General features: G+C 37.2%; 3 protein-coding genes and 5 non-coding genes across 8 annotated transcripts; 1 reads left to right on the top strand and 7 right to left on the bottom strand.

The window, feature by feature from the left end:
• The first annotated feature begins 12,829 nt into the window (after positions 1-12,829).
• Positions 12,830-90,225, top strand: pdlim4 (PDZ and LIM domain 4). Its single transcript, XM_073824260.1, has 7 exons — positions 12,830-12,973; positions 23,838-23,989; positions 57,319-57,400; positions 75,980-76,179; positions 77,443-77,606; positions 83,459-83,612; positions 88,601-90,225. The coding sequence occupies exons 1-7, from the start codon at positions 12,881-12,883 to the stop codon at positions 88,803-88,805; spliced, it is 1,050 nt and encodes a 349-aa protein (XP_073680361.1). The 5' UTR covers positions 12,830-12,880; the 3' UTR covers positions 88,806-90,225.
• Positions 90,226-103,464: 13,239 nt separating this feature from the next.
• dkc1 (dyskeratosis congenita 1, dyskerin) lies at positions 103,465-114,658 on the bottom strand. The gene is made up of 15 exons (XM_073824726.1): positions 114,616-114,658; positions 113,776-113,837; positions 111,160-111,246; positions 110,739-110,830; positions 110,362-110,546; positions 110,200-110,264; positions 108,150-108,276; positions 106,771-106,901; positions 106,348-106,491; positions 106,144-106,264; positions 105,831-105,949; positions 105,639-105,742; positions 104,200-104,248; positions 103,955-104,116; positions 103,465-103,835 (listed from the first exon to the last, which is right to left on the bottom strand). Exons 1-15 carry the CDS (start codon positions 114,629-114,631, stop codon positions 103,767-103,769), a joined length of 1,533 nt encoding a protein of 510 aa, XP_073680827.1. The 5' UTR covers positions 114,632-114,658; the 3' UTR covers positions 103,465-103,766.
• Positions 106,024-106,099, bottom strand: LOC141293194 (small nucleolar RNA SNORD83). The gene has a single exon (XR_012340666.1). It is a non-coding gene; the product is annotated as a small nucleolar RNA SNORD83 (small nucleolar RNA).
• LOC141293200 (small nucleolar RNA SNORA36 family) lies at positions 106,608-106,745 on the bottom strand. The gene has a single exon (XR_012340671.1). It is a non-coding gene; the product is annotated as a small nucleolar RNA SNORA36 family (small nucleolar RNA).
• On the bottom strand, positions 106,975-107,054 carry LOC141293193 (small nucleolar RNA SNORD83). The gene has a single exon (XR_012340665.1). It is a non-coding gene; the product is annotated as a small nucleolar RNA SNORD83 (small nucleolar RNA).
• LOC141293192 (small nucleolar RNA SNORD83) lies at positions 110,621-110,699 on the bottom strand. Its single transcript, XR_012340663.1, has one exon. It is a non-coding gene; the product is annotated as a small nucleolar RNA SNORD83 (small nucleolar RNA).
• Positions 110,906-111,116, bottom strand: LOC141293203 (small nucleolar RNA SNORD17). Its single transcript, XR_012340674.1, has one exon. It is a non-coding gene; the product is annotated as a small nucleolar RNA SNORD17 (small nucleolar RNA).
• Positions 114,659-117,405: 2,747 nt separating the features above from the next.
• On the bottom strand, positions 117,406-142,426 carry tmlhe (trimethyllysine hydroxylase, epsilon). Its single transcript, XM_073824626.1, has 8 exons — positions 142,250-142,426; positions 141,957-142,107; positions 140,434-140,610; positions 137,489-137,768; positions 132,468-132,587; positions 129,100-129,336; positions 119,521-119,659; positions 117,406-118,872 (listed from the first exon to the last, which is right to left on the bottom strand). Exons 2-8 carry the CDS (start codon positions 142,099-142,101, stop codon positions 118,741-118,743), a joined length of 1,230 nt encoding a protein of 409 aa, XP_073680727.1. The 5' UTR covers positions 142,102-142,107; positions 142,250-142,426; the 3' UTR covers positions 117,406-118,740.
• Positions 142,427-144,179: the final 1,753 nt, after the last annotated feature.

Here is a 144,179-nt window from a genome sequence, read left to right on the forward strand (position 1 = left end):
ATAACTAGGAATAACTTTACTATATCTAAAAGATATATATTACACTAGAAGTTGCACAATCAATGTTGGCAGTCAGTTTTGAATGAAAAAAGAAAGAGTGAAACAATACATAAACATATAGTGATCAGGGGATATTCTGAGCAACACTTGCAATCTCTTAGGTATCAATCAAAAACCAAAATGTCCTGTGGATAGGAGAACTAATCTCATGCTGAGGACCTTGCGGATTTGAGCTCATCCCTTTGAGCTCATCATTGTTAAAATGAATAAGGCCTGGTTTATTTTTGTTTAGTTCACAAAACTAGATGTCCACTAGATGTCATGCTGTACTCAGAGTCCATCCACAAGTTCCAAAGTTAATTACTGATACTGATATGTGCTGATATCATAAAACGTATAAAACTTACATGTTTTTCAGTGTGAATTTCAAAAAATGATACACTTAAATAAATGTTTTAAAGCAAAAAATTTAAAGATAGGCCACTGGTTTATTAAGTGATTGCTGTTTTCTGACAAATGCAAGTTATTTATTTATTTTCATTTAGTACTGCCCCTCAGAAGATTAATTACTTCTTGAATGGTGTATCCTGTAATCTCTAGTGAAATACGTTTTTAAAAGTAATTTCCCCAACCCTGCTGTTTTATGGTTTCAATGTAATTCCAGACAAGTTTTAATGAAATTTTTTATTGGATTTTATTGGAGTTTTTGAACATTGAGAGATGACACTCTTTAGCATTACATTAAAATGAAATTTTAAAATATGAATTTTTAAATATTGGGACTGGGTATCATGGATTGGACATGAGTTTCTGTGAGAGCCATGCTGCTGTGAACTGCTGGACAATCACCATCTTGTCTGCGCATGCATTTGTCCAGAGTAAAGTTTTTCCAGATGTACAAATGCTTCCAGACGAATGCGATACTCTGGGGTTTATGGCTTGTTAGTCGTGCACAAGCGAGGGGCCGTAAGGTCACGGACTGTTGAACAGACAAAATGACTGATAAAGAACTCAGAGGTCTGTTTCTTTGTGCCCTTCAGTCAGCCAAACACAGAGATCTCAAAGTGCAAGATTTTGAGAGACATTCTAGATACATTATTTGGGTCCTAAATCACCTACGTATTACATAATAGAGTATCTTCACCTATTTTAATCAATTTCATTCTTCTAAAAATGTATAAACATACATCACAGGGGAATTCTGTAAGTGCTGTCATTATATTCCGAGTCTGCATTTCCAACATCTTAAAGAAACAGTTCACTCAAAAATGAAAATTATGTCATCATTTACTCACCCTGATGTTGTTTCAGCTTTGTATAAACTTCTTTCTTCTGTTGAATACAAAAGAAAATATTTTGAATAATGTTGGTAACCACTGAAAATAAAAACATACTATGGAAGTCAATGGTTACCGTCAATGGTTTTGTTACCAACATTTCAAACTATCGTCTTTTCTGTCGATGGTAGTCATTGACTTTCATGGGGAAAATACTATGTAAGTCAATGGCTACCGTAAACTTGTTTGGTTACCAACATTCTTCAAAATATCTTCTTTTCTGATAACGGTAGCTATTGACTTCCGTATGGAAAAAAAAAAATTCTATGGAAGTGAATGGCTACCATCATCTGTTTGGTTACCAACATTCTTCAAAACCTTTATTTTTTTCTGTTGGTGGTAGCCATTGACTTCCATAATATGGAGAAAAAAAATTCTTTTAAGGTCAGTAGCTACCGTCAACTCTTTCAAAATATTTAAAAATATCTTATTTTCTGTTGATGGTAGCAATTGACTTCCATAGTATGGAAAAATACTATGGAAGTCAATGGCTACTGTCAACTGTTTGGTTACCAACATTCTAAAAAATATCTCCTTTTTTTGACGGTAGCCATTGACTTTTATAATACAGAAAAAGTAATATGGAAGTCAATGGCTACCATCAACTGTTTGGTAACCAACATTCTTCAAAATATCTTTTTTTTCTGTTGATGGTAGCCATTGACTTACATAGTGTGGAAAAAAAATACTATGTAAGTTAATGGCTACTGTCAATGGTTTGGTTACCAACATTCTTCAAAATACATTCTTTTCTGTTGGCGGTAGCCATTGTCTTCTATAATAAGGGGGGGGGGGGGGGGGGGGACTATGAAGGCCAATGGCTATCGTCAACTCTTTGGTTTCCAACATTCTTCAAAATGTTTTCTTTTCTGTTGACGGTAGCCATTTACTTCCACAGTATGGAAAAAAATACTATGGAAGTGAATGGCTACCATCAACTGTTTGGTTACCAACGTTCTGCAAAATATCTGATTATCTGTTGACGGTAGCCACTGACTTACATAAAATGGAAGAAAAATACTATTGGAAGTCAATGGCTACAATCAACTGTTTGTTACCAACATTGTTTAAAATAATTTATTTTCTGTTGATGGTAGCCATTGACTTCCGTAGTGTTTTTTTATATTTTATATGTTTTTCAAATTACAGACCTTTATGTCACTAAGGCTAATTGCAGAACTATCAATGGATGCATTTTAAACACACTCAAATCATATTTTTATCATTTTTAAAAAAGGTGAATTCGCCAACTCAAGTAATGTCTGTTTACATCAAAATATTCAGTTTAATGCTATTGTTCATCACTATGTTTTGACACAATTATGCATTTTTTGAGCTGTCAACATAATATCGAGGTTCAGAGGGAAAGCCGAGTCATAACTCGTGACTCGTGCCCTGCACAATGTGAAAAAAGACTTCCTGCATGTGTTCAAGTCATCAGGAGTCAGTGTGCAGACGCTGAAGTTCTTCAAAGGCCAGCTAGAGTGAAACGAAGAGCCCTGATCCTCTGTGCATTTATTCTAATACAAAATTTATAATTTAAGCCCAAACTCCATGTGCTGTATACATCTGTACAGATCGATCCAGTCATATTACGCTATAAACAATAAATATTATTATTCCTGTCTGATGTAGAGCAGAACATCTAATCCTCTTTGCATGGAACAGCACAAACATTTATCTCATTTTTGGTAAGCAGTGAACTGACTGTGCCTGAGAAGTCCAAATTTAAAGTGTGAAAGTTCAGATGTAATAAGTACAAAGGCAACTCGAGTGATTATAATTAATTCTCAATGGCGTGTCTGAAATTACATAAAAGTTGAACTCAGGACATGTGAATGACTGAAGTGTAAGGAAAAAGTGACTGGAGATTTAGTTAATCATCTGGAAGACATTATAAAGGGTTTATGTTTTTTTTATTTAATTTTTATAATTGTACATTATTATATTCATGATTTGGAAACAATACCCAGAAGTAAAAACCTAAAAGCAAGAACTTGAAGCTGCTAAAAACATGTTTTGTTGGTTGAATGGTTACCAACATACTTAATACTTAATAATATCTTCCTTTTTGTTGACGGTAGCCATTGACTTTTGTAGTATGGAATAAAAAACTACTATAGAAGTGAACGGCTACCGTCACCTGTTTGGTTACGAATATTCTTCAAAATATCTTCTTTTCTGTTGACGGTAGCCATTGACTTCTATAGTGTGGAAAAAAATACTCTGAAAGTCAATAGCTACCGTCAATGGTTTGGTTACCAACATTCTTCAAAATATCTTCTTTTCTGTTGATAGTAGCAATTGACTTTTATATGACAGAAAAAAATACTATGGAAGTGCATGGCTACCATCATCTGTTTGATTAACAACATTCTTCAAAATATCTTCTTTTCTGTTGATGGTAATTGACTTTTATAGTACGGAAAAAATAATATGGAAGTAAATGGCTACCATCATCTGTTTGATTACCAACATTCTTCAAAATATCTTCTTTTCTGTTGATGGTAGCAACTGACTTTATAGTACGGACAAAATACTATGAAGGTCAATGGCTACCGTCAACTCTTTGGTTACCAACATTCTTCAAAATATCTTCTTTTCTGTTAATGGTAGCCATTGACTTCCATAGTATCGGAAAAAAATAGTATGAAGGTCAATGGCTACCGTCAACTCTTTGGTTACCAACATTCTTCAAAATATCTTCTTTTCTGTTAATGGTAGCCATTGACTTCCATAGTATCGGAAAAAAATAGTATGAAGGTCAATGGCTACCGTCAACTCTTTGGTTACCAACATTCTTCAAAATATCTTCTTTTCTGTTGATGGTAGCCATTGACTTCTATGGGGAAAAAAATACTATAAAAGTCTATGGCTACCATCACCTCACCTGTTTAGTTACCAACATGGTCACCTTCTTTTCTGTTGATTGTAGCTATTGACTTCCATAGTATGGGGAAAAAAATACTATAAGGTTCAATGGCTACCATCGACTCTTTGGTTACCAATATTCTTCAAAATATCTTTTTATCTGTTAGCGGTAGCCATTGACTTCCATAGTATGGGGGAAAAAAATACTATAAAGATCAATGGCTACCGTCAACTCTTTGTTTACCAACATTCTTCAAAATATCTTCTTTTCTGTTGATGGTAGCCATTGACTTTTATAGCACGAAAAAAAATACTATGGAAGTCAATGGCTACTATCATAATTACAAAACAAAATGTTTTGTATTTATGTGTATGTATATTTTCATATAGATATACTGCTGACATGTTTGGCTATATGTGCTCTTTTGTTTCATTCCCAATAATAAAAATAATAATACTAATAAACTTCTTAAGGTTCAACAGCACCCTTATATCCTGGGGATTTCAAAAGTATTCAACAAAAGAACATTTAATACGAAGAAACCTTTTCAATTTTGAGTTTAGTATTAGTTTCACATTGCCAGGCTTTAGCATTAAGTCAGGTCTGGTGTGCAACTTACCTTGGCCAAAAAAATAAATAAAACACCCACTTGGCCAGGAAAAATCTCTGCAACCCAACCAATGACAATTTGTTTAGGTGTGGGTTTAGTTTAGACTTCCCTGTGCTTTGTATGCAGGACTGAGGGCATTCATGTGGTACTATGTTAGTAAAACCTTATCTTAAAATGAGACGTGATGTTTGCATTTCACTTAACTCCTAAAGTTGCACTGGATATTGCTCAAGATGCCTCAAGCTTATCCTGGCCAAACAAACCAAAGAATAGGCCAAAGAACACAACATCAATGCCAGAAAACAAACAAAACCCCTGACTTGGCCCACACAATGGCCTTAGTAAGGAAGATGGATCACTTTATAGTCTGCGTACAGCAGTATACAACTCTGAGTGTTCTTTTCTTGTACATTTTATGACTTTCATCTGTTGACTTATTGAGATGTTGCAATAGCACTACAAAACAAAACTCAAGAGGGTGATTGGGATGGAGTTTATGTCTCCTGCTTATTATATGGCTACTTAGGAAATGAGTAAACATTAAACAGATATGAAATTTTCATTTTAAATTACTATTATTAGTGTGATATTGTATAATTATATATTAGTTATACAGCTTAGTCATCGTAGGGCCCTGTGATTCACTCTATTTTAGCTTCAGCCTTTTGGCTTTCAACAATTATGTAATTAAGATTATTTGCTGAATTAATTTGAATTAAGAGTCTTAAAGTGACAGCAGCCTAATATACTTGTTGCAAAAGAAAAAGGAAAAAAATCCTGCTTTTGACTGAATAACTTTAGTGGCTTTAATAAGCCACACAATTTTCTTTTTTTTTTTTTTTTTCATTTATTTGATCAAAAATACAGAAAAAAATATAATGAAATATTATTGCAATTCAAATTAACAGTTTTTTATTTTAATATACTTTAAAATATAATTTATTTCTGTGATGTAAAGCTGAATTTTCATCAGCCATTACTCCAGTCTTCAGCATCACACGGTCCTTTGGAAATCATTCTAATATACTAATTTATTACTTTTATTATCAATGTTGGAAACAGTTGTGCTGCTTAATATTTATTGGATCCTGTGATACTTTTTTCAGCATTCTTTGATGCATAAAAGTTAAAAAGAACAACATTTATTCAAAATATAAATATTTTCTATTAATATAAGTCTTTGTTATCAATTTAACACGTCCTTGCAGAATAAAAGTATTAATTTCCTTCAAAGAAAGAAAGAAAAAAATACTGACCCCAGACTTTAAAAAGGTATATTGTATATTATATATTTGTATATTGTTAGAAAAGATTTCTATTTTAAACAAATGCTGTTCCGTTTAACGTTTTATTCATTGAAGAATCCTGAAAAAAGTATCACAGGTTCCAAAACAAAAATTAAGCAGCACAACCTCCAACATTGATAACAAATCAGCATAATAAAATAATTTCGGAAGGATCATGTGACATTGAGGACTGGAGTAATGATGCTGAAAAATCAGCTTTGCATCATGGGAATAAATTCTATTTTAAAGTATAATGAAATAGAAAACCACTATTTTAAAATGCAATAATATTTCACAATATTACAGTTTTCTCTGTATTTTTAATCAAATAAATGCAGCCTTGATGAGCAGAAAAGTCTTATTTAAAAACGTTAAAAATTTTACTGATCCTAAAATTTTGAGCAGCAGTATATATTTAATTCATACAGTGTAAACCATGCAGTTTTTCTTTTGTTAAATATAACTATAAAAATAAGATAATTATAATATTGAAAATAGTATTATTGCGATTTATTATTTTGTATGTTTAAATAAAATAATAAATAAAGTGTAATAATACTGTTATATTTTGAAATATGTAATATTAAATAAAATAATATTAAATGAAAATACAATTACTTTATAGTTGTAACAAAGGGAGACTGAAGTGTGGATCCATTTTTTTTTTTTTTTTTTTTTTTTTACCTAAAATCATGTTAAGATGTTAAGGTGTCCACATCAAAAGTAATTTGACTTTACAAAAGTGATTGTATGTCCATAGAAAGCACATTAAATGTAGGTAAGTGTCTACTTTTAAGATTTTCGCAGAATATAATGTCAAAATTTGGTTGATATAATGTTATATTGTCATATAGTATAACACAATATTTATGTAAAAATTCAAACAACATGCTTATTCTGACTTGTACATATTAAAATATACAAAAGAATAAGGTAGCATATTTATTTTTTATTGTGTTTTAAATTAGTACAAAAATCTTACGAACAAATTAGCAAAACCTAGGATAGTGGCAAATTTAAAAAATGTAGAATTACAACTAATTAGTATTTGGGGTGAAAGTAATTCGCCTTTTAATATGTCATAAATTGATTTTTGGTGTAAATATGCCTGACAAGATTGTTACACTGAATGTCATTTTAGTGGGTGTCTTCTATAAATTAGGGAAAATGTATATTGTATGTATAATGTAATTAGGGGATAAAACAACATTAATTTAAAGCAGTATTGCACTTTAATTTGCAGCACAGTATATTCCCTTTCCGGCAACCTGCCAAAATATGTTTTGTATAACTGCAACAGTTTTTTTTTAAATTATTATTTATTTGGTTGTGTGTGTGGGAAAAAAAATTTTGTTGCAACACAGAGAATCAAAACATGATGTAGAAATTCACTGAATGTATTAACAAGCTTGGCCTTGTGTTGACTCGACTTTGCCCTCGGCTAAAACACTTATAAGCTCTCTATTGTGAAGTTGAATGTCTGCGTAAAGTGACATGTATTTAACAAGTTAGGGAGTGGAATAATAATAGGCATGACATCATTTTCGTGGTAATGATTAATCCTGTGTTTTTAATGCATATGATTTCAAGCAAAAAGCTACCAAAATTTCTTTGTATGTTGATGTTCTGAAGTGTATCTAATGTTGATCTGTTGATGCACAGTCATAAATGGGTGATAACAGATACTGTTATCTCAAAGGTGAAGGTGCAGAATTATACTCTTACTGGTAGCCGAAAACAAAATCAAACTGGTCAAAACATGAATTCTGCAGAAATCTGCAGAGGCTTCTTAAGCACCCCAAGCAGATTCAGACCTTGTTCTGTCAGGTGACCTGACAAAGGAGCCATGGTTTGTAAGCATTTATGACTGTTCTGGTTAATCTTAAACCTTTGATCCAATAGCCTCTGTTCCCATGCCAGGATCTTCTCTTTTCCATATGTTTTGTATGCATTGACTATGATTCATGGGAACTTTACATCTCATCATCTTGCAGACCATGAGCTCCCATGTGTGAACCCTACTTGGATGTCAAACCATGTAAACCATGCTGGCGCTATAGGAGCCTAAGAACCCTAGAACCATAATTTTTTTTTTCCATAAGCTAATGAAATAAAATAAAGCTGCAGTGGGTGGTTCTAGTGTTCAGTTCAGTCTATTTCAAAGATTATTAGATTTAAGTTATTATATTTTAATGTACTAAATTGCAACTTCATCATCATTACAAATCATTATAATTATATTGATAAAACTACATTAAAGTGTATTTGTCAGTGCATTTTGGCATTACACAGAGGTAATTATGAAGTATATTATGAAATAATTATGAATGTAATTCAAGTTCTGCCTACACTCTTAAAAATAAAGGTGCTTCACGATGCCATAGAAGAACCTTTTTTGTTTAGATGGTTCCATGAAGAACCTTTAACATCTGGAGAACCTTTCTGTTTCACAAAAGGTTCTTTGTTGAAAAAAGAAGGTTCCTCAGATTATGTTATTTAAAGAACCTTTGACTGAATGGTTGTTTGTGGAACCAAAAATGGTTCTTCTGTGGAACTGCTCTGAAGAACCTTTTAAAGCACCTTTAATTTTAAGAGTGTACATTCTTAGAAATAAAGGTTCTTTAAGGGCATCTATGGTTTCATAAAAAACCTTTAACATAAATGGAATCTTTCTGTTCTACAAAAACTCTGTAATGGAAAAATGCTCTGAGGTTTAACTAATTGCATTTAGTATAAATGTAAACTATAATACATTTTCATTTAATTGTAAAAAACATGAAGTTAAGTGTCTGTTCACACCCAAGTATGATCACACTTTAGTTTCACTATTAACTATGACTTTTACCTTAATAAACTCCTAATTTGCTGCTTATTATTAATAATAAAGTAGTTGTTATTTTAGGTATGGGGTAGGATTAAGAGATCTAAAATATGACCATGTAGAATAAGGCATTAATAAACAGCCAATACACTAAATTAAGCAACTATTTCGTAGTAAGAATTGATTCCTTAAGTAAAGTCTTATCATATTTTTTAAGTTTATTAAGTATTTATTTTAATGGTATACTAAAAAGCAATTCTGTTTCACAGGGGTTCCAATGCCAGAATGCACTTTCTTCCATTCTGAAGTCAAGGGAAGTTTCACATACGGCGAGCATGAGGTAGGAAGCATAGAAGCAACCAATGAAATGCCCAAGGCTGTTTGTCGGAGAGTATTATTCACTTGCGCTGCATATGTGACTCACATCAACTCCTCTATTAAGTATTAAACAGGACCATCTGTCAAACACGAGTTTATGCTATCCAAGAAAAAGTCTTTTTCTTGTATGCAAAGCCTTTGGATAGCCCCTATGCATTTGATCTTCTCTTTACGTGTTATAAAGCACATATAGGCCTACTGTGCTCAGAAGTTGGAAAGGATTGTACATTGCATCATCAGAAAATACATCTGCTACTAATATTCCATATAGCATTATGCTAAACAGTCAAATTTTCTCCAATATGTTCAGGAATTGGTTAGGAAATCTATTTTACCATTACAAATCTCTCATACTTTAAAGCAAATTATTAATTTTGACTTTCTGCCAGTTGGATAGTTGTTTGGAAAAACAATGTGCTGAAGAGCTGAGTTCAAGGAAAATGGATACGAACAGCGTCAGCTTCATGTTTTGACTGATGTTTGCGATGTTGAATCTATTGAAAGAAGGTGAGGATTATGCATTTAGAGTCTGGCTGCTTTATTGCAGCATGACCAAACTAATATGTGACCCTGGACCACAAAACCAGTCTTAAGTAGCACGGGAATATTTGTAGCAATAGCCAACAATACATTGCATGGGTCAAAATTACTGATTTTTTTATGCCAATAATCATTAGGATATTAAGTAAAGATCATGTTCCGTTAAGATATTTTGTAAATTTCCTACCATAAATATCAAAACTTAATATATCAGAACTTTAATATGCATTGCTAAGAACTTCATTTGGACAACTTTATTGGCGATTTGCTCAATATTTAGATTTTTTTGCACCCTCAGATTTTTAAACAGTTGTATCTGTCAAAATATTGTCCTATCCTAACAAACCAATGTCAAAAAATTGACCCTTATGACTAGTTTTGTAGTCCAGGGACACATATAGGGCCTATACATTTTTTTCTGTCAAGTCCCTCATTGACACATTTTTTTCTCCTATAGACCTTATGCATCAGAGAAACAATGCAAAGCCATTTTAAACATTTTTTTTTTAACTTCAGTTTTTTTTGCGGTAGCTCTAGAGTCACTGTTGTAGCCTAATTAGCTGGTTAAGTGGATTTACTTATTATAGAGTACGAAAGTTAAAATAAGCTCCAATGGGAGATATTTCGTTTTTAAAAAATCCCTTTTCAAGAACTACAACGAACGGCTCATTTGGACTACAGCGTTTGTTTGTTCATTCATGCAAATAATTAAATATATTAGCAAAATAATGATAATATCATGTATCGCGATCTCACAGGCTGACGATAGGACCAACACTATTGTAGCGTATTATTTACTCACCCTCTATGCATCCTAGGTGTATATGAAATGCCGTCTAAGCTGTTCGCCTATTGCAACGCAGAACGACTGCTAACCAATCACAACACATTTTATTTTTCAGAAGGCGGACCTTCATCAAACCTGGAACTAATCGAGCCATTTGTGCCAGCCTGGGGAGAAAGCTATTGTAACAATGTAAATTATGTGAAAAAAAAATGCATTTTTCAAACCACCAAGCATGAGAGCGCCCCCAAAACAAAAAAAGAGCATAATAGGATCCCTTTAATGTGCATAAGACCAAATAAAATTATTCAGAAATGTAATCAAGTAAAAGTATGAGTAGTCAGTTCAAACTGTACTTGAATAAAGTACAAATCCCCCATAATAATACTTAAGTAGAGTAATAGAGTAAAATTACTCAAGTATTTTACACCTCTGCCCTAGTACAACCTTACCTTCATGCTGTGGAAATTCAAACGAAGACAGAAGAGGGGCAGACATTAGACCTATACACTTCTGAAAACAAAAGGAGTGTCTATTTACATTACCTCCACCCACCAACGTGTGATTTGAATAGTCAACACTACAAAAGATGACTATTAATTGTCAGCTCCAGTGGTGCAAAGGATAATTCCTGTCTTTTACTCTTTTCGACAAGACCAATCCGAACTTTTTTTCTGCCTTTTCAAATCTCATATCATATCGGAAAGGCATTTATTTTCAATAAAAATGAAGGACATAATTGAAAAGTTGAAAATAAAGTATCGGTTAGAGTTAGGGTAGGGGAAGGGAGGGCTTATTGTCCGAATAAGGCAGTATCATTTGATAAATTGAATTAAAATGATAATTTACACTCAGTACGTAATTACTGCATACTGTTTTAATGTACTACAATACTGAGGTGCAGATAATTGCGTCTATTTGCAATAAGTATTATAAATATCAGAAAATCCTGCTATTTCAACATAGTGTAAATATAATCTATAGATATTTGCACTTAGTGTAAATAGAACCCATTGTTATTGCACTTACAGTTTTTCTTGATTGCTTTGACCTGGTTAAAGAAACTAGGATCCACTCAGTTTTCATCATCACTACCTCAGAAGAGCAGAAGACATGTCTTGCAAATGTGTTAACCCTTTCTCATTGGATTGACACATTTTCCCCACCCTTTTGCAAAACAGTTAACACGGAAGTCATTCAGGCAGTCCAAACTCCATTGTTTTAGCAATGGTAACCAAACAGAAACCATCTATTCCTAACTATTAGAAACTACCTAGATCAGTATGAAATCACTGAAGCACCTGTTTGACACTCCTTCACACAAATATTCAATTAGCAATCAGTCTGCAGGCCTTATTAAAAAAATGACAAGTCTGTGTTGTTTTTTTGCCAGCATGGATGGAGGAGGTCTAAGGCAGACGAGAGTGAGAGTAAGAGGTAGAGGGGTCCGAGGAAGAGGATATTTACAGTATTTCAGTTTTCAGACACGGTTTGAAAAAATTAATGTCTTGGAATCAAGAAAAATGCATCAAAGCATTTCTTATTCTGGGTCCAATTCTTTGCAAAAAAACAAAGGCAATTTTGACAGCCTATTTAGAAATACAACAAATGGCACTGGCAATAGGCTACAATGACAAGCAATGGTGCACTAATTCTATATTTTGTTGTCCATTCTGTAATGATTGACTGAAAGAGCTCATATACTTGTTTGCAAGTTGTGAGGGTAAAATTAGCTTTTGTTGCATATTTTAAATGTTTTGGCGCGGTTAGAGCCTTTTGCAAACAAAATTTGTCATTTTCACTTAGTTTAAATAGCCTCTATCGCTATTTACACTTAGTGCAAATAGCCGCTGCCAATAAAGAATCCAATTTTTTATATTACGATCATTTTAAATAAACGATTTTTTTTTTCACTATAAAGAACCTTTTGTGCAATGGAAATGTTCTTAATGGAACCAGATTTCAAAAAGAACCTTTAATAAGGCCATGTGGGTTTTAAATCTGTCTTTCTCGCTCTAAAAAATTGTCATTGTGTATGATGTTGCATATGATTAGGCTACTGAATGAGCTGTGTGTGTGTGTGTGCTGTTGTACTGGGTGGCTTGCAAAGTTGTGTATGGTTGTCATAGCGGCGCTGTTCCTCCCACTCAAGCTCTGAGAGTTGCTCCTCCTCGCTCGTCAGCACTAGTTTTATTTAAAGAGTGAATGAGGAGAGCGCAGTTTTTCTGCTGTGGATACTCTTTGAATCAAATATGTCTCACACTGTGACTCTCACCGGTCCCTCGCCGTGGGGTTTTCGTCTGGTGGGTGGACGGGACTTCAGCACGCCGCTCACCATTTCAAGAGTACGTCTTTTCTTATTCTTCTCTTTAGTGATGAACTCTTTCACAGTGCCGGGTTGACAATGAAACGGAGGCGAGGGCCTCTTTACAACCGGCGTGCTATTTCACTGTAACGATGTGGCATGAAATTGCGTGGTTTAAGTCTGTAGATGAACTACTTCACAACTCTTCTCTTTTGTTTTGCGCTGTTTTTCGTGTCGGATCGGTTACAGTTAGTATAGAAAGTGACCGTGTCTTTACTTCTCAGGCTAATGATGTCTTTCCATTTGAAACGAAAAAATGTAATTTCACTTTATTTTTAACGCCATTGTGTCAATCAATCATGCTTTACTCTTTAAAATAACGGTTCTTTATTGGTATTGATGGTTCCATGAAGAACTTCGAACATGATGGAACCTTTCAAATGTAGAAAAGGTTCTTTAGATTTTTAAAATGTTCTTCAAAATGGTTCTTTTAAGACTGAAAGGTTCTTTGGGAAACCAAAAATGGTTCTTCTATGGCATCACTGCAAAAACAGCCTTTGAACCTTTATTTTTATAAGTGTTATAGTTAGATTTGTTATTTTATGCTTATTAAACACAATGGAGTTCTTTGGTTCCATTGAAATGTCAACAACATCTCTTAGGAGAAATAACAGGAGAAACATGAGACAGTTGTTGACTTACAGTTTGAGCATATAGCTGTACAATTAATAACCCTGGTCTGATAATTTGGTGTTGGGAGAATCTAAAGAAGAGGTGTGTGAGACCTCTGGCAATTTGGGCTCGGTTGAGAGAATGAGGAGTTGAGAGATTGAAGAGAAAACTGTGAAAAGCAGAAGACTATAGGAGAGATGGTTCACCCAGAAATGAAAATGATGACAGCATCATTTCCTCACCCTGAAGCTGTTCCAAACCTGAGTTTCTTTCTTCTTCAAAATATCTTCTTTCATGTTCAACAGAAGAAAAATCCTATACAGGTTTAGAATTGCATGAGGGTGAGTAAATGATGACAGAATTATGATTACAAACTGCTTCAAGGAGAGGTCTATGAGAAGCATATTTCAGATATTTCAGAGATCTCCTTTGTGATTTTCAGATTTCTTTGGGCGCTGACTTCGATGCTTCTCAAATGAATGAAAAGCTGAATCATGCTCGACAAACCCTATCATTTACTGCACATTTGTGGTCAGTAAATGCCTATGCCAGAAGAAATCTTATTCAGCAGCCTTCCACTTACATTGCCTTAGAAAAGCGGCAGCTGGTTTTCAGCAATTAATATTTACAGCCAGCCAGGGCTATCTGTGGTTGTGGATGTTTAGTCTACTCCAACCATCCATCCACCCATCCAGAATGGATGGAGTGGATGCAGGTACAGTTTTCAAGCTGTTAAAATCCAGATCCAGATATAGCCAGAGTAAGAACCAGAGTGTGATGCTGTGCAGACTAAAGAAACATCTGCAACTTGTAAAGATAGCAGCTCGATCGTACTGAAAGCTGGTGAAAGGTTCATCAGCACCACAGACTTGAATATGAAACTGGTAAAGCGAAGGCTCGGATATTTTGCATTCACATCCTATGAAGGTTTCCATCTGGCACTGTGGATATATTTCCCAGTAAATGCTGAGATTAATAGGTCAGCCACAGGTTTTGTTAGGGAAAGTGTCAGTTTGGGTTGCAGATGTTAAGATGTGTGTTGGCAAAATAGCCATATCTCCAGAATCAGAACGGAAACCATCCAATTTGAAAAGCAGTTTAAACACAACAATAGTGGGCAATTATTGACTCACTATTGTTCTATTTAATACTGAAAAGGTGCTCAACCCATATTGTTTAAAAGCACTGTATGAATAAAGGTGACTTGACAACCCAATGTTGTTAAAGTGGCAAATGCGTTGGTAATATTGAAAGTTGAAATCTGCAGTTGCAATAGCCGTATAGGGTCTCCACAACCTTGAGCCGTCGGCTTGTTGTAAAATGCCTTTGCTTCTGAGCTAATGGGTTGAACATTTGGTGTTTTCCTGGTGAATGTGAGAGAGGTGAGGTAAAAGCTGACTGAATCACTGCCAAGTGCAATACATAACAAATTGTCAGCGCTTGTCCAGACTGACAAAAGTGGCCGTCCTTTCACAGGAATTCACAGCCCCGTGTGATACAGAAGGCAGAATGCAGCATTGCTTTCACTACTTATCACTAAGTGAAAAGATCTGAATCTCATTTTCATTCCTAGGATAAACTTTTTAAGTTGTTCGAACCGGTTAAGCACGCACCGTCTCATAAACATATTTACTCTGTTAATCTTCAATGTCTGGCTGGCTCCCTTAGGGATTTCACAAGGCTAATTTATTGCATCCAGGGCCTTCCTCTTGTTATTGCTCTGTAAGGGCATGCAGTAATGCTGGCACGCTGCATCTCATTGTCCACAGTCGTTCAGCTCTGCATTCGCAACGCAGCCACATTCCTGGAAGCCATGTGACATTATTCAAAATGAGATTAGGTAGCAAATAGGAGATTTTCGAGCACAGGGCTCATCAAAGTTCGCAATTGTTCGGCGTCTTGCCAAGCAGCACTGTTAACGTTGAGTGTCTTTTCAACTGGTCGGTTGCAACTGAATAAAACTGGGTCGCTGCTCTATTCTGATAGGGTCAAGGACGGTAGAGAAAAAACAATGCTAAAATGCCAAGGATTGCTTAATCTCAATGCCCAAAAATAACTATTTCAATGCAGATGGCTAGGTAGAAACTTGGCAGATGCCAGCGCTGACAGGTTGCGTGACGTGCCTTCATCCTTGAAAAAAACAATACAACATAACAAACATTCAACAAAATATGTTCTAGTTTACGGTAAACATGGGTTCAGTTGCAACGAAGATAAACATGGTTTGTGCTGACCACAATGAAAGCATGATTCACTGTTGCATCGTAAGCATATTCGGTAATTCGTCTGGATTTGAATGAGAAATCTGGATCCTCAAGATTAACTGGTTTAGAACAATTGCTTTGTGTCATAAGAATTTGAGAGTAATAATTGATTTTTCTCTGCCGTGTTTATCACAAATGTAAAGTGTTTGGTCTGGAAGGACAAAAAAAAGGAGTGAAGGCTTGTGAGACATTCAGGATAGGTTGATGTAAATTATGCTTTTGATATTGTGGTACATTGCAAGCAACATTTAGAAAGTTTGGGATCAGTAAGATTTTTAATGTTTTTATAGAAGACTTTTCTGCTCATCACGGCTGTGTTTATTCGATTAACCCTTGAAGTGCCACCCCACATTTTTTAAAATAGACGTTAAAGTGTACTTTCCAAACTTAAATTGTTATAATTCACGAATGATTTGGAATATAGACCTAGGGTTGTATTTTTTTTTTTTTAAAGAAGGCAATCTGCAGATTATTGCAGAAGTAGAATAATTTAAAATTGCATCAAAAAAGTTAAAGTGTACTGTAAAGAATATGCACTGTACCCCATACATTTTTTATATAAAGTAAATATTTTACAAAATATGTTTGAATCCAAAGTGCTATAAAATTAAATAATTAAATAAGTTATGTTCCAAATTTGAAGTTGATATTAAAAAATGAGGTTCCTGTGAGATTTTATTTACCACAAACAGCCACCGGGTGCCATCAAAACTCCACAGATTTTTTTTAATGCATTTTTTCTGTCCCAAATGTCTAAATATTTCTGTCAATATTACATCTATCACAAAATAACCACCAAATATGATACCTTGAAAATAGTTTTCACAGAATGACTTTTGAGGATTTAAGCTTTCAGATGATATATAATTAATGACGATTACCAAAAAAATATGTGATGGAGAAAAAAGACAATGAAAGAAAGCACGCCAACTGGCCCACTGCTGGTTTAACCTTAAGGGGTTAAAAATGCAGAAAAAATAGTAATATTGAGAAATATTATTGCAATTTAAAATTGTGGTTTTCTATTTTAATATACTTTAAAATAGAATTTATTCCTGTGATCCAAAGCTGAATTTTCAGCATTACTCCAGTCTTCAGTGTCACATGATTTGTCAGAAATCATTCTAATTTGCTCTTTTTTTTTTATCAATGTTGGAAATAGTTGTGCTGCTTAATATTTTTTTGGAGTCTGTGATAATGTTTCAGGATTCCTTGATGATAAAAATGTTAAAAAGAGCAGTATTTGTTTCAAAGAAAAATCGTTTGTAACAAAACCGTTTAAAGTTTGGGGTTGATACATTTCTTTCTTTCTTTCTTTCTTTGATAGAAATTAATACTTTTATTCAGCAAGGGTGTGTTAAATTCACAAAAAGGTGATAGTAAAGACTTATATTGTTAGAAAAGATTTCTATTAAAAATCTTGTTAGATCTTAAAACATCTCAAATATCTTTTGAATGGCAATGCATATTCAATGTTTTCCAGTGTTCAGTAAACCAAAAATACATTTTCGGCAACCTACAGTGTACATGGCTCTTCATGGTATTCCCATTATGATCATTAAACATTTTATTGGATGTAAGGCTCATATTTTTATTTAGACAAGTGAACCAATCCTTTCTCCTCATCATTCTCTACATTGCCAAGTTTTGATAATGTATGTCCAATGTTTTCTCTGTAAAGCTTTTTTGGCCAAAACAAACTTGATTTATTTTAGAACAATGTCAAAATGTGTGTTTTCAAACTCAAAGAAAAAAGGTAGAAAAGCTGTCACTGTGGCAGTACTTTTTAGGTCATGAAATACATATTTAAGTTATGTGACAGCTTTTGTAGCTTTTTTTTTCTGAGAGTGTGAGGTCACATCACATGGTTTGTCCTCTGTAGCTTGTAATTTTAGCAGGGTAAACCAAGATGTTTTTAAGATAAAACACTGTGTTAGTATGACTCAGGACAGTCACGCACATGGCAATGAAGCTTGTTAAGTTAGTTAAAATTAGCCTTATTAGTAGAGAGTCAGTAGCTTCTGTTTACTAAACATTTAGGGCTGTACATACAGTATGTGCTTGGCCTATTATAGGCTATTTGCTGATTTAGTTAAGTGATGTGTCATGTAGTTAATGAGCTTGAGGTAGGCTAAATCTCACGTTAATACGACAGCCCTCAAGTGTCCTGTACTTAGGAACAATTACAGGCAATTTCCCGGCTTAACCTCTAAACTGGTATTTTTTGTGACATTTAAAGGTCTCTGAATACTTTGAGTTTATTGTATCTACAGTGTGTAATTATAGTGGATCTTTAGCAATAATGACTGTATCTAAATATCAAAGACTTTTAGCTTGTTTTTAATTTTTCTTACTAGGCAGACGAAATGGCCCAAAATATTATCTCAATATGTTTTTAAATTTATCAAGATATTTATTTACTGTTAATGGGAAAGGAAATGCTTTCCACATGTTTGTTAGACCTTGAGAATGAATGGAAAGGATTCATTTATGTATTTAAACTTCACAGAGAATTCAATTTAGGGCGCCCTGAAATCTTTTATTTTCAGCTAAATTCATTTTTTTGTGATTCTGTGATTTTATGATTCAATACAATGTATCATAAAAAACAATGGTTTCTAATTAAACAAATTAATACAATTTTAACATTTTAATCAACCTTTTAAAATGTAATTAAATGAAAACATAATTTACAACAAAACACTGTTGTTGTGCAGCATATTATTTTTTTTAAAAGCAATGTATAACTGACTGTATAAATTAATTAAAACATACAATAGTGATATTCCTTGAAATTATTATTATTATTTATTACTTTTACTTGAGAATTACCTTTTAGTATACAATAGTAATATATTTCTGTATAATTTCTTTTTTGGCAGGTTGTCGTGAAGGTCTTTCAGTTTTACTTTCAGTTTCAGTGTATATTTAAAAGTAGTTTTTCTCAAATGAAATGCTGAAAAGCTGGTGAAGTTCATGTCTCATATATTGAGATGCAGACAATGAAATCACCGCAAATAGAGCTGCATGATTCTGAAAAATGGAGACCACGATTCTCCCACGATTCTGAACTAAACAAAATAACGTGTGGCAAAATATTAATTGCTGCAGTCTATTTAAAAGTGTTTAAATCATTTAAATGAATTATTAAACATTTTAAAATATGTAACCCTGGACCACAAAACCAGTCTTAAGTAGCACGGCTATATTTGTAGCAATAGCATGAAGATACTTTGTAAATTTCCTACCGTAAATATATTAAAAATTAATTTTTGATTAGTAATATGCATTGCTAAGAACTTAATTTGGACAACTTTTGATTTTTCTGCAGCCTCTGATTCCAGATTTTCAAATAGTTGTATCTCGGCCAAATATCCCATCCTAACAAACTATACATCAATGGAAAACATATTTATTCAGCTTTCATGTAATGTATAAATCTCAATTTCAAAATAATTGACCCTTATGACTGGTTTTGTGGTCCAGGGTCGTATATGATCAATTTAATAGGCTACACCAATTTTTTTGATTAAAATGATGAAAAAGTGGTTTGAATGAATGATTTAATGACTCACTCATAAATAGGGCTGCAACGATTCGTCGACGTTGTCGACAAAAATCGATAATAGAAATAGTCGACAATGAATTTCATTGTCGATGTTGTCGCCAGACAACCGAGTGAGGCATCTTTCTGCCGAGAGTCGCACATACGCAGCTTATATGATGAGCGATAACATACAGAAATGGCGGCGTCCAACGCAGCAGCTGCGCGTACCAAAACACGCCCGTTTCACACATACTGCGTCTGCAGTGCGTTTTTTTTTTTCCACACCCATGTTAACGGATTAGAACGTTCACAATGTACGGACTGCAAACGCGTTCTGTGTGAAAGCAAAACGAGTCTGTGCTTCTTCTGCACCGCATACGTAACGCACACGGACTGTAGACGCACTGCAGAGTATGTATGAAACAGGAGTAAAGTTTGGGAGCATTTTAGCCTGCTACGGCGAATTAAAATATTACCTGCATGGTTTGTAAAGCAGTCCTTGCGCATCACGGCAGCACCTCTGTGATGCACGAACATTTAAAGAGAAAGCACGTCGGACAGTTGAATGAAACGGAGTTTAGCTGGCCTCGGTAAGATTTAAATAACATGGAAGCCAATACGTTTTGTTTTGGATATACATTTTTGTTTACTGTTTTATTGCTGCTGATGGTTTACAGGAAGAAAATGTTTACTTGATTTTAATTTATTTTTTCTTATAAAACAAGTGCCTGTCCATTAAAAAAAATTATAGAGTTTCTTAAATTATGCATTTATGTCTGTACTGACCGAGCACTGTGCCTAATTGGTTTTAGACAGGGCATTTTTATTTACTTTTAGTATGAATTGGCCTATCAGCAGCAAAATATGCATCTTTTATTGAAGTACCCCCTTCTTTCTTGTGTTTACTATAATTTTCCACATAATTAAAGCAATCTCATGCTAAATTTGAGAAAAATTGAATAATTATCCGATTAGTCGACTAATCGTTTCAATAGTCGGTGACTAGTCGACTATTAAAATAGTCGTTAGTTGCAGCCCTACTCATAAATACTTTACTTGTTTTATTACTGGACAAATCAGCATTTTTTTGAACAAATATCTTGAATTAATGATTCAATGACTCGCTCATAAATGCTTTACTTGTTTCATCACTGGATGAACCAGCGTTTTTGAACAAATATCTTGAATTAATGATTCAATGACTCGCTCATAAATACTTCACTTATTTCATCACTGGATGAACCAGCGTTTTTGAATAAATCTCTTGAATGAATGATTCAATGACTCATAAATACTTCACTTATTTCATCACTGGATGAATCAGCGGTTTTGCACAAATCTCTTGAATGAATGATTCAATGACTCATAAATACTTCACTTGTTTCATTACTGGATGAATCAGCGGTTTTGCACAAATCTCTTGAATGAATGATTCAATGTCTCCCTCATAAATACTTCACTTGTTTCGTCACTGGACGAATCAAACCTTTTGCACAAATCTCTTGAATGAATGATTCAATGTCTCCCTCATAAATATTTCACTTGTTTCATTGCTGGATGAATCAGCGTTTTTGAACGAATCTCTTAATTCAATGACAAATACTTTTTTTTTTTTTTACCAATTACTCATTGCCACCTAGTGAAAAAACAATACAATCAACAGAAACATTATTTGAAACGCCTATAACATTCAAATATGACTTGAATATGACTATTTTGATCGCTACCATAGACATCAATGTTTATATCCGAACTATAACCTTTAATCCCAGTATTTCTGTGATAATATTAATGACAATAAGAAATAATACTGGGTAGTAAAAAAGACTGTTTGTGAAGCTGTTTCTTTCCTAAACATGGTAACAGTCTGTCTCTGTCATTGTCATTTAAGATCGTGTGAGCGTTTGAATGAAGATTGCGATCTCTTTTAACAATTAATCGTTTGTAAGCCAGACAAATGCACCATTCGTTCACACAGAGAACCAAAAGTGCAGAGTTAACCTATTAGAGACAAGCGCTGACTGGCTGTTGTCGCATTTATTTCTGCTCTAGATTAATCCATATAGAGTAAAAATGTTCAGAGCTTATCATTGTTCTGAACATAAATTTTATTGTGACTCAAGATGATATTGTTTTATTGCCCAGCTCGAACTGTGTCATGATACAGCAGCAATCAACCGTACAATAGAATGTATTCTGATACCTGGTTTCTACATCTATCCATTTTTCAAACCACTTGTTGCAGACTGTGATTTCTACATGTAGCCTAATGGTCTGTATATAAGTTTTATTGTGAAATGAAGAATATAGATTTATAATATCGAACCATATCTAATGGCTAAAATGGCTATGTGCAATTCATCACTAAAAGTATATTTAGATCCAGAGATTATAAAAAAAAATGTTGGCTGCTGTAAAAATCACAAGACCACTTTTATCCCCATTATGAGATCTCAAAGGATGTGTGATATAAGGGTGAGTTACACAATATAATTACTGAAAATTGTTGTCATGTGTAGAGAACATCAGCAGCTGAAGGCTAACACATAAATGCTTTTACTATAATTGTTTAAAGTACTTTTAAAAAATATTGTGGGTCTTGCTTCTCATGAAAACTGTTTGTCATTAAAAACATGTCTGCATGAGTACTTCTCCATGAAATCAAAAGAAAAAACAAACAATGGTTTACTTGGTTTCAATTAATATTTATTATTATTATTATATTTTTTGAATAATTATTACAAAGATCTTTCGAATTATGATGTTATGAATATTATTTCCTTCCGCATTGTCGGCAAAATAAAAAAAAATAAAAAAAATAATAATAAAAATAAATAATCCAACATTCATTGCCGTTTCCAGCTGAAATTGCCACTAGTGGAAGTAAATTCCTTTTAAAATAAGTAACTTTTAATTCTTTTCACACAAATTATTGTTGAAGGGGCAGATTATTGATTAATAAACCTTTTTTTTACATGGTTTTTCTGCTCTTATTACCTCAGAACACTTTTGTGTGCATTATAGTGCAGGGGTTCCCAAACATTTTTGTCAGCAGATCCATTATATCTAAATTATTAGATTAATATTTTAATAATGTAACACATTAAATACTTTCAAGACAGCTGATGGTCACAGGACAAGCCTGTATTTATTTGATCCAAAGTACAGGAAAAACAGTAAAAATGTTGAAATATTTTTACTGTTTAAAATAACAGTTTTCTATTTAAATATATTTTAAAATGTAATTTATTCCTGTGATCAAAGCTGAATTTTCAGCATCATTACTTCAGTCTTCAGTGTCACATGATCTTTCAGAAATCATTCTAATATGCTGATTTGCTGTTCAAGTAACATTTTTTATTTTAATAATTATCAGTAGAATTTTTCAGGATTCTTTGATTAATAGAAAGATCCAAAGATCAGCATTTATCTGAAATAAAAAGCTTTTGTTAACATTATACACTATACCTATCAAAAGCTTCAGTAGAATTTTGGGTGGAAAATTATAGACATTAATACTTTTATTTAGCAAGGATGCTTTAAATTGATCTAACATGATGATAAAAAAAAACTTTCATAATGTTACAAAAGATTTCTATTTTAGATAAAAGCTTTCTATTCAGCAAAGAAACCTGAAAAGTCTACTCCGCTGTTTTCAACATAATAATACTAATACCAATAATAATAATAATAAATGTTTTATTTTATAAAATATTTAAATGAAATTATGATTATTGGTAGTAGTAGTAGTAGTTTGCTTTAATACTAATTTTAAAAAAAATTAAGACCAAAATATGTCACTGTTGCAAATTACAATTGTACTGCAAAGTAAAATTAAGTATTTGATAATAATTATAACAATAATTGTATTTTACACAATACTAATGTTTATGTCTAAAGTTTAAAAGTCTTCACTTTTAAATGTTCAAACCCTCAGGCTTATAACATTTCAGATCCTTGAGATTTTATTTTGGCAGAATACTGGTGAACTTTTGTCCACAAAAATATTGAAAATTATGCATAAATCATGTAAATAAAGAGAACATGGTGCTTGCAACGCCAAGGTCATTGGTTTCACTCCCAGGTAATGCATAATTGCACAGTACTTACAATAAATGTATTGTTTGTTGTACTAAATGTTCGTTTTTGATGTTTTTAATTGCTGTATTAATTTATATGATAAAAATGTGATAAAAGTGAGTTTTCTTTTTGCATTGCAACAGTAATGTTGTGATTTATTGATTGATTGATTGACTGATTGATGTTAGTTTAGTAAGTTAATCCCGTCAATAAAGTTTGGCTTTATCTCACTGAAGGTTTCCAGTCAGTCAGTCAGTAATAGTACCTTTGACTGCAGGCTCTGCAGTGTTTGTCTTGGGTGTGGTGCTTCCGTAACCTTTCTTTTGTTTGTCTTTTGTTAGATAACACCTGCGAGTAAAGCAGCGCTGGGCGACTTGTCCCCTGGAGACACCATCCTAGCCATCAATGGAGAAAGCACAGAGACCATGACACACATGGAGGCTCAGAACCGCATTAAAGCCTGCACAGATCAGCTGGTGTTGGTCATCAGCAGGTATATGCACCTTACTGTCTATACACTCACATGGTGCTTGTTTTCACAAAGATATGAGGCGACATGCACCTCTGTTTCATTCTCTATCAGAAAAAAAAGGTACAAAAGCTGTCACTGGGGTGGTAAACATACACAAAATATTTTTATGCGGAAGCAGCATGTCATATTCTTTTAGGTTACACAGGGAAAATTATCTTTTATAAAAATATATAATTTCAGTGCAATCTTTAAAATTTAATATTCACGCCAAACCATATCGCATTCTCTGGCATTGTTAGAATTAATATATATATATATATTTTTTCGGAATATACTAGGGATGTTATCTGAGTCATTGAATATTGAGTATCTGCTGATACCGAATCCCAATCTGATTGTGAATTCAAGTACATTAAAGTTATAATTTGGTTTCTCGGGGACAGGTACTCAAATGTAAAAAAAATAAACGGTAAGATTTTTTTAAATGTTTTTTAAAGAAGTCTCTTCTGCTCACCAAGCCTGCATTTATTTGATCCGAAGTACAGCAAAAACAGTACAATTGTGAAATAATTGTACTATTTAAAATGTGATTTCAAAGCTGAATTTTTAACATCATTACTCCAGTCACATGATCCTTTAGAAATCATTCATATATTCTGATTTGCTTCTTTAAAAAAAACATGCAGTGTTTCCCCTAGGTTTCCAGTGTTGGGGGGGGGGGGGGGGGGGCTTAGGGGGTTGGGTGCCGGTAGCCAACGTTACTTTTTTTTCCCCGGTACTTTACCCTACTTTGTGAAATAACGAAAACATTATTATAGACTTATTCAGTGGAAAAATAAGTCCAAAACTCTCTATTTTAACATTTTGAACAATAGGGCTCTACCAACTTTTGCTTTTTTTTTTTTTTTTTAATTCTTGTGTGTATTATTTTTTCTCATAATCAAATTAAAAGTATAAACATTTATTTATTTTTAATCAAATGAAAAATAAACCCTTTGAATTTTTGGCAAACAAACAGAGGTTTACTGTTAAAATCAATAAATAATAATTTAACATTTAAATAATAATTGTAGTATTTTTTCTACAATTAAGTGGTTAATCTTGTTATATTTATTTTTATCATATATATTGTTTCATGTCAATTATTTAAATAGGAATATATAAACAACTACATTATACTGTACAAAAGTAATACAAGACTAATGTTCTGTTACATGTTACTTTTATTTTGACAGGTTGCCTTGAAGTTTCTGTGTGTGTACAGCATGTTATGATGCTAGTTTTCTCAAATGAAACGGTAAAAGTGACACTCACAGCAGCTTTGGATATTGAGTTTATCTGTTCATGCGAGATGCAAATGCCCAAAATTAGCGGGAGCGTCACGTGTGCTTCAGTATATGCGTGTAGTAAAAGCGCGTCTCCACCATTCATACATACAGAGGCAAACGGAGCATGCAGGATTCATATTGAAACAGTCTTTTTGCATTTCAGTTTTCACAGACACTAGTCCATATCGCGATTTGAATGAAGTAACAGACCAACTTTTGATTTATTAATCCAAAAATCGACGAATTTACGTGGCATTTCGCGCTATAGTAGATTCGGTTTTTATGAATGGAGTCCGCGATCCCGTCTGTGTTTTCGCAGATGAGACATTGTAAACACGCGATCATGTAAAGACAGAAATGACATGCCTTCGTGTAAATAAGATAAATAACACAAGGCAATTTAGTTTGTTTAATAAAAGAACAATGTATAGCCCTGTTCTATAGGAAAGATAACCTTAATGACTTCTATTGTGATCTGACTTGCGCCCCCCTAAGATAATGGTAGGGGAAACACTGACATGTATTATTTTTATGATGTTAAAGGGATAGTTCACCCAAAAATGAAAATGTGATGTTTATCTGCTTGCCCCCAGGGCATCCAAGATGTAGGTGACTTTGTTTCTTCAACAGAACACAAACAAAGATTTTTAACTCAAACCGTTGCAGTCTGTCATTCATATAATGGCAGTCAATGGTTACCAAATCTTTAAGAGTAAAAAAAAACATACACAGACAAAACCAAATGAAACCCTGCAGCTCGTGGCGATACATTGAGGTCCTAAGACACATAACGATCGGTCTGTGCAAGAAACTGAACAGTATTTATAGCATTATTTACCTTTTATTCACTGCAACGTTCAGCTGTATGAAGCACGTTCACAACATCCGGCGCGTGACGCGTCAACATGATCTGTCAATGTAGTCAGTAAAAAGTCAACACTCCCAGATGAGTTCGCACATGGAAATGTAATCTTTTAGTTTTTAATCGGTTGCCAGAATCAGGATAAGCACAAGTGGTTCAGAGTTAAATAATGATATAAATACTGTGCAGTTTTTTGCACAGACCGATCGTTTTGTGTCTTAAGACCTCAATGTATCGTCACGAGCCGCAGGGTTTAATTTGGTTTTGTCAGTGTATGTTATTTTGATTCTCAAAGCCGTGGTTCCCATTGACTGCCATTATATGACTGACAGACTGCAACGGTTTGAGTTCAAAATCTTTGTTTGTGTTCTACTGAAGAAACAAAGTCACCTACATCTTGGATGCCCCGGGGGTAAGCAGATAAACATCACATTTTCATTTTTGGGGGAACTATCCCTTTAAAAAACATCTGAGTAGAATTTTTTTTAGGTTTCTTTGATTAATAGAAAGTTCAGCAGAGCATTTATCTGAAATGGAAACCTTTTGTAACATTCTAAATGTCTTTAGCTTAACGTTTGATCAATTTAAAGTAGGGGTTTTCAAACCTGTCCGGGAGTCCCCTCTGTCCTGACATTTTGTATGTCTCACTTGTTAGACACACCCAAATCAGGTCTTGCAGTCTCTAATAATGAGCTGATAATTCGAATCAGGTGTGTTAAATGAGGAAGACATGCAAAATATGCAGGGCAGGGGGTCCATTAGAACCGGTTTGAAAAGCCCTGATTTAAAGCGTCCCTGCTAAATAAAAGTATTAATTTCTAGAATTTCTTTCACAAAAAAAAAAAAAAAATTCTACTGACTCCAAGCTTTTTAATGGTATAGTGTATAATGTTAAAAAAAAGCTTTTTATGTCAGATAAATGCTGATCTTTGGATTTTTCTATTTATCAAATAATCCTGAAAGAAAAAATGTACTCCACTAATTTTTGAGAATTATAATAATAAAAACGTTACTTGAACAGCAAATCGACATATGTGACCCTGGACCACAAAACCAGTCTTAAGTCGCTGGGGTATATTTGTAGCAATAGCCAAAAATACATAGTATGGGTCAAAATTATAGATTTTTCTTTTATGCCAAAAATCATTAGGAAATTAAGTAAAGATCATTTTCCATTAAGATTTTTTGTAAAATACCTACTATAAATATATCAAAATGTAATTTTTGATTAGTAATATGCATTGTTAAGAACTTAATTTGGAGAACTTTAAAGGTGATTTTCTCAGTATTTAGATTTTTTTGCACCCTCAGATTCCAGATTTTCAAATAGATGTATCTCGGCCAAATATTGTCCTATCCTAACAAACCATACATCAATAGAAAGCTTATTTATTGAGCTTTCATATGTTGTATACATCTCAGTTTTGTAAAATTTTACCTTATGACTGGTTTTGTGGTCCAGGGTCACATATTAGAATGATTTCTAAAGGATCATGTGACACTGAGGACTGGAGTAAAGATGCTGAAAATGTAGCTTTGATCACAGGAATAAATTACATTTTACAATATATTTAAATAGAAAGCAGTTATTTTAAAAAGTAAAAATATTCCAAAATTTTACTGTCTTTGCTGTACTTTGTGTCAAATAAATGCAGGCTTGGTGAGCAAAAGAGACTTCTTTAAAAAAACATAAAATCTTACTGTTCAAAAACTTTAACTGGTAGTCAGACTTGACTCGGAGTCCAGGTTAAAAACTTCACACTTGACTTCAAGACTTGTAAAGTAACGCATTACTTTTTAATTGACAAGAAAATATCTGAGTTACTTTTTCCCTCATTTATTAATTAAAAGCTCTCCTGTCCCCATGTTGAGAGAAATTGTGAGTAAGATGTTACTTTATTCCTAGAATAAATGTGAACATGCATTAATTCATCTCTCACACTAAAAAAACCAGATACAGTATTCCTCAAAATGAATAAAAACAGTGAAATTCAACGCAAACTTGCAATCATTAAATATGTTAAATAATACAAATATCCTTTATGTATTTAATCCCATTTTATTAACCAATGTCTTTGCTTCCAACCTTCGATGATCCAATTGATCCGTAGTAATAATCAAAAATGACTCAAGATAGTCTTGCATTTCTTTTCCTTTTTTTATTGCTGAAGAGTAGACATTTTTTCTTCTGTGGTCTACTGTACAGACGTGTCTCTAAGCCTGAGGCTTTTGGTGTAAAAATGCTTTTACATTAGCCAAAAATAGAACTTTTTGTATTAAAAACAAACAAGCAAGCCCTGCCCAGATTTAAAAAGTACGTAACTCATTACTTTTCATAAAAAGTAACTTAATTTGTTACTTTTTTTAGGGAGTAACTCAATATTGTAATGCATTACTTTTAAAGGTAACTTTCCCCAACACTGCTTGTGAACATCTCTGATATAGACGGATACAAAACCTAATGTATTGTATGTACAATAAGCTGAATAAGTGCAACGTAAAGTGGAGATAAGGGTAGAAAGCAAGTCCAAAACAAGATGCAACTCATAGCAATGTGCCATGACAACAGCAGATAAAAGTAAATGGTAAATAAATGACTTTTGAGTGATTTGCATCAAATGCACTATACACAGAAGCTCAGAAGCTGGAACAGACATCAATGGTTAACGATTAGTTTAAAAAAAAATGCTAAATCAGCCCAGATCCCGATCCTTGAGCCAATTCTGTGTTGACAGAACAGAAACAAGCTGTGTTAATAGTACCATTCCATTTTTACACAACCACAGGAAACTTTGCACGTCATTCTGCCCAAAAGTATAACTAGACACTATGCCTTCAAAATGACAATATGTGACCCTGGCCCACAAAACCAGTCTTAAGTCGCTGGGGTATATTTGTAGTAATAGCCAAAAATACATTGTATGGGTCAAAATTATAGATTTTTCTTTTATGCCAAATTTTTTTTTTGTAAAATTCCTTTTATAAATATATCAAAATGTAATTTTTGATTAGTAATATGCATTGCTAAGAACTTAATTTGGAGAACTTTAAAGGTGATTTTCTCAGTATTTTGATTTTTTTTTGCACCCTCAGATTTCAGATTTTCAAATAGATGTATCTCTACCAAATATTGTCCTATCCTAACAAACCATACATCAATAGAAAGCTTATTTATTGAACTTTCATATGACGTATATATCTCAGTTTTGTAAAATTTAACCTTATGACTGGTTTTGTGGTCCAGGGTCACATATGATAAATGAAAATCCTTTTCACACAAGCAAAATTTTAATGCGCGGGTGTGAGATTGACCCAGAGGCATCATATGCTACATCTCGCCATATTTGGTGTGTGTTCTCTGAGCGAGCTGCTCTTGTTATTTGGAAAAGCCCTGACCTCTTGGTAGACCTGCCCATAGATCATCTTTTGACATTAAGTGGTACATTCACATAGGAGTAGTAAATTTATTTAAGGATACTCTGGGTTGTTTATACTCAGCATTCGACTGGGAACTTTAGAGACTCCTTTAGTTTCCCTCCACAGCTGATCGCATTTCAAAACCGTCAGCCTAACTTTTTTTTTAACACCAGTAAATCTACATGACTGGAGTAACAACAGAATTCTACATTTTGGTCAACATCTGATCTCTGCTGTCTTCATAGGTGTTTTTTATGGCCTGCGTGGATGGCCCTGTGAAGGTCATGTGACAGCATTGTAAATGCAAAAACATGGCCCCCCGTATCTATTGGTATGTGACCTTTAGCATATGCCAATGAGTCATTTGTATTAGTCTGTGCTCTTGCACGAGTTGTGCACTGGCACGATAAGCACGGTTTCATTCCAGTGTGCATGGATGTACTGGAGCAGGGCGGGAAACTGATTACAGACGCGTTCTGTTTTCTGTTTGTGGATGAAAATGCTGTTACTCAGACCACACCATCCAGAATCAAATTTAATCATTTACTTCTTGAGACCTTGTTTTATATTAATACCAAAAACAATCAAGAGACATATTATGCAAATTTGTGGAAACCGTTTTTAAAACTACTATAGCGGTTTGTTCACACTATTACGTTTAGATGAAAAGAATAAAGCAAGTCATATGTTATTCGTTGCTGTTTCGGTTGAGATGCATTGTAATGAGTGACACATTATGAATAAGCCAGTTCAGGTACAGCCAAAGAATGTGCTGCCTCTTTGAAAAACAAAACTTTTATAACCCATGTAAAAAAAAAAAAAGCATGCTCTACCAGTTAAATCAAATGTGCATGTCAGTTTAGATTTAAGAACAAGATTTAAGATTCAAGAGAAAACATTACTCTATTATTCTTGGGAAACTCTGTCATTTGTGCCAAAAGGAAGTTTTTATATTTACTTTTAGGAAATAATATTTTCCCACCAGGGATACAACTGTAATATACCACCATATTTATGTGCCCCTATAACATTCAGATTATGAGTCAACAAATATGAGTTTTTCAGTGGTTACTAATGAGTTTCTTTTTCAAATTCAGTCACTTTTTTTATGCAACACTATAATGCGTTACTTTCCATAAAAAGTAACTGAGTTAGTTACTATTTGTGGAAAGTAACTCAATTAATTACTTTTTTATGCAATATTGTAATGCATTAGTTTCCATAAGTAGTAACTGAGTTAGGTGCTATTTGTGGAAAGTAACTCAATTAATTACTTTTTTATGCAATATTGTAATGCATTAGTTTCCATAAGTAGTAACTGAGTTAGGTGCTATTTGTGGAAAGTAACTCAATTAATTACTTTTTTATGCAATATTGTAATGCATTAGTTTCCATAAGTAGTAACTGAGTTAGGTGCTATTTGTGGAAAGTAACTCAATTAATTACTTTTTTATGCAATATTGTAATGCATTAGTTTCCATAAGTAGTAACTGAGTTAGGTGCTATTTGTGGAAAGTAACTCAATTAATTACTTTTTTATGCAATATTGTAATGCATTAGTTTCCATAAGTAGTAACTGAGTTAGGTGCTATTTGTGGAAAGTAACTCAATTAATTACTTTTTTATGCAATATTGTAATGCATTAGTTTCCATAAGTAGTAACTGAGTTAGGTGCTATTTGTGGAAAGTAACTCAATTAATTACTTCTTTATGCAATATTATAATGCATTAGTTTCCATAAGTAGTAACTGAGTTAGGTGCTATTTGTGGAAAGTAACTCAATTAATTACTTCTTTATGCAATATTGTAATCCATTAATTTCCATAAAAAGTAACTAAGTAACTCAAATAGTTACTTTTTGATGCAATATTGTAATGCATTACTTTCCATTAAAAAGTAACTAAGTAACTCAAATAGTTACTTTTTATGCAACACTAATAATAACTTAATAATAACTTAGTTACTTTTTTATGCAATAATGTAATGCATTACCTTCCATAAAAATTAACTAAGAAACTCAATTATTTTAATGCAATATTGTAATGCATTACTTTCCATGATAAGTAACTAAGTAACTCAATTAGTTACTTTTTTGTGCAATAATGTAATGCATTACCTTCCGTAAAAATTTAATAAAATCAATTAGTTATTTTTTTATGCAATGTTGTAATGCATTGCTTCCCATAAAAAAAATAACAGAAGTAACTAAATTACTTACTTTTTATGCAATAATATCATGCATTACTTTTAATGCATTGCAATATTAAGTTTTGGTGTGCCTTTCAATAAATGATAGAATATCATTTAAAATGTAAAAGTCAATTAAATGTTACTTTTTCAGAAAAAAACAATAAGTAATGCAAAAACAATGCAATGCATTACTTTCCATATAAAGTAACTAAAGTAACTCAATTAGTTACTTCTTTATGCAATATTGTAATGCATCACAGAATATCATTTAAAATGTAAACTTATTTACAGTTACTTTTTTAAATATTTAATAAAAAAGAAAAAAGCATTTAAAAAAGCCATCGCATTATCGTTATTGCAATATTGTAATGCATTACTTTCTATTAAAATGTAACTAAGAAACTCAATTAGTTACTTTTTTTGTGCAATGTTGTAATGCATTACTTTCCATAAAAAGTAACTAAGAAACTCAAGAAGTTACTTTTTAATGCAACATTGTAATGCATTACTTTTCCATAAGTAGTAACTGAGTTATTTATTATTTGTGGAAAGTAACTCAATTAGTTACTACTTTATGCAGTATTGTAATGCATTACTTTCCATAAAAAGTAACTAAGAAACTCAATTAGTTGTTTTAATGCAATGTTGTAATGCATTACTTTCCATAAAAACTAACTAATAACTTAATTTGTTACTTTTTATGCAATATTGTAATACATTACTTTCCATAAAAAGTAACAAAAGTAACTGAATTAGTTACTTTTTATACAATAATGTAATGCATTACTTTTAATGCATTAGAATATTACGTTTTGGTGTGCCTTTCAATAAATGACAGAATATCACTTAAAATGTAAAAGTTAATTACATTACTTTAAAAAATAAATAAATGAATAAATAAATAAAAAGCCTAGCCCAGGTGACAAAAAATAATGCAAAAACAATGTAATTGTGAGGAAGTCATGGCAGTATCCGGAGACGTTGGATCCATACGCAACAGTTTATTAATCAAACACAACGGTAACAGGCAGGGGTCAATAACAGCGGACTGGAACAACGTAGACAAACCGGGAGAGTTAGTAATAGTCCAGGCAGAAGGTCGGGGCTGGCGGCTGACAGAAAGAGTAGTCCGATTGGCAGGCGTGGGTCGATATAGGGCAGGCGGCAATCGTGCAAACAGCGGGTAAACAGTCCGGTTGGCAACAGGTAGACAGTCCGATATAAGAACGCTCAGGATTGCAAACATAACAACAAAACTTCGCGAAGACCGCTCCAGCGCGGTCTTCCTAAATGGCCGCCAAACGGGAAGTGACCCGAGAGACCCGGAACAGGAAGGGTGAGCGCCAGGTACGGGGAATGCTGGGAAAGGTAGTTCTAATACTCCGGTGAGAGTTCCCGCTGGCGGTGGTCGGAGGGAGCCACAGAGACCGCTTCTGTGACAGAGCCCCCCCCCTGCGAGCGACTCCTGGCGCGAGGAGGAACCCGACGCCGGGGTCTGCCCCGTCCACGGGGAGCTGGCCGATCTGGATGTGTGTTGTGGAATTCAGCAGTTAGGGAGGGGTCGAGGATGTTCTCAGCCGAGACCCAGGATCTCTCCTCGGGACCGAACCCCTCCCAATCGACCAGATATTGCAGACGACCGCTCCGGCGTCGGGAGTCCAAGAGGGAGTTAACCCGGTAAGCCTCCTCGCCGTCGATGATGAGGGGGGGAGGCCCCTGTGTCGCGGTCCCTTCTAGGTTCTCCGCTCCTCCCGGGTCGCCAGCAGGCTTAAACAGAGAGACATGGAACGTGGGTGAGATACGATAATTTGAGGGTAGCTCGAGTCGAAATGAAACAGGAGTAATTTGTTTGATTATCTTAAAGGGACCCACGTACCTGGGGCTCAGCTTTCTGCAGGGTAGACGTAGTCGGAGGTCCCGGGTCGAGAGCCAAACCCATTGTCCTGGCTGGTACGGAGGGTTGGGCCGGCGTCGGCGATTGGCCTGGGTTTCAGTCTGTCGGACCGCTCTTTGTAGGTGTACGTGAGCCCGGTTCCAGACCTCCTCGCTGCGTTGGAACCAGGAGTTGACCGCGGGTAGATCAGATGGCTCCCCTGACCAGGGGAATAGAGGGGGCTGGAAGCCTAGGGCACACTGGAAAGGGGTGAGATTGGTAGAAGCCTTACGTATGGAGTTCTGTGCGTATTCTGCCCAGAAGAGGAAGCGGCTCCAGTCCTCCTGGTGGTCCTGGCAGTAGGAGCGTAAAAAGCGGGTCAACTCCTGGTTCAGTCTCTCGGCCTGCCCGTTGGACTCCGGGTGGTAGCCTGAGGTGAGGCTGATATTGACTCCTAGGAGGCGGAAGAAGCTGGACCAGAGACGTGAGGTAAACTGAGGTCCGCGGTCTGATACAATGTCCTCCGGTAGTCCGTAGAACCGGAATACAGAGTTGCAGAGGACCTCGGCCGTCTCCATGGCCGTGGGCAGTTTCTGCAGCGGTACGAACCTGCAGCCCTTAGAGAAGCGATCCACGATAGAGAGGATGGTAGTATATCCGTTGGAGAGTGGCAAGTCGGTAATGAAATCGATGGCAATGTGGGACCAGGGTCTTTGAGGAATGGGTAGCGGTTGAAGCAGTCCAGCAGGCAACTGTCGAGGGACCTTGGAGGTGTTACATGCTCTACAGGCTCTAATATAAGCGATGGTGTCGGGGCGTAGTGTGGGCCACCAGAAGCGGTTGCGTAGTAGTTGGAGAGTAGTCGTGATACCTGGGTGGCCAGAACTGGGGAGTGAGTGTACCTCAGTCAGCACCCGTGTGCGAAGGGCCTCGGGAACATAAGTGAGAGTAGCCGGGCAGTTCTCTGGTGTGGGGTCGTTGGTTTGACCTTCAGCTATTTCAGTCATGATATCCCAGGAGACTGGGGCGACAATTAAAGATGCCGGTAATATGGACTCTGAGGCGGAGGTGAAGAGTTCCGGCTCATGGATGCGAGACAGGGCGTCCGCCTTGGTGTTCTGGGCTCCCGGTCTGTAGGTTACTTGGAACTGGAAACGAGTGAAGAAGAGAGCCCATCTAGCTTGGCGATGATTTAGAACCTTAGCCGAACGGAGGTACTCCAGGTTTTTATGGTCGGTAAGGACGGTAAAAGGTTCCTTAGCCCCTTCCAGCCAGTGTCTCCACTCCTCCAATGCCAGTTTGATAGCCAGCAGTTCACGATTGCCTACATCGTAGTTTCTCTCAGCGGACGTCAGCTTGTGTGAGAAATAGGCGCATGGGAAGGTCTTAGGAGGCTCCCCCTGCCTCTGAGAGAGTACGGCGCCCACGCCGGTGCTGGACGCATCAACTTCCAAGAGAAAGGGTCGGTTGGGGTCGGGGTGATGCAGAATGGGAGCCGTGGTGAACCTTTGACGGAGGTCATGAAAGGCCTGAATGGCATCGGGCGGCCAGGTGAGGTGGACGTTACCCTTCTTTACCATTGATGTCAAAGGGGCAGCCACGGAGCTGAAGTGACGGATGAAGCGGCGGTAGAAGTTGGCGAACCCGAGGAATCTTTGGAGCTCCTTTAGCGTCTTGGGTCTGGGCCAGTTACGAACAGCCTCTACCTTGTTCTCATCCATTGCCACTCCCTCACTGCTGATTACATAGCCAAGAAAGGTTATCTTCTCCTGGTGAAACTCACATTTCTCCTGTTTGGCATATAGCTGGTGTTGAATGAGGCGTTGGAGAACCTGCCTGACGTGTTGGATGTGTTCGGCATAATTGTTAGAATAAATCAGGATATCATCTATGTAGACTATCACCCATCGGTTGAGCATATCCCGGAACACATCGTTTATGAATGCCTGGAAGTACGATGGACTGTTGGCTAGGCCGAAGGGCATTACCCGGTACTCATAGTGGCCAGATGTGGTCGAGAAGGCCGTCTTCCACTCATCCCCCTGCCGGATGCGGACGAGATTGTAGGCGGAGCGCAAGTCCAGCTTTGTGAAGATCTTGGCAGTTCGTAGTTGCTCCAGAGCTGATGGGACGAGTGGGAGAGGATACCGGTATTTAACCGTGATGTCATTGAGGGAACGGTAGTCTATGCAAGGACGGAGGCCTCCGTCTTTCTTCTTCACGAAGAAGAATCCTGCCGAGGCGGGAGATGTAGATGGACGAATGAATCCCTTAGCCAGCTCCTCCTGGATGTAGTTACTCATGGCCTCCGACTCCGGCTGAGATAGAGGGAAGATCCGTCCTCTAGGTGGCGTGGAACCGGGAAGCAGGTCGATGGCACAGTCGCAGGCTCGATGGGGAGGTAGATGGGTGGCTTTAGTCCGACTGAAGGCCTCGAGTAAGTCCTGGTAGACGGTGGGTATGCTTTCCCTGGAGATGGGTTGTGCAGGAGGGTCTGAGGAGAGTGGAGTCCGCTTGCAACGTTCCCTGCAGTGAGATGACCAGTGCGTGATTGAGCCCTGAGTCCAAGAAATGACGGGTTCGTGTAGATTGAGCCAGGGGTAGCCGAGGATGATGGGTGTCTGGGGAGATGATATAATGAAAAACCGGATGGTTTCCTGATGGGATGGCTCGATGCACAGCGTGATGTCCTGGGTGGTGCTGTCTATGCGTCCGGAGCCTAATGGTCGCCCGTCGAGGGCTTCCACTGCCAAAGAGGGAACACAGGAGAGAGTGGGAAGACGATTACTGTTTACGAAGTCTGAGTCAATGAAGTTACCCGCGGCTCCAGAGTCAATCAGAGCCGTGGCGTTAACAACGGTATCATCATATAGTAATTTCACTGGAATTTCACATCGATTGAGGGGAGACGGGATCTTACTCACCGAGGTGGGTGGACGAGGTGGTCTAGTGGGACAGGTGGCCCGGATGTGTCCAGCCTGGCCGCAGTACAGACAGAGATTGTCCCTGAGGCGTCTCTCTCTTTCCTCAGGGGAAATCTTGGTCCTACCCAGTTGCATAGGTTCCGGCTGAGCCTCAGCGGAGAAAGAGGAAGGTAGAGGAGAGGTGAGCGGACGAGTGGGCTTGCGAGCTCTCATTATGTTGTCGACTCGGATAGACAGATCTATGTACTGTTCAAGGGAGAGCCCCTCGTCACGGCAAGCCAGCTCCATCTGTAGCTCCGAGTTGAGACCCCGGCGGTAATGCACTTTGAGCGGTTCGTCGTTCCATCCGCTCTGCGCTGCCAGAGTTCTGAAGGAAAGCGCATAGTCAGCGGCTGTGCGTTTACCTTGACGCAGCGTCACAATCTGCTCCCCTGACTCACTGTTTTCTGAGCTAGGTTGAAATACCTCTCTGAAGCGTTGGAGGAATGCAGTGAAGGAGGGGAACGTGGGCTGGTCAATTCTCCAGACCGCTGTAGCCCAATCCAGAGCTCTCCCCGAGAGAAGTGAACACACAAATGCGATTCTTCCATCATCAGTCGGATATAAGTGCGGTTGTTGATTTACAAAGAGTGAGCACTGTAGCAAGAAGCCTTTGCACTTACTTGGTGTTCCATCAAACTTCTCCGGAAAAGCTAATCGGGGACTGGCCGTCGGGGCTTGAACAATGGGTGCTGGCATTGGAGGAGGAGGAGGAGCGATGGGTTGAGCGACCGGAGCAGGCGGCATTTGAAACCCCTGTAACATCTGAGCCAGCTGCTCGGTTACCTTGGTGAGCTTCTCCAGCTGAGTCTGGTGCACGGATAGAATTGATGCTTGGGCAGATAGTTCCGAGGTGATCTGTTGAACTGTCGCTGGATCCGTTAGCGGCGAAGTTTTCTGTGAGGAAGTCATGGCAGTATCCGGAGACGTTGGATCCATACGCAACAGTTTATTAATCAAACACAACGGTAACAGGCAGGGGTCAATAACAGCGGACTGGAACAACGTAGACAAACCGGGAGAGTTAGTAATAGTCCAGGCAGAAGGTCGGGGCTGGCGGCTGACAGAAAGAGTAGTCCGATTGGCAGGCGTGGGTCGATATAGGGCAGGCGGCAATCGTGCAAACAGCGGGTAAACAGTCCGGTTGGCAACAGGTAGACAGTCCGATATAAGAACGCTCAGGATTGCAAACATAACAACAAAACTTCGCGAAGACCGCTCCAGCGCGGTCTTCCTAAATGGCCGCCAAACGGGAAGTGACCCGAGAGACCCGGAACAGGAAGGGTGAGCGCCAGGTACGGGGAATGCTGGGAAAGGTAGTTCTAATACTCCGGTGAGAGTTCCCGCTGGCGGTGGTCGGAGGGAGCCACAGAGACCGCTTCTGTGACAGTAATGCATTACTTTCCATATTAAGTAACTCGATTAGTTACTTTTTATGCAATAATGTAAAGCATTACTTTTTAAAGTTACTTTCCCCAACACTGATTACAATATTAAGTTTTGGTGTTCCTTAAATCACAAAACCGCTTTAAGCATTATGGGGATGAACGTCTGTGTAAATTAGCTGATAACATCCGTAACTAGCAAACATCTTTACTTCATCTTCACATTATCTACAGGCAGCCTTCTTGCTTTTTATTTACGCTGGTGGTGATGAATTGCAGACATGTAAATAATATTCTGATGGAAAAATAAATCTTTAAAAAAAGTTTAGCATTACTAGTCACATATTTGAAATAATGTGATTTAATTTAATCAGTGTGAATCAGTATGACATACACCAAACACACGGCTCTGTTTATAATAATTACTCCCATAATAAGTTCCATTTTTCAAGTAATTGATTTATGCCACATAATGTTTGCTGTAGCGTTTCTGTTCAGCCGTAAATTCTAAAACAGATGAATTTGTTGTCCAAACACATCAGGGTTTGAGGAATGAGGCTGGAAATAACACACATATGCTGACAGTGTAAAATAAGAGCCGTCACATTACAGCCAAAATGACCAAGAAAGCATGAGACTCTGAAGTAGAACAGCCACCAGGATTTACATCAACATATTTGGTCACTGACTGTGCATGTAAAGCAATTCCAGAAGTCTTTCTTGCTTAAGTACTAATTAGAAAGAGTTGAAAACGTGACTTTAGCAACACCTATAAAATACAGTTAGTCTGACTCTGAGTTAGTAATGGATGAGGTCATACTTTCAGCACTTTTGTTTTCAAGGGTCATAATATGACTGATCTCTCAGTGATGCAGTTAGTAAAGGTCATGACACACCAAGCGTCTGGGCCAAAAACTTGTGCCTGAACATGCTGCAAAGACTACACCTGACAGCCAGCTTATATGCGTTCTGCATCGGTTTGCAAGGACTGTGTGAGATACAGTGCCCTCCACAAATATTGGCACCCTTGGTAAATTTGAGCAAAGGCAGCTGTGAAAATAAATCTGCATCGTTTATCCTTTTGATCTTTCTTCCAAAAAATTCACAAAATTCAAACCTTTCATTGAAGTAAAACAATGAAAAGTGGGGAGGAAATCTCATTATAAAATAAATGTTTTTCTTTAGTTCACTTTGGCCACAATTATTGGCACACCCAGAAAATATCTCTGAAGTATATTTCCATTCATTTTTCCATTTTTTAGCACACCAAGGTGACTAGGAGCATGACATTTTCCGTCCATGATTTCCTGTCGCACAGGGTTATAAACGTGGAACACAAAGGCCAAATTCCCTTAATCATCCTTTACAAGGAGTAAAACTAAAAAATATAGTCTGATCTGCGGAACAAGATTGCTGAGCTTCACAAAATAGAAAGTGGCTGTAAGTAAAGAGCTAAAGCATTGGAAATCCCCTTTTTTTTTAATGTAATATTGTAATGCATTACTTTCCATATAAAGTAACAAAAATAACTATATTATTTACTTTTATGCAATAATATAATGTATTACTTTATTGTAATTCATTACAATATTAAGTTTTGGTGTACCTTTCAATAAATTACAGAATATCATTTAAAATGTAAAAGTTAATTACAAGTTACTTTATAAAATAAAAAAAGCCTGGCCCAGGTGACAAAAATAATGCAAAAACAATGTACTTTTTTGTGCAATGTTGTAATGCATTACTTTCCATTTAAAAAGTAGCAAAAGTGACTCAATTAGTTACTTTTTATGCAATTATATAATGCATTACTTTTAAATGTAAAAGTTAATTACAAGTTACTTTAAAAAAAAAAAGAAAAAAAAAAGCTTGGCCCAGGTAAAAAAATTTAATGCAAAAACAATATAATGCATTGCTTACATTAATTACGTCTAGGTTACGTAGGTAACCCTCGTTCCCTGAAGGAGGGAACGGAGACGTTACATGGGAATTCGCTTAGAATCCAATCATCTCTGAGCCTTATACAAAAGGCCAATGAAAATTGGCGAGTGGCATTTGCATGACGCGCCACGCCCCGTACATACGGGTATAAATAGCGACGTCATGCGCCAGTCAGACAGGTTCTTCGCTGAGGAGCCGGATTGAGCCGGCGTCAGCGCGACGACAGGGACGTGGCAGGGGATGTAACGTCTCCGTTCCCTCCTTCAGGGAACGAGGGTTACCTACGTAACCTAGACGTTCCCCTTCAGTCGAATCACTTCGACGTTACATGGGAACTGACCCTATGGAACAAGCCACGTCCCTGCGCCGCGTTACGCAACGACCACGTGCCGGCAGGCGGACGTGTCAACAGGCGGACGTTAACGTAACCTTCCCAACGCCCTGGGGCCCGAGAAGGGGGGCCCCAGGGATGCCAGAAACTGAAGCAGGGGTTGGGGGGGCGGAGACATGAATTCTGTCCATGTGAAAGTAAGAAATTCAATATATCCATAAGGGGGTTTTAGGGATATACGAGGGAAACAGAGGCCTTCTGGTTGACCCCTGGAAAAATATAGAGAAAAATAGCCACAACCTGCGGGGCGAAGGAGACCCGGCAGGAGCACAGTCAAGAGCTACTCCGCGTCTAGCCCGGACTGAGGGGCATGGAGGACCCAGGTTCGCCGGAGGGAACAAACTGGGAGATAGCGCACGGATCCACGTGGGAATGGCGCAGCAAGCCGACACTAGCCGTCCTCCCGGTCACCTGTCAGAACTCGGGAAGAGACGGCCTCTAAGCGAAGGTTGTAAAACCTGGCAAAGGTATTTGGTGTCGCCCAGCCGGCAGCTCTGCAGATGTCCGCTAATGAGGCGCCATGTGCCAACGCGTAGGAAGATGCAACACTCCGTGTGGAGTGGGCATGCAAGCCTAAGGGGCAAGGCTCTCCCTGATATAAGTAAGACAGGGAGATGGCTTCTACCACCCAATGCGCCAACCTCTGTTTGGAGACAGCATTCCCTTTCTGCTGACCTCCGAAGCAGACAAAGAGCTGCTCGGTGCGTCTGAAGTGCCGAGTGCGGTCTACGTAGGTGCGCAGAGCACGGACTGGACACAACGATGCTATAGCTGGGTCTGCCTCCTCCAAGGGCAGAGCTTGCAGGTTCACCACCTGATCGCGGAAAGGCGTGGTGGGAACCTTGGGCACATAGCCGGGCCGGGGTCTCAGGATGACGTGAGAATCGCCGGGCCCGAACTCCAGGCACGCTTCGTCGACAGAGAAAGCTTGCAGATCCCCCACCCTCTTGATGGAGGCCAACGCAGTCAGGAGCGCTGTCTTTAATGACAGAAACTTAAGCTCAACTGAGGCGAGGGGCTCGAAGGGAGGTCCCCGCAGGCCCTGGAGGGCGACGGAGAGGTCCCAAGAGGGTACGAGGCGCGGTCTGGGAGGATTGATCCTCCTAGCGCCTCTGAGGAATCTAACGACCAGAGGGTGCTTCCCTAGGGATGATCCATCCACTGCATCGTGATGTGCGGCAATAGCGGCAACATACACTTTGAGAGTCGAAGGGGACAGCCTGCGCTCCAACTTCTCTTGCAGGAAGGAAAGCACTACTGCAATCGTGCATCTCTGAGGGTCCTGTTCTCGTGAGGAACACCAGTCGACGAATAGACCCCACCTCAGTGCGTACGCCTGCCTTGTAGAGGGGGCTCGGGACTGAGTGATGGTTTCTACCACGGCCTGTGGAAGGCCGGCGAGGTCTGAAGCGTCCCGTCCAGGAGCCAGACGTGCAAGTTCCATAGATCGGGACGTGGGTGCCAGATAGTGCCCATCCCCTGAGAAAGAAGGTCCTTCCTCAAGGGGATTTTCCAGGGAGGGGCTGCCGCGAGGGAATTGAGTTCTGGGAACCAGGTCCTGGCAGGCCAGTATGGGGCGACCAGGAGAACCTGCTCCTCGTCCTCCCTGATCTTGCACAGGGTCTGTGCAAGGAGGCTCACTGGGGGAAAGGCGTACTTGGGCCCCGGAGGCCAGCTGTGGGCCAGAGCGTCCCTGCCGAGGGATACCTCGTTGAGGGAGAAGAACTGCTGGCAGTGGGAGGATTCGGGGGAGGCAAACAGATCTATCTGGGCCTCCCCGAAATGCCTCCAAATCAGCTGGACTGACTCGGGGTGGAGTCGCCATTCTCCAGGGAGGGTGGACTGCCGTGAGAGCTGATCGGCTGCACGGTTGAGTTCCCCCGGAATGTGAATGGCACGTAGCGATTTCAGCCACGTTTGACTCCAGAGGAGCAGACGGCGGGCGAGTTGTGACATGCGACGAGAGCGGAGGCCGCCCTGGCGGTTGATATAAGCCACAGTCGCAGTGCTGTCGGTACGCACAAGTACGTGCTTCTGACGCAACGTCGGTCGGAAGCGACGAAGGGCCAGAAGCACAGCCAGCAACTCGAGGCAATTGATGTGCCACTGCAGTCGAGGTCCTGTCCAGGAGCCCGAAGCTGCTTGCCCGTTGCACACAGCACCCCAACCCGTGGTGGAGGCATCCGTGTAAACCACGATGTGCCTGGACACCTGCCCCAGGGGTACTCCGGCCTGGAGAAAGGCAGGGTCTGACCACGGGCTGAACAGGCGGCGACACTGCGGGGAAACGCCAATCCGGAGTGTGCCACGGTGCCATGCCCGTCTCGGGACTCGGTCGTGTAGCCAGTGCTGAAGCGGTCTCATATGAAGCAACCCCAGCGGCGTTACCGCGGCCGCAGCTGCCATATGCCCCAGGAGCCTCTGAAAAGTTTTTAGAGGAACCGCTGTCTTGTGCCTGAATAAATCTAGACATCTCAGCACCGACTGAGCGCGCTCGTTGGTGAGACGGGCTGTCATGGAGACCGAGTCCAGCTCCACACCGAGAAAAGAGATCCTCTGCACTGGGGAGAGTTTGCTCTTTTCTCGGTTGACCTGAAGGCCCAGGCGGCTGAGGTGCTGAAGCACCAGGTCCCTCTGGTCGCATAGCACCTCTCGAGAGTGGGCTATCAGAAGCCAGTCGTCGAGATAGTTGAGGATGCGGAAACCTGACAGCCAAAGAGGGGCCAGGGCCGCTTCCGCAACCTTGGTGAAAACGCGAGGAGAGAGGGACAGGCCGAATGGGAGAACTTTGTACTGGTATGCTCGACCCTCGAACGCAAACCGAAGAAAGGGCCTGTGGCGAGGAAGAATCGAGACATGGAAGTACGCGTCCTTCAGGTCGATGGCTGCAAACCAATCCTGGGGACGAATGCATGTGAGCATGCGCTTCGTCGTGAGCATCTTGAACGGCAGCCTGAGAAGGGACCGATTCAGGACTCTGAGATCCAGGATGGGTCTTAACCCACCACTCTTTTTGGGCACGATGAAGTAGGGACTGTAAAACCCTGACCTCATCTCGGCTGGAGGGACAAGCTCGATCGCATCCTTCGCCAGTAGGACTGCGACCTCTGCACGCAGGACAGCGGCGTGGGTGTCTGAGTGGACACGAGTGTGAAGGACACCTCTGTACCTGGGCGGAGCTTTGGCGAACTGAATCGCATAGCCGAGACGTACCGTCCGTATCAACCACCGCGAGGGGCTGGGGAGCTGAAGCCAGGCCCCCAAGCGCCTCGACAGGGGTGTCAAGGGAACGTTGACCGACGTGACCGTGGTGGGGCAGCCTAGGGGGGGAACAGGAAGGGGAGACAAGCTGCTCTGAGCAGGGCCTACCTTCTTCCCAGGTTCCCGCGCTGGCGAAAGACAGCTCCGAGTCCGGCTCCGAGAGGGCATCCTGGTGCCGCCCGGAACGGGAACACGGGGCCGAGGCCCCGGAGGTGAAGGAAATTGCTCTTTTATTGAAGTTGTGGGTACCGCCGACCCGTGGGCCGGCGGCAGCGTTAAAGTGCACAACAACCCCCGGCCCTCCAGCGGGAGCGGGGACGTAGATGTTCTCGTCCCCTGAAGAACAAACTTCTCCACCTCCGGGTTGCCCGCGTCAGGGACGTTTCGCGGCTCTTTTGCGGGTGTTCTTTGCAGGTCCCTGAGAGGCGGGCGGCGCCGCACCCCCGCGGCCGGCTCGACGTCGGGCCGTCTCCTTCTTGGGTTCAGCAGGCGACGGAGCAGGTTTGGTGGGGGCCGCGGGGGGGCGCCCTCGGCGACGAGCGGGGGGAGGCTGAGCCACCGGCGGCGGGATGGGTCTAGACTCGCGGCGGGGCAAGATGTGTTGAATGGCCTCCCTCTGCTTCTGGACTGCCGAGAACTGCTGGGCAAAGTCCTCGACAGTGTCGCCGAATAGGCCACTCTGGGAGATAGGAGCGTCAAGAAAGCGAGCCTTGTCGACGTCTGCCATCTGGGCCAGAGTGAGCCATAGGTGTCGCTCCTGGACCACGGCTGTGGACATCACCTGACCAAGGGAACGCGCCGTGACCTTCGTCGCCCGTAGGGCGAAGTCGGTGGCGGCGCGGAGTTCTTCCATAACCCCCTGGTCGGGACCACCCTCGTGCAGCTGTTTCAGGGCCTGGGCCTGATACACTTGAAGGATCGCCATAGCATGCAGGGCGGTGGCGGCCTGTCCAGCGGCGTGGTAAACGCGGCCCGCAAGAGCGGACGAGCGCTCGCACGCCCTGGACGGGAGATGCGGACGATCCCTCCAGGTGGCGGCGCCGCGTGGGCACAAGTGCACCGCCACAGCGCGCTCGACCCGGGGAATCGCTGCATACCCCCTGGCCGCCCCGCCATCGAGGGTGGCGAGGGGAGAGGAGCTGGGGCGGGGCCGTGATGAGAAGGGGGCCCGCCAAGATCTGGTCAGCTCCTCGTGCAACTCCGGGAAGAATGGGACCGAGGGGGGGCGAGGTGGAGCCGCGGGGGCCCTCCCCAGGAACCAATCATCCAGCCTAGAAGGATCGGCCGGGGGCGCCTGGGGCACCTCCAAACCGATCCCCCTGGCGGCCCGGAGGAGCATAGCCGATAGCTCGACGTCCACCTCAGACGGAGCGGCCACCTCTGGAGGGGGCCGCGCCGCCGAAGCGTCCGCCTCGCCAACCGACTCTCCCTCTGATGCTGCGGTCGACATCTCATCCTCCGCAGGAGCACCGAAGGAGACGCTCAGCCCGCTGGGCGGGGAAGCGTACTGCTCCGGGAACTCGACGGGACCACGCTGTGTGACAGAAGACCGCAGGGCTTTCTGGGCCGGCGGTGCGTTCTGCACGGTGACAGTTAAGTCCCCCCCGCGTCTCGCCGCGGTGGCCGAAAAGCATTGACGGCTTAACGACAGACCGCGAGAGGAAGGCGGGGGGAGCCGCCTCGCGAACGAGCGGCGGGACTTCAGCGTGCTCATGGTCATGCATTCGCAATGAATGCATTCACCATCCATGAACGCTGCCTCAGCGTGCTCACTCCCCAAACACGTGAGGCAGTGATCATGTCCGTCCGCAGGAGGGAGGAAACTACCGCATCCTGAAGCGCACGGCCGAAAAGCCATTCTGAAAAGAACGTCTTGCGGCCGCGAGAAATTGCTCTTTTAGCTCCCGGTCTGCCCAGGGAAAAAGCCGCGGGGCGGCTGTGCACTCAACGGGACTTTCTCGCTGGAATGCAGTGCGGCTGTAATGGCCGTGAAAACGGCAGCCCGCAGGAGATCGCTGACGGCCGCCAAACAGAAAGCTCTTTTAGTCTTGGCAGCACGTCAGGAGAGAGAGCAGGAACTCTTTTGAAGAACTCTTTGTAGTAGAAGTCTCGTAGAGAGAGAAATAGCAGGCTCAACATCAGACGGATCTGAAGCGAAGAAGCTGTCTGACTGGCGCATGACGTCGCTATTTATACCCGTATGTACGGGGCGTGGCGCGTCATGCAAATGCCACTCGCCAATTTTCATTGGCCTTTTGTATAAGGCTCAGAGATGATTGGATTCTAAGCGAATTCCCATGTAACGTCGAAGTGATTCGACTGAAGGGGAACTATAATTTACTTTTTAATAAAATATTATAATGCATTACTTTTAATGCATTACAATATTAAGTTTCCGTGTGCCTTTCAATAAATGACAGAATATCATTTAAAATGTAAAAGTTAATTACAAGTTACTTTTTCAAAAAAAAAAAAAAAAAGCCTAGCCCAGGTGACAAAAAGTAATGCAAAAACAATGTAATGCATTACTTTACATATATAAAGTGACTCAATTAGTTACTTTTTATGCAATAATATAATGCATTACTTTTAATGCATTACAATATTAAGTTTAGTGTGCCTTCCAATAAATGACAGAATGTCATTTAAATTGTAAAACTTAATTAAAAGTTACTTTTTCCACAAAAAAAAAAAAAGCCCAGCCCAGGTGACAAAAAGTAATGCAAAAACAATGTAGTGCATTACTTTACATATAATTTACTTTTTAATGCAATACTATAATGCATTACTTTCCATAAAAAGTAACAAAAGTAACTCAATTAGTTACTTCTTTTACATTACATTATACATTACAATATCAAGTTTTGGTGCGCCTTTCAATAAATGACATGAAGTAAAAGTTAATTACAAGTAACAAAAGTAACTCAATTAGATACTTTTTTTTGTGCAATGTTGTAATACATTACTTTTAACGTAGTGCCTTATAATAAATGACAGAATGTCATTTAAATTGTAAAAGTTAATTACAAGTAACTTTAAAAAAAAAAAAAAAAAGCCTAGCCCAGGTGACAAAAAGTAATGCAAAAACAATGTAATGCATTACTTTCCATATAAAGTTACTAAAGTAACTCAATTAGTTACTTTTTAATACAATATTGTAAAGCATTACTTTCCATAAAAAGTGAGGAGAGTTTGAGTGGCCAAAGACTCTTCAAGGATCATTAGTTTTTAGATTCGTTGAGTCTTGAGACCAGAAAACCAAAAAATGTCAAATAGCCTCTACATCACTCTACATTAGGAGAGTTTTAAGAAAAATCCTGCTCGATCATCCAAAAACAAACTGCAGCATATTTCGTTGTCATATATGACTAAAACTTTGAACTGGACTGGCTACTATAGTCAGATGAAACTAATAAAACCGCTTTTGGAAGCAAATACTCAATATGGGTTTGGTGCAAACAGAGATAAAACATACCCTATGCCCACAATTAAATATACATCTGGATCTTTGTTGGTTGCGGATGAGATCCTGGACATCTTGTTTAGATAAATGGCTTTTCCAATCTCATCAGGCATTATAGGAGTGACTCAGAGCTGTTATCTTGGGGAAATGACTTTGCAATAATTGTGGCCAACGTGAACTAGAGAAAAACATTTATTTCATAATTAGATTTCCTCCAACTTTTTTGTTTTACTTCGATGAAAGGTTAGAATTTTAATTATTTTATTTATTTTTTTTTGAATGGAAGAGTAAAAGGATAAACAATGCAGATTTATTTCCACAGCTGCCTTTGCTCATATTTACCAAGGGTGCCAATATTTAGGGATGCCAAAGCTGAACAAAATTAAACACTGGGCCGAAGGCCGATTACCGAACACGTTTTTTCACAATTTAACTTTAAAAATTAATAACTTGGTTAAAATTAAAATTCTTTGGCCATTTTTAAGACCCCCTTCTCGAATTAGGCATGTGTTTTTAATGTACAAATAAATGCAGCCTTGCTGAGCAAAGGAGAATGTTATAATGCATGTTTGCTGCATTAGTGTGCGCCTCTATTTCATTGCTTTTTCGCTTTTTCGGCCGGACACCGAAAGAGCTCTTTTTGCTATTTTCAGCCAAATAATTTCGCTTGCCAAACATTCGGTGCATCCCTACCAATATTTGTGAAGGGCACTGTAACTCTCCATACCTGCAGATGGCAGTGGTCTGTCTGCTTTCAGCATTAAAAAGTGAAACTGAAGCTAGGACTACAGATATAACATTTTAAATATGAATCATGTCGATTAGTTGGTCTTCATTTTCTTCATTTTAGACAGTCACTTCGTTATGAAAAAAATTGTGAATTGTAAAACTCAGATTAGATGAAGATGTAAAAGCCTTGTGTGTATCTTCTTGACTTTGTTGTTGCTTTCATCACATTTTTCTAATTGTGTTAGTCAGTTTTTATGGAAAGTAATGTGTTTAGTTACTTTTTGTCACCTGAGCTGGGCTTGTTTATTTATTTTTAATAAAAACCCAAAGTTATATGTTGTAACGGTAAAGGCCCTTTCACACAAAAAGTGAAATTAATATGCCTCTGGCTGAAGGAAGTGTCTCTGCGCTTTGTCAACACAGGAACAGCGGAGGTTTCAGTGAATAAATAGGAAAACAAAGTGCGTTACTTATTTGAAATAGTAACCAGATATTTTCTTATATATTTAAAGGTTTTGTGTTACTTTACTAGTTACTTGAAAAAGTAGTCTGATTACTTGTAACATATCCCTCATATATAGGGCTTCTGAGAAAACTACAGATTATACTCATGCATTTTTGTCTGCTCATTCATCAACAGTTAGATTGAGCCTAGTGCATTATGGGTGTTGAAGTTCTCCTACCGTTTGTCATTTGCTTGCTTTCATCACCTTTTTCTTCTCATGCATTACAATGTTGCATTACTGCATAAAAAAGTTATGCGTTACTTAGTTACTTTTTATGAAAAGTAATGCATTTAGTTACTTTTTGTCACCTGAGCTGGGCTTGCTTATTTGTTTTTAATAACAAAATAACCCAAAGTTATGTTTGGAAACTGTAAAGGCCCTTTCACACAAAAAGTGAAATTATATGCCTCTGGCTGAAGGAAGTGTCTCTGCACTTTCTGTCAACACAGGAACAGAAGAGGTTTTAGTGAATAAATGGGGAAACAAAGTAATTTGTGTATTTTGATAGTTACTCAGATATTTTCTTATAATTTTTAAAGGTTTTTTTGTCACTTTACTAATTACTTGAAAAAGTAATCTGATTACTTGTAACAAATATCCCTCATCAAAAGGGCTTCTGTGAAAACTACAGATTGTACTCATGCATTTTTGTCTGCTCATTCATCAACAGTCAGATTGAGCCTAGTGCATTATGGGTGTTGAAGTTCTCCTACCTTTTGTCGCTTGCTTGCTTTCATCACCTTTTTCTTCTCATGCATTACAATGTTGTGTTACCGCATAAAAAGTGACTAATTGCGTTTGTTACTTTTTATGGAAAGTAATGCATTTATTTACTTTTTGTCACCTGAGCTGGGCTTGCTTATTTATTTTTAATAACAAAAAAACCCCAAAGTTATATGTTTGGCAACTGTAAAAGCCCTTTCACTTAAAAAGTGAAATTAATATGCCTCCGGCTGCAGGAAGTGTCTCAACACTTTTTGTCAACACAGGAACAGAAGAGGTTTCAGTGAATAAATGGTAAAACAAAGTAATTTGCATTACTTATTTGAAATGGTAACCAGTTAAAAAATGTAAAGGTTTTGCATTACTTTACTAGTTACTTGAAAAAGTAATCTGATTACTTGTAACAAATATCCCTCATCAAAAGTGCTTCTGTGAAAACTACAGATTGTGCATTTTTGTCTGCTTACCGTAAATCCTCTAATATTGGCCTGTATTCCATTAGCGGCCGGGTCTCCAACATTGGCCGGTCTCGCTGTCAGCTGAGGTAAATAATGGTCGGTTTCTAATAGCGGCCGGGGCTATTATTAGAAACAACGTTTGTCTGGGCAGCAGAGTATGTGAGCGGAGCGGAGCGGTGTAATTTTGAATGGAGGGAGGTGCGGATTTTTGAAAAGTCGGAGCGTCGTGGTTTTCACTCAAATCAGAAAGAATGTAAAGGCTATGTTAACGGCAATGGATGAGCGGTAAATTATAGTTCACAAGGAATTAGTTTATTCCTTACAGATACTGAATATTTTCAGGTGAAAGCATGATTTAAACGGGTACAACACTAATTCACACGCAATCGCTCTGTCAGTAATGCATTAAAACAAATGTAATGGTATCTGATTTCGAATAAACAGACATCTGTAAGAAATGCAGCAATCCATAGGTAAAATAACTGAGGAAAATGTATTTTTATTTTCATTACAAACTTTGCACGGCATGAAGCAGCAGCTTGGTATGTGGTAGGAAAAAAGTTTGCACACTAGTGTTCCAAACTCTCCTGTTATTTTATTTTAGTATTTTTTATTTTAATATGTGTTATATTTCAAACATTATTATTATTATTTTTTTTTTGACACGGAGCGAAGGCGGAGCGGTGTTTCTGATATCAGTGAGCGAGGAGTGGAGCGGGAGCGGGAAATTATGAACCCGGAGCGGAGCTGGAGTGGAGAGATTATTAAATGCACATAGTATTTTATAGGTTCAAATAGACACAAAATCTCGGGTTTTTTTATACTACTGGTAGTTCGTTTTGCTCAAATAGAAATTGAGGCCTGCCTCTAATTCTGGCCTCCTTCTAATAAAGGCCTGGACCGCGATGCGCTGGAGTAAAATAAAGGCCCGGGCCTGTATTAGGGGATTTACGGTATTCATGAACAGTTGGATTAAGCCCAGTGCATTATGGGTGTTGAAGTTCTCTTATCTTTTTTAATTGTTTAGACAGCCATGTTTACTTTAAAAGTCAGTGTTGCCAGTGGTGAATTACCACTTTACCGCCCTTGCATTTTTTTTAATGCCCAACATGTCTGGTTACTGGATGTGCCGGATGTGTTCGCGCTTGACCTCTGAGTCAGCGCTGGACAAAAAGGTCTGAGAGAACATGCCATAAAAATGCACCCTGGTGTATCCTTGAGCCACTGTGAAGGCAGAGAACAGCTGCTGGGAATCTCTCCGTATCTCTCTAGCCTCCTCCTTCCTCTTTAAAGAAAGTTGCAGTCTGCAAAAGGCAGAGAGAGTGCGGATGACAAAGATTTGTTTCCACAAGTCACGAAGCTGTCGGAAAGAGCCTGCTGGGCCAGCGACTTAAAGCTGAGTGAGTCATAAGACCTGGGTCATGAAAGTGCAGCGGAGCGGAGAAAATATAAAAAGAGGAATTAAGGCAAAGAGAACACAGGGCAGGACTTACTGCTTAGTGGACAATGACGCACGGATGAAGAATTGTGTGTGGATTTGAAAGCTTAGAGGGGGAAACAAAGAGTGGGAAGAGCTACGTTTACCATCTCTTGACAGTTGAAAAGGGAATTTCGGATGATGTCATCCAAGAGATGCACTCATCAAATACCTTTCGGTGTTAGAAATGAAAATATGGTTTAGAAATTTAGACGGGCTTCGCTGTTGGTTAAACAAACAGGACGTCCCGATCAAAGAGACTCTGTTGGTTGAGCCAAAAGTTGGCATGTTAGGACATCCTGTGTGGGGGTGGGGGCAGCTTTGTATTCTGATTTTATAATTTTTTTCACAAATATTTTATTAATGTGATAGTAGAGCAGGAATGGAAGCTGTCCTGCAGATTTGATCTACATCCCTAATTAAATGGGTGTCAGTCACATGAAGCTGGTTTAGCTAGGTAGGTTTTGGATTAGTTGGGTTTTAGGGTTTTTAGGTTTTTGCTTTTTTTTCTAGGATAGGTTATATTTTGGGTTAGAGATTAAAAACCGAAACTGTCAGCAAAGTGACACATCGCTGATGCAAAAATTCACACCCCGGTTTATAATAACAGAGTCTATTATACATGAGCAATTATAGTTAAAATTAGACATTTTGTTTAAAAGGGTCATCGGGTGCCACATGCACTTTTACAAGCTGTTTGAACTGAAATGTGCGTTGGGAGTGTGTGTACACAACCACCTTAGAACGACAAAGATCCACCCAGTATTTTTCTTTTAATTAAGTAAATTAAAAGAAATTTGTGGCGTAACACCGACAGAGGCCGCTCCTGCGATAGTTGATAGACAGTAGTGTTTTAGCATAGACCCGCCCCGAGTGAGAAGTAAACTGACAGCACTGAGGGAATGTGGCCGCCGATCTATCTAAATGGGTTCATGTTTCAGAATCATTTCTCACCATACTGCTTTAAAAACGAGGGTCAGTATAAAGCAGTTTTTGCAAAGCTGCTGCTGAAAAATGGGTCTGTAACTATTCATGTTCTTAATTCATCTCCACCAGAAGAAGTGAGTGTAATTTCTTTTTATATGAATCTTTGCTAATTGCCTTTTAAATAATGTGCTAAAGTTAGCGCGTTTCACAATGAATGCGGCTAAAGTGTAACTTACACGCTCGAACATGGTTATGTCGTCTTCTCTATGTACAGTCGTGGCCAAAAGTTTTGAGAATGACACAAATATTAGTTTTCACAAAGTTTGCTGCTCAACTGCTTTTAGATCTTTGTTTCATTTGTTTCTGTGATGTACTGAAATATAATCACAAGCACTTCATCCGTTTCAAAGGCTTTTATCGACAATTACATGACATTTATGCAAAGAGTCAGTATTTGCAGTGTTGGCCCTTCTTTTTCAGGACCTCTGCAATTCGACTGGGCATGCTCTCAATCAACTTCTGGGCCAAATCCTGACTGATAGCAACCCATTCTTTCATAATCACTTCTTGGAGTTTGTCAGAATTAGTGGGTTTTTGTTTGTCCACCCGCCTCTTGAGGATTGACCACAAGTTCTCAATGGGATTAAGATCTGGGGAGTTTCCAGGCCATGGACCCAAAATTTCAACGTTTCGGTCCCCGAGCCATGGAATTTATGGAATTCTCAAAACTTTTGGCCACGACTGTACATCCGTCTCAATATAATTTATAATCGCACATTTATAATGAACAATGCATTAAGGTGACTGTCTATCTATAGTAGTTTTAAAGTGGATCAAAACTTCAACTTTCATCAAAATGGTCCTAAAACCAAAACAGTACCCGTTTTCTTGTCTTAGGACAACTTTGATCAACTATATAATTATTATTATTATATATTATATATAATAAATGCATTTTCTGCTGAAGATTTAAAGATTGTTATGAAAAATATAAGGCAGGATAAAACATCATGGCCATGAAATTTGGAGAATATTCTATTATTATATGTACTGAGGTTAATCAATTAACAATTTCTATAGGTCCACAAAAGGCTTAAAGGTAAGACATTATCTTTAAAAATTACTCAAAGTTTGAGGAAAACATTTCAGGATTTCTCTCCATATAATGGACTTCTATGGTGCCCCCAAGTTTGGACTTCCAAAATCCAGTTTAAATGCAGTTTTAAGGGGCTCTAAACGATCCCAGCCGAGGAATAAGGGTCTTATTAAGCAAAACGATCTGTTATTTTCTAAAGAAATGGACAATTTATATACTATATGATTTTGAAGTTATAAAGGAGAAAATGAGATGGGAGTTTTTCGACATATCCTAACTGTATTGAACTGGAATACACAGAGTGCATGCAGAGCTAGACAAGACAAGCATTTGAGGTGAAAAAGTATATAAATTGTAATTTTTTTAGAAAATAACTGATTGTTTCACTAGATAAGACCATTCTTCCTCGGCTAAGATTGATTAGAGCCCTTTGAAGCTTCACTGAAACTGCATTTTGGAAGTTTAAACTCGGGGGCACCATAGAAGTCTACTATATGGAGAGAAATCCTGAAATGTTTTCCTCAAAAAAACATAATTTCATTATGACTGAAGAAAGAAAGACATGAATCTTGGATGACAAGGGAGTGAGTAAATGATCTGTAAATGTTTGTAATTGCTTGGGTAATGCATTAAAGATAGAAGTTATATAATATATTTTATCTAAAATAATAATTAGCTGCAAAAGGCAATTTCATCTTTAATATTTTTCACTGTGAAGTGCTTTCATTTGGAGCAAGACCTCTTAAAAGGATAAAATGGATTTATAGTATTGACTGTCTCCTGCTTTTGACATCATATTTCATCATAGTTACTAATAAAGAACAAATTGTCTCCAGTCTAAAGTGAAAATATGGGACTAATGAGAGCCTGGCATATACTTAGTTGACTGTGACACTTTTAAATGAGACAAGAGGAAACAATGTACCATTTAAAAAAAATAATTAATAAGCAAAAACCACATGCTTTGGGCCATAACGATTGTCTTTGTAGAACAGACTCCTAAAATGTAACTTTGCATTGCTTAATTCCATTCCAGTTTCAATGACTAAGGCCTAAACAACTTGAAATAAGTTAACAATGCTCAGATATAAATACATGCATAATACAAATGTAAATAAGTGTCTGTTTTGTATTACTGGGGCACAAATGCTCACTGATCATGCCGCGAGAGTCTTATGAAAAATGACATGACAAATTGGAAGCTCTATTTGAACAGTTCATCGCTGTGTTTTCTGGAAACATCTGCGCATTAGTCACCTTCCTGAAAATGGAAATGAAACAAAGCAGCAAAGCCAAAGCAAACCCTACTCTACTGCAACTCAGTTACTCATTCAAGGAATCCCAACCAGAGGGAAAAAATGATAGAGACAGGACCGTTTTATTTTAGCAACAGAGCTGAGACACCAATTTATAACATGAGCTAATGGGTTGACCTGATTTTTATTTATATTTTTTAACAGCTAATCTCACTCCTACTTCTAAACCGCACCCTAACACTATTTCATTCTGTTTTGCCTGCTTAAAAGATGAATTCACATATACATGTTTATGTTTATAAAGGTGTTTGTAAGTCAAAAACGTACATTTTAGATGCCGTTAAACATTGTTTAAGCAAACTTATGCAAATGTATGTGTGGTAGAACCACACTTCAAGTAAAGTACATACAAACACTTAAGAGATTACACTGAGAAAAATCCCATTTGTCCCCATGAGGAGGTCAGTCTCCATTTGCGTGTCTCATAGTTGCACTGATAGAAGACAGATTTCCCCTAATGCATAATTATGTGCCACATTCCGAATTCAAAATTGCTTGACAGATTATAATGGAGAAAGAGTGGAAACAAAACGGTACATTGTGTGCGTCATTTCTGCCCACTGCATCTGCCTCTCTCGTTTTCCTCTCATTCCCCAACACACAATACTTCATGTTGTTGATGTGCTAAGAGTATGACTGTTAATTTCCCATGTGTCCCGTGTGAATTTTGTAATGTTTCCAAATGTAGCAGGCCTTGTACCTACATTGAAGAAAAGGGTGAGGAAACAATTTTCACTCAGAAATTGCTAGTAAATCTCGCTAATAATTATGAAGAAATTACACTTTTCAAATACAGCTGCAAGCAGCGATTACCAGGGTTCAAACACTTTAATGCACATATGTAAACAGATATTCAGTATTATTTAGCAAGCCTCTAATCACCTAAATCAATCATTTTAAAAAGCATTTTTAGCAAGTACAAGTAATTTGCCATAGAATTATTACATTTTTAATGTTCATGGCTGTTTTAGCTCCAGCTGTGGTACGATCTCTTTAAAACTTTGCTTGCTTGTTTAGAATCACCTGTTGCATGTGCTCACCAGGCTTTGTGAAGTTTTGAGTTTTCGTTTAGGCTTTATAGGCTTTTGGGTATATTTGGAAAGGCCCCTTTTCTAAAGGACCCCGTTATAGCTTGCCAAAGATAGAATTTCAACTTTTTTTTTTTTTTTTTTTGCTAATTGACCTAGAGAGTCTAGAGCATTGCACTGCAGTGTTTTTCAAACCTAGGACTAGTTCGCAAAAGTAGTTTTTTTTTACATTTTCTCAATCATTTAACAAATGCTTTGATTAACAGCTGTGGTTCTAGAGGCAAAGTAGTTTGAAACGAGGAGGTCTGTTGTGTGATGCAATCATTTATGCCCATGAAAAATTTGATATTGCTCCCCAGTTGCTGATTTCTTTCAAATTTGTCACATATTTTTAGGGATGTAAGTCAAACAAGCCCACCAAGTTTTGTTTTGATTGAACGTTAAGTTTGTCTAAAAGGTGCTCAAATTTCATCGGCCTACGGCAGAGATGTTTTTTGAGATACACAAATGTTCTCATGGCCACATGTGGCACTTTGGACCAAGACCACACCTACCAATGTTCATGTCGATAGGTCAAACAGGTGCATAGTTATTGCCATTTTTCCCTCTTATAGCGCCACCAAGTGGCTAAGCTCCGCAATGTTTTTCACGTGACCTCAGATTCAGCTTTTACATAAGTGTAAGAGAGTTTGGCGAAGATGTCTCATTTCGTTCAAAAATTATAGCCATTTTAGTAAAAGCAGTTTGGTTCCGATCGGGTGAAAAACCAAAGATAGGTTTTACAAAAAATTCAAAATACCTGAAAATTTGTAGCGCCCCTATAAGGCCAATTAGAGCGAGCCTTGGTGACTTAATAGACGCTGTGAGTACTAACATCCCTCCAAGTTTCAAATCTCTACAACTTACAGTTTGGTCTACACGATCAGTTTTACGTGGAGATTGCTGATCCTTGGCCGTTCTAACAATTACAATAATTTCAACAAATCTGATAAGGAAGACATTAAATTACATGTGAAAATTCGATGTATAAAAACTGAAGTAACATTTTCTTGTAAAACGTACTCCAAAAACAATAACTCTTAATAACTGGGCTAATAAGCAAACTGTATCGACGCTGTTCCAGAAGCGCCACCTGCTGTCAGACAGTGAATTTGTGTTTTCATTCTGCTGTTTTTGTTTCATGCAGATATGTTTTATGTCACAGTTTCACAAAGCTAAAGTCAGACCATTTTGTTTTTGCTTCAGATTTTGAAATTATATAATATAATTTACATCAAAAACTGCTTGTGTTACATGAAGCGTGTTTGTTTGGATTGTGATTAAAATGCAGTGGTTCTGTAACTGTTTTATGCAATCTGATTCATATAAAGGCACAGTCAGGGAAAAAAAAACATGATGAACCGTGAAACCATCATAATTATAAAACAAACCATGATACAGATTTTCTGTCTAACCACCCAGCCTTAGTACACCGATATTCCTGCTGGTTGACACATTTCTGTTCTGTCTTACCACCCAGCCCTACATGAAACAATAAAATAAAAAAAAATGTTCTATGACTATTTAAAACCGTCTTTCATATGGAAAGCATGCTTTAATCAGTCACATCCAGATGACCCTAAGTCACTTTGACATTCATTTCTAAGTCATTGCCTCACCCTGCCACATTCAAGCCAACTCAGAAGGGGGTGCATTCATGCTCCAGTGATGAAGTTTCCATTATGGGAGGGAGGGACCACAGAGCTTTCTTTGTTGCTCAGATCTCCGTATGGCTGTGTGCATGTAGGTGTAAGTGGAGAGGGGGCAGAGGAAAACCACTGTCTTTGTTCTTCCATTTGGTCAAAATATGCTCAATATTTGTTTAGTTTCACCATTGATCATTATGCTGTTTGTTATTTTCATGACAAACAACCACACTGATTGCTGATTTCTGTCAGGCAGACTGTTTTTACTTATGCTTGCAGCTACTGTATATGGCTTCACTCACCTCAGTGCTTTAATGGTTTTGTTTTTTAGATCTGGAAAGGTTTGGACTCCAACTGGAATTGAAGAAAACAAGACAAGTCCATACACCAGCACACTGGAGTCTGAGTCAAAGGTATAAAGGCATAAATCTAATGTATAATAAGATGCTTTCAAACCATCCCAGCATAAATTACATTTTAATTCAAGACATTTAGCTGAGGCTGTTTAGCTTCACATGTGTGTGTTGTGATCAACAAATGAGTGTTTCTTTGATGACGAGTAGCTGTCTTGACAATTCATAGAAATATAAACAACTACACAATGCTGAATTGAGTCTTTAAATCTTTAAAAACACTACAAAAGCCGCCTTCAAAATTTGAGGATGAGTTGAAGTCAAATAGATTTATTTTTTGCCCTCTGATTTGCTTTGTATGAAAGCTTGTTTTTTCCTGCAGGATAAAAATAAAAAAATAAGGTACTTTTTCTTACAATTTTTTTTTTTTCACAATTTTGAATTTGTCACAATTCTGTCTCTTTTTTTTCAAAATAAACTCAGTTGTAAATTCGCAATTGATTTTCACATTGGTCTGAACAAAAATAGCAAACAAGCTTATTGAAAATGCAAATTCATTCTCTGCCAGCAGGTGGCGCTTTTGGAACAGCAGATATGTAGCGATTTCCTTGCTCATGTTTATTTAATGAAATGTTTAAGCTTGTATTTCATTATATTCTGTTTATTGTGAGATGTAGTAACTATAGCTGCCACGGCACCCATTGCCGTATGTTTTCAGAAACTACACTTGGGTATAAACACTTAGGTAAGGGTGACGGTTAAAATGTTTATTGCAGCACTCCAAAAGAAATCTGCTGACTCGGGGATACCCTTAAGAGAGCTTAAATTACATTTTAATTCAAGGCATTTAGCTGATGCTTCTCTGAAGCAGCAAAATTCATTTAGATTTACATGTGAGTATGTTGTGATCAACAGATAACTGTGTCTTTGAGTAGCTGTCTTGACCATTCATAGAAATATAAACAACTACACAATGCTGAATTGAGTCTTTAAATCTTTAAAACATTAGAAAAGCCACCTTCAAAATTTGAGGATGAGTTGAAGTCAAATAGATTTATTTTTTGCCCTCTGATTTGCTTTGTATGGAAGCTTGTTTTTGCCACAGGATAAAAATAAAAAAATAAGGTACTTTTCTTACAATTCAGATTTTTTTCACAATTTTGAATTTGTCACAATTTTTCTCTTTTCTTAAAATAAACTCAGTTATAAATTCGCAATAGATTTTCACATTGGTCTGAACAAAAATAGCCAGCAAGCTTATTGAAAATGCAGATTCATTCTCTGCCAGCAGGTGGCTCTTTTGGAACAGCAGACATACCCTTAAGACAGCTTAAATTACATTTTAATGCAAGGCATTTAGCTGATGCTTCTCCGAAACGGCAAAATTCATTCAGCTTCACATGTGAGCATGTTGTGATCAACAGATGACTGTCTTTAATGACCAGTAGCTGCCTTGACCATTCATAGAAATATAAACAACTACACAATGCTGAATTGAGTCTTTTAAATCTTTAAAACATTACAAAAGCCACCTTCAAAATTTGAGGATGAGTTGAAGTCAAATAGATTTATTTTTTGCGCTGTGATTTGTTTTGTATGGAAGCTTGTTTCTGCCACAAGATAATAATAAAAAAGGTACTTTTCCTTACAATTCAGACTTTTTTCTTCCAATTCTAAGTTTATATGTCACAATATGTTTTTTTCTAAAATAGACTCAGAATTGTTTTAAGCTCGCAATTGCAAGAAAAAACTCATAATTGTGAGATTAAAATGTTACAAATACCTTTTTCATTTTAAATTAGTAATGGACACAGAAAACAAAATTAGTTTATATCTCGCAATTCTGGGTTTATACTTACATTCATATTTGTTCCTCGAAAGTCTGAATTGTTAGATAAAAAGTCGCAATTAATTTTTCCTCTTTTTATGCCAGGATGGAAACTCTCTTTTATAGTATTGAAAAGGCAAGTAGCAACAATTTCTTATGGAAACTGACTAATAATGTGACACATGGTACTTTCGTGCATGAAGCTTAAGTCAGTGAAGTGAACACATTTTTTTAGTATGACAACTCAAATGTGAGTGATCCAAGTCAGATGCATTTACAAGGAAGGTGTATCCACTGAAATGAATGCATGTTTGTTTGGCTCCTTAGATATGGTCATTTGTAAATATATAAATATATGGTCAAGTATAGACATATATCACTGTGATCTGCTTTGAAACAAAATGTGTTGTGAAACATTCTAGTCAAATCTATATCTCTTTTTTCCTTTAACAGAGTCTAATATAAGTCTAAACGTAATGAAAACTAATGGAGGCTGACCTCTGCTGAACTATGTGGTCACAATGTTACAACGTCACTCCCTTAATAAAAATGATAACAGAAAGATCAGGGCCTGGTTTCATGAAAGCCCTTAAGCTAAGAAATCCCTTAGTTATAAGGTTAAGGATATCCTTAGCAAAACTTGGGTTGCAAGAAAAAAACCTAAGGATTAACTTAAAAACCTTAGGGCTGTCATTAAGTATTCCCCTTAATTATCTAAGTGTTCCCTTAAGCATTGCTACAAAGTCCTTAGTAACCATTTCATCTCAATAAATGTATGAGACCAAAACAGCTCCCTTAAGTCATCTTAAACAGGATTTTTAAGCTCAAGTGCAAGACTTTTTAAGACCTTTTTTTTAAGACCTGCACAAATAAAATTAGTACCATATGTGACCCTGGACCATAAAACCAGTCTTAAGTAGCAAAGGTATACTTGTAGCAATAGCCAAAAATCATAGTCAAAATTATAGATTTTTCTTTTAAGCCAAAAATCATTAGGGTATTAAGTAAATATTATGTTCAATGGAGATATTTTGTAAATTTCTTGTCGTAAATATATCAAGACTTAATTTTTGACTGTAATATGCATTGCTAAGAACTTCATTTAGACAACTTTAAAGGCAATTTCCTCAATATTTTGCTGTTTTTGCACCCTCAGATTCCAGATTTTTAAGTAGTTGTATCTCGACCATATATTGTCCTGTCCTAACAAACCATACAACAACGGAAAGTTTATTTATTCAGCTTTAATATTTTGTATAAATTTCAATTTAAAAAAATTGACACTTATAACTGTTTTGTGGTCGAGGGTCACATAAAATGACTTACAGGTCTTATATACATTTTTAAGAAAATGGACGAGTCACATTACTTGTTATATTAATTTAAACAATTATTATCAATTAATTGTTATATTAATTAAATAACAACATAAATTATACTATCTTAATTGTTTAGATTTTTATAATGCATTATCTTTTTGAAAATGCATTCAAATTCATTCTCTGCCAGCAGGTGGCGCTTTTGGAACAGCAGACATATAGTGATTTTCCCTGCTCATGTTTTTTTTAATGAAATGTTTAGGTTTTGTATTTCATTATGTTCTGTTTATTGTGAGATGTAGTAACTTTAGCAGCCGCGGCGCCCATTGCCACGGAACTATGTTTCCAGGAACTACACTGCAGAAAATGCTTCTCTTAGATTTTTTCTCTTATTTCCAGCAAGAATATCTGAAAAATTTTTAAACTGAGAAGGATTTGCTAGATGAGTAAAAATTAATGTCTTGTTTTCAGGAAAAAAAAAAAACAAGTCAAAGTGAGTCATTAAGTGAGTTTTTGCTTGTAACAAGCAAAATAATCTGCCAATGAGGTAAGAAAAATCTTACTTCAAACAGAAAACGATGTTATTTTTCTTACCCCATTGGCAGATTATTTTGCTTGTTTTAAGCAAAAACGCTCTTAATTTTGATTATTTTTTCTGAATACAAGACAATCATTTTTACTAGTCTAGAAAATCCTTCTTGATTTAAGAATTTTTAGATATTTTGACAAAAACATAGGTTGCTTTTTGCTGGAAGTTAAAGAGATAGTTGACCCAAAAATGAAAATTCTGTCATCTTGTATTTCATAGTATTTTCATAGATACTATAGTCCATACATATAGTACATAGTGTTTCTTTCTTATGGAAGTCAATGGCTACCAGCAGCTGTTTGTTAACAGCATTCTTCAAAATATCATCTTTTGTGTTCAACAGAAGAAAGAAACTCATACAGCTTTGGTTTCATTTTTGGGTCAGCTCTTCTACAATATTGCTTTTCAAATCATCCAACCTAAAATACATTTTCAACATGATGCTAAAGCTTTCTTTCTACTCAGTCATGTCATGACAAAATAGCATTTGTCAGATACTTTGTGGCAAATGAGACAGATGGTCTGAAATCGTTTTTGGCCTCGACGCTGGAATCGGTTGGGCATTGCCCAAATCTTCAGTAAAATCACATTCACATTTGGTGGCTGTATGTCATAACGTCTATAAAGTGTGTTTCAGTGATTTCCCAAGCAGATGTGTGCCTCATGCTGAGATGTAAGTCATTGTGGCTTTTGCCATGGCCACTGGAAAGTATGAATGTTGAAAGTCGGTAAGAATAGCGATAGAACAAGTCACGTCATTTCCAATGAAAGTCGACGCAGCCAAGCGTGTGGTAGAGCCAAAGAATTTTTCAGAGGCTGTATTTTAACCCAGACTGTGTAGGTCAGAGCATAACTGAGGTATTGTTTCACTGCTCGGAATTCTTGTTACCTCAGAGTTGTAATTTGAGACAGAATTTCTTTTATGAATGGAACAAAATTGCCCAATGCCCGTGATCCGCTGCGCTTTTAAGGCCCTCTTTTATAGCCCTAATTTTTTATTAAATGTTAATGTAATTATTATTTTGACTCAATGTGGTGTTTACCTTTTTTATTTATACTTCTCTAGTTACATGAGTAATCGTTATAAAAAACATTATTGATTACACTTAGAATCAGTTTGCAATAATGTAGATTTCATTATTGTTTAAATTTAAGTCTCTTCTGCTAACCAAGGATGCATTAATTTGATAAGTAAGATACTGTCAAATAATATTAGAGTTTGATCATTCTTATACTTAGTGTTCAATTATTATCAGTTATCATTGTTGCTCAGTTATTAATTATGGTTCTTACCATTATCAATGATGAAAACATTTTTATGAAAGCTGATACATTTTTAGGATTTTTCATGAATATGGGTCAAAGACAAAAAAGGGTTTAAGCGTAAAAACAATAAGTGTAATACTGCTTTAAAGTGTTGTTGTTTTTCAAAAAATACTAAGTTTTCTGTTTAATTTAATTGCATTTTTGTTTTTGTTTTTCTGGGCAAAAAATAAATATCATATTTACAACAAAAATCAATTTATGACATAATTAAAGACGGATTTCTTTCACCCCAAATTCTAATAAGTTTTTACATTTTGTCACTAGGTTTTGCCCATTTGCCATTTGTGTTTAATATTCTCCCTTATTCTTTTATATATTTTAATATGAACAAGTCATATGGACAAGTGAATAAGCATGTTATTTGAACTTTTACATAAATATTGTGTTACAATGTTGAATATTGAATGACAATGTAACATTATTTCAACCAAATTTTGAAATTTTATTCTCCAAAGACTTATTTGAAACCTTAAAAGTAGACACTTTACCTTCATTTAATATGCTTTCTATGGACATTAAATCACTTTTGTAAATTTCTTTTGACGTAGACATCTTAACATCTTTGACCCGTATACATTTCAAGTTAACAGCATTTATTTGAAACAGAAATCTTTTTGTGACATTAAAAATGTCTTTATTTTCACTTTTTATTAATTTCATGCATCTTTGTTGAATACAAGTACTAAATTTTTCTTCTTTTTTTTAAGGCAAGACACTGCAGGTGAATAGGGTAAAAAATAACTAAAAGTTATCACCTCACTTACCCAGTTGATTGATTACATTGGTAATTGCACACTTTTTGTATTACAAGTTTTCTAAAATGCTATTTTTAAATATGCAAATGAGGCATTATTTCATGAAATATGTGCTAATTTACATACATTTCTAGTACAAAAATCTAAACACTGAATGAAGTCAGTTTCAAAATTCTTAGAGTCAAAAGTTTTTACAGAGGGAATTTTGGGTTTCTCATTTTGTCACTCCATAATTCAGAAAAAAACTTAGAACAGACAGGAAACACAATATTTTTTACAATTTTTGGGGGGAATAAAATGTTGTATAAAATCAAGCAAATTATATATGAATAAATTCCTCTGTAAAAACCTTCAGGATATAGACAGGAATAAAAATGTAAAGTTTGGTGTGTGTAAGTGCTACTGAAGTGGAGATTTATGGCTCAGTGTAAAAGAAAAAACTCATTTTGAGGAAACGAAAAATATGCATTGTAACTGAAATTTTTTGAAATAAATAGATAAAGTGCTCTAAAAGAAACGCATTTAACAGTGTTTTTTTTTTACTGGATGTTTTCTTTCCACTAGTCTGAAAAAAACACAAAGCCCAAAATCTCAAACTTGATAACTGTGTTTTTGCCTGCAGTGTCTCCCCTTAAATCTTACTTACCTTAAACCTTTTAATTGTAATAATATATCGCGTTTTGCACAAAACTAAGCAGCAACAACTGTTTTCATCAGTGATTATAATCAGAAATGGTTCTTGAGCAGCAAACCAGCATATTGTAATGATTTCTGAAGGATCATGTGACACTGAAGATTAAAGAAATGCTGAAATGTTATGTATTTTATGTTACCAAATATCTCAGATATCTTGCATCGTTTGGTGCATTTTCCATACTGTAACCTATTTTGCTTATTAAAGGGATAGTTCACCCAAAAATGAAAATTCTGTCATTACTCACCCTCATGTGGTTGCAAAACTGTAAAACCTTCATCTTCAGAACACAAATAAGATATTTTTGATTAAATCTGACGTTTGTGTTTCAAAGATGAACAAAGGTCGTACGGTGTTGGAACAACATAAGAGTAAGTAATTAATGACAGAATTTTCATTTTCAAGTCTTAAATCACATAATTTTTGAATGCATGTTTCGTTGTTTGCTCTGTGTTTGGTGTTGGTGAGGTGGTGATGTTATAGGCCTGATGGAACAGTTTTTTTTTTAGTCTGTCAACAGCAGCCATATGGTTTCCATCAGGTCCTCCCTCCGACTTTTCTATCTCCCTTGCAGTGTTCAGGTCGATATCAACCTACATAAATCAGGGGTCATTTCCCCACAGCAAGCCTTAATTAATAAAGTAGGTTTGGGGTCGGTTTAGATTGATTCAGTTCATTGCTAGCAGGAGCTGCGTGCTTTGGATGGTTCAGAATGTTCTGGCTCACCCAGAACCAAAGGGCATGCTGGGATAGCATCGTAAAACAGGTCAGTGAAACCTGATGATGGTCAGGATTTATGAGCAGACACAAACACTCCTCATAAATATTTCCCAGCATTTCTGTGTTTCTGGTGAGCCTTCACTGACAATTACGAGGAAACTAGCTTTGCCCTGCAAAGTTTACTTTAGGAAAGTCAGAGCTGTCTGTTTGAATCTCACAAAAGCATATCCAGATTTTTGTTCAAAATGAAAAAAAGAAATTAGATTTAGCAATTTTTTTGCATTGTACCTCATCTTTTGAGTTTGTTATTCTCATTAGCAATTGCATTAAATAATGAATTAAATAAATAAATTCATATATATATATATGTATATGTTAATTTATATTTTGATTCAGATTATTATTTATGCATTTTATATTTTTATGTGCTTTCTATGGACATACAAACATGCATATAAAAATGTCTGTCTGTCTGTCTGTCTATATATATATATATATATATATATATATATATTTAGTAATTTAGTAATGTATATTATTTTACAAAAAAATATAAAAATATAGATATTAATAAATAAATAAAAATTAATAAAAAATCAATTAAAATAAATATATATTATTATTTTAATCTAAATTTTATATATATTACTTAAAATACATTACTAAAAATTAAAATCTGAATAAAAAATTATATACATTACTAAAAATTAATATATAGATTTTTATTCAGATTTGTATTTATAGTAATGTATTTTAAGTAATTTTTAGCAATTTAGTAATGTATATTATTTTACTTATAAAAATATATAGATATTAATAAATATTAAAATAAAATTAATATATATTATTTTTATCTAAATTGTGGGTATTATATATATATATATATATATATATATATTACTAAATTACTTAAAATACATTACTAAATATTGAAATCTGAATAAATAAATATATACATTACTAAATTACTAAAAATATTACTAATTACTATAATTACTAATATATATATATATATATATATATATATATATATATATATATATATAATTTATTTTTTTATTATTTTTATTTTATTTTTTTATCGGTCCATGGCACATTAAATGTAAGAAAAATGTCTACTTTTATAGTTTCAAATAAGTTTTTGGAGAATAAAATGTCAAAAATTGGTTGAAATAATGTTACATTGTCGTTCAGTGTAACATAATATTTAAGTTCAAACAACATGCTTATTGTGACTTGTACATATTAAAATATATAAAAGAATAAACAAGCATATAAACGTTTATTGTGTTTTAAATGGAAAAATATTCTTACTGACAAATGGGTAAAACCTAGAATGGTGGCAAATTTAAAAAACGTAGAATTACAACCTTTTTTTTAAACTAATTAGTATTTGGGGTGAAGGTAATCTTCTTTTAATGTCATAAATTGATTTTTGTTGTAAATATGCCTGACAATATTGTTACACTGAATGACATTTTAGTGGGTGTCTTTGGGAAATCAGGGAAAAATGCATGACATTTATTTTTTTGCTCAGAAAAACAAAAACAAAAATGCAATGAAATTAAACAGAAAACTTAAATATTTTTTGAAAAACAACAATTTAAAGCAGTATTACACTTGTTTTTTTTATGCTTAAACCCTTTTTCATTTCATGGACCGACAGCACAGGTGAGGTTGGTTAGATCTGAATAACCACGCTGTTTTTAAACTAGTTGTCTAAAAGGTTGTCATGTAATATTTCCTCTGAAGTCGTGATAAACGTGGCCTGAAAAAGACCAGCTTGTTTCGACGGCTGCTATTTCAGTGCTCCTCTATATTCGCTGTACTGTAACTGCAGAATAGCTTAAATAAATCAATTTAATGAGACAAAGACCTTATCCAGATTTATTAAATAACAAAAATGTAAGCTTATATAGTGAAAATTTACGATTAAAAAGGTACAGAGGTACAAATGAATGCTTTTCAATGTTAGACTACAAAACTGGCACTTTTATAAGCTACACACCAGATGTGTAGACCAGTAAATCTGCCGTTTTTATTGCAGTTACACCCTTTTGTGGCAGACATGTGAAGTTAAGGAGCATGCGTCGACACAGAGGTCCTCGACGGCTATGTTTTAGCAACAAGATGATTTCTGCCAAGGTTTTCTCTGTAGAAATGCCTCTAGATGCTGCGTCCTCAACAGGGCTGTAAACATTATCTACAGCAGGACTAGAAGTCGTTTTGTTGGTCTAGTTCAATTTATGTTCCTAGAGGTTTTCACTAAAAAAACAATCTGCATTGGCCTGCATTGTAATGGTTTTCAGATATTAATATTATTTTTATATGCTGTAGATAACCCTGATGTTTCCGTTCACCTCAGTGTTAGTCAGCTTGTGGTGAAATCATTCAGCAAATGCTGTAAAACAAACTGTAAGTATAAAATAACAAATGTTTATACGATGATAAATGATCTGCATATTCCGGTTATATTTCATTAGCTGTTTCTCCAGTCTTAGGCCTAAGCGTCACATGATTTTTCAGAAATCATTCTAACATGCTGATTTATTATTAGAAATATCAATGTTGGAAACAGTTGTGCTGCCAAATATTTTTTTGGAACGTGTGATTCTTTTTTTTCAGGATTCTTTGATGAATAACAAGTTAAAAAGAACAGCATTTATTGAAAATATAAATCTTTTTTAACAATTTAAATCTATGCTATCACTTTTTATTAATTTAACACATGCTTGGTAAATAAAAGTATTCATTTATTGCAAAAAAAAAGAAAGAATAAAATGTACTGACCCCAAACTTTTGAACAGTAGTGTATATTGTTAGAAAACTTTTCCATTTTAAATAAATGCTGTTCTTTTTACATTTTATTGATCAAAAATTCTGAAAAAGTATCACAGGTTTCAATAAAATAATAAGCTGCACAACTGTTTTCAACATTGATATTAAATCGGTATATTAGAATGATTTCTGAAGTTGTAATGATCAAATGATGCAAGAATTTAGCTTTGTATCACAGGAATAAATTGGATTTTAATATATATTTACATAGAAAACATTTATTTTAAATTGAAATAATATTTCACAATATTACAGTTTTTTTTTTCTGTATTTTTGATCAAATAAATGCAGTCTTGAAAATCTTACTGATCCCAAACTTTTGAGCGGCAGTGTATATGCTAAAATATCTTAAATATTTTTACAGATATAACTCGTTTTCAATTTTAAAAATAGAAATATATTTTTAATTTTTATATTATAAAAGCATTTAAAAATATATTCTGTCCTTTATATTTACTAAAATATCTTTTTGAAAGAAAAAACTATATATAAAATCTAAATATATATTTTTATGGTCATTTTTGGCCATTTTATTCTAAATATATAAATATATATATTTTTTTAGGGCTGTCAAAATTAACGCGTTAATAGCGCGTTAACGCAAATTCATTTTAACGACACTAATTTTATTAATGCGCGATTAACACAGCGCGCATTTTCTGTTTGACCCACTACCTAGCCCATAGTTAAAGAAATGGATGCACAGTGCTGCCAACCTAGCGAAAAGTGTCTAGCAACAATACATAAACACATAATTGGACAAACTTAAAATGGTTTCTGAGGCTCTTCGGTTTTGCCGAATGAGCGCGAGGTATCCCAATGCGCGCGCACCTCCCTCTCTTTATATCTGCGTCTGCTCTGTTCAGCGAGCGGCAGTGGAGCAGCGCTTTCAGTTAAACCAGATATTATGTTGCTTCCAGTGCTTGAAGTGGGCCGGTACGCAGGCACGACTGTATTTTATCCTTTTGCGTACTTGCACTTTTTCGTGCGTACCGGCACTTCTGGCATATTTAATGAATGCAAGCGGAGTCGGTCTTCGTTAGGATTGGTGCTGTGGGGTTGATGCGTAAAGCCACATACGAGTGTGCATGCGAAAACGGTGTATTATATGCACGCCAAAGTTAATTTCAGCTTATTAATAGCACGCCAAATAGAAACAGAAAGTCGTGCTAGTGCGCATTTTCATGAGACCAGGCTCTCCAATCAGTACATTATAACCAAAACAATACATTAAAAAATAAAAGAAGCAGGTTTTTGGAATCACATAACTTTAAATGGCTAAACTCCTAAAAAGTCAAAGGATCCTGAAGGCATTCAAACAGGAAGTTAAAAACAACGATAATAATGCAGGGAATAGTGACTTATGTCCAGATGCCGGTAAATGATTCTTTTCAGTGATTGAATCATGATCATAATTCAGGATTTTTTTCAGTTATTATTTCATATTACTTTGGTTGTCTGATAACAGAAATATTAAATCAAAACAATGGAAACAGTTTTGTTGAGAACTTGGCTGCATTAAATGACAGTATGTGGGCACCGAGAAGCAAACAAATGTAATAATAAATGTAGACTTTGCATGTTCAGAAGAAGTGAGCTGCTCTGTCCTGCAAATAATGTAAACAGGCTTGTGTAAGTAAATTGCTCAGTGCAAAGAAAGAGCAGTAATGGGAACCTGGTGTTTCTATGTTCTTTTTTCATGTGTCTAATAGACATGAACAAGTTATTTGAAAAACATCTATGACATTTGAAACAAGTTAGTCTTCATGCTCTATGTCAAGTATGGTTTCACTGATAATAAACACATATTTGCTTAAAGCATCCATATTTGTCCATGCCAATGTTGATTAGAGTATTAAAAACTTTAAAAAGTATTAATTTAAGGTACGTTTAGAACAGATAAAAATGTGCTATTAATCGCGAGTTAACTCATGACAACCATGCGATTAATCGTGATTAAAATTTTTAATCGATTGACAGCCCTAATTTTTTTACAAGCATTTGAAAATATGTATGTTTGCCTTCTATGTATTTATACCCAAGAAAATGCATTCGCTTATGCCACATTTGAAGCAAATCTTTACTTGTTGTCTGTAAGGTTTGAACATACAACACAATCTAGTAGGCCGTTTCACCATTGCACTTAGCCTAAATGTAGGCTATAGTAAGATTGAAAATGTATTTTCTTGCCCCTGAAATACATTTTAAAATATATTTTGGTATATGATGGCTGAAACTAAATATATTTTTTTTTTATTTCAAAAATATATTTAATTGAGATTTACTGTTTATAGCATACAATATATATTTAAATTGTAATTTGGGGGGTTATCATGAGTACCATGATAAAATGGGTTGTATGCAGCCTTATCATATTGCTAATGGAGCAGAATTTGATTTATGAATATCTGGCGTCCCACAAGTGTCAGGATCTTACCTCATCCCTCGTATTACTCATATCTCTATCCCAAATATGTTTCTGTATGCTCTGAATATTTATTTGAAGGTATAAAACTTAAGCAAAGATGAGAATTATCAAACACAAAAATAACTGTCATTCACTATCTATTGTAAACGTAACAGAAACTTTAAATGTTGCTGTTGTACACTGTGTTTCTCCTCTTGGAAGCAAGAAATTAAATTGTAATATTTTAATTTCAGCAGTTTGTCATAAACCATTTTTCATGCTCTTCTAAGATAAAAGCAATTGATGTCCCTAGTCAAAAATAAATATTCTAAAATGTGTTTAAAAATGTGCTACAAATACATTTTAGATATTATGTACTTAATAAAAACACTCTGCAATTGTACTTTTAGTATACTACACTTAATCCACTTTGATTGTACAAAAGTAGTGCTGAAGTCCAACTAAAGATATACTTATATACGTATATTTGATTGTGCTAAAATGGAAATATTGCAATACTTTAGGTACACTTTAAATATCTTGCATTTAGAGACCGATATTATTCAAAGATCATACAATCCTTATCAATAGTGACATTCAAACATATTTTAGGCTTAATATTAAGAAATGTGCATAATGGCTGGCAATTTTTGAAAAGTGTGATTTTTGCATTAAACATTCAAGCACACTAGTTTTAATTTTAATAATGTTTTATCTCATATAGTGAAAATTGTTCATAAAATATTTTTTTTCATCAGATGAATGAGGCTTACGATTAATCAGATGCAAATAGAAACACAAAACCAGTCCTAAATGAAAAAAAAAAAACAAGTTGGAAATAGAATCCAATATTTGGTGATAATATAGCATAATGAGAGATTTATAAGCAGTTGTTTGGAGTCCGGTCATATTTGACTTGGAACACCACAAGTGTAACTTTTTGCTATTTTGTATAAAATAAAAGCATTTAAAAGCAAATTTCCTGATTTAAACATCAAAGCACACTGGTGTGATAAACGGTGCAAATGTTTTGTTTAATATTGTGAAAATTATTAATAAAAAAAGTTTTTTCACTCAAAAAATGAGGTACCTACTCTCAAATAAATGAGTCCAGTCATTTTTGACCGGGAACAGCAAAGGTGTGACAGGAATCCGAACACAACCAGAGGATTAATTACTATTTTTTAATATCAGTAAGTCTTGAGTAATATGTCAGTGAATATGTTAATAGACATCTTTCTCAATACAAAAAAAAGAGCAAGACACATTTTTATTTTGTGGACATTAAACAAACTGCCCTGCAAGTTTTTTTTTTTATTTATTTATTTTTTATCCCTGATCATTTAAGTCTAATCTTTACGTTTGAGCATCATATTACCTGTTGGAAAAAAAAAAAAAACAGCACATGCTGGTTAGGTATGTTTTGAAGCATGGCAGCTGGTTTAAGCTGGTCCTGAGCTGGTTTAAAGGGCCAGTATTATAATCAGTTCAGGACCAGCTTAAACCAGATGCCATGCTTCAAAACATACCTAACCAGCATATGCTGTTTTTGTTTGTTTTTTTCAACAGGGTTACTGAGTGAATTGTTTTGTGAACCTGCCATGCATTTTTACATAGAAACTAGATGGGGAGGTTGGAACTAAAACTGCAATTCATGCACTCTATCGTATTTCATATTCAGTGAGGGTCTTTACAAAGATACAGTGGCAAAGAATTCGGTTTTTAACTTTATAAGTGGCCCTCTAGGGAACAAATAACATGATAAGATGCATATTAAATCATTCATATTACTGCATAGAAATAGTCTCACATTGTTGTAAGTGAGCGACTGAGAACAGCTGGCTTCTGTCCACTAAAAATGAGAAATGCAATCTTCATACTGACTTGTTGCCCTTGGAACATTTTGTACCGTAATACAGAGGGATGTGAGATCTTTTTCATTGTCAACAGAAAACAGAACCTCTTCCTAAAAGGGATGAAAATGTGGTTTACAGACTGATCTTTCTGCCCCCTGCTGTGGAGCTGAAATACAGAGCACTGCTTTGTTGTGCATGTTTATTCACACAAAAATGAGAATTCTGTCATTATTTATTCACCTTTGTTTCATTCCAAACTCGGATACTGTTATTTTTACTGGAATTGACTGAAAAGCAATGATTCAAGATTCATTTGTTTATTCATCTCTTGATTCCCAAAGCTTTAGAATCATGTCTTTTAATGGAAATTAGTTTTTGACATTTGAATGTGACATTTGATGTTTTTGACTGTTAATATTTATATTAGATTTAACGTTTTATTCACAAAAGAATCCTGAAAAAAGTATCACAGATTTAAAAAAATATATATAAAGCAGCACAACTGTTTCCAACATTCATAATAAATCAGCATATTAAAATGATTTCTGAAGGATCATGTGACACTGGAGACTGGAGTAATGATGCTGAAAATTCAGCTTTGCATCACAGATATACGTTATATTTGAAAGTTTATTAAAATAGAAAACCATCATTTTAAATTGTTATAATATTTCACAACATTACTTTTTTTGCAGCCTATATGAGCATAAGAGACTTTTAAAAAAAAAAAAACATTTAAAATCTTTAAAAAAATGATCCCAAAATTTAGAAAGGCAGTGTATATTTTATTTATTCATGCAGTTTTATTAAAACAATATTTATAAAAATGAATATGTTTATAATATGTCTTTGTAATGATATTTTAAATATATTTCTGTCTTTCTATCGATGTACGTCATGTGTATGTATACAATGTATTACTTTTATTGATTAATTTTCACTAGAATTTATTCATCCTTGTTTGCCAAGGCAGTCATTCATTCTGGATAAAGTTTCTTCTTTTCTCTTAAAGTCTTCAAATACACTACTTTAGACCAACTCTTTAACCAAAAAAGCTTCTCCACTCCGTCTGCGAAGGATAACACAAATACGTTTCCTTAAATGACTGCTGATGTCATAAAATAGCTGCTACAACTTGTACTCAAGCGCTGAGTTGACTAATGTGTATGATGAGAATTTGTGCAACCGTAAATATTTACATATTTGTAAGTAAGCTGTTTACTGGGTGCATGTCAGATCTGTAAACCTGTCAGAGGCTGTTTTACTGTTCAATCCAATCATGGATCATGCTAGACTTGTACAGTCATCACAAATCAGTAGGGATGTAATGATGCAGTACAATTCACAATACTGGTTTAACGATACGATTTTCCTACAGTTCTTTAAACAAGATTAAATTTAAAGTGATAGTCACCCAAAAATGAAATTTGATGTTTATCTGCTTACCCCCAGGGCATCCTAGATGTAGGTGACTTTGTTTCTTCAGTAGAACACAAACAAAGATTTTTAACTCAAACCGTTGCAGTTTGTGAGTCATAAAATGGCATTCAATGGGAGCCATGGCTTTGAGAGTCAAAAAAACAAACACAGACAAAACCAAATTAAACCCTGCGGCTCGTGACGATACACCGAGGTCCACCTCTGGTTACCTCTGGTCCACCGCAATGTCCAGCTGTCCTGAGCGCTTTCACAACAGCCGGTGTGTGACGAAGAGCAAGCAACCATAACTTCAGTCAATCAGGCTTAAAAGTTGTTGGGAGTCTGTGAAAAGTCAAAACTCCCGGGTGAGTTCACGCAAGCATATGTAATCTTTTCGTTTTTAATCGGTTGCAACAATCAGGATAAGCACAAGTAATTATGATGATCTATAAATAAAATGATATACTGTTCATTTTCTTGCACAGACCGATTGCTTTGTGTGTTAAGACCTCAATGTATCGTCACAAGCCGCAGGGTTTAATCTGGTTTCGTCTGTGTATGTTTCTCAAAGCCATGGGTCCCAATGACTGCCATTATATGACTGACAGACTGCAACGGTTTGAGTTAAAAATCTTTGTTTGTGTTCTGCTGAAGAAACAAAGTCACCTCTTGGATGCCCTGGGGGTAAGCAGATAAACATCAAATTTTCATTTTTGGGGGAACTATCCCTTTAAGACAAATTATAAATGAAAAAGTGGCAATGATTCCTCAGACAAAATGCTGCATGTTTCTTTGTGAAACTGGGCCCGGTTGCATAAAAGTCCTTAAGTAAATGGACTTAACAGTATCCCTGAGGGGGAAAAAATCCCTGAGGCAAGGGATTTCTTTAAGAGCTTTGCAACAAACATCTTAACTGTCACCCTTACCTTAGTGTTCATACTAAGCGTTCTGACAACATACGGCAATGGGCGCCAGGGTTGCTATAGTTACTACATTTCACAATAAACAGAACATAACGAAATAGAAATATAACCTAATAGAAACCTTTTAATAATTAAATATGAGCACTGCACGTTTCTGTGCTGCTTTGTGTACAGTCATTACCGGGAAAACCGCTATTTGTAGGTCTTTCTGAAACAGTTGTAAATTGGTGGATCGACAAGATAATGCATTATAATTTTCTAAACATTTAACACAGTAAAATATATTCACGTTGTTATTTAATTTATATAATTTATATAATGATTGATAAAAATTATTTTAATTGAAATAATAATTGATACGACTGATTTTCTTAATGTACATAAAAAAATTTATTTTAATTTTATTTTTGCAGATCTTTAAAAAATTCTTAAGTCTAATAGCTTATAAAATGTACATTTCATTTTAAAAATCCTGCAGATACTGAGTTTGAAATGATTTAAGGGAGCTGTTTTGGACAATTAGATAATTCAGGGAAATACTCAATGACAGCCTTAAAGTTCCTTAAAGGATAACTGTTGCCAAAATGCAACCTGGGCTGTTTTGTTTACTGTAAACGAGACAAACTTATATCTAAAAGCATAATTACGACAAACGAGACGTTTTTGAGATTGACCGTGATTTCGTTTTGTGGTCAATGGCCGGTGAATGGGAGTACTAGGGGCATACATTTGAGCACATCAAAATCGAAATCTAAGAAGGCTCGACACACCATGACACTTTGCTCGAAGTATCGCCTGGGTCTCTACACATGAACTCCAGCATTGAGAACATTGTTTGTGTACACAGAGTTTACTAAAAAGAAAGGTTTTGAACAACTCACTTTCACTGTTTGAGTTTCCGCTCGCGGCCGTCTTGCCAGTCAAGAAGTGTCGATCTCCGAATGCGAGGATGGATAGCTCCTAAAGCATATTTCCATATAAATGCACGGCTAATTCGTTGTTTTGTCGCAAGTGAAAAACAGTATTAAAATTCTAGTTGTTAAAAGAGCCTCATATAAGCCTAATATTTCGTCCTATGGAGTCCATTCATTCGCATTCTGAGATCGACACTTCTTGACTGGCAAGATGGCTGCGAGCGGAAACCCAAACAGTGAAAGTGAGTTGTTCAAAACCTTTCTTTTTAGTAAACTCTGTGTACACAAACAATGTTCTCAACGCTCGAGTTCATGTGTAGAGACCCAGGCGATACTTCGAGCAAAGTTTCATGGTGTGTCGAGCCTTCTTAGTGTTGGAAAAATATCGATTTTGATGCGCTCAAAGTTATGCCCCTAGTACTCCCATTTACCGGCCATTGACCACAAAACGAAATCACGGTCAATCTCAAAAACGGCTCGTTTGTCGTAATTATGCTTTTAGATATAAGTTTGTCTCGTTTACAGTAAAAAAAACAGCCCAGGTTGCATTTTGGCAACAGTTATCCTTTAAGTTGACCCTTAGGTTTTATCTTGCAACCCAAGTTTCACTAAGGGGACCCTTAACCTTATAACTAAGGGATTTCTTAGCTTAAGGGCTTTCATGCAACTGGGCCCTGGACCTTGTTAGGAAAATGCATTTGATACAAAAACTTTAGCTTTGTGAAATTATGCTACATAAAAGCAGAGGGGCTGAATGAAAATGCAAATTCTCTATCTGACAGCAGGTGGCGCTTATGGAACAGCAGAAAAACAACATTTCCTTGGTTATTGCTATAAACAAAGCTTATAAACAATACTTTAATATACATTATACAGGAAACCTTTATACAGGACTAGACAGATCTTAACTTTTCTGAAAACAGTCAAATCTCATCAGAGATATAAATCATATAAACCTCAACCACCAATTCTACTAATATTTCAGCAATATTGCTCCGGAATTTTGACATTTTTGCAATTCAAGTCAAATTTTTTTTTTTTTATTTCACAGACCTTTCGACCAATCACCAGCGGCTATAGCCCCACTCCCAAGAGTCCATCCCCCAAGAGTCCCATCACAGGCGGTGTGCCCTACAACAACGGCAACTCCAGACCCATGTACAACAATCCAGCCGGCCTGTATTCGCACAATAATGGCAATGGGACCCTACAGAAGCAGATGTCAGGCCTCAGTCTGGGCTCCCCCCACAGGTATGCACAGGTTTTACAGTTATTTTACAGTATTTTTTTTCTTGGGACTAGGCACGTAAGGTAAATTAGGTCAGTTCTGATTTCACATTAACTGTACACTGCTAACTTCTAGCCAACACAAACTGCAGTGCTCCTGCAACAGCCAAAAACGGATATTTATGATCCTCACAAGGCTGTGAGAAACACAGTGATTTATCAAGGAAGCAATTTTGAGCATCTTTCCCATGTTGGAAATTTACAGTGCAGGTCCTGTCTTCACTCAGAGCACTACACTACAATAAACACTTCAGACTAGAAGATATTACAGCTCCTCATGCCTATTGTTATGTAAAAATGAGTTCATGTTTGAACTGGATAGCGAGTGAAGAGTCTTTAGGGAACATCTGCTGCACTGATATTTGCAAAACACCCAAGAGTGTTTTTTGAAACACTAGAGCATTTGAAAAGCATTTGGTTCCCTGTAAAACACACTGTTTACTCAGAAGATGACAAATCAACTGTTTATTAATTCCTCCTGTACTTAAGGTGGAAGTTGTCATAACACTGATCACTCTTATGGAAACTTGCTACAGGAAAATCCTGCAGAGTGTCTGCCTCAGTACACTCAAAGATCTTAATGCATACAACCTAAAAGACACACCTACTCGTTCTTTATTATTAGGGCAATTTTTGTTAAGCTCGTAAAATTAATATGAGTTTCAGAAATTTGCTCTGTTTGGGATCAAGCACTTGAAGTGCATTCAGTATAACTGAATTGTTTGCACAATGTCAGCAAGTTTACCTATTGTTAACTATTGATATTCTGTAGTTGTAGCAGTACCTAAAATTCATCAAATCTGTCAATAACAGATTATGTAATTGATTGTGCTGTTATTTTTCCATTGAAGCATATAATTTCATGAAGCAATGTCATTGGCGAAATGACCTTTAAAGGAATGTTACAAAAGTCCTAAGAGGTGCAAAGTGTTACCTGAAATGTTTCCCCAAGCCAGAAATTACTCATCAAACTATTTGCAATTTACTTCAAATATGATTTCCAGCTTTAACAATTGCACGTTTAATAAATTATGCAGATTTACTTTGATTCGAACTTTAACAAAAGTGTTGTAATTGGATTTTTAAGCCAATTACATTGGCTTCCATTCATTCATCTTTTATTAATAACGTGATGCACTGAGAAAGAGTTTAGCTCAGTATGAAAACATATGGCAATAGCAGATGTTTCTGGCAGAGAAAGATGATCTGGATGTGTTTTGCTCTCAGTTTCAGCCCTGAACTACCAGTGAATTCATCAGGCAACCGCAATGGTTTTGACATACAGTCAGACGTCTACAGGATGCTGCAGGATTATGAGGAACCTGTGTCAGCTCCCAAACAATCTGGCTCCTTTAAATACCTGCAGGGCATCCTGGAAGCTGAGGATGGGGGTCAGTTTTACTTTTTGTTTCTCTCACAGAATGTATGTTGAAATTGTTAATTACCGGTAATGTCCTATATGTGACCCTGGACTACAAAACTAGTCATAAGGGTTAATTTTTCGAAAAATATTCAATATATATATATAACGTCTGAAAGCTGAATAAATGAGCTTTCCATTGATGTATGGTTTGTTAGAATAGGACAATATTTAGCCGAGATGCAACTATTTGAAAATCTGGAATGTGAGGGTGCAAAAAAAAGTAAATATTGAGAAAATCGCCTTTAAAGCTGTCCAAATGAAGTTCTTAGCAATGCATATTACTAATCAAAAAATACGTTTTTATATATTTATGGTAGGAAATGTACAAAATATCTTCATGGAACATTATCTTTATTTAATATTCTAATGATTTTTGGCATAAAAGAAAAATCGATAATTTTGACCTTTACAATGTATTGTTGGCCATTGCTACAAATATACCCATGCTTATGACTGGTTTATTGGTCCATGGTCACATATAGCCTTTTTTCAGTGTATGTTTTCCTATAATTTTGTAATTTATACATTTTAGTCTAAATAACTTGTATCTCACATGAAATAAAGTCATATTTGCACTTCCAAATATTCAAACATTAATAAACATTCAGCTGGAAAGAATACAGGTTCAAAACAACCTCAATAGGGTCAATAGAGACCGCAATGTCAGAATTTGTCTTGTTTTTTTAAATACAAGGATTTTGGATCCTTTTTTTTTTTTTTTTTTTGGACTGATCATAGTATAATGAAGCCTGTTTATTCAAAAAACCAAACAAAATTAGATTTTCCATTATTTGCTGCTGTGTCACTCGAAAGTGTGGGACATCCATGAGTCACTCAAATGAAATCTCAAGCTTGTATGCTTGCAAAGTTAAGCACAATATATCTGCTTTTTATTGTAAATGGTCTTTGCAATTTGTCCGAAAGTAAAAATGTTGTCCAACATGGCACATTAACAGCCAGTTAAAACATTTGGGTACAAATTTATTAGCAGTTTGCACCAGCACAAGACCTCTTTTGGCATTAAAAACACTGTATAAAAAGTCTGTAAAATTTACAGTAAAAAAAATGGCAGCAACATTTTAGGTTTTACAGATTTAACTTCTAAACTACATTTAAGGGAAGACCCTGCAGGCAAAAGCTTTATGCACCTGTCAAGTTTGAGATTTTGAGCTTTTGGTTTTTCATAGTGTTTTTTTTTTTTTTCAGACTAGTGGAAAGAAAACCTCCAAAAGACACTGTTAAGTGTTTCTTTTATAGCACTTTATCTATTTGTGTCAATAGATTTCAATTACATTCCATATTTTTAAAGGCAGTTTCTCAAAATTAGTTTTTTTCTCCTACACGAAGCAATAAATCTCCACTTCAGTAGCACTTACACCCACCAAACTTTACATTTATATTTTTATCGCTGTCTATATCCTGAAGGTTTTTACAGAGGAATTTGTTCATATATACTTTGCTTGATTTTATACAGCATTTTATTCCCCCCAAAAAAATTCCTTCTGTAAAAACATTAGACTCTAATATGTCAAAAAAATTAAACAAGAATTGTGAAACTGACTTCGTCTAGTGTTTAGATTTTTGTACTTGAAATGTATGCAAATTAGCACATATTTCATTAAATAATGGCTCATTTGCATATTTAAACATAACATTTTAGAAAACTTGTAATACAAAAAATGTTTTTAATTATCAATGTAATCAATCATCTGGGTAAGTGAGGCGATAACTATTAGTTAATTTTTTCACCTCCAATATCTCGCCTTAAACACTAATTTCATTAACTGATATAATGTTAATATACCAACCTATTGAAGTACTGACATCTTTTTTGTACCCCTTTTATAGGAAAAAACTGTAATTTCAACAAAAAACATCAAATGTGAAACGTAACACACAGAATTCTGGGAAGTTTACAGTTATTCACTGTAAATTCAGTTTTCCACTTCCAAAAACGGCATTATACTATAAAATGACCTGTAATGTCCAACACTGTTTCTCACCATATATAGTAGGGGAACTTACTGTTAACCAATTAATAGGTTTATACTGTAGCATTTTTAGTCTTTTACTATTAAAATCACAGTAATTTTTACAGTATACTATCAGTTTTTATTAAAGATGTGCATGAAACATTAGCAATGTTAGTTTTTTTATGCATGTAGGAGTTTCCTTTGGAGACACAACATTTATGGGAGGAGTATTTAAAATGCATGCAACATAAATTAGTTAGTCAGTTTATTGATATTTGCACTATTATTTAACGCCCTAAGAAAGCAAGTCTTTACCCATTTTGTGTCAGCATTGTTAGTTGTAAATGATCCGGCTGCACCTGTGTTAATTTGAGCATTGTCAGTAAATGCACCTGCAAAACATTTCACTCCCATCAGGGATTTACAGGATTGCCCTCTAAGCTAATTAGCCCTGTTTAGTAAATCTGTGGTCAAAACAGAAATAAAACACCTAACAAAATGTCCTGTTGACCTTGGTTTTGAGTCGCTTGTTAGTTAGTTCTGGTCTGGGTTGTGATGTTTTACAGTTGTCATGCTTCTTAAAAATCTATTCATTAAATGCATTGCATTTTTTGGGCTAGATCACTCTGTAAACTCTTGCAGGCCAAAAAGCCCCCTAAAATGTTGTGCTTTATGTCATATTAGCCCAAAAATGTGTTTTGACTAAGCCAGATCCCGTAGAGAGGCTTCTAGACCACGCTATACTTACACGTTGCCATCTCTTTCACGCTGTATTAGAGTCCCATAGAGCCACAGGGCTCAGAGATCAAGTGTTTAAGTGCGTAATGAGTGGTATTCGTTGACAGGTTTGGAGTTGTAACGTGTCCCAGCAGTCCTAGGGAATAACGCAGAGGTTAATGATCTCACTTTGGCACAGCAACAGTCAGATGACGGAGGCGGGCACCATTGTAACATTCATCCGTCAGTTTTTTTCCCCGGATGTTTCCTCATCCAGCAGCTGGGTGGTTTTCTCCACTGAGCTCATGCTACGCCAGCCCTGGTTTTAGGCTTGGCTTGAAACGGAGAAGATAGGAGGAGGCCTTGGCAGCTGTGTTTCAGACTTGGCCATATGGCTCAGCCCCAGCCGTGCCCTGAAGCTAACACACACCCGTGATTTTCAGCGACGTCTGCATGGAGAATAGTATCAGACTTGGGATTGAAGTGTGAAGGACAACCATTTCTGGCCATCTCTTATTTCAGGGGCAGCTGCTGAGCGCATATTTTGAGTTGTTTCTCAGTTTTTAAAGCAATAGTTCATCCAGAAAAGACAATTTCCATCAGTAATCATTTGAAAGCTGAAAAAATAAGCTTTCCATTGATTTATGGTTTGTTAGGATCAGTTGTTGGGGAAAGTTACTTTTAAAAGTAATGGATTACAATATTGACTTACTCCCTAAAAAAGTAACTAATTCTGTTACTTAGTTACTTTATTTGGAAAGTAATGCATTACGTTACTTTTGCGTTATTTTTTAAAATCATGTTTATGTTTGTTTTAATATAAAAAGTTTTATTTTTGGCAAATGTAAAAGCCTTTTCACACCAAAAGCCTAAGGCTTAGAGAAAAATAAATTGACGTCTGTACAGTAGACCGCAGAAGAAAAAATGTCAATTCTTCAGCAATTAAAAAAAGGAAAACAAATGTTAGATTATGAAGTAATTTTGCCTTATTAGCATGGATCAATTGGATCATCGAAGGTCGGCAGCAAAGACATCGGTTAATAAAATGGGATTAAATACATAAAGGATATTTGTATTATTTAACATATTTAATTATTGCAGAATTGCGTTGAATTTCACTGTTTTTGTTCATTTTGAGAAATACTGTATCTGTTTTTTTTTTGTGAGTGAGATGAATTAATGCATGTTCACATTTATTCTAGAGCTAAAGTAACATCTTACTTACAATTTCTCTCAACATGGGGACAGTAGAGCTTTTAATCAATAAATGGGGGGAAAGTAAGATATTTTCTCGTCAATTAAAAAGTAATGCCTTACTTTACTAGTTACTTGGAAAAAGTAATATTATTACATAACTTGCGTTACTTGTAATGCGTTACCCCCAACTCTGATTAGGAGAGCTTCTCGATAGAATATTTGGCTGAGATACAACTATTTAAAAATCTGGAATCTAAGGGTACAAAAACATCTAAATATTGAGAAAATCGCTTTTAAAGCTGTTCAAATGACGTTCTTAGCAATGCATATTACTAATCAAAAATAGTTTTGATATATTTATGGTAGGAAATTAACCAAATTTACATGATTTACAAATTTACAAAATTAACATAGAACATGATCTTTATATATTTAATATCCTAATGCTTTTTCGCATAAAGGAAAAAACAATAATTTTGACCAGGGACAGCTGCCAAATGCATATTTTGAGTCGTTTCTCACTTTTTAAAGCAATAGTTCACCCAGAAATGACACGTCACAGAACACAAAATAAGACCTTTTCAAAAATGTTTTCTGAAGAGTGAATTTGTATGTGAATTAGTGGAACAGCATAATGGGACAGTGATTGTGGAAAGTTACTTTTAAAAGCAATGCATAACAATATTGTGCTACTCCCTAAAAAAGTAACAAATTGTGTTAATTGCATTACTGTTTCTCATCTGGCCTGGGCTTGCTTGTTTGTTTTTAATATAAAAAGCTCTATTTTTGGCAAATGTTAAAGCTCTTTACATTTTAAGCTAAATGAATGTGCCTTAGGCTAAGGAACTAAATACATTAGGGATTCTTTTGTTTACATATTTAATTATTGTAGGTTTGTGTCATATTCAGAGTTTGCCTTTCACTGTTTTTATTCATTTTGAGGAATGCTGAATCTGTTTCGTGCAAGTGAGATGAATAAATGCATGTTGACATTTAGTCTAGAACCACAGAAACCATCATGTTTAGACAGCGCACACAATGCCTCTGCACTCCTGATTTCTCTTAACATGGCAATAATAAATGGGAAAACAAAGTAACTGGCATTACTTATTTGAAAATTTTTAAAGTAATACATTACTTTAGTAGTTACTTTAAAAAAAGTTATCTAATTACATAATTCGCAAACTTTTTTGTTTAGTGATAGTTGTTCATAAGTCTCTTGTTTGTCCTGAACAGTTAAACTGCCTGCTGTTCTTCAGAAAAATCCTTCAGGTCCAACAAATTCTTTGGTTTTTAGCATTATTGTGTATTTGAACCCTTTCCAACAATGACTGTATGATTTTGAGATCCATCTTGAGATCCATCTTGAGATCCATCAAATTTGAAAATCAGGTTAAATTGAACTTATTTTGTCTTCTTAGAAACATGCAAGTATCTCCTGTAGCTTCTGAAGGGCAGTAAATGAAATGAAAAACCATGATATTTAGGCAAAATTAGACAAATGTACACATCTCCATTCTGTTCAAAAGTTTTCACCCCCAGCTCTTGATGCATTGAGTTTCCTTCTGAAGCATCAGTGAGTGTTTGAACCTTCTGTAGTAGTTGCATATGAGTCCAAAACAGCTGTGGATCATTCAGATAACAACATAGTATTAAGAATCAAGCGTATGTAAAGTGTATGTAAAGTTTTGAATGGGGTCATTTTTATTATTTCAACTATTATTTTCTCTATTTGGACTATATGTAAACATCTTTTATGTGAAATATCTTATTCAGGTCAGTACTAAATAAAAAATTAAAACACGCATTTTGTATGATCCTCTTATTTTGGTAAAATAATTAACATTTTGCAGATTTTGCAAGGTGTATGTAAACTTTTGACCTCAACTGTAATATTCGGTGTCCTTGACTTGAGTTTTTTTTTTTCTTTCAGGGGTCTCACCTGTGGACAGACAAGGGGTCAGAGGCTTGCGTTCACCTGTCAAATCCCCCGTGCCAAAGCTGGGTAGCCCCATAACTGCTCCTCTGGCGCCCATCCCCGGCTTACAGAAGCTGCCGCAGTGCACACGCTGCGGAAACGGCATTGTGTAAGTATGATGTTTGTGCTTCTTATCAATTGGTATAAATATACAGCAATATATGCAGGGAAAAGGCAACAGATGAACGCCATTAGATAGTATTGGATAGACATAACAAATGACTTTGGAGGCCAATGTGTTTGTTTCCATATCTTTGAGCATGAGCCTCTGAGTCTTAACTTGCTGTCAATGAATGATTTTAACATTCATTGAGTATGTAATTGTTAATGAAGCCGACCTGCCGCAGCATGTGTTCCTCCCACTCCACAGGTGTTACAGACATTATTGCAAGTGACTCTACCGCTGTTGGCACTTTCCCACCGTTTCCACTAAAACTGAGTAAACAGTGAGGTCATCAGATAAGGAAGTTCCACAGAAGAGTGAAACAATGTGTCCATTGTAAATGCTGTTGACAGATATTATAGCCTCCAAATATGAAACTGTTCACTAAGATTAATGATAGGAGGTGGATTCCCAGCAAACAAAAACATTATTTCAGAATGTTCTGAATGTACAAAATGTCTAGTTTTTAAAACGTTTTATGTGAGAGTTAAGGGAACATTACATATTATTTTTTGCTACATTTTGGGAATGTTCCTTTTGAATGTTCTCTAAACATTCTAAAACACGTAGTTACATTTAAAAATGTATACAGTTGAAGTCAAAAGTTTACATACATGTTTAGTGATAGTTGTTCATGAGTCCCTTGTTTGTCCTGAACAGTTAAACTGCCTGCTGTTCTTCAGTAAAATAATTCAGGACCTACAGATTCTTTGGTTTTTCAGCATTTTTGTGTATTTGAACCCTTTTCAACAATGACTATGATTTTGAGATGTATCTTTTCACACTGAGGACAACTGAGGGACTCATATGCAACTATTACAGAAGGTTCAAACACTCACTGATGCTTCAGAAAGAAAAAAACGATGCATTAAGAGCCGGGGGTGAAAACTTTTGAATTGAATGAGGATGTGTACATTTTTCCTTTATTTGCCTAAATATCATGTTTATTTCATTTAGTACTGCCCTTCAGAAGCTACAGAAGATACTTACATGTTCCCCGGAAGACAAAATAAGTAAAACTTACCAATCTTCAAATTTAAAATAGTTTTCACCCCCGGCTCTTAATGAATGATTTTTCCTTCTGGAGCATCAGTGAGTGTTTAAACCTTCTGTAATAGTTGCATATGAGTCCTTCAGTTGTCCTCAATGTGAAATGATGGATCTCAAAATCACACAGTCATTGTTGGAAAAGGGTTCAAATACACAAAAAACTGAAAAGCCAAAGAATTTGTGGGACTCATGAACAACTATCACTAAACAAAAAAAGCACAGCTGTGGATCTTTCAGGTAACAACGCAGTATTAAGAAGCAAGTGTATGTAAACTTTTGAATAGGGTCATTTTAATAATTTCAACTATTATTTTCTCTTGTGGACTATATGTAAACATCTTTTATGTGAAATATCTTATCCAGGTCAGTACTAAACCAAAATAACATGCATTTTGTATGATCCCTCTTATTTTGGTCAAATAATTAACCGTTTGCAAATTCTGCAAGGTGTATGTAAGCTTGACTTCAGCTGTAAATAACGTTTTTGTGCTGACGTTTTGAGAACATTTAAAAACCAAATAACTTTAAACAAACATTTCATTAACGTTACTGCACAAACATTTGTTCTTAATGTTCAGGAGAACTTTGTTTTTTTTTCCCCAGTTAGTTGGGTTAGTGAAATGGATCCAATCAGCCATCAGGTTTACATAACAGACATTTGTCTAGAACAGTAGCTTTCTGTTTCTGTTTTATATCTAGGTTGGGTTCGATTAGTCAGGAATTTACCGTTTACTCTGCTACTGATCAAACAGCATCTGGCTAATCCTGCTTTAGAAATGGTTGCTGTCTGCCATATTATCATAAAAAGCCTTTTTATATCCATAAAAGTCTGTAGTATTGGAATAGCTTTTAAAGAACTCATGCAAAAATACAGTCAAACATTTCTGCAGATACACAAACATTAAAAAGGGAAACCACTATGTAATTTATTTCAAGTGCATTTTTATATTGGTCCAATTGACCCTTCACAAAAACCCGCCCTCCTTAGTTAATGTTGCTATGTTGCTACATCACGGAGCAAAGAGGAAACCGAAAACACACCGACAGACAAGACAGAGCAGGTTACTTCTGGTATGAAACAAGGTCTCAGCTTTTCCTTTGTCTTTTTTTAGAAAAATCAAACAATAAATGCCATAGTCTCTTTAATGTGTTGTGGAAAGATGTCAATACACACAGTTTTTCCAAGTTTAAGTTCTACAAAGTTAATCTACTCTCCTGATTTGTTTGTCGGACAAAATGGCGGGTTTGGATTTTATGATTGGTCAGATCGCCTGTCAATCAAGCTCAATGACTGTCAATCATGGTTTTCTGGTTTAAACCAGTTTTTCTTTGTTTGTCAAAAGCATCACTTCCTTGTAGAAAAAAAAATGAAAAGAAACCAGTTTTGTTGTTGTTAGTACATTACAATATATTGTAATTTCATTGTATGGGTCAAAATTATCACTTTTTCTTTAATGCCAAAAATCATTGGGATATTAGATATTTTGTAAATTTCCAACTGTAAATATCAAAAAAAAAAAAAAAATTGATGAGTAATATGCATTGCTAAGAACTTCATTTGGACAACTTAAAGGGTAATTTTCTCAATATTTTGAATTGTATCTTGGCCAAATATTGTCCTATCCTAACATATCATGCATACATGGAATGCTTATTTGTTTTTTCAAATCACAGTAAGTGATCACAGTAAATCACAGTCATTCAAAGTTGTCTTTATTTATAGTAAGTAAACGAAATGAAATAAAACAACAGACTTTTTAATAATTCTACTTTCAGATTATAGCTAATTTAGCTTTTGTTTATGGTGAAATTAAGAACACATGTTAAATTTCTTGTTTCTAAAAAAAATAACTTTTAGTGTGTATGGATGTTTATGATGTCATAAAAAATGTTTATTCCGATTTTTCAAATAAAAAATAATGATTTGAACCAAAACAAATCTAATTTGAGAAACTAATTTGGCTACATCTGGCATTAACAATTTAGATTTACATGTAGGTTGACCCCCCCCCCCCCCCCCCAAAAAAAAAAAAATCGGCATATAACTCTACCCAAGAGGATGTACGTTTTTTACTTTATCGTAGACATCAAATTGACCAATGTTCACTTTATGTATTATTTTATTTTTTAGAAAGAAACTTTTTACATTGAAAATATATTTGAAAATCTTGTAAGGAAAATATACTTTCTTAATTGTGATGAAAGGAACCCTTCGCCTACAGTTTGATTGACTGGCAGTCTGACCAATCATAATGCTGAACCTGCCATTTTGTCTGACAAACAAACCAGACAGAAGAGTACAGTCGTGGCCAAAAGTTGAGAATTGCATAAATATTGGAAATTGGAAAAGTTGCTGCTTAAGTTTTTATAATAGCAATTTGCATATACTCCAGAATGTTATGAAGAGTGATCAAATGAATTGCATAGTCCTTCTTTGCCATGAAAATTAACTTAATCCCGAAGAAAACTTTCCACTGCATTGTTAAGAAGGCTTCAGGGCGTCCAAGAAAGTCCAGCAAGCTGGATCGTCTCTTAAAGAGGATTGAGCTGCGGGATCGGAGTGCCACCAGTGCAGAGCTTGCTCAGGAATGGCAGCAGGCAGGTGTGAGCGCATCTTCACACACAGTGAGGCCAAGACTTTTGGAAGATGGCCTGATGTCAAGAAGGGCAGCAAAGAAGCCACTTCTCTCCAAAAAAACATCAGGGACAGATTGATCTTCTGCAAAAAGTATGGCGAATGGACTGCTGAGGACTGGGGCAAAGTCATATTCTCCGATGAAGCCTCTTTCCGATTGTTTGGGGCATCTGGAAAAAGGCTTGTCCGGGGAAGAAAAGGTGAGCGCTACCATCAGTCCTGTGTCATGCCAACAGTAAAGCATCCTGAGACCATTCATTTGTGGGGTTGCTTCTCATCCAAGGCAGTGGGCTCACTCACAATTTTGCCCAAAAACACAGCCATGAATAAAGAATGGTACCAAAACACCCTCCAACAGCAACTTCTTCCAACAATCCAACAACAGTTTGGTGAAGAACAATGCATTTTCCAGCATGATGGAGCACCGTGCCATAAGGCAAAAGTGATAACTAAGTGGCTCGGGGACCAAAACGTTGACATTTTGGGTCCATGGCCTGAAAACTTCCCCAGATCTTAATCCCATTGAGAACTTGTGGTCAATCCTCAAGAGGCGGGTGGACAAACAAAAACCCATTAATTCTGACAAACTCCAACAAGTGATTATGAAAGAATGGGTTGCTATCAGTCAGGATTTGGCCCAGAAGTTGATTGAGAGCATGCCCAGTCGAATTGCAGAGGTCCTGAAAAAGAAGGGCCAACACTGCAAATACTGACTCTTTGCATAAATGTCATGTAATTGTCGATAAAAGCCTTTGAAACGTATGAAGTGCTTGTAATTATATTTCAGTACATCACAGAAACAACTGAAACAAAGATCTAAAAGCAGTTGAGCAGCAAACTTTGTGAAAACTAATATTTGTGTCATTCTCAAAACTTTTGGCCACGACTGTAGATTAACAATGATGTACCTGAACTTGAAAAAAATTGTACTGATGTCTTTCTGCGGCTGAAACCAGATACCTTCTAATGTTCAATCATGTTTATTTCATGCTATAACTGGTAAAGAGACATGCAATGTTATTTATTGTTTACATTTCTTAAAAATGTGAAAAACTGAAAGCTGAGACAAAAGTAGCTTGCTCTGTCTTGTCTGTCAGCACATTGTAACATGAATATTAAACTCCTTAAAAGTGTTTCTCTAAAAGATTTGTCCGTTTGGACACTATTATTTCCCATTGACAATAAAATCCAAGAAGAGTCAGTTATAATAAATGACATTTAAGAACTGTCTTATCTTATCTTATAACAGGGGAACCATTGTGAAGGCCAGAGACAAGCTCTATCATCCCGACTGCTTCGTGTGTGACGACTGTGGGCTGAATCTAAAGCAGAGAGGATATTTCTTCATCGATGAGAATCTGTATTGCGAGACCCACGCCAAGGCCCGTGTGCAGCCTCCAGAGGGATACGACGTGGTGGCCGTGTATCCCAACTCCAAAGTGGAACTGGTCTAAACACACATTTGTTAACCCAAACACAATCAGGTTTTCTTTGAGGATTCAGCTTGGAGAAATGGAAACGAGAATAACAAACTGAAATTAATTTTTCGGTCCCTGCTCAACTTAATCCTGGATTCACAATCTGTAGTTTGTTAACCTGCAGTTAACCTCGTACTGAAATCGAGCAGCACTTATTCCTAGGTTAGACCGCCTTCCTAACATTCGTACAAAGCAGTTCTGGTGTTGCTTTAAGAAGAAACGTAAGATAACAGAATAGACCAAACAACATGTTCCAGAAGAACATCTGTTCACCTAAATTCCAGTGGCACACCAGCGATTTATTTTTCTGAAAGCTGTGGTGAACTGAGGTGCTCAAGAAGGCCACGAAGAATGTCTCGAGCCATGTGGAAAATGGAAATGCTATTCATTTATTCAGAAAGTTTGCGACGGCGTGTTTATTCTTTGGCTAAGAAGCCAAGACGTGTGTTTTTCTTTTGATGATCTAGCTTCCATCACCAAATCTATCTTTATCTTTGCCATAAACTGAAGAAAAAGAGACTGCATTGGGAAAACTGCATTTGATTGGCTCAGAGCAAATTTATGCTATATGTATGTGAATGTGATTTAACACCTAATGGCATCGTTTTCTGTCGCAAATATGCATTGCATTCTCAGAATAGATGTTCACATTGGCTGTCATCATGGTGAAGCAACCATTTGAAGAGAATATTGCTAAATCAGGCCACACATACCACCATTGTATCTATTCAGCATGTTTTCTGTCATAAAGCTAGCTACCTGAAAACATTTGGCTTAATGGCACAGACCTTTCTAGGTAACTCTATCACCCCTCAAACTGTGTTTGCATATTTGCGTACAGTATGTGATTTAAACTAGATTTATTTTGATGGTTTGGATGACTTCATGTAAAGCGAAACCAGAATAGTAAAGTAGATATGCTTCTATTTTTTTGGGCTTTTCTTTAAGTGGTGAGGCTTTTGTAAATTCTGTAAAAAATGAGAAATGTTTGTTTTTCTAGTTTCTTATGAATGATATATATGTGTGGGTTTAAAAAAAGGTGTAACACATAACTCTACTTTGTTGTACTAAGAACCTTCTGTAAATAATTTGAATGCTAACAGATCATGTTTCAACATAATGACAGCGAACGGAAAAGCGAAAACAGTTACTTATAGTCATTTTAATGGATAAATGTTGTCATTCCATGCCCTTCTGACATTCTTCTGTGGAACACGAATGAATAATGCTTATGGTGTACAGATGCAGCTACTAAAAAGCAACATGAAAGTATTATAAATATAGTCCATATGGCTTGTGTGCTGCAGTCCAGAGTTCTGAGTTCTGTGAAGCCATACAATAACATTGTGTGTGGAACAGATTAAAATTAAAGGCAATATTTTAAACTGCTTGAAAACTCTGGTTTAACTATTTATTAGGGCCTGCGCACCAGTGGTGTAAGGGGACCCTATTGGAATTGCTTGGTTTCTTCTTCTTCTCCAAAATGAATCGTATTTTGGGGGGCATAAACATGCTTGAAAACTAATGAAACTTTGCACACATGCCAAAAGTCATGAAAATGTACATCTGATATGGGTTTCAGAAGTGGGTGTGGCAAAATGGCTTGATAGCACCACCTATAAAATTAACAAAGTGCCCCTCGAGCTATGTTTCACACATATGTACGAAATTTGGTATACACATGTAACACATCAATAACTACAAAAAAGTCCCTTGGTACGAAGTATGAAACCCAACACGACGTCTGTTATTTTTAATAATAATAATAATAATAATAATAATACGTTTTGTGCCTTTTTTTGCCATTTTCAGGTTGTATGTAAACAAACTACTCCTAGAGATTTTTTTTTTTCAGATCAACACTAAATTTGGTCAGTGTAATCTAAATCCCTGTGCAATGTTAAATTGTGAAGATCTTGAGTTTTCGTTAAAGGGTGTGTCCGTAGCGGCCTGACAAACCTTCGCCATGAAACAGAAAGTTGTTGTAATTCAGGCATACAATGTCTGATCTGCTCCAAACTTCACATGTTCAATAAGAGTCCTAGCCTGAACACATCCAAAGGCCAATATTCTGTTATAATCATAGCGCCACCTGCTGGCAACAGGAAGTGACATATTTTACGCTTTAACAAACTCCTCCTAGAGATTTGATGACAACAACATTATATTTGGTCAGTCTAATCTAAAGGCCTTTCTGGTGTTAAATTGAGAAGATCTTGTGTTTTCGTCGAAGGGTGTGTCTGTGGCGGCGTGACAAACTTCGATGTTTCGCCATGAAAGCGGAAGTTGTTATAATTCAGGCATACAATGTCTGATCTGCACCAAACTCGATAAGAGTCCTGGCCTGAACACATCTGAAGGCCAATATTCCGTTATAATAATAACGCCACCTGCTGGCAACAGGAAATGACTTGTTTTACTCTAACTTAAACATGCAATGTCCAATCTGCACCAAACTTCACATGTTTAGTAAGAGTTCTGGTCTGAACACATCTAAAGGCCAATATTCAGGTGACAGGATGTCGTGTCTTACACTAACTCAAACATACCATTTTAAATCTGCACCAAATTTCATATGTTTGATAGAAGTCCTGGTCTGAGGACATCTACATGCCCATTTTCAGTTATAGTCATAGCGCCACCAGCTGGCAGCAAGAAGTTTGGCACATATAATTGACTTTGACTATTCCTCCTATATTAACCACTTTAGAAGCATATTGCTCTCTGTTTGCTTTTTGCCCAAAGTCACCGGGTAGCTGTGAGCCCAAGTGTGAGGGGCATTTCAACACTGCTTGCAGCTAAAAATTCTCTGTCTGTTTCGCATTTACAGTCACGAATGTGCATGCAAACTTTCAACACATAGACGTGGTTTGGAAATGTTGTATAAATTTTGGTTACTGGTCAGTTATTATCAATTGTGTTAGAGGTCAAATTGAACCCCATTGGTTTCATACAGTTTGCCAAAAATCAACACTTTGAGAAAAAAAAGCAAATAGTGAGGTTAAAAAGGGATGTTTTTGGTTGTTAGTTTTGATCTGGAGTTGACTCCAACTTATACACATGTAACACATCAGTACCTACAAAAAAGTAAACCCAACAGGAAGTTTTGTACTTTTTTTTTTTTTTTGCAATTTTCTATTGCATTCTATTTAAACAACTCCTCCTAGGGAATTTTTTCAGATCAACCCAAAATTTGGTAACTGTAATCTAAAGCCCTTTGTGACATTAAATTACAAAGATCTTGAGTTTTCATTGAAGGGTGTGTCCGTGGCGGCATAAAGTTCAGTGTTTTGCCATGGAAAAAGAAGTTGTATCTCAGCTGTACAATGTCTGATCTGCCCCATACTTCACACATTCGATAAGAGTCCTGGCCTAAACACATCTGAAGGCCAATATTCTGTTATAATCATAGTGCCACCTGCTGGCAACAGGAAATCACTCTAACTTAAACATGCAATGTCCAATCTGCACTAAAATTCATGTTTAGTAAGAGTCCTGGCTTGAACACATCTAAAGACCAATATTTAGGTGACAGGAGGTCACGCTTTACGCTAACTCAAACATACCATTTTCAATCTGCACAAGTTTGATAAAAGTCCTAGTCTAAACACATCTACATGCCAATTTTCAGTTACAGTTAAAGCACCACCAGCTGGCAGCAGGAAGTTTAGCACGTATTAATTGACTTTGGCTTATTCCTCCTATATTAACCTCTTTAAAAGCATATTGCCCTCTGTTTGCTGTTTGCTTAAAACCACCGGGTGGCGGTGAGCCCGAGTGCAAGGGCCCTTTCAACGCTGTTTGCAGCTTTAATTTCTTCTTGAAATTCTGTGACTGTTTCTCACAGTCATGAATGTGCATGCAAACTTTCAACATAAACGTGGTTTGGAAATGTAGAAATTTTGGTTACTGGTCAGTTATTATCAATTGTGTTAGAGGTCAAATTGAACCCCATTGGTTTCATACAGTTTGCCAAAAATCAACACTTTGAGAAAAAAAAGCAAATAGTGAGGTTAAAAAGGGATGTTTTTGGTTGTTAGTTTTGATCTGGAGTTGACTCCAACTTATACACATGTAACACATCAGTACCTACAAAAAAGTAAACCCAACAGGAAGTCTGTTATGTAGAAATTTCTTTGCCAGTTTTGTACTTTTTTGTTTGTTTGTTTGTTTGTTTGTTTGTTTTTGCAATTTTCTATTGCATTCTATTTAAACAACTCCTCCTAGGGAATTTTTTCAGATCAACCCAAAATTTGGTAACTGTAATCTAAAGCCCTTTGTGACATTAAATTACAAAGATCTTGAGTTTTCGTTGAAGGGTGTGTCCATGGCGGCATAACAAAGTTCAGTGTTTTGCCATGGAAAAAGAAGTTGTATCTCAGCTGTACAATGTCTGATCTGCCCCATACTTCACACATTCGATAAGAGTCCTGGCCTAAACACATCTGAAGGCCAATATCCTGTTATAATCATAGTGTCACCTGCTGGCAACAGGAAATTACTTGTTGGACTCTAAATTAAACATGCAATGTCCAATCTGCACTAAAATTCATGTTTAGTAAGAGTCCTGGCTTGAACACATCTAAAGACCAATATTTAGGTGACAGGAGGTCACGCTTTACGCTAACTCAAACATACCATTTTCAATCTGCACAAGTTTGATAAATGTCCTAGTCTAAAAACATCTACATGCCAAGTCAAAGCACCACCAGCTGGCAGCAGGAAGTTTAGCACGTATAATTGACTTTGACATATTCCTCCTATATTAACCTCTTTAAAAGCATATTGCCCTCTGTTTGCTGTTTGCTTAAAACCACCGGGTGGCGGTGAGCCCGAGTGCAAGGGCCCTTTCAACGCTGTTTGCAGCTTTAATTTCTTCTTGAAATTCTGTGACTGTTTCTCACAGTCATGAAAGTGCATGCAAACTTTCAACATAAACGTGGTTTGGAAATGTTGTATAAATTTTGGTTACTGGTCAGTTATTATCAATTGTGTTAGAGGTCAAATTGAACCCCATTGGTTTCATACAGTTTGCCAAAAATCAACACTTTGAAAAAAAGCCAATAGTGAGGTTAAAAAGGGATGTTTTTGGTTGTTAGTTTGGATTTTGACTTGACTCCAACACAAACATAGCCCCCAGATTTTTTAATGCAGCAGATGGGTTAAGGGGCCGTTCACACATAATGCGTCTTTGCGTCTAAAAAAGCGAGACGGGGCATTCAGGAATGTTTTTAAAAAGCAGTGCAGAATGCCCATTTAACCAAGTTGCCGTCAAATAAAACAGTTGCCATGCCAACTTGCAACTGTAAACAAAAGCTCACAATGCTTGCCCCGCCTCCGGGGTCTTCTGATTCGTCCACTGTTTTGGAGCTGACATTGATGAACATAAAAGCTTATAAAAGCAAGAGTTTTGGTCATACACGTCCGTCTAGTGCATTTACATAAAAAACATTGGAAAGGTACTGCATTGGAATGGAAAAACACATTCTGTGTTAAAATGTTTTCTCTGCCATAGCTTTCAAATATCTTTAATCTTTAAATAAGACACATTGCATCAAACATCGCTGGTTCTAACATGAAGAGCATGATTAGCTAATTCAGGTGTGTTTAATTCCGACAGGAGCCAAACGCTGCAGGATAGTGGCCCTTCTGTTGGAGGTTTGGACTCGCCTGTACTAAACAGTTTCACGGAAGAAGGCCGTGCAAGTTTGGAATCACATTGGGCTCAATAACAGATTGTGTTACATTTGTTCACGTTTAAAAAAAAGAAAGAAAAAGAAACCAGCAGGTTTGTTTTGAGCCTGTGAGTCTGTATCTGACTTAGCGCCTCTCCCAGAGCTCCTGTGGATGCGTTTCCATACTATTGCCAAATAACCATTTGCCGTTTTCATTGTCACAACAATCTCGTATGCTTTTGTTTATCAGACACGCTCTGTCGGTATGTGACCGACATTAAAATCTTCCAGTTTCACTGTAGTTGGCTTGTTTCTTCAAAGCACTTCTTGCATACAGTAAGTTTCCATGGTTTAAATGAGCATGTTTTCCCGAAGAAATTTCACCCAGCTGAGAGGTTTGCATGTAAAATGAGAGGGGTTTGTGTTTTCAGCTGTCAAGGTCAAACTGCAGTCCTGATACATGGCTCTCGCTCAGTGGCCTCTTCGTAATCAGAAACAGAACTAGCAATGCACTTCAGTTGCTTTTCACATTCCATTTACGCTTTTTCTCTAGCCCTCACCATCTCCAGCCATCACAAGAGTTGCTGCAGTTCCTACATGTGAAATAAAATGACTTGTTCTAAAATGCACAGTGGTTAATATTGCGGCAAACCCTAGAACTCTCCACCGGTTTTGCCAAGCTTGACTCAGTAAATGTTTCAGGTCGGGTCATGCTAAAAATATTGTGAAGCATGTTGGTATTTCATACTGAGACATTTCCTTTTCAACACTTTGTGATTAACAGCTAAATAAAAAGTGAAGTTATTATTCAAGGTTTCTGCCAATGAATAATGTTCACAATGTGATTTCTCCCAATGTGTTGATGTAGGACCCCATATGTATAGTTTATATAGCTTAATAGTTTTATTACAGTCACATTTGACAAATAAATTAGAAATGTTAAATATATAATTTAATGTAATCTTAACCCTCTGGGCCTCTTCATTTGTGGGTCACACTAGGTCAAAAGTGATCGAAGCCTTGATATGTAACTTTATAATTAGAGGAAACCCTATTGTAATTGTTAGAATGGCCAAAGATCAGCCATCTCCACAAAAAAAACTCATTGTGCAGACCAAACCATAAGTTGTAGAGACTTGAAACTTGGAGGGATGGTAGTACTTAGACCATCTACCAATGTTACCAAGACTCGCCCCAATCAGCCTGACGGGGGCGCTATAGTGATCAAAAGTACAAAATCGCTCATAACCCCTAAACCGTTCATTGCAGGCTCAAGTGTCATTATGTCGTTGACAAAATGCCTCGTATTCGTCTGACACCCCAGGGAAATTTTGAGGTATTTTGCAGTTTTTGAAAAACCTACTTTTGTGAACTAGTCCTAGGTCTTTCGCCCGATAGGAACCAAATAAGTGCACGATGATTCTATGAAGAGTGAATATCAATAGTTATCAAAAAAAATTAAACTTTCAACTCTCTGTTGCAAAGGGACACCAAAACATTGGAAATGGGCAGGGCTGCCTTAAGTAAAAAGGCTATAACTTTTGAACAGAATGTGAACATGTATGTAGGAGCTGAACCTGAGGTCAAAAAAAGTTGCAGTGCTTGGCCACTTCTTGGCACTATAGAAAAACATAAAAACAACCATAACCATGCAACCGTTTGTCCTATTGACATGAAAATTGGTACGGACTGTCTCGGTCCAACGTGCCACAAGTGGCTGTAAGAACATTTGCGTATCTCAAAAAACATGGCCGGTGGTCTTGTTTGACTCACAGCCCTATATAGGTTTATAAGAAATTGCCCACATTTTTCAAAAGCGCAAATTATTGTATATTGCGCACAGTATTCGTATCATATAATAGACCTCCTCATTCCAAACAACTTTGCCTCTAAAACCACTGCTGTCAATCAAATCCTTCATTTAATGATTGAGAAAATGTAAAAACCTACTTTTGTGAACTAGTCCTAGGTTTTTCGCTCAGTCTGGAAAAACACACTGCAATACACTTCTCTGGACTCTCTAGGTCAAGAAGTATCAAAAAATGTTGAAATTTACCCTTTGGAAAGCTACAACAGGGTCGTTTAGAAAAGGGGCATCTAAATCTACCCAAACGCCTATAAAGCCTAAACAAAAACTCAAAACATCACAAAACCTGCTAAGCACATTCCACAGGTGATTCCAAACAAACATGCAAACGTTTAGGGAGATCACAAAATAGCCATAAATGTTAAAAATCTTTATATTTCTAGGGGAAATTACCTGGATCATTGATTTAGTTTGTTACAGGCTTGATAACTTATATGTAATGTATTTTTTCATATGTGCTTATATGCCTTAAAGCGCTTGAACCCTGGTAATCGCTGCTTGAAGCTATATTCTCATATATTTTTGTTCAATAATATATTTTTTTATTATTATTATTTAGAATTTGGGGGGGATATTATGATACTATGCAATATTTATACATTTTCATGAGCTATTATTTCCATTCATTTTTTTTTTTCGCATTTCCATTTAACATATCTGAATCACATTGTTTATTTTTTTATTTTTGTGGGTTCACATAGCTAAGTTGACAGAAGTGACCAAGTTCCATCTCATTTCGATGAGGCAAAAAAAAAAAAAAGTTTTTTTTCCATGTCAGTCATTTTTGACTGCAAAGGTACCAAGTGTTACTTTTTCATTTTTATCCCTTTAACATATCCTAATCATGTCCATTATTTTTTTGTGTATTCACACAGCTAATGTCATAAAGCAAGTGTCATTTCATTCCTATTAGGCAAAATATACATTCATCATTTATTTCCTACAGTATGTTAGTCATTTTTGACCACAAAGGCACCAAGTGTTACTTTTTATTGTTCAACCATTTAACATATCCAATTTATGTCCATGATTTTTTTGTGTGTGTGTGTGTGTGTGTGTTCACATAGCTAATGCGACAAAAGTCACCAAGTGTCATTTCATTCCTATGAAGCAAAAAATCTAAAAATTAAAAATGTTTTAGCCAAAAGCAACTGAAGAGGCCCAGAGCATTTTGAGGCTAAAATAAACTAAATTAAAACTCAGCAGAAAGTTCCTTGGTTGCCTAGCTAGATAAACAAATAATATTTGAGAACTTAGGATATCTATCTTTAGATAATTTATTTTTCCTTTCTTAATAAAACGTTCATGAAGCCCCTGACTTCCAAACCACCAGGAAGACAAAGTATCCTAGTGAACAGCATGCTTACTCTGCACCTCCGGCTAGGCCAGCATCAAACCAGCTTGGAAATTTATGGTCATTTCAGCGGGGTCACCAGTTTTGAAACGTCGGAAAGATCCGCCGGGAGATCCAGAGGCATGCGTACAGAAGCCGATCTCTCTTGTGCTGAGTCAGAGAGCGCTGGCAGCACGCTTCTCAAGACCAAGTTTGGACAAAACTGTGCAAGGCAGATGTGGAGAGGGGCCGGGATGGAGTATGGTTTAGATTAAGAGCAGAAAAATAGAAGCAGATAACTGGAGATCTTCCTTTGCAACAGCTAAAAATAAACCAAGAGCTTTGTGTATTGTAAAAACGATCAAAAAACTCCTGAAGTCCAGCTCCAGGTTCCATTTCTGTGCCAAGACTCTACAACAACTAGTGAAGAATATAGTGAATTACGAGTATATACTGGAACATTTCATAAGTCGGAAATATGCTTAATGTTCTGGCGTGTACCGTGACTGAATATAAAAGTAGTGCAGTCAAGACAAGAAGCATACAGGGTTTGATGAGAAAGTAAACCAGCATGTTAGTATAATCCAGTGTAATCCAGGGATTTTACTGCCATGGAAAAGTTTACAAGGAAAAAGAAAAGTCATTTAATTGTTTCATCATATTCATTTTTAAAAACGATACCGGTAAAACTGGAACAGCAATCTCTCTTGGATAATTTTTGCAATTTTTCTCAACAACGAACAACTGGAAATCATTGATTTCATTGTTGGCGAAAATGAGTGGGAACCACTTCTAAAGTGGATTTCCGGAGGCACAATCACTGAGTTTTTTTCTCTTTCTTTACTGTATTTGTGTGACAAAATGGCAAACATATAGCAGAGCAAACCGCAGTATAATTAGTGGCTTCACAGAATCCAATATCCAGCGGCTTCTCTAAACAGTTGATATGATGTCATCGCCTCACTAAACAAAGTTCCCAAAGTGTGCTAAATGAGGTCATTAGAGGCAATACGAGGGAAACCCCTGCTCTCCCAAGCTATAATAAAAACTATAAATGTTCTTTCATGTATAGCCAGAATAACCAGCCAGCCACCAGGGTTGCCAAGCGTACGGTTTCCCTGCAGAATTTGGCTACTTTTAAACTCGGTCGGGTTTTGTTTCACAGATTGCACTCTTTTTGGGGTTTGAAATGTTTGCATGAACATATACTCTTCCCAGCATATGGTTTTACAAATAGAGGGACTGTGTGCTTTGAGAAAGTGTAGGTTTTTGTTCCATTTGGGCTTCAAATAGTAAATGGAGTGAAGTCTCAACCTCAGACGTCACACCCAAGAACTGTTGGGTGAATGCCTGATGCATAAGACACACAGAATGGCAAACACTTTAGGAGTTTCAAAGTTGTCTTTAAATTGCATGAATTCTGCTCAATTTTCAGGAGTCGGTGTGTCACGATCTGTAAAGGACCTCTTGGAAACAAAGTTGTTGTAACTCCAAAGCCCCTTTTAGAAGAAGAAAATCATCACGTTTATAACTGTGACAATGATCATTTATTAGAATCAACTAAATGCTGGGTTTTCAAAAGTATGTGAAATTCACAGCACCATTATTGCACAACTTTCTTGCATAACTATTAGTTATACGTTGGTCTGTTACTGCAAAGACACTGACTTTCATTTTCACGCCCCTAAACACGGCGCTGAATAAAACAAAATGTGATTGGCAGCTTTACATGTCTGGCAGATGGCCTCTTGGATGGTCCTTGGTCAGTGAAAGTTGACTGTGGGAGATTACGTTCAGTGTTACCCTTCTTTGAGATGTTACTTACCTGGTATTGCTTACCTACTTTGTTATTATTCAAATTAACATTCAAAGTGATTAATATACTGGCAAAACGAGAGGTTTAACCTCTCTAGATTTGAAGCATTGTTAATGTTTCCAGATTTTTTTTTTTTTTTAGGTTTTTTAAAATGCAGGACACAGGTGTAATATACAGTTGAGGTCAAAAGTTTTCATACACCTTGCAGAATCTGCAAAATGTTAATTATTTTAACAAAATAAGAGGGATCATACAAAATGCATGTTATTTTTTTATTTTTTACTGAGTAAGATATTTTACATGAAAGATGTTTACATATAGTCCACAAGAAAAAATAATAGTTGAATTTATAAAAATGACCCTGTTCAAAAGTTTACATATACTTGATTCTTAATACTGTGTTGTTATCTGAATGATCCACAGCTGTTTTTGTTTTTGTTGTTGTTGTTTTTTTGTATAGTGATAGTGATAGCAGTCCTAAAACCTGCTTTTCTTCGGATAAATTCTTCAGGTCCCACACATTCTTTGGTTTTTCAGCATTTTTGTGTATTTGAACCCTTTCCAACAATGACTGTTTGATTTTGAGATTCATCTTTTCACACTGAGGACAACTGAGGGACTCATATGCAACTATTACAGAAGGTTCAAACACTCACTGATGCTCCAGAAGGAAGCACAGTGCATTGAAACAGAATAAGGATGTGTACATTTTACTTCTGTCTAATTATCTTTTTTTTTTTTTATTTAGTATTGCCCTTTTGAAGCTACAGAAGATGCTTACATGTTTCCCAGAAGACAACCTAGGTTGAATTTACCCTGATCTTCAAATTCAAAAGGTTTTCAAACCCTTAAACTTAATGCATCGCTTTTCCTTCTGGAGCATCAGTGAGTGTATGAACCTTCTGTAATAGTTGCATATGAGTCCCTCAGTTGTCCTCAGTGGGAAAAGATGAATCTCAAAATCAAACAGTCATTGTTGGAAAGTGTTCCAAAACACAAAAGAATTATTTGGACCTGAAGGATTTTTCAGTAGAAGAATGGGCAGTTTAACTGTTCAGGGCATGCACAACTATCACTAAGCAAAAAAAAAAAAAAAAAAAATGCTGTGGATCATTCAGGTAACAACACAGTATCAAATGTGGATTATATGTAAATAAAAAACAACATGCATGTTGTATGATCCCTCTTATTTTGGTAAATTAATTTTTAACTTAATTTGGTAAAATCATTTTTTCAGATTCCAAGGTGTATGTAAACTATTGACCTCAACTGTATTAGAGGAATCACACCTGTGATGGCAAACACTGGGACTCCAAGAGGATCCACTGATGCAGCTGTGACAGAGCAGCTTTAGAAGGAACCTCTGTGACTGGAGAGGTAGAGAGAGGAGCTCTGGGACTGGAGCAGCTTGGAGACCAGCTCTGGCTGAGACCAAGACAGGAAACATGACATGACAGGCATCTGTGTGAGACAGTCAGTCACGTCAGGGGCCTCTGGGAAGCTTTGGAAGGAAAGGAAAGGAAAGGAAAGGAAAGGGGGTGAGTGAGGCCAAGTATGGTGACCCATACAAGGAATTTGTGCTCTGCATTTAACCCATCCAAGTGCACACACACAGTAGTGAACACACACACACCGTGAACACACACCCGGAGCAGTGGGCAGCCATTGCTGCGGCGCCCGGGGAGCAGTTGGGGGATCGGTGCCTTGCTCAAGGGACTCACCTCAGTCGTGGTATTGAGGGTGGAGAGAGTGCTGTACATTCACTCCCCCCACCTACAATCCCTGCCGGACCTGAGACTCGAACCTGCAACCTTTGGGTTACAAGTCCGAATCTCTAACCATTAGGCCACGGCTGCCCACTTTGCAACTGGAGCTGCCATAACGCAGAGCTCTGTAACCATAGCTGATTCTGGGGTTGCAGTAGCAGAAACCATCAGACTGGACAAGAAACTCTGGGACCAGGTTAACTTGAGTGACCTCTGCTGACTGCTGGTTTTGGAGCAGCAGTGTTCAGAGTGGCAATCACAGTGATTTCTGGAGAAGCCCTGACAGGATCTTTGGAACCACATTGCCTGTGGCAGGAACCTTGGGAGCTGCAGTATGACAGACATCTGTGACCAGCGAAGCTGAAAATGGGCATATTTTGATTTCCTAGGCAGGAGTCTTTGTAATGCAGGAAAATGTTGATGTTCTTGATGTTCAGATCTCACCATTTCTTGTCAGAACATCTGGATGGGGCTGCATATTTGTCCTGTTCCACCTTCCCTGCTCCACCTGCTCACTCTGAACCTTGGTGGACTTGGAAACAACAGAACAAAGAGGCAAACCTCTAAAACCTGCTCTTTTCTGCCTCTTGTTTGTTTTCTCTCCCCTCGTCTCTTTAGGGTTGTCTATGTAACAAAAGTAGCCTTGTGACCTTATCCCAAATAAAAAACACAAAATGTGCAGTTGCTATACCTGAAATATACAATTTACAGTCACTGTTATGCAAATTGAAAACCAGCATTTGGTGATCATATGGCTCGCTACCAGAAGCCCTGCTTCACAAAACCTAACATTTGCTGCAGTTTAATTATTGGTAGAATATAGTAGTAGTCATACAATATGTCAAACCTTTAGCCTATAGCAACACTTTTAAAGTAGCCCAATTCCTCTAGAACCACAGACTTGGCAACCCAGTGTCTCCTATCTCTCCTGTAACCACAGGCCTCACCGGTAGCCAGTTTTCTCGTCCAGACGAGGTTGGAGCACCGCCGTGTGGTCGGTTGGTGTCAGCGTTGTACGGGAAATGATCTCTTTACAACAGGAGTCGCCACACTCAGTCCTGGGGGGCCAGTTTCCTACAGAGTTTGGCTCCAACCTTAATCAAACACAGCTGAACCAGCTAATCAAGTCTTTATAGGTACCTGAAAGTTCCAGGCAGGTGTGTTGAGGAAAGTTGGACCTAAACTCTGTAACTGGCCCTCCAGGATCAAGTTTGGTCACCCCTAGTCGCTGTCCAACAATCTCAATGATAAAATGCTATCAACAAGTGTAAATACATGGTAAACACTGTTGATACACACACTAAAAGAAGCTCAAACATTTCAGATTCGTTAGTAGCTTAAAAGTAACTGCAAGAATGGCCCAGAGGCGTGCGGTTAGCTGTAAGAGTAGCTCTAGCATCTTTTTGCAGATGCCACTAGGTCTGAATACGTATCTAATGCAGTGTGGCTGGCTGAACTGTCCAAATTTTTTTGAGGCCACTGTTTGACATAAAACATATTTATAAACAGATTTGGCTAAATTCTTGATTTCATGAATTATGAACACTCCAACAGAATCAAGTCACTTGTTTGCTTCTTTCTACCTTTTTGCTACCGTGTTGCTAGTTATTCAAGATTTACACAGCTTTATATTTCAATAAACTGTAAATTCAAACAATATTTTCAGATAAACTATTTCAATTCTGCACATTTGTAATTAAAAAAAGTCTTATAAAGTTTGTATAAGCGATTTCAAGCCTGAAACAAAGTGTCAAATTCAGCTGACCTTTCTTCATGATCCGCTCGCTGCCTGCCCCATAAATTGGCTGTAAAAAAAAAAAAAAAAAGCAAAGCGTCTCTGTGGTCAGCCTAGGGTCCGAGATATGCCAAAAAAAAAAGCAATCGGTGCTACCAACAATTCCACAGCAAAGCAAACAGTGTTCCAACCAATCACCGTCAGGGGTTTGGTGTTGTGGACTTTCGCTCTGCCTCCCTCACATCCCTGCACCAGTAGGAAAGTCCACAACACCAACCCCCTGGATAATAAATGGAAACACAGCTACTGTTAAATTTCCAATCACACTTGTAAGAGACTGAAGTTTGCAGCAATTTGTATAAACGTCTGGCTCCCAGCAACCACTGAATGCACATTTGTCTACAAGCCAACTGTAAAAATATTGAAGCACAAAGAAAGAGGCATTTTTGTTTGTTTTGTTTTTTTGTAAAAAGTCAAGTCATGTTTCATTTGCTTACAGGATTACAATTTCTCTATTTACAATAAAAAAAAAACTCCATTCAAATACATGTATAAACCCAGGCAATATGGATTTCATTTTCACAATATAAGGAAAAAAAGAAACATAACCGCATCCATTTACAAGCAAACTCTTGGCCTTTGACCGACCCGTTGTCCACAACTCTGGAACGCTGCCGTGAAAATGAGCTTCCATTCAACAAGTCTGCTATTAAATTTACTGGTGCAATATCACACGAGTCTCTGTTCATTCTGAGCTTCCCTCGGTATCTTTAGATTTTTTCTTCTTTTTCTTTTTCTTTCCACTCTCCGTAACCTGTGTAAAAGATTGTTTAGAATTAGTGCCATCAAACAAGATGCCAGGGAAGAAATAAAACAGATTCTGCGTTAATATTTCTCTTATTTTGCATTTCACCCAAAGCAAATTCTGCTCACCTCGGTTTCTTCCTCTGCTGGAGCCTCAGCCGCTGTCTCTTCCGCTAGCTTCAATTTCTTCTCTTTCTTCTTTTTCTTCTTCTCCTTCTTGATTTCTTCTTCTGTCTTTGTCTCTTGAGCAGCCGCTGCATCACTTTCGCTTCCGCTCTCATCTCGCTTCCTCTACAAAATCATGGATAACTCTAATTAACGCCATATCAAATATGAAAAAGTGCAAGTGTATCCATGCACTTCAGAAATCGTACCTTTGATAGTGTCTGAGCAGCCTCTTCAGTCTTTTTCCCCTTTGGCGTGCTAGGAGAAGAAAAACCACCAAATTAATTGTTTTCCTTAACCCGATCTGTTTTGAAATATCTGGTCCACTGACGATTTGCACCTTCTTGTGGGCGCTTTAGGAATTGCATGCAAGTCCACCATTAAAAATGAAAGTGTTCACAGATACATTGTCTTGCTGTGCCTTTCGTAAACTTTATACGGCATTACATAATTTCTTGACATGTACTTTAAGCTTGATGCTAAGAAACAGGCAAACTCACAGTCACCAGAGTTGCCAAGTCAGTTTATAAGCACCTTCAGGCATGTTTTAGGCTTTCAGAAGTTGGGATTTTATTTGAGGTCTTATGCAAATAATTATGGGGAAAAAAGCTCAAATTAATGCACCCACATGAAGCACTTGCTCATAAACATGATGCAAGACTACTGTGTGATGCACCTTACAAATTCAGTTACATGCCCAAAAATTTAAGATATGATGGCTAAAGTGCTCCTATATGGGTTTTTGTGCTTGTTTTGATGTCCACATATTCATTACTGTGGCTATAGCATTTATGTGGTAAAGATAAGGCCAAATATTAAAGATTAAAGTGGACATTTGACTTAAATGTTTAGTCGATATTAAACAAGGATTAGATTGCGCGGGCTGTTGGTGCCCTCCGCAGGCCTTAGTAATGTGTAATGTACTTTAGCTCTATTCTTTATAAAACATGCATTTCAACAGTTTTGTGCAATAAAAACATTGTTTTATGTTCTATTATATATGTAGTTTTTTCTTCTTCTGGATTCCATTTGAACGGTTCCATTAAACTTAAATAATCGAAGCATTTCCAATTAATTGATTTTATTATAAATGAAACGCTCTTAAGTAAAACTGTTGATTTTATGTGGGAAATTTGTTTAGATTAATCGATTAATTTGTCGATAGACTATTGGATATAAATAAATATATAATAAGAGTTGTTAGTGGCAGCCCTACTTTTAGTCAAAGAAATTAAGTTGAACAAAAATCATTTATTCGCAACCAAAGACAGACATGGATATCTTGGATGACATGGGGGAGAGTAAATTATCATGAAATTTATATTTTGGGAGTAATAAGGGAAAAAAAAAAAGTGCAGTGTAAAAACATTAATGCTGCCTCTGAACACTCTGTGCAAATATTCCCTAAAGCACAATGGCATCAAATGCAATAAACACCATTTCCCATCAAAACAGAGCTGTTAGTTGTGCAACGCATCCATTCATGCCATTACAAGGTTCTTTTGATGCAACAGGAACTAACTCTTAAATTTCATTGAAACAAGTTTATAGACTTCCTTGCAATTTACTACCTATTTGAAAATGCACAATGCACTATTGTTACTGCTGTTGTAAAAATCTTTAAAAGTTTTGAGATCTTTATAAGTACCTGTAGTCTACGTAGCTCTCTTTCCAGTCTGCAGGGGTGCTGCCATTTGGTTTGCCATGTTTGTCTAGAAGTCCTTTTTGGATCATCATTTTCTTCTGACCAGCCTGAAACACGAGAGTCAGCACATGATTTTGTTAATGCATGTGATCACTGAATTCACCAATAAGGAGTGCGATTCTGAATATTTCTTACCTTTGGTCCAAGGCCCCATTTACGTGGATACGTGTCTCGCTCCATAATAACCCTCTTGATTTTGGCGACAACACCGTGATCACATGTGGATATGACGGCTGTTGTCATCAGAGCAACCGCTGAGGAAAAAAGCCAAATGACAATTAAAATCTGCAAAAAGACATGTGGTTGTAGCTTGGCCAGTATTTCACATAGCCATCAGTCTAGGGTGATAGATAGACGGTCATCTTTGCAGTAATGCTAATGCAATCTATTTCACATCATATGGCTTAGAAAAGTGCATGCTGGAGCTGAGAGTTATCTTAACACTTACCTGTACAAATGGCTTCTCCTTTAGTAGTTACAATGACTATATCTTGATTCACTTCTATGCCATCTTCATACCGCAGGACTCCTGGTAACATGATTTTAGCGCCGTAACATATAGCGTTCACCTGTTACAAAAAACAAAGCATCATTAGGATAACTTCTAAGCAGGTCTGAAATGTTAAAATGCGTAATAATTGAGTTTTCATACAGCGCTATCTTTCATGACAATCCTTTTATGGGAGATGAGGAGTTTTTCCAGAGGGTAGATCACTCTCCTAAGGTAAGTCTCATCTTTGTTGTGGTCAAACTGCCATTGGGCGTCCAACACGTCATGCATGGTCACCATGTTATCCTTGGAGAAACAAACACTGCTATCAGTATAATTGATTCGGTTTCAAAAAGATTTGTTTCACCCATCACTAGGTGCTCTTTAAAAGCATTGCAAATGACCTTAAAATGCAAAAGAAAAAATGTAGGCTGAAGTTTGATGAAGGTGATCAATGTATAACCACTTCATGTTTCTATTATCCGCCAGCCATTTTCTTTACCAAAGATAAATTAGCAGAACTGGGGAGAAAGCCCAGAACTGAACTCAACACTTTGGATCTGCAGACTTCAGACTTCGACGTACCATTTCGCCCAGCACTCCAGAGCGGACTCTTCGCAGCTCTTGCATCTGACCGCCGACTCCCAACAGCAGACCCATGTGAACACAGAGAGTCCTAATGTATGTGCCAGCTTCACAGCTCACCCAGAAAACACCTGCACACCATTTGAGAACATGCAATTACTCACAATCTTGCACTTTGCAAACAAAGTCACTATAGTGCATGAAAGCCATCAGTTATGGGTGATAGATAGCTGGTCATCTTTGCACAGAGTGCTAATGCAAATCTACACAACTCATCATGTGGCTTCAAAACAAAAGTCAACATGAAACCACATTCACAATAGGGCTGGGTAATAAAAAGTAAAGCATTTACTCCATTAAAAAAAAAAAAAAAAATTACTTATGAAACGTACCGGAAAGTTACTTTTTGTCACCTAGAATAGTTTGTTTTGTTAAAACCAAAAGTTATATTTTTTGAAAACTGTAAAGGTCTTTTACTTTACTAGTTACGTGAAAAAAAAAATCTGATCACCTTATTCAAGTAACTTGTAATGCATTACACCCAATGCTTCTAGTTTATTTTAATTTTTTCCACGTTTCTTAGATTTTGAAAACTTTTTAGGGCCCTATATAACCTCTTCAAGGTTTTCCTAGATTCTATGCTTGATTAAACACACAATTAAAGTTAAAATGGTGTCTAATAAAAACAAATTAACAAAAACCTAACCTAGCAAACTTTTAAAAATGTAAAAAATTTACTACAAAAACACTGCTTTTTTTGTCGGAACAAACCATATAAATTAAAATAGATGAAAAACTACCTTGTATTTTTTGCATACATTTATAACATTCTGTAATTGTAATTATGGTTACATTACAATAAGGTTTATTCATTGAACTAAGAATGAACAATACTTCCACAGCATTTAATAATTTTAGCATTTACTAATTCATTATTAATCACAAGTTGTTTAACATTAATGCACTGTGAACTTGCATGAACAAACAATAAATGACTTTTTATTTTTTGTATTGTTCATGTTAGTTAATACATTCATGTTAACAAATGCCTCCATATTGTAAAATATTGTATTTTTGCAATAACTTCAACCGAACTTCAGGTGCTTTGTGGTGAAAATCTTTTGAGTTTCAGTGTGTTTGAAAGCATTTTAGATTATTCTCAAACAAAACTGTGTAAAGTTGAAGTGACATGGAGTTCTGGCGGATGAAGTTCAAAATGTTCTTATTTTATGTTAATCACATGTATAAAAAAACATCCATGAATCCGCTGCGTAAAAACATCTAGGCAGAGATTTTCCCTAATGTCTAATTTTATCACCCAGCCTTATTTTTTAGCAGATGTCATGTCAACTTCAACAAAAGGGTTTAAAAGTTTCTACCTAATCGTCTCTCTGGATCATATTCAATAAGCTTGCTTTCATAGATGGTTCGCACTCGCAGTTGGCGCTTCACAGCGGCGATGAGCGGAGGCCTTTGGAAAAGGGCTCCTGTCAAACACTCCAGAGCCTGCGGAGAAAAGCACAAAACATTGAAAAATCTCTCCCTTAGACTTCCCGCAGTCATTTACAGTCACACAGGGTCCATGTGTATGTGTTCAGAAGTGTCAGCTCTTCTTTCGTGAAACCAGGCCCTCCAAACCTACGTGAGCCTCCAGACCAACGGCTACAGCAGAACGCTGCAGCAGAGAGCAGGAGACCAGAGAGAGAGGCGGCCCGGAGACACTCAGAGAATGGATAAAACACATTCATCATCTCACATACAACAGTGAACTGCTGTAAGCAACATGACACAAGCGCTACTGACTGAGCTTATTACATATATATAGAGATAGATATATATGGGTCATTGATGTACAGGGATTTGACAGGGTAATTAAAAAAAATATATATATATATATATATATATATATTGTAATTGTTTAAACTTTAATGTTGTGTATACAAATTCATATTAAAATGTTTAATTAAGTGATTGTTTTTTTTAAATGTTTAAAAAAACCTTTGGTGCAACCGTGATATTAAAATTAATTAATCTCCTTAAGATTTTTTTTTAGATGTTCTGAATAATTAAAAAAGTGTTTAGAAATCTATGTATGGATTTCAACATAAGTTGAAAGACAAAGTTTGTTTGAATATTATGGAAATATAAAACCGCTTTGCAATTTTATGCAAGATCACAAATCACTTTGGAAATCATTTCAAATAGTGCAGAAACTTAATTTTAAATCAAACTGTAATGTTTTTTTAAAGCTTAAAAAAAAAAAAAAACTTATAAATTAGAATTACTTAACCTCTTCTAAATTAAAGTGCTTAGAAATAAAGTATTTGCATTTCTTGAATTTTTTGTAAATAATTCTAATTTTTGTACTATAATTTCAGTCGCCTGCTTAATAGAAACATTTTTTCATTTTTAATTGCATAAAACTCAAAAGTTTTAAAAATACCATTCACTGATGCATAATATAGCAGTGATTTAGATTTCAAAAATTCTAACATAATACTGTTAGTGGTTATTGGTGACATTACCAGACAATTTAAACTTGACTGTTTGTCAAGTCAAAGAGTGCAGAAAATTAATAAATTTCAAATTTTTAAATTTCAAAGAGGGTCGCACCACATGATATTTTGTTACTTTGACTTTAACGCCCGTTTCACACTGCACGCGTAAGCAGGACGTAAGCGGCGCGTATTTTTTTCGGCGCCCATGTTAACAGATTATATCATTCACACCGCACGCAGGAACGGCTCAGCAGCGCGTAGCAGGAGCAGAGCAGAATCAGTCAGTGCCACAATCGTTCTGGCGCCAAGTCTATTTTTGCTGCACGCTTACGCTGGATTAAAGCCACAGTGTATCGTTCTTGATCAAAACTGACTTGATTAACACGAAAAATAACAATTTCACCATAAAATCATGCATCACAATCACGGTTTAAAAGGCTCACCAGCAAAAAATAATGTATTTTTTGGTAAATAATGTCTAAGTTAGCCTACTTGTTCAAAACAATCACGTTAGCAAAGTTTGTACCATTTTCTGCTTGTTTTGATAAATACAATAAATAAATAACATTAAATATAATGGTTTCATTATGAACGTGGTGATTATCTCAAAGTTGGACAACCACCATAAAAAAAATATACACCATATGAATCTAACCATGTCATGTCAACAAATGTAAAAATCAGTCATCTATTACTCATCTTGTAAATTACTGTGCCTTTAGCCCCAACAGCAGGGGCGATTTGTATCCCAAATACCATACTTTTACACATTTTTTTCATTATTGATCTTTTTAATGCATTTAAACCAATTTTAACTGAAAACAAATAAAATGCAATCAGAAAGAAAATATAGGTGTCACGTTATTAACCCATATCCACAGTCATACTGACCAACTCTTACTTGTTTAAAGCAGAACATAGCCCTACTTACCCTTGCTAGCTGGTGTTCGTTCTCTAGCGCATTGTGCAGCCGTACTATGCCCACATACTCTTTGCCTAAAAGCAACGGCACAAGAGTAGTAAGGAGAGGCCACTAATTTTACTGAAAGTGTGAACATAAACTCTTGATCTAGTAGCATTACTGCAAACCCACCTGCGCTCTGCTGGGATTTGACAAGTCTCGTGGCTCGTTCCACACAAACGATTAGGCAACCCGTGACTTTGGGGTCAAGAGTGCCACTGTGGCCCGTTTTCTCGACACGAAGAATTCTCTTGACCCAAGCGACAACTTCATGGGAAGAGGGGTTGGCAGGTTTGTCCAGGTTAATGAAACCAGTCCTGGGTGGACGGATAAAAAAAAGCCACTTGTAGGAACTCAAGATACAATTTAAAACTCATGCATTTTTTGGAGAAACCATCAGTCAAGGGTGATAGATAGCAAGTCATCTTTGCACAGAGTGCTAATGCAATCTATAAATCACATCATGTGGCTTTGTGTCAGACCAAGTATTCATTCACGAGATTTTGTACCTGACATATTCATGTATGTTCCTCTTGAGGGGATTCGAGCCATGTGGCAGAGGAGTGTAATGGGCCGTCCTGATGTTGAGCTTATCGAAGTTCTGTAGATAAGCAGGTTTATAGGTCACAACAAGAACACAAAGCAGAAACAACTATATGAAACCCAAGGTGCACGTGTGATCAGAAACGTCAATTCATCTTTTACAGGACCGGTGTGACCCCTCAACACCAGCACATCAGATCCCACCGCGACCGACCCAATAGAACACTGGAGCGGCCGGGCAGAACCAGACAGCTGTAACCCTGCGGTCCAGAACGGATCACAAGGCCGCTGAGGGGGAGAACCAGAGGCGCTCAGCGAATGGATAAACACGTTCATCATGTCACATGTGCGCTTGGTAAAAGGATCTGTGGGTAAATGGACACTGACCTTCAGCAGTAACGGCCACTGAGATGTGTCCAAGCTTGCAACCTTAGATTCAGGTTTGATGAGGAAGTCTCCACTTTCTTGAATGTCCTGATTGGGGAAGAAAAAAAAAAAAAGTATTAGAAAGCAGATTTTGAAGATGACCAACATCTGGTTTGAAATCAGGTGGTATTGTCACAATACTAACTTCGGTACCACCAAAGAAATTCAGTCATCAATTCTTGACACTACAACTAAAAGCTTTTTAAATGCATAATTCTTAAAGGAGTAGTTCACTTTCAGAACAAATTTACAGATAATGTACTCAGCCCCTTGTCATCCAAAATGTTAATGTCTTTCTTTCTTTGAGTAAAACATTTTAGGATTTCTCTCCATATAATGGACTTCTATGGTGCTCCCGAGTTTGAACTTCCAAAATGCAGCTTCAAAGGGCTCTAAACAATCCCAGTTAAGAAAGAAGGGTCTTATATAGAGAAATGATCGGTTATTTTCTAAAAACATTCACAACTTATATACTTTTTAATCTCAAAATGCTCATCCTGCTGAGCTAGACAAGACAAGCATTTAAGGTAAAAAAAAAAAAAGGATATTAATTGTAATTAATTTTAGAAAACAACCCATTGTTTTGCTAGCTAACACCCTTCTTTCCTCGGTTATGATTGTTTAGAGTCCTTTGAAGCCACATTTTGGAAGTTCAAACTCGGAAGCACCATAGAAGTCCATTACATGGAGAGAAATCCTAAAATGTTTTACTCAAAAAAAAAAAAACTATTTCCTTATGAGTAAAGAAAGGAAGACATGAAAATCTTGGATGACAAGGGGGTGAGTACATTATATTTGAACCTGGACCACAAAACCAGTCTTAAGTCGCTGGGGTATATTTGTAGCAATAGCCAAAAATACATTGCATGGGTCAATTTTTGATTTTTCTTTTATGCCAAAAATCATTAAGAAATTAAGTAAAGTTCATGTTCCATGAAGATTTTTTGTAAAATTCCTACTGTAAACATATCAAAATGTAATTTTTGATTTGTAATATGCATTGTTAAGAACCTAATTTGGACAACTTTAAAGGTGATTTTCTCAGTCTTTTTTATTTTTTTGCATCCTCAGATTTCTGATTTCAAATAGATGTATCTCAGTCAAATATTGTCCTATCCTAATAAACCATACATCAATAGAAAGCTTATTTATTGAGCTTTCATGTGATGTATAAATCTCAGTTTTGTCAAATTTAACCTTATGACTGGTTTTGTGGTCCAGGGTCACATATGTAAATTTTTGTTCTGAAAGTGAACTACTCCTTTAAGAACATCTAATATTGGTCAATTATAGGGTTTTTTCAGGTTTTATGAGGATAGAATTTAAGGCTAAGAGCTTATTAAAACCAAGTAAAGAAATTTAAGGAATAAATTGAATGGAAGAGCAAGCCAATATCTTCTCTTGAAGGAATTGTTCACCCAAAAATGAAAATTCTGTCATTAAGTACTCACCCTCATGATGTTACAAACCCATAAGACATTCATTCATCTTCAGAACACAAATTAAGATACTTTTGATGAAATCTGAAAGCTTTCTGACCCGTTATAGACACCGGTGTAACTGAAATGTCCCCAGGCCCAGAAATATAGTAAGGACATTGATGAAGTTGTCCATGTGACACTGGGACATTTCAGTTGCATTGCTGTCTATGAAGTGTCAGAAAGCTTTGGGACTACCAAAAATATTCTTCATTTCTGTTGAGGGTGAGTAATTAATAACAGAATATAATTTTTTTGATCATTCTTTTTGGGTGAACTATCCCTTTAACGTAACAGTTGTTACGTTAAGACGTCTATGAAGTGTTACTAAAAATGTAGTTTTACCAAAAAAAAAAACTAAACAAAAACATCTGCCAACCAGCTTAGAAAAACAAACTTAATTTAAAAGGTAGAAGTGAAACCCTATTATAGGTAGATATTTATTCTCATTTTGTTCCATGTCTCTAAACATGATTTTATATCTTAATTTTGCATCAAGGAAATCTCAAGTATTCTGAATAGATAATTTGATAGATAATATTCTGATAAGAACATTTGCAGACAAAAATAGAGAAAGAAAACATTTAGGCCAGGATTGGGACATAGTTCAATTACCACATTTAAGTAACTTTTATAAATGTGCTTAGGAAAAAAAAAAAAGTCAGTGCAAGTTTCTTTCAGTTGAAACAGTTTAGACTTACATTTTAGTCTAGGACTAGGTTTAAGCCTTGTCTGTGAAACCAAGGGCTTATGCCTTGAGTCCCATGACTACGAATTTATGACTTTCTGGTCCCATTTACGGCCTTAATTTAGGGAAATCAAAATTTAAGCCTTGCTCAAACCCTGCAAATATTTCATTAGTACTGCAAGCAAATCAAAAGACAACTCATCTTCGAAAATCGATTTCATGTAAACATTTTTCTCCTCATTGCACACCCAGTTACACATCACATTATGGACACCACGTGTGCTAGCAAAAACGCTTGCTTATTATGCATCTAAACAACTTAAAACCCATGCACTCCGCTGGTGTTAAACTGACAAATAAATAAAAGTAATAAACGTGCATGCATGTTAAAAAAAAAACAATTAACGTTACCCCAATTTCTCCATCTGTGAATTTCTTCGACTTCCTTTTCTTGTCTTTCTTAGCTGATCCAACTGAGAATAAAATAAATCAGTCACAAATAATTTTATCATGAACATTTATATAGGATAAAGTGTTTAACTGCACACAAAGCTTTGGTTGTAGTTGAGTTAGCAGTAGTTGAAGAGTCTTAAGGCGGAACCACGTGGCGAACACGTGGAGTTTGAAATACGGCTCTAACCTTTCAAAAGAGTTTAACGTTGCATTTTTTAACGTTAAATTATATTAAACCATTGCCACTATTATCACATTTCGTTAGGTTACAGTTAACGTTACGAGCTGGAAAGTGAAACACTCTCACAGACAATCATTAACGTTACCTGACCGTGATTTTTGGTTTCACAAATATTTCATCACTTAAATCAGGCGATAAAATCTAACCATTCACTGCATTGTTATTTATTAAAGCTATTTAATAGTCTTTTAAAAGAGCAAGGTATCATTTCAGACATTTTGTTTCCATTACACTAGCTAACTAATGACAGATCACTCGTGTTAAGAAAACATGCTTAGATTTCCTACTTCTATTAGTGGAAATAATAGTAATGACCGTAAAACACATTTCTTTAAGTACCGTTAGATGTACAAGAATAACTCTCGCATTCCTAAATGCTCTAACGTTACCATTCGTAGGGTTGAAGCTGAGCACTCGTCTATTAATCGACTTACATCAATACTACTTATGCGCATAATATATGAAAAATAATAATACTAAGCAAAACAGACTTTAATTTTAAACAACATTACGAAAATTCTACAAAAAATAACGCATATGCGTAAAAGTGAGCTTACTTTCTATGTCCGCCATCTTCACTGCTGCGCGCTTCTGAGGACGGCAGCACGTGTGACTGAAGACGCATGCGTAGTTCTCCTAAAGGCGGGCTCACTTCTCGGGATTTGTAGTATCGCGAGATTACATAACGTTAACAACTTAGAAGTGCCACGGGAGGGCGCAACCAGGCCCCTTTTTAATGGACGACAAAATCTTCTTCGCTTGTCTTTTCTAAACCTTTTCACTACAAAAATAAAAAAATATACAGTCAAGCCCGAAATTATTCATACCCCTGGCAAATTCTGGCTTAAAGTTACTTTTATTCAACCAGCAAGTTTTTTGTTTGACCGGAAATGACAGGCTTCTCCCAAAAGAAAATAAGACGATGCACAAGAGGCATCATTGTGGAAAAAATATTTCTCAGCTTTTATTTACATTTGAACAAAAAGTGGCATGTCCAAAATTATTCATACCCTTCTCAATAATCAATAGAAAATCCATTATTGGCTATTACAGCAACCAAACGCTTCCTAGCTTAGACCAGCTTTTTGCATGTTTCCTCAACTCTTTCAGGTTGGAGGGTCTCCTTGCCATCACCCTGATCTTTAGCTCCTCCACAGATTCTCAGTTGGATTTAAATCAGGACTCTGGCTGGGCCACTGCAATATGTTAATGTTTTTGTCTGCTAACCATTTCTTCACCACTTTTGCTGTGTGTTTTGGGTCGTTGTCGTGCTGAAATGTCCACTGGTGCCCAAGGCCAAGTTTCTCTGCAGACTGCCTGATGTTGTTGTTGAGAATTTTGATGTATTGCTCCTTTTTCATGGTGCTGTTGACTGTGATTAGGTTCCCTGGTCCACCGGCTGAAAAACACCCCAGAAACATTAGGTTTCTTCTCCTTTTTTACACCAGATGAAGGCTACATCATTGTGGCCAAATAATTCAATTTTTGTTTCATCTGACCATAAAACAGACCTGAAGTCTTCTTCTTTGTCCAGATAAGCATTTACAAAGGCCAAGTAGGCTTTTGTGTGCCTTATCTGGAGAAGTGGTGTCCTCCTTGGTCTGCGTCTGTGGAACCCAGCGGTGTTCAGTGTCTGTTGGACTGTCTGCCCTGAGATGTTGCCACCAGCAGAGCCCAGATTCATCAGGATGGCCTTGGTGGTGATCCTTGGATTCTTTTTGTACCTCTCTCACTATCCTCCTGGCCAGCACAGGTGTCACTTTTGGCTTCTGACCACGTCCTCTGAGATTTTTCACAGTGCGGAACGTCTTGTATTTTTTAATAATACTTTGCACTGTAGCCACTGGAACTTCAAAACATTTAGATATGGACTTATAGCCCTTTCCTGACTTGTGAGCAGCCACAATGCGCAGCCGCAGGTCCTCAGTGAGCTCCATTGTCTTAGTCATGACTGTCCACAAACCAACAGCAGAGAGCTTCTGTTTTTCACCTGTTGAGTTGATTAAAACAGCTGTTCCCAATGAATCAGGGTAATTAGGATGCTTTAGAACAGCTTGGACTATTTGGAATGGTATAGAACTTTGGATTTTCCCATAGACTGTGACAGTTTGCAAAGGGTATGAATAATCTTAGACATGACACTTTTTGTTCACATGTAAATAAAAGCTGAGAAATATTTTTTCCACAACGCCTCTTGTACATCTTCTTATTTTCTTTTGGGAGAAGCCTGTGTCATTTCTGGTCAAAAAAGATATTGCTGGCTGAATAAAAGTAACTTTAAATCAGAATTTGCCAGGGGTATGAATAATTTCAGGCTTGACTGTATATATATTTTTTACTCCTATAATGTCACAAATCACACAGTTACATCGACTAACCTCAAAACTGAAGGACTAAATCTCACAAAAGTTAGAAATGTGGGTCTTTTATAAAGTGATTTTTACATAAAAAAGCAGTATAAAGCAAGTTTTGTATAAAAACCCATTTAAAAACTATTTATTTATTAATTTATATATATTTAAAAAATATCACTAACCCACTGAAAACTGCAAAAATGTAGAGTAAAAACTTTAATAAACAGAACAATATACAGTACAGACCAAAAGTTTGGACACACCTTCTCATTCAAATGAATGAGAAGGTGTGTCCAAACTTTTGGTCTGTACTGTATGTTGAATAGTGTTTACAGTATGTTGTTTGTCTAAACTAAAATATAATCAAAAAACGGTAAGACTATAGTAAAAATTTAAGAAGACACAAAATGCAATGAAATGAATTTATTTTCTAGAGGTAACATTGGCTTTTTTGTGCATACATTCGAGATCATTTTAGGATATAGGAGGTTAAAATGCTACAGATTAAAAAAAAAAGAAAGCTCCCAAAGATTAATGCAACATAGTAAATATATTTAAATATTCTGAGATCTCTGCCATTATCTCAACCATGCATATGCCACATCACTGTTAAGGCACAAACCCATAGAAATACCCTGCATTTACAACCATTTAAAGGAATAGTTCACAGTATCGCTTTAATTCATGACAATTGAAATTGTTAACATTAAACAGACACAAAAAACAATTTTTTTTTATAAAATGAAGACAATGCTCCTTCTTTTTGCCTATGTCATGCATAACCATCCCAACATGAATACACTACTAGTCAAAAGTTTGGACACACTTGACTTAATGTTTTTTTTTTACTTTTTAGTCAAATATCAATTATTTTTCAAAACAATACAATATATATATATATATATATATATATATATATATATATATATATTTTTTTTTTTTTTTTTTAAATTTCAATACAAACTGTGCCAAGGAATGATTCTCAGTTTGTTTTTAAGAAAAAGTTAAGAATTTAGGTTTTTTCCATGGGAAAAAAACAGAAATATCTATACATGTTGAATGGCTGGGGGTGAGTAAATAATCAGGAACTTTTCATTTCTGTGATTTTTGTGTGAACTATTCCTTTAACACATTTCCACGACTCAAACATCATTCTGAAAAACAAAGGATCTTCTGATTTATTATTTTAGTCAGTTTGTGTGAATAAAATCCTTAAAATCAGACATCACAGCACAACACTTCAAAAAAAAGTCTCTTACTTAGATTTTTTGCCTTGTTTCCAGCCAAAATATCAAAAAATTCTTGAATCAAAATTATTGCCTTGTTTAAAAAAAAAAAAACAAGTCAATATTAAGTGCGTTTTTTCTTGAAACAAACAAAATAATCTCCCAATGAGGTAAGAAAAATTGTTTTCTGTTTGAAATAAGTTTTTTTTGCTTACCCCATTGGCAGATTATTTTGCTTGTTCTAAGCAAAAACTCACTTAATATTGACTTGTTTTTTCTGAAAACAGGAAAATAATTTTTACTTGTCTAGAAAATCCTTCTTGATTTAAGAATTGTTAGATATTTTGGCTGGAAACAAGACAGAAAATCTAAGAAAAGCATTTTTGGCAGTGCACCTCTTTTTGAAATACATGTTTTTTCACCCCATATTCTCTTGAGTCCTGATCATTTCTAAAAAATATATATAATCTAAATTAAACTCTTTATTACTACCATCTGTTTTTCTGTGGAAAGAAATCGTTGTGGATCAAAAGAAGCATCCTCTACAACAAACTCATTTCATTAAAATCAGAAAATCATTCAAAGAGCTAAGTTGATAATACTGAAGTAACACCGATGTAATCCTGTGCTGATCCTCTGCTATCCTACACTGCACTTTTCTTACTTAGATTTTTTTGTCTTTTTTTAGTCAAAATATCTAAAAATTCTTAAATCAAGAAGGATTTTCTAGACAAGTAAAAATTATTTTCCTGTTTTCAGAAAAAACAAGTCAATATTAAGTGTGAAGCTGCCGATGTGTGAAGCAAAAAAAATCTTTTCAAACAGAAAACAAGATAATTTTTCTTACTCCATTGGCAGATTATTTTGTTTGTTTCAAGCAAAAACACACTTAATATTGACTTGTTTTTTCTGAAAACAAGACCATTTTTACTCGTTTATAAAATCCTTCTTGATTTAAGAATTTTTAGACATTTTGGCGGGAAACAAGGCTAAAAAATCTAAGTAAGAAAAGCATATTTTGCAGTGTAACACTTGAGAACTCAACTTGTTTTTGGTAAATGACGATGTATTGATGTCATTTGGGTAGTTTAGCGTTAGATATTCAGGCCTGGAGACCCAGAGAGCGAGCTGTGTTCAGCACATCATCACGGGTCAGATAACATCCGCACAGCTGCCGCAGGCCGGTGAATGACTCTCTGCCATGCAGAACACGCCAGTTATCGATGAACAGAACCTTGGAGAAAACAACAGTAGGTATTGTTTACATGCACAAATCCAGTCTGATTCAGAAAGTTCTGTGAGCAGTCTGATTCACATACTCCTTTACATGTGTATTACATCTACAATGGTGTGAAAAAGTGTTGGCCCCCTTCCTGATTTTTTATTCTTTTGCATGTTTGTCACACTTTAATGTTTCGGATCATCTAACAAATTTAAATATTAATCAAAGGTAACACAAGTAAACACAACATGCTGTTTTTAAATGAAGGGTGAAGGGGAAAAAAAATCCAAACCCACATGACCCTGTGTGAAAAAGTGTAAAAAGAGGGCGGATCTAAGGTAAGGCGCTCATGTCAATCAACTATCGTGGGAGTGGCCTCTGTCTGTGTGTCGCCACACCGACAAGAAGCTGAGAATGACCTGATTTGAAAAAGGGATTTTACTGTTAAAGATTAAACAAATACCACTGGGTTGATTTTAATCATTGTAGGGTGGTTGTGTACACAAACTGCCAACGCACATTAATGTTCAAACAACATGTAAAAGTTAGTTTTGCATCCGATGACCCCTTTAACTTTTTTAAATGATAAACTATGACCCAGGCATGTTTTAAGATCATTTCCATGGGTTTCACAAACATCAGTGCAGATGTACTACATACCTTGCCTGGTTTGAGTTTGACCCACAGCTCATTCTCTGGTCTCCTCAGTTCAGCGGTGAGCTGCCTGTGAGCCACGTACCAGCGTCGCACCATATCATGAGGGACTGTGTTAATAACAGAACGGTCATAGTTATTATACCTGCAAAACAAGAAAACACAACTCAAACAAAACTGGACAAAAAGCAGCAGAAGCTTCATGAGTTTATTATTTATGAGACCCTGGAACACAAAACCAGTCATAAGGGTAAATTTTTGGAAATATTCAGATCTGAAACCTGACTAAATAAGCTTTGCCATTGATGTATGGTTTGTTAGGATAGAACAATATTTGGCCGAGATACATCTGAATTCTGAGGGTGCATATTACTAATCAAAAACTAAGGTTTGATATATTTATGGTAGGAAATGTACAAAATATCTTCATGGAACATGATCTTTACTTAATATCCTAATGATTTTTGGCATGAAACAAAAATCTATAATTTTGACCCATACATTGTTGGCTATTGCTACATATATACCTGTGCTACTTAAGACTGGTTTTGTGGTCCAGGGTCACATATGATCAGGATAATTTTTTACATTAATTGGTTAGATCTGTCTAAAATTACTGATGTAAAATACATTAGCCTCTTTTCTGTATCTCACACACTTTTAGGACTAAATTTTGTTGGTAAATTTGAATATCCATGCAGAAAGGCACTGGAAACAGACAAAAGATGTAACTGACATAACAAATAAACTATATGTAATTAATTACAGCCCAATGGAGTGTACAACAGAAGTTCAAAGACTAAATAGCCTAAATTTGAGAAAGGCAAAAGAGTTTAAAAGTCCACATTTCACTCTGCCACCTTTTGATGAAGAACTGTAGATTCAGGGTTTTGAGCATCTTTTTCATCTGAAAATTCATGTAGTTAAAATGAATATATGTTGTTTGAAAACATACTAGACTAATATTTCTGTTGTTTTGTTAGAAAAAGAACATGTGGGTTTCATGCACTGGACTGTTTTGAGCAATATGAGTTCAAAATTATTAATGTTAATACTCAAGCTAATACTGGTAATCATCAGTTTATATTTTATTATGATATATTTAAATAATATTTCCCATGAATATTTAAAAAATGTCTCACATCACAGTGGTCCTGTTGTAGTTCCTGTAAAAATTTTAATTTGAACAAATTTTAAATTTTTTGATTAATAAAAATTATTTAAAAAATTGTTTGATGTTGCTTTAAGGCAAGACACTGCAGGTAAATAGGGTAAAAAATTAACTGATAGTTATCACTATACTTACCCAGTTGATTGATTACATTGATAATTGCAAACAGTTTTTTGACATATTAGAGTCAAATGTTTTTACAGAGGGTTTTGGGATTTTGGGTATCACATTTTGTCAGTCCATAATTCAGAAAAAAAACTTAGACAAAAAAAAAATATTTTTTACCATTTTGGGGGGAATAAAATGTTATTATAAAATCAAGCAAATTATAAATGAACAAATCCCTCTGTAAAAACCTTCAGGATATAGACAGGAATAAAAATGTAAAAGTAAGTATATATAATAAGTGCTACTGACGTGGAGATGTATGGCTCAGTGTAGAAGAAAAAACTCATTTTGAGAAAACAAAAATAAGTTTTGTAATTGAAATCTAATGACACAAATAGATAAAGTGCTATAAAAGAAACACTTAACAGTGTCTTTTGGGTGTCTTCTTTTCACTAGTCTGAAAAAAACACTTTATGAAACAGCAAAAAGCCCAAAATCTCAAACTTGACAGGTGCATGAAAAAACAGTGTCTCCCCTTACGTATTCAACAGAAATATGCATCCCTAATGTCATACTATATACTAACAGTTATTTTTTAATGAATAAAACATTGACATTTTTGCACATTAATAAAAAGTTACTGATCAGATACAACATGGTTCCCCTTCAGTCGTTTCACTACGACGTTACATATGAGAACTCGCCTGAGAGACCAGTCATCTCTGAGCCTTATTCAAAAGGCCAATGAACATTGGCGAGTGGTATTTGCATGCCAAGCCACTCCCCTGTACACACTGATATATAATAGGGCGGCTTGCAACCACTCATTCAGATTTTCGCTTCAGAGCCTCTCTGTGCTCGAGCCGAACAACAGATTGAATTCCTGCGATGTGTTCTCACTCTCTCCCCTGCTGACGTGTTGCCGATCTAAAAGAGCATTTCTAAAAGAGCATTTTGGCAGCCACCAGCGGGATCCTGCGGGCTGCCGTTTTCACGCCTTTAAGAAGCCTCTGCATACCAGCGAGCAGCCTCATCTGAGTGCACAGTGGTGCGGCGCTCCTCCCTGGGCAGACCGGGATAAAAGAGCGAATTTCTCACGGCTGTGAAAGACATTCCTTTGAGATGCTTTTGAGATGCCGGCTGTGCGCTTCTGGGTGCGGCAGTTTCCTCACTTCGCTGGACGGACATGAACGCTGCCTCGCATGCCTGGGCTGAGAGCGTGCTGAAGCAGCGTTCACGGATGGTTCGTGCGTTCATTGCGAACGCATAACCATGGTTACGCTGAAGTCCCGCCGCTCGTTCGCGAGCAGGCTCCCCTCGTCGTCTTCCCGCGGCAGGTCGTTGAGCTGTCAATGTTTTTCGGCCGCCGTCGCAAGACGCGAGGGTGACATCACAGTTATTAAAAAAAAGAAAGAAAAGAGTGCAGAACGCGCCGCCGGCATCCAAAGCCGCACCTCAGCGTAGCCCCGTTGAGTTCCCAGAGCAGTACGCTTCCCCGCACGCCGGGCTGAGCGTCTCATTTGGTACTCCTCAGGTCTGACGCTGCGTCAGAGGGGGAGTCAGGGGGTGAGGCGGACGGCTATGCTCCTCCGAGCCGCCAGGAAGATTGGCCTCGGGGTACCCCACAAAAAAAAAAAAAAAAAAAAACCCGGTGCCTTTCTTCCCGGAGGTGCACGAGGAGCTGGTGAAAACATGCCTGGCTCATTATTCAAAAAAAAAAAAAAAACAGCTCCTCTCCCCTCACCACCCTCGATGGCGGGGTAGTCAGGGGGTATGCGGTGATGCCCCAGGTCGAGCGCGCCATTGCGGTGCACTTATGCCCGCGCGGCGCTGCCACCTGGCGGGATCACCAAGGTGTGATGCAGGAACTCCGTGCCACCACCGACTTCGCCCTCTGGGAGACGAAGGTCACGGCACGTTCCCTTGGTCAGGTGATGTCCACAGCTGTGGTCCAGGAGCGACACCTATGGCTGACTCTGGCCAGATGGCAGATGTCAACAAAGCACGCTTTCCCAACACTCCTATCTCCCAGAGCGGCCTATTCGGCGACACTGTCGAGGACTGCTCAGCGGTTCTTGACAGTTCAGAAGCAGACAGAGGCCATCTAAAAAAAAAATAATAATACACATCTCGCCCCGCCGCGAAGCTACCATTCCGCCGCCAGGGCCTCAACCTCCGCCTGCTTGTCACCTAAAGCCGGGCATACACTGTACGATTTTTGACCCTTTTTGCCACGATTTTTCACTCGTGCGAGAATTTCTTGGATCGGGCCGATTTTCAGCTGACTCGTGCGTCTCACATCGTGTAGTATACACAGGGTAACGAGAAGCGATTACCCTCTCACGATCGACAATCGTATGGTCGGATGAAAATCAAACTGGTTTGAAATTCTGGTCGGCCCTCGTGAGTGTATCGCACCGTTGAAGCAATGCTACGAGCGTCTACGACCTGATTACCCCAAAACTCTGGCACTGCGCCTGTGCAAACACGAAAGTGAAAGTGAAGGAAGTAGTGATGGGAAGTTCGGATCATTTTACCGACTCGGACCTTTGAGTCTCGTTCAGCAAAATGAACGAATCTTTTTTCGAGTAATTTCGTTCATTTTAACAATAAATATAATTCAAATGTTAGCCTTTAACCTCCCTAACACATCTACTGCTGACACAAACGTTAATCACACTTCAAACAAAACAAAACAAAACAAAACAAAACTATAATGCTATAAGAAACAGAAAATATTAAATCATTGTTTGCCTGGGTCTTTAGTCTAGAGCCCTGCATTTGAGTCCGAGCCCGTCGGGGCCCGAATTTTTTTTTTTTGCCCCTAGGGCCGGGCTTCGGGCCAATTTTCACGTCATAACTTGCACATATATCGGGCGTGATTTCATGATTTCATGCGTGCGTCCCCGGAAGCGCCAGTGATTTCTCGCGCATAGCAGAGTATGATGAGCGGAGCGCGGAGTGGAGCGGTGTGATTTTGAATGGAGGAAGGAGCGGATTTTTTTAAAAGTCGGAGCGTCATGGTTTTCACTCTCTTCAAGAGCGCTCCACCACCGCTGTTTAGCTTGATAGAGATGGATCACTCAAATCAGAAATAATGTGATCTGTAGGTAAAATAACTGACGAAAACGTATTATTTTCATTACAAACTTTGCACTGGATAAAGCAGCAATACTCTTTTAATGCTGACAATTATTAGCTGTGGTCGGAACAAATATTGCACACTATGTTTGAAACTCTCCTGTTATTTTATTTTATTATATTTTATGAACAGGACTGTTACATTTCAAACATACTTAATTTGTTTTTTTGTTTTTTTGTTTTTTTTTTTGACGCGGAGCGGTGTTTCTGACATCAGTGAGAGAGGAGTGGAGCTGGATTATTAAATGCAAGGAGTGCGGGGGAAATTGTTGCCGCTCCACTGTGCTCACATACCGCAGAGAGATTTTCAGCCACGTGGTAAAGTTGTGTTTTTTAAGTTTTCTATATTATTATTTATTCTTTATATATTTGTTCAATATTCGTTTACTTTACCACTGCGACTTTGTATGTTCCGGTTTTGCGCAGCAGAACTGCCTGCCCTGTTTGAAATGCCTTTGTTCTGAGATGGTGATAATAAACTTTAAATCTAACATTTTGCTATATTGATGTTTGTTTTATATCTGTGAATTGCATTGTAGACTAGTCAAGTGTTGATTTGATATATGGTTAAATTGAGTAAACACACTGTGGACCACATACCGCTTGGATATCGATGTCACTTAAAAAACTAACTTACATTTAAAAAACAAACAAACAAAAAACTCCTAACTTTTCTCTAAATTGTTCTGATAAAAAAACCGAAACGAAAAAACATAAACTTTCTATTAAATACGAAATCTGGTCTATTTTAATGGCTGTAACAGTATAAGCTGTTTGGCGGAAAAAAAGACGGGCTTCGGGTCGGACTCGGGCCAAAATTTTTGATAAGCTGTCGGACACGGGCCGGGCTACAGCCTGTGCGTCTCGGACCAGGGCCGGGCTAGGGCTTAGATTTAAGTCTATGTCTACTTTAGTCTATGGTTCGCTCACCTCGCCTAACGACTCTAAAAACAGGTGAACTAATTCCAGTAATAGGATGTTGCGCATGCGCGACTGAACGAATCACTCCCCGAGACGACTCGTTTGTCCCGAGTCACATTAAAGATTCGTTCAAAATGAGCGAATCGTTCAAGAACGACCCATCACTAGAAGGAAGCAACATGTTCTGTTATTTCAAAAGTTCAATAAAAAAAATAATAATAAAAAAAGAACATTCTTCAGATACAAATAACATCATAAAAAAAAAAGATAAAAAAAGTCCATGCGCTTACACGAACTCACGGAAAGGCACGAGATCGAGCGCTTTTTGCTCTGGTGACCCTCATCATTCCTTGTCAGCATCCTACTACCGTGTTTTTGTTGTTCTTCTTCTTCTGTTTCAAGTCCGACGTGCGATATTGGACGCACAGTGTGAGCGGTAAGATCGCATAAGAGCATCGGGTCGTACAGTGTGAGAACATAAATCGTGAGCTGCGAACTTTTACACCCTGCGATTCTGTCGTGCAGTTTGAGCTAGAGCCAAGAGCAACGATTGATAATATCGCACAGTGTATCCCAGGCTTAAGACGCCCTCCTGCGGCCCCCAAGAAACAGCTCCGTCCCCCGCCGAGGCTCATGATGCCAGACTGGCGGCCCGACGTCGAGCTGGCCGCAGGAGAGCAGCGCCGCCCGCCTCTCAGGGACCGGCCAAAAACAACCGCAGGAAAGCTGCGAAGCGTCCCAATCTCCCAGCCCAGAGGTGATGGAGATTGCTCTTCAAAAAAAAAAAAAAAAGGAGCTAGTTTCTTCACCTCTGGGGCCTCGGCCCCGAGTTCCCTTCTCGAGCAGCACTTTCACTCCTCGGAACTGGACTCGGAGCCGGATATCGCCAGCGCGGGAACCAGGGAAGAAGGTAAGCGCTGCTTATGGCAGTCAGACTTTTCTCCAGGATGTTCATCCTTCTGAGATCAGTCCCCTTCCCTTTTCCCCCCCCAGGCTGCCCCACCACGGTCATGTCGGTCAACGCTCCCTTGATTCCCCTGGCGACTCGGCTGGGAGCCTGGCTTCAGCCTCCCAGCCCCTCGCAGTGGTTGATTCGGACGGTACATCTCGGCTATGCGATTCAGTTCGCCAGGCGTCCGCCTAGGTACAGAGGCGTCCTTTTCACTTTTTGTCAATTCAGACACACATGGCGCTGTGCTTCGTGCGGAGGTTGCAGTCCTACTGGCGAAGGATGCAATCAGCCCAGAGCTGGAGCTGCTCCTGGACGAGATGCATCAGACCTCTCCGGCCTTCCACAGGCCGTGATAGAAACTATCACTCAGTTCCGAGTGCCTCTACTAGGCAGGCTTACGCACTGAGGTGGGGTCTGTTCATTGACTGGTGTTCCTCTCGAGGAGAGGACCCACAGAGATGCACGATTTCAGTAGTGCTTTCCTTCCTGCAAGAGAAGTTGGAGCGTAGGCTGTCCCCTTCGACTCTCAAAGTATACGTTGCTGCCATTGCAGCGTATCACGATTAATCCTCCCAGACCGCACCTCATACCCTCTTGGGATCTCTCCGTTGCCCTCCGCGGCCTACAGGCAGCCCCATTCGAGCCACTTGTGTCAGTTGAGCTGAAATTCCTGTCACTTAAGACAGCGCTCCTGACTGCACTGGCCTCCATCAAGAGGGTAGGGGACCTACATGCCTTCTCTGTCAGCGAAACGTGCCTTGAGTTCGGGCCCGGAGATTCTCACGTTATCCTGAGACCCCGGCCCGGTTATGTGCCCAAGGTTCCCACCACGCCCTTCCGCGATCAGGCGGTGAACCTGCCAGCTCTGCCCCCGGAGGAGGCAGACCCAGCTTCTGCGCTGCTGTGTCCTGTTCGTGCTCTGCGCTTATACGTAGACCGTACTCGCCACTTTAGACGCACTAGCAGGTCTTTGTCTGCTTCGGAGGTCAGCAGAAAGGGAATGCTGTCTCCTAACAGAGGTTGGCCCATTGGGTGGTGGAAGCCTGTCTTACTTGTATCAGGGAGAGCCATGCCCCTTAGGTGTTCGTGCCCACTCCACTAGGAGTGTTGCCTCATCCTATGCGTTGGCTCATGGCGCCTCACTAGCAGATATCTGTAGAGCTGCCAACACCTAATACCTCGCTAGGTTCTACAACCTTCGCGTAGAGGCCGTTTCCTCCCGTGTCTTAACATAGACTTCAGGTGAGCGGGAGGACGGCTGGTGTTGGCTTCCCACGTGGATCCGTGCGCCATATTCCCAGGTCCTCCATGCCCCGCAGTCAGACCTAGATGCGAAGTAGTCCCTGACTGTGATCCTGCCTGGGTCTCCTTTGACCTGCAGGTGGGGGCTATATTTTTCAATATTCCCAGCGGAAAAGACCGCTTTTTCCCTCGTGTATCCCTAAAAGCTTTATGGATATATTGAATTATTCTCATTTCCACATGTAAAGTTCTCATGTGCTCCGCCCCCCCAACCCATGCTTCAGTACATCTGGCATCCCTGTGGGGCCCCTCTACTGGCCCCCAGGGCGTTGGGAAGGTTACGTTACAATTTCCATCTGCTGACACGTCCGCCTGTCAGTACGTGGGGTTGTGCGTAACGCGGCATCAGGGTCGTGGCCTGTTCCATGGGTCTGTTCCCATATGTAACGTTGTAGTGAAACGACTGGAGGGGAACGTCTAGGTTACGAAGGTAACCCTCGTTCCCTGAAGGAGGGAACAGAGACGTTACATCCCCTGCCATGACTCTGGCGTCGCGCTGATGGCGGCTCGATCCGGCTCCTCAACGAAAACCTGAATGAGTGGTTGCAAGCCGCCCTCTTATATACCCGTATGTACGGGGGAGTGGCTTGGCATGCAAATACCACTCGCCAATGTTCATTGGCCTTTTAATAAGGCTCAGAGATGATTGGTCTCTCAGGCGAGTTCCCATATGTAAAGTTTCCGTTCCCTTCTTCAGGGAACGAGGGTTACCTTCGTAATAGGGCTGGGCGATTAATCGAAAAGTAATCGAAATCGACATTCAGAACCTATAATCGATCAAATTTTTCCAGGTCAATTATTTCAATTACTTTCCCTTTAAAAACATTACTGCGTGTGGAGTCAGGTGACCCCGCTCCGTTACGTTACGTTATTCCGCCGACATGTCGATGGAGAGCTTAAGCAGTATTTATACAGTAAGAAGTATTTACAGGATATACAAGAGTAATTTTATTTAGAAGAGATACTGCTTATTTTCTACTTTTAATATTTATTATTATTTTATAAATAATTTATTTTGTTTCCAAAAGTGCAAGTTATTTATTTTCACTAATTTAAGAAAAATGTGACTTTTCGTTTTAAGCAATGTGTGCTTTAATTTCAGTTGTTCAACACTGATGTTCAATAAATAGTCATAGATAGTAGATAGTGTGTGCACCCTTCATTCAAAAATCTCTCACTTGTAATATGTGAGCATATTTACTGTACAAAACTTGTCAGTGAACTATGAGGGCAAAAAAATAAATATTATTTAAATATAATTAAATATAATTTTATTAATGAATAAAATAATCGTTCATTAATCGTAATCGGGTTAAAATGTTCAATTAATCGAGATTTTGATTTTAGGCCAAATCGCCCAGCCCTACTTCGTAACCTAGACGTTTTAGTTTTATTAAGCTCACAATTTATGTGAAGTGTCAAAGGTGTGTACAGTTTTTTAATGTAATGAGATCAAGTTAAGAATTTGATATACAATGACAACTTTGATAAAATAACTTCTTCTCTAGTCCAAAGAAACATTTATACAAACTATCTGAAGCTTTACATGCCAAGAAAGTATTTAAACAGAAGTGTTAAAGATACAGTACAAAACAAACTGTATAATTGTAAGGGTCAGAGAGAGGATAGAGAATGATCATTAAAAAATAAAACAGGGCTGTTTGGTGCAAAAACATTATGTTTAAAGAGAGAAAATGAATAGCACACGTACATCTTGGAGACTTCTATTTGATGTCTGTTTTTACATCTGCAAGACGTAGTTTGTTTGTAGTTACGTCTATTGGGCGTTTCCTATCAGATGTCAAATAGACGTCCGTTAGATGTCTTCAAGATGTTTATGAATTAGAATGTATGTAAATTGACATCTTACAGATGTCTGCCAGACTTTTGTACACAGCAGATTCTTTCCAGATCAAAAAATCTTTAACAGACATCAGACGTACGTTTGATATCTGGGTTAGTTTTCACACATAGGAAAAAAATCTCTTACCGAATCATGTACACCTCATTATTCCATGGATAAACGTTGAGCACGGGGCCGATGCCGATCATGTGGTTGCGATGCTCACTCAGGTTCTCGACGTACTCGTGTTTGATCGGCACATAGGAAAGCAGTGCAAAGTTCTCGGGTGTTTGCTGGAGGACAGCGTCAGCGGCATGAAAACCGTCCACCAGCAGAGTCCTGCCACCCGTTCCTTCATGTCTCAGACAGTGAAACACCTGGATGCTTATGGAGCAAAACAAGATATTGTTAAAACATATTAATCACCAATATACTGTACATGAAAGTTGTGTTACTTATTCCAGTTCACCAGTGCACAAAAATCACAATAGTAAGATGTCTTTTTGGCTTTGGGTGCTGGCAACAAAAAAACACAGTGCCTCACAAAGGCAAAATGTAGGAACTACACCTTGATTTTTGTAATCCACCATCAAAGCCTGACAGCTACTCTGACAGATGGGTGCATGAAGTGTCCTACACGCCAATTGTGTTGGAGTACTTAAAAGTACACTTGTTCTTGTTGGAATTTTCATTGTGATAACCACTCACACTATTTTGCCTATGAAATTGCATAGAATAGTGCAATTTCCTATTGGGACAATTCTTTTAGCGTTACCTCTGCTCAAACAGAAATCTGACACAATTTATAGTAAACATTTGGCTTTAGAGATCGGCCAATATTTTTGCCGATCAAAAAAAATAAGTAATTTTAGACAAATCTAACCAATTAATGTAAAAAATAATATAGTAATATAATATAGTTCACTTCTGGGTCAAAACTGATCTAAACATAAAAGATGCAACAATTTATTTTTTAATAGTTAAATCTCTTTTTAAAAAATTGGAATCTGAAAAAATAACTGATGTGCATTTTGATCATTTTAATCCGTTTGCAAAGTGTATTCCTGTGCTAATAACTATGGATATTTTTACATTTAAGATTTTGTACGTTTGCCTACTGACAAAAAAATTATCAGTCTATAATTTTAATGGTAGGTTTATTTTAACAGTGAGAGACAACAACAAAAAATGCAGAAAAATGCATTAAAAAAAGTTACAAATTGTTTTGCATTTTAATGAGTGAAATAAGTATTTGATCCTATATCAATCAGCAGCAAGATTTCTGGCTCCCAGGTGTCTTTTATACAGGTAACAAACTGAGATTAGGTGGACTCTCTTAAAGGGATTGATCCTAATCTCAGTTTGTTACCTGTATAAAAGACACCAGTCCACAGAAGCAATCAATCAATCAGATTCCAAACTCTCCACCATGGCCAAGACCAAAGAGCTGTCCAAGGATCTCAGGGACAAGATTGTAGATGTACACAAGGCTGGAATGGGCTACAAGACCACCACCAAGCAGCTTGGTGAGAAAGTGACAACAGTTGGTGTGATTATTCGCAAATGGAAGGAACACAAAATAACTGTCAATCTCCCTCGGTCTGGGTCTCCATGCAAGATCTCACCTAGTGAAGTTTCAATGATCATGAGAACGGTGAGGAATCAGCCCAGAACTACATGGAACTACATCTTGTCAATGATCTCAAGGCAGCTGGGACCATAGTCACCAAGAAAACAATTGGTAACACTACGCCGCGAAGGACTGAAATACTGCAGCTCCCGCAAGGTCCAACTGCTCAAGAAAGCACATGTACAGGCCCGTCTGAAGTTTGCCAATGAGCATCTATACGATTCAGAGGAGAACTGGGTGAAAGTGTTGTGGTCAGATGAGACCAAAATCAAGCTTTTTGGCATCAACTCAACTCGCCATGTTTGGAGGAGGAGGAAATGCTGCCTATGACCCCAAGAACACCATCCCCACGTCAAACATTGAGGTGGAAACATTACTCTTTGAGGGTGTTTTTCTGCTAAGGGGACAGGACAACCACACCACATCAAAAGGACGATGGACGGGGCCGAGTATCTTCAAATCTTGGGTGAGAACTATTGAAACTGGGTTGTGGATGGGTATTCCAGCAATGACCCAAAACACACAGCCAAGGCAACAAAGGAGTGACAAGAAGAAGCATATTAGGGTCCTGGAGTGGTCTAGTCAGTCTCCAGACCTTAATCCTATAGAAAATCTGTGGAGGGAGCTGAAGGTTTGAGCTGCCAAACATCAGCCTCAAAACCTTAATGACTTGGAGAGGATCTGCAAAGAGGAGTGGGACAAGTCTGACCAAGTCATGTTTATTTAAAGGGATGGTTCGGAGTAGAATTGACTTCATTGCTATGCACTCCGAAGCCCATGTAAATACCCCATCCGAAGTTTTTTTTTTTACCTTAGTCAAACATTTATGGAGATATTAGAGTTTTTCGAATTGCTTGTTACAGGAGTGAATGGTACATGTGATGTATCTCGTAAATTGCACCACTAAACGTGCAAGTAATCTTACCAAACTTGTGCAGTAGTGTAAATAGGTTATGTACTCACAAAACGCTGCATCAGAACATTTGTAAGTCCACCATGAGTGTTTTAAAAACACGTTTTAGCCGATCCCTACTAGTCTCAAAAACTACAAATGGCGACACGTCGACGTCACTTCCCTGGTTTGAAAAAAGCACGTAAAAGTCCTCCTACAAGTTGACATAAACACAGATGTAGTAGGAGGACTTTTACGTGCTTTTTTTAAACCAGGGAAGTGACGTCGACTTGTAGTTTCTGAGACTAGTAGTTCTCGGCTAAAACGTGTTTTTAAAACACTCATGGCGGACTTACAAATGTTCCGATGCAGCGTTTTGTGAGTACATAACCTATTTACACTACTGTACAAGTTTGGTAAGATTACTTGCACGTTTAGTGGTGCAATTTACGGGATACATTACATGTACCATTCACTCCTGTAACAAGCAATTCGAAAAACTCTAATATCTCCATAAATGTTCGACTAAGGTAAAAAAAAAACTTCAGATGGGGTATTTACATGGGCTTCGGAGTGCATAGCAATGAAGTCAATTCTACTCCGAACCATCCCTTTAAGTCAAATATTTATTTCACTCATTAAAATGCAAATCAATTTATAACTTTTTTTTAAATGCATTTTTCTGGATTTTTTGTTGTTATTCTGTCACTCACTGTTCAAATAAACCTACCATTAAAATTATAGCCTGATAATTTTTTTGTCAGTGGGCAAATATACAAAATTAGCAGGGGATCAAATAATTATTTTCCCCACAGTAAGTGAATAAAAAAGTGTGGATCAAATGTATTCCAGTGATCATTTAATGTTGTAAGCTCTTATAATAGAACAGAAAGAATGTGAATTTGACTCCCTGCAGACTAAGCATACACTGCGGAAACTTGATCTGACAGACATTGTGGCTAATTGAAGCCCAACTTTGATTTTCCCGTTTACCCGCAGGGTTCTTGAAAGTATGACGTGTCTGTGTGTCGGTCCAGTGCCAGCTTTGTGTAGGCCGTATCTCCACGAGAAAAATCTGAAGTGAAGTTCCACATCCGCCCATACATGGTCTCCCTGGAAACAAAGAATTGCCTCGTTTAAGTCATAAACTATTATTGTGACCTGCATTTTCAAAATCAATCATTAAAATCTCTAGAAAAAAAAATACATGGACTGTGGACATTAGACTGTGTGGTGTGCAACTTGTTTGGAGTATCTGTTAGTTATATACAGTTGAAGTCAAAAGTTTACACCTTGCAGAATCTTCAAAATGTTCATTATTTTACCAAAATAAGAAGGATCAAACAAAATGCATGTTTTTTTTTATTTAGTACTGACCTAAATAAGATATTTCACATAAAAGACATTTACATGACATTTAATTATTTTCTCACAAGAGAAATGATCCCGTTCTAAATACATACACTTGATTCTTAATACTGTGTTGTTACATGAATGATCCAGAGCTGTGTGTATTTTGTTTTTTTTGTTTAGTGATAGTTATTCATGAATCCCTTGTTTGTCCTGAACAGTTAAACCGCCCACTGTTCTTCAGAAAAATCCTTAATTTTTTGGTTTTTCAGCTTTTTTGTGTATTTGAACCCTTTCCAAAAATGACTGTATGATTATGAGATCCATCTTTTCACACTGAGGACAACTGAGGGACTCATATGCAACTATTACAGAAGGGGCAAACACTCACGGATGCGTCCGAAAGAAAAAATTATGCATTAAGACCCGGGGGTGAAAACTTTTGAAAAGAATGAGAATGTGTAGCCTACATTTTTCTTATTTGCCTAAATATCATATTTTTTCATTTAGTACTGCCCTTCAGAAGCTACAGAAGATACCTACATGTTACCCAGAAGACAAAATAAGATCAATTTACCTTGATCTTCAAATTCCAAAAGTTTTCACCCCCTGACTCTTAATGCATTGTGTTTCCTTCTAAAGCATCAGTAAGCGTTTGAACCTTTTGTAATAGTTGCATATGAGTCACTCAGTTGTCCTCAGTGTAAAAAGATGGATCTTATAATCATACAGTCAAAAGACATTATTTTTCTAATACTTTACATTGATGGTGCACCACTTTTCACTCTCTGCAGGTCCTGCCTCTTTCCAAAAAGGCAACTGTCAAGGCCAAGGTCAACTGCATGAAACGTGTATGTAACGCCTTTTACCAAAACTGAGGCTTCATCAGCAGCTGTAAACAGCATTATATGTTTGCCAACTTTGGCATTGCTATTATTGTCACACCATCACACTGGTTGGACTTTGTTTGGACTGTTTTTTGGCAGAGTTCATTAAGTTCACTGATGGTTTGATTTGAGTTCTTAACTAGGGTTGAGGTGTGTCTTGTTATTTATCCTTGTTTGGTCAGTGTATTTAAGTTCCTGTCTGTTCAGTTTGAGTTTGCCAATTATTGTTTGTATCTCCTGTTTGCGGGTTATGGATTAGCTGATATTCTGTTTGTTAGAATAAATACCCAGTTTAAATTGATCTACAGGCCAAAACAGCCAGTAGGTGGGCATTAGAGTTGTGAAAAGTACTGGTACGTTGATACCAATGCAAAACTTAAATCTAGAAAATGTAACAATACCAGCCTCACGCACTTTATGCTTTGTATCTTTGCACATAATTTAAAAGCAAAAACAGCAATATTACACACTAAAGCAAAGGTTTAATTTAAAAAAAAGCATAATAGGTGGCCTTCTCTAACAAAACAGGAAAAGAACGGCCAATGTTGGACTAATTACCCAGCTGTAGCTCATTAGTCACTGGCAGTGCAAAAAACAATTCCTGTGTCTGAGCTCTTGACTTACAAAAGGCACCTGGCGACTTACCTGATTTAAGAAGCTTAAGCTTGTTGAAAAGCAATAGTTTACACAAAAATGAACCATTTGGACCAATTTACTCAACCTCATGTCATGCCAAACATGTATGACTTTATTTCTTCTGTGCATTGGAGCACTTTGGAAAAAACTAATTCTTTATGTCAGAGATGTGTCAGCATTAGGTTGTGTTCATTGTGCTCTGGTTTGGTTTTGTTCGGTTCCCCTTGACATGTGTTTTCTGACCTAGTTTCCTAGTGTGTGACAGTTTCTTTCCTTAATTACTGATGTTGTTTACCTGCTCTTCTATTAGCTTACTTATTAGTTCTGCCTGTTAATAACTATGTTTGTATCCAAAGTTGCAAATTTAACTTATGCACAAAATTGGAATATCGCATAAAACATCTGCGAATAAAGCACCATCCAACCAACGAGTCAAAGTGAACAAAATGGTCACTTCTTGATAAACTAAATATCACTAAGAAAAATATGAGAAGCCACCGAATATAATAATTTTCATATATAATAAACCACTTGCACTCCACCTCAGAGTGAGTAGATGAAACACAATAAATGCAGTCATTGCTTAAAGAGGTGGATGTCTGCTGTCTGGGAACCAGTCTTGTTAGACAGTTCTGGGAGGCAATTATACAGAAATACTTTGACAACAGACTTTCTAATGTTCAGATGTTCTAACAAGATCAGTCCACCATCCCATCACACATTTATTCTGAAATTGAGTTTCCATCTCCCATTATTCACATTAACTCTTTTTCGCAGTTAAAAAACCACCTCAAGTGAGTGTAAAAGCTTTTTTGCGAATTAAGGCTTTTTTTATTTGCCGTTTCTGATGCAATACTTCAAATCAGGCATAAAAACAGGGTGATGAAAACATAGCTAGTGCACGCCTTTGTTTCTTCAATTCCTTTGTCCAGTATTGTTTGTGTGAATGCTTAATGTGGTTGTTGTCTAGGTTTATCTCCTACAGTCTCCTACGTTTTTCTGTTTGGGTTATAATTAAACTGTTCTAGTTTCTCCTTCATCATGTGCCTCTCTTAAACCACCAACACATTACATAATACTGGATCCTCATAACAAGCTGCAAACAGTGCCTCAAGGACCACACTCATGGACCGAGTGTTTGTCACCATTCACCATCGGCCCTGATGAAGAGGACATTACCAGCTACACTCCCAATCCAGAGCTCAGCCAGCAAACACCCACTGCATGGAGTGATTGCCAGAGCTCACCACAGATGGAGCGCCCGAGCCTGCAGCGATATTTGAGGCAGCACAACAGTGTGACTGAGCCAATCACTGCCCCAGAGCCAGAGCCTGACATATTAACTGAGCAGTAGAGTAAGCTGGCAACATGTGCCGCTGTGGGATTGCTTGTGGAGTATAAGGGAATTGAGGAGGACCCCACCCACCCTCCAGCCACTGAAGAAGAGCTGCAGCTGGCCTCTGCAAAGTTCTCACCCAGTCTCCCTCTCCCACCTCCTTTACCAGGTTCAGACAGTTCCACAGCCCCACCTCCTCTGGTTCCCTTTAGCCCCTCGGCTTCTCCTCGGACACCTCTACATTGTGTGGAATTACCCCTGGGTCTTTTGGTCCCCCGCTCTACCTTGGTAGAACAATCTCCAAGCTAGAGGCTAGAGCCTCTGACTTTACCTTGGCCCTCTGACCCATCCGCTCCACCTTGGCCCCTTGGTCCCCCTTGTTTACTTGTGGAGTATGAGGGAAAGGTGAGCTGCAGCTGGCCTCTGGCTCTGTTTTTAAAAGGATTTGAAAGAGGATGTTTTCCAGTGTCTTCTGTCCCCACTGGTCCCGTTTAGCATAAAAGTCTCCTGTGTCCCTGCTGGTCCCATCCAGCATGAAATCTCCTCTTTCTCCAGAGTTTCCAATCAGTTCCCTCTTCCACCTCCTCTGCAAGGTTCAGCCAGTTCCTCCGATGGTTCCCTTTAGCCCCTTGGTTCCTCCTCTGACACCTCTCAGTTGAGTGGAATTATCTCAGGTCTTCTGGTCCCCAGCCCTGCCTTGGTGGAACAGTCCCCTTGCTCCACCTCCAGCCTCTGACTTTACCTTGGTCCTTCGACATATCCACTCTACCTTGGTCCTTGGTCCCTCATCTCCATTGTGGCCCGTCATCCCACTTGCTCCACTGTTTTCCTTCTTCCCTCCAACTCTGCTTTGATCAGGCATCACCCTGGTTCTACCACAGGATTCCAAGTCTCACCCTCCATCCCTTCAACTCCACCGGGCTCCGCTTCCGTGTCCTCAGTCACTCCAGCTCCACAACGGGCTTCCAGGTACCCGCCTCCACCTCAGTCCCACAAGATGTCAGCTCGCCGTCAGCTCTGCCTTGGCCCTCTTGGTATGCAGTGTCACCCTGGACTTTCGGCTCTGCCTGGGTCCCCATCTCTATCAGTTCCTCCCTCCATCCACTTTGCCATGGGCTATTATCCTAGCTGTTTTCTGGATTCCTACCTGGCTATTCCTGCTCCTGTTTCTTCCCTGGCTTCAACCACCCTTCAGCACCACCTTGGTTTCTCCTTTTATCACCTTCTACAGCCCTTATCCCTTCGCCTACTCTTCGGCCTTGAGAATCCTCACCCTCCCTCAGCTGGACCTTTTGTTACAGCACCTTTTCGGAGTGGAGGGGCTACTGTCCAGATTAGGTTGTGTTCATTGTTGTCTGGTTCTGTTCTGTTCCCTTGCCATGTGTTCCCTGATTCCCAGTTTGTTCCCTTAAATACTAATGTTGTTCTATTAGCTTGCTCATTAGTTCTTGAACCTCCTACAATCCCCTAAATTTTCCTAAAACTGTTCTAGTTACTATCTCCTTCATGTGCTTCTCTACAACCACAAGTTGTACAAGTTACAACATGCTCATTTCCATACAATGAAAGTGAATAGGGACTGGGGCATTCAAGTTCCAGATATATTGAAAAAGCATCATGAAACCATAATATGCAATCTGCGTACTTAGTATTCATAGTTGTCTTAGGTTTTGAATGACAAAAATGTTGGATGACATGAAGATAAGTAAATGATGACAGACAGTCTATTCCATAAAATCAGCTATCAAAACAAGTTTGCAGGATTTAATTGACCCCTTTCGGAGCCACTACATACTAGCCCTGACCTGATGAGGCTCACTCTTTGGGTTGCTGTTTCAGTAGCTTCTAGGGTTGGTGGGACGCCTTCGACAAAGGCAATACCATAAAGCAGGAAGTTGTTGAGGAAGTTCTTCAGCTCCTCATCGCAGCTCATGAACTTGTCCCAGCTGGCAGAGGGCACCTTAGCACTGGAGTAGATATCTGCGTTCCACAGGATACGGGGTTGCATGGCACTTCTCTTCTGACCCTCGTAGCTGTTCTGGGCCAGCCATGTTAGGTTGTACCGCGTGATATGACCATCTGGCCCTGTAAGTGATTACAAACAACGTGGAAATGACTTCATTAGGAGATAATATGATTAGTGAGTCAAGATTTCACCAGTTTTTATCAGTGGAAGACGTTACTAGTTCAGTGATAAGTCTATTAGGATATCTGCACCTTAAGGAATATCTGGGGTTCAGTACAAGCTCAATCGACAAAAATTAATTTGAAGTTTTTCATTTAGAAAAACTAAATTCTGGCTTACAGTGAAGCACTTACAATAGAAGAGACTGGGAACAATATGTAGTCAGTTCAAACAGTGTAGCCAAAACCATAAATGTGTGAAAAGGATTGCCTACTAACTGTTTCTGTGTAAAGTTACATCCAATTTTACAACTTCACTGACACTGGAACAGAAACCATAGAGTAGCTAAAAATTCTGATTTAAAAAGCTCTACCAAAAATACACTCTACTTAGAGTTTACATATTGTTTTTCTAACATAGTGAAAACTGAATCATTTAATTTATTCAATGAACTTATATTCTTATTTTCTCCTGTCCTTTTTTTTAAAAGTCTAACCATCTAGACAGGTTTTTTTTTTTTTTTGCCACTATCTTTGGCTTTCTTACGGTGGGATTTAAAGAGACAGTTCATTCAAAACCCATGTTGTTTCAAACCTGCCTGACTTTCAAAACAGTATTATAAAGAATGTGGGTAACCAATTGTACACACAAAAAACATTTCTCAACATATTTTCCACAACAACATGAGTATAATTTTTGGGTGAACTATCCCTCGGGTAAACAGCAGAGGTAGGAGTGTGTGTTTTCTAGATTTCTCTAAGTGAACAATTTTAACATAAATTGAATTTACTTCTTTCAAAAATTGCATTTGTTTATAGAAGTGGCAGCTTATTACAAATCCACATAAATAAACAGATAAACCTAGTATTGTATCTTACCTGATATTAATATTAAAATTAAAATAATCTTCATTGGATTAAGTCCATATTGAAAGGTTGGATTAGTGTGTAAATGGTAACTTTTAAAAACACAAGACATTCAAGTTTGAACTGGATTAGATTTATTAGGGGAACTTTGAGTTTGAGCCCAAAACAGTGGGTAACCTCCTCTGCAATTTTTACATAGGTTAGGTGAGAAAAACTCAGACTTGGCAGATTCAGACTGGATTCAAATCTCAAAGTACACAAACTTGTTTAAGGCCCTCCAGGAAAACTAGTCCTGTCAAAATCGGGCTTTAGAAATTAAAAGCTGCTTTAAAACAATATGGATTGTGAAAAGTGCTGTACACATAAAAATGGTAACACTTTAGTTTAGGAAGAAATTCTCACTATTAACTAGTTGTTTATTAGCATACATATTACTAATATACTGGCTGTTTATTAGTACTTATAAAGCACATATTAATGTCTTATTCTGCATGACCATATTTTAGATCTCTAAACCTTACCCTATGCCTAAACTTAACAACTACCTTACTAAATATTAATAAGCAGCAAATTAGGAGTTTATTGAGGCAAATGTTATAGTTAATAGTTAGTATATAGTGAGAAATGGTCCCTAAAATGTGACCACAAAAACTGTACTTTGTGCGCAGTAATATTAACACTATATGAATGAATTTAAAAAGTAAAAAGCCAATTTTGAGATCATGCCAACTTTAAAAAAGGGAAACTGCAGCACTGATAGAAGGCTAATCTCAGGGTACTTAGTAGTTAACACCTCTTCACATTAAATATTTTACTAGCCGACTGACTCAATCGTGGGCCAAAGTAACAGACACAAAAGCCATGAGAAAGTGAGGAATGCTGTTACTATGTAACTGACCGTTATAATAATGTACTGTAGTTTATAAAGTAAATCTCACAGATGCTGTCCGCTGAGTTTCGTAAGAGTCAAAGGTTTGTCTGTCTTTCTCACAGACTCTTATCTTGACTTAGGAAAGAGATATCCATCTTTGTTTTGGAAGAGTGTTAAACTTATCTTAGCACAATAGGACCACAATCTCCAGGGAGAGGACTGAAACATGAAGACACAGTTACAGTCGGCTTATCTTGCTATCCCAACATTAAGCAATCATGCAGAAAACCGTGAACGGTACGCAAAGGTGACACGTTTGATGATTTCGTTTTGTTTCCTGAACAAATTATTTTAAAAGGATGTTTACCAGGAAATGAGGAAAAGGGAATAAATACACGTGCCAACCAATCAGACAAGTCAGACAAGAAAAGAATTAAAAATCGCATGAATGCCAAATCTAATCTAAACAGAGTTACTCAACCAAAAAATAAAAACTGATGGTGCATCTAATTTCAAAAGCTGTGCATTTGTCAGCCGCATATGTTCATTGCAAAAAGTAACCATTGCATTTCAAAGAAAGGGTGTCAATTTTGTTATGCTTACTTTAGCAGTGAATAATAATATTAGTTTGTTCCCCGCACAAAGCTAATCTTTGACTATGCACATGAGCCATACGGGCGACTGTTATGAAAACGGTGACAGAAAAAGGAGACAAAATAATGACTACAGGCTACTTTTATGGTTTTATAGCTCGAGGGTGAGTAAATAATGGCAGGATGTTCATTTCATTTGGTAAACTAGTTTATCGGGCATATATTTAGAGGTTCTCTTGAAATGAAGTGATTCTGATTTTCAACTGAGTTGAATTAAGCATTGTTCTGCACTTACATGTCAAGAAGAGGTTGTTTTCATCCACTCTGCTCTTTGAAGGCCTGATGTTCAGATCAATGATGGCAGTGTCCAGGTTACGCTGGTTTGTTTTTGAGTTGTAGCATGAAGCCGAACGGCAGTGATCTCGCAGCCATACATAGTCAAAGTGCATTACAAGACCACCATAGTTGAGCTCTGCAGAAATATATGAATTTATTAAGACTTGTTTACAACCATTCAGTTTATTGTGGCATGCAATTTAAAATTATTCCATAATGGTGCACATATATCAGTGCCAGACTGATTAATTAACCATTAACCAAACATAGTGTCAAATTAAATTAAAAAAATCAAATATAAATTCAAATATTTTTGTTTGTATCTATATATGTGACCCTGGACCACAAAACCAGTCTTAAGTCGCTGGGGTATATTTGTAGCAATAGCCAAAAATACATTGTATGGGTCAAAATTTTAGATTTTTCTTTTATGCCAAAAATCATTAGGAAATTAAGTAAAATCATGTTCCATGAAGATTTTTTGCAAAATTCCTACTATAAATATATCACAATGTAATTTTTGATTAGTAATATGCATTGTTAAGAACTTAATTTGGAGAACTTTAAAGGTGATTTTCTCTGTATTTTTTTTTTTTTTTGCACCCTCAGATTGCAGATCTTAAAATAGATGTACCTCGGCCAAATATTGTCCTATCCTAACAAACCAAATATCAATAGAAAGCTTATTTATTGAACTTTCATATGATGCATACATCTCAGTTTTGTAAAATTTTACCTTATGACTGGTTTTGTGGTCCAGGGTCACATATTTGTTCTCAAGAAATCTTTATCAGCCATTAAATAAAAAGTTTTAAGTTTTAGTTATTTTCTTGTGTGTTTTGTCATTTTTATTAATTTTCATTGTTTTTAAATATGTCTATATAGTTTTAATTAATTCTTCTTTCAGTTTTAGTGATTTTAGTACATCAAGCTAAATGAGTTTTTTGTATTTTATTTCATTTCAGTTAACATTCATTTAATTTCAAGCATTTTTCACAGTTTTAGTTAACTAAAATAACTCTGGTTTGATTGTTGTATTTAATAATTTGCTTTGTGACGCTGAACCACAAAACCAGTCATAAGGGTCATTTTTTTAAAATTGAGATTTATACATCATATTAAAGTTGAAATGAATAAATAAGCTTTATATTGTTAGAACAACTATTTAAAAATCTGAAATATGCAAAAAAAAATTACATACTGAGAAAATCACCTTTAAAGCGGTGCATATTATTAATGCAATGCATTTTACTAATCAAAAATTACGTTTTGGTATATTTATGGTAGGAAATTTACACAATTTTTGCATGGAACATGATCTTTACTTATTATCCTAATGATTTTTGGCATTAAAATCAGTCATTTTGACAAATATACTGCTACTTAAGACTGGTTTTGTGGTCCATGGCAATTCTAACTATAATAGCATGTGAAACTTAAGTTATTTTGAATGCAACTATCTGGCAATGCAATGTCTCTCACCTAAGCAGTCAGGCAGTAGCTGATAGTTGCATGAAGATGAATGGGTTGCAGTGTGCTGTAATCTCTTGCTCTGAGAACTGCTTCCCAAACCTTGTCTCAAGTGCAGATATCCACTCAGTCTGGTAAACATGCGTATTAATGTCATGGTGACCTGGAAAGAGAGGAACCCCCGTGCACATAATGCACCAGAAATTGCAGCAAATTGCCCTCATACGTATTATCTGAATAACACAACAGATAGTAACAATGTAATATAGTGTATTAATGGTTTCTTGCAGCGCGAGTCGACTCACATGCGAATCCGGAACTTTAAGGTTTCCTGCGTGCGGATGTGACAAACCTGAAACTTGGGTGAACTTCAATTCACGGGTGTTTCTTAAAGAGCTGCTATATATACTCTTTAATATTAATCATTAAACTTGAGCTTCATCCCCGCCATTGTCTCCATGAGTCCAGGAGGTGTCCACGCAAGCGCTCAACTCCACCGATTCTACTATGTTGAAGACCTGCTACTTAATATTCATGAGCAAGAGCAACGTCATTGGATGTTATCGAGCATCACGTAATTAATATTTATAAGACTTCACCAAAGCGCTCACCAGAAGGATGGGATTTATTCATATGAATAAATCAGGCCAAGCCTTTACCATAGTAGGATTCAGTTTTAGTGGATTTTGTTTCATATAAAACATGTATTTATATTCTTATAAGGTTAAATGCTATTTGAACGCCATTTAATTTACACTAATTTAAAAAATATATATTTTATTTACATTAGGACTACTTTGAGAAATATTAATCATTTAGTAAAAATCATCTGTAAATAAATAGAGTTACAACTAGTTGTTTTATTTCAGTTTTTAGTATACTTGTTAAGTACAGGACTACTTCTTCATTAAATACTAATACGCATTATTAGGTAGACAGTACACTAGAAAGCACTAGGTCTTTTCTTAATGACAAATAAAATTTGTTAAATATTTAAAATAAAGGTGTCCCGAACTCAACAGTGGGGACCAGTAATATTTTCGGAATACTTTATAAATATAATAAATGTAAAAACCATATATTAAAAAAAATAAGTAAAAATCAACTGTAAATAAATAGAGTTACAACTAGTTGTTTTATTTCAGTTTTTAGTATACTTGTTAAGTACAGGACTACTTCTTCATTAAATACTAATACTTTGCGCATTATTAGGTAGACAGTACACTAGAAAGCACTAGGTCTTTTCTTAATGACAAATAAAATTTGTTAAATATTTAAAATAAAGGTGTCCCGAACTCAACAGTGGGGACCAGTAATATTTTCGGAATACTTTATAAATATAATAAATGTAAAAACCATATATTAAAAAAAATAAGTTCTCTCTCTCTCTTAAAGGGAAACATAACTTTCACAGCCAGGGTCGCTACTGACACCTGGTGGTGGAAATACCAACACTGCAGAATGAAAAACTGCTGACCAGCAATGCTATACATGCAATGAAATAAAAACATTAAATGAAATAGTGGGTGAGTATATAGGCATATACATCTTTAAAAAAATAGTCTATTATTAGGTACCCTTTTTTCATTATTTAATGTATATGGTAGGGTGAAATTTAAATGCATCTATTTGAGCTTTCAACACACTAATGCATAAACTAATTGTGCATAATTTATCTTTTAAATGAGTATCTCCTTATTGTAGCCTATAGCACCTTTACATATATTATGATTAAAAACAGGATTGTACTGCACATAATGTAGGCCAATAACAAAACATGTTGCTTTTGTTTTTATTTTTCTAAAAAAGAGAGAAAACAAGGTTAGATATGTTATGAAAATGCTACATATGCTCTAAAAAGTGAACTTCAAAGAAATCTTATTTTATCTTGAAACCATATAAAAGTACTTTTTTAAAGTGTAATTGTCACACAACGTTAAAAACAACAGTTAAATGTTTCCCAAAACACTTACAGGCACATAACTAACTGAAAAGTCAGACTTTTGACATAACATTATAAAATTAGACAGTTGGGACTGTCATTTGGGACATTATTAAGATGCACTCTTGCAAAAAATAATTCAGGAGACCTGTGACTGCAACTTGGCTGCAAGTAACACATTTTAATTTAACCCTTTCATGCATGAATTATGGAAAACATTGTCTAGATTCTTTTTTTAATTTTTCAAAATTATTTTAATATGATGCTAAAATTCAATTCCATTTTCATTTTTA

Source organism: Garra rufa, chromosome 19 (genome assembly GCF_049309525.1).
Source record: "Garra rufa chromosome 19, GarRuf1.0, whole genome shotgun sequence".
In the NCBI taxonomy this organism is placed as follows: Eukaryota; Metazoa; Chordata; class Actinopteri; order Cypriniformes; family Cyprinidae; genus Garra; species Garra rufa.

Bases quoted from the DNA above. Each gene is read 5' to 3' on its own strand.
- pdlim4 (XM_073824260.1), top strand. From the start codon at position 12,881: ATGTCTCACACTGTGACTCTCACCGGTCCCTCGCCGTGGGGTTTTCGT. The intron at 12,974-23,837 runs GTACGTCTTTTC...GTCTTTTGTTAG, and splicing joins CGCCGCTCACCATTTCAAGA to ATAACACCTGCGAGTAAAGC. The intron at 23,990-57,318 runs GTATATGCACCT...TTTGTTTTTTAG, and splicing joins CTGGTGTTGGTCATCAGCAG to ATCTGGAAAGGTTTGGACTC.
- tmlhe (XM_073824626.1), bottom strand. From the start codon at position 142,101: ATGACATTAATACGCATGTTTACCAGACTGAGTGGATATCTGCACTTG. The intron at 140,611-141,956 runs GTGAGAGACATT...ATATTTCTGCAG, and splicing joins GCTACTGCCTGACTGCTTAG to AGCTCAACTATGGTGGTCTT. The intron at 129,337-132,467 runs GTAAACGGGAAA...TTGCTCCATAAG, and splicing joins TACTTTCAAGAACCCTGCGG to CATCCAGGTGTTTCACTGTC.
- dkc1 (XM_073824726.1), bottom strand. The intron at 110,547-110,738 runs GTACAAAATCTC...CCGTCCACCCAG, and splicing joins AACATACATGAATATGTCAG to GACTGGTTTCATTAACCTGG. The intron at 110,265-110,361 runs GTGGGTTTGCAG...CGTTGCTTTTAG, and splicing joins CAAATCCCAGCAGAGCGCAG to GCAAAGAGTATGTGGGCATA.